This window comes from Bufo gargarizans, chromosome 1 (genome assembly GCF_014858855.1).
Source record: "Bufo gargarizans isolate SCDJY-AF-19 chromosome 1, ASM1485885v1, whole genome shotgun sequence".
NCBI lineage: Eukaryota > Metazoa > Chordata > Amphibia > Anura > Bufonidae > Bufo > Bufo gargarizans.
The window spans coordinates 539,475,334-539,619,512 of record NC_058080.1 but is presented as its reverse complement, the minus strand read 5'-3'; the positions used below and the strand labels follow the sequence as shown (position 1 = coordinate 539,619,512).

General features: G+C 45.0%; 2 protein-coding genes across 7 annotated transcripts; one reads left to right on the top strand and one right to left on the bottom strand.

The window, feature by feature from the left end:
* Nucleotides 1-29,920: 29,920 nt before the first annotated feature.
* Nucleotides 29,921-83,910, bottom strand: KLHL22 (kelch like family member 22). Of its 5 annotated transcripts, XM_044275516.1 has the most exons (9): nt 83,382-83,608; nt 83,182-83,199; nt 69,635-69,949; nt 60,894-61,059; nt 58,911-59,135; nt 56,876-57,369; nt 47,429-47,621; nt 31,950-32,183; nt 29,921-31,537 (listed from the first exon to the last, which is right to left on the bottom strand). In XM_044275516.1, exons 3-9 carry the CDS (start codon nt 69,853-69,855, stop codon nt 31,151-31,153), a joined length of 1,920 nt encoding a protein of 639 aa, XP_044131451.1. In that variant the 5' UTR covers nt 69,856-69,949; nt 83,182-83,199; nt 83,382-83,608; the 3' UTR covers nt 29,921-31,150. The 5 variants fall into 5 exon arrangements, with proteins under 5 accessions (XP_044131451.1, XP_044131454.1, XP_044131450.1 ...); XM_044275519.1 differs by lacking the exons at nt 83,182-83,199; nt 83,382-83,608 and adding an exon at nt 83,816-83,910; XM_044275515.1 differs by lacking the exons at nt 83,182-83,199; nt 83,382-83,608 and adding an exon at nt 83,664-83,807.
* Nucleotides 83,864-131,749, top strand: MED15 (mediator complex subunit 15). 2 transcript variants are annotated; one of them, XM_044275512.1, is made up of 18 exons: nt 83,864-84,081; nt 90,875-90,962; nt 91,668-91,719; nt 92,230-92,259; nt 92,634-92,846; nt 101,770-102,098; nt 104,489-104,812; nt 104,892-105,092; nt 116,297-116,413; nt 117,081-117,208; nt 118,746-118,870; nt 119,180-119,314; nt 119,421-119,484; nt 119,577-119,643; nt 127,657-127,817; nt 129,339-129,505; nt 130,894-130,992; nt 131,343-131,749. In XM_044275512.1, the coding sequence occupies exons 1-18, from the start codon at nt 84,014-84,016 to the stop codon at nt 131,477-131,479; spliced, it is 2,505 nt and encodes an 834-aa protein (XP_044131447.1). In that variant the 5' UTR covers nt 83,864-84,013; the 3' UTR covers nt 131,480-131,749. The 2 variants fall into 2 exon arrangements, with proteins under 2 accessions (XP_044131447.1, XP_044131448.1); XM_044275513.1 differs by lacking the exon at nt 116,297-116,413.
* The last annotated feature ends 12,430 nt before the right edge of the window (nt 131,750-144,179 follow it).

The window sequence follows — 144,179 nt, the reverse complement described above, 5'->3', positions numbered from 1 at the left end:
GTGTAATCCAGACATAGATGCCAAAAAAAGATTAAATTTCCTCCTGCATCATGGTTCTGAACTCATCCATTAATGATGGTTGTTTGTCCCCTATAATCCTGGCAATACAATCACTGCATAACTTTTTCAAATAGTCATCTGGCAATCGTTTATAGCAAGAAACGCATTTTGTGGATTTCTTAGGCTTCCTTTGCGTTTCTTTAGAAATCGAAGGCCTCTTTCACACGGGCGTCATATTTTTGGCCCGGATAAGAGGCGGGTGCGTTGCGGGAAAATGCGTGGTTTTTCCTCGCGAGTGCAAAACATTGTAATGCGTTTTGCATGCGCGTGAGAAAAATCAACATGTTTGGTACCCAAACCAGAACTTCTTCACAGAAGTTCGGGTTTGGGATCGGGGTTGTGTAGATTGTATTATTTTCTATAAGGGAAAATAATAGCATTCTGAATACAGAATGCATAGTACAATAGTGCTGGAAGGGTTAATTAAAAAAAATAATAATTTAACTCACCTTGCTCGCGCAGCCCGGCATCTCTTCTGTCTTCTTCTTTGCTGATTGGAGGAAAAGGACCTGTGGTGACGTCACTCTGGTCATCACATGATCCATGACATGATCTTTTACCATGGTAATGGATCATGTGATGGATTATGTGATGACCACAAAGACGTCACCACAGGTCCTTTTCCTGCAATCAGCAAAGAAGAAGACAGAAGAGATGCCAGGCTGCGCGAGCAAGTGGATTAAGGTGAGTTAAATATTATTATTTTTTTTTAACCCCTCCAGCACTATTGTTCTATGCATTCTGTATTCAGAATGCTATTATTTTCCCTTATAACCATGTTATAAGGGAAAATAATAAAATGATCGGGTCCCGATCGTCTAATAGCAACCGTGCGTGAAAATCGCACCGCATCCGCACTTGCTTGCGGATGCTTGCGATTTTCACGCAGCCCCATTCACTTCTATGGGGCATGCGTTGCGTGGAAATCGCACAATATAGAGCATGCTGCGATTTACACGCAATGCAGAAGTGATGCGTGAAAACCAATGCTCATGTGCACGGCCCCATAGAAATGAATGGGTCCGGATTCAGTGCAGGTGCAATGCGTTCACCTCACGCATTGCACCCGCGCAGAATACTCGCCAGTGTGAAAGGGGCTTAAGGGCAAAGGAATAAAGCCCTATTAGTAAATAGAGAAGCCCAATGAATCCATCACATCTGGCCAGAAAACAAAAAACAGCATTGGATCAGATTTCCCCCACAGGGGGACTTACGCAAGGCAGCGCAGCAGCTTCAGAGTTCTCTGGTGCAGACATCCTGGAGGGATAGAGGAGGCAACAACTCACCACAACCAGGAACGCTGGGGAGAAGGAGAAATTTCAAACTTCCTTCCAGTCCCGCAGAATATGCGCCGCCTTTGTCACTTCCGGTGATGTCATCTCAGCACCGGAAGTGATGTAACCTATATAGCGCCTGCCGACGCTGAGCGGTCAACCCAGCTGGAACTACCGAAGGCCCAGACGGGAGTCAGCAGCCCCGGAAGCAGGCCCCAGATAATACCGGAGCGAGGCCTCCCGATCCACTTCCTGCCCAGCATTAGTACGGAGACCACGGGAGGGCAGGGAGTCACCATGTAGATATGGTGTTAAGGTGCACATCATCTTCATTTCCCCAGTGCGAGGCACACAAGGAGACCTTTCTCCGTCCCTGTCCTCTGTAGGGACAGGAAATACTGGGGTTGGTGGTGGAAGGGGGGTATTTAAACCTTTCTCTGCTTCCAGCCCCTACAGAGGTCAGGGGTCAATCTCCTTGTGTTGCCGTCGTGGTGATGCTATGGAAAAGTATAATTTGCCTAATAATCTGAAACACGGTGCAACTAATTAAGACGGCACTAGCAGAGAAGCTCGCTGTGTGTGGCCTTGCGAAATCCTGTTCTGCACTCCGCTCCTCTGACAGGATCATACAGCATTATGATGATTTATATTGCTGTGTCTCCCTGAGAGTTCTAAAATCTATTTTATTACACAGACAGCATTATGTCAGTGTAAGGCCTCTTGCACACGACCACGCTTTTTCAGTATTTAGGGGTCCGCAAAAAATACGGATGACGTCCGTGTGCATTCAGTTTTTTTGCGGAACGGAACAGTTGAACAGTACTATCCTTGTCCGTTATGCGGACAATAATAGGACATGTTCTATCTTTGAACGGAACGGAAAAATGGAAATACAGAGTACCTTCCGTTTTTTTTTTTGCAGATCCATTGAAATTAATGGTTCCGTATAAGGTCTGTATACTGAAAGCAAAAAACGGAACGTAAATGGGAAAAAAAGGTGTGCAAGAGGCCTAAGGCTACATGTGTGCAAGAGGCCTAAGAGGCCTAAGGCTACATGCACATGACCGTATGTGTTTTGCAGTCCGCAATAAAACGGATGACATCCGTATGGCATCCATTTTTTTTTTTTGCGGATCCATTGTAACAATGCCTTAAACAGACAAGAATAGGACATGTTCTATTTTTTGGGCGGGGCTACGGAACAGACAAACTGATGAAGACAGCACACGGTGTGCAGCCCGCATTTTTTGCGTACCCGTTGAAATGGATGGGTCCGCATCCTATCCGCAAAAACAAACGGAGTGGACACGGAAACAAACAACGTTCGTGTGCATGTAGCCTAATTCAGTATACTTCGGGACTCTAAGGCCTCCTGCACACGACCATTTTTTTTCAGTTTTTTGCGTTCCGTATACGGAACCATTTATTTCAATGGATCCACAAAAAACCCGAAAGGTATTCTGTATGCCTTCCGTTTCCGTATTTCCGTTCAAAGATAGAACGTGTCCTATTATTTTTTGTCAACTTTGTTTTTATTGATCATAAAGACATATTGACATCCATAACATATACATCAAGCATGACAATGTCCCAGCATGGGACGCATAACAGAAATGGATGATTTACATGAATCAGAAAATAGCACAATACCAGTATTACATCATACTAGGAATTACAATTTCCTGATGCATAGCAGTAACCTCTAACCTATGGTAAAATTCTACCATTATTATAAGATTGGTGGAAGTCAGAGGAGGTAAGAGTCAGGAAAACAATAAAAGAATATAAGAATATAAAGGGAAAGAAAAGAAAGAAAGAAAGAAAGGAAAGGAAAGCATAAAGAAAAAGAGAAAAAAGGGGGGGGGAAGGGGGAAAGGGAGGGGAAGTAAAAGCCTCCAAGAACGACATCAAAGGTTAATCAATTTCAATCAGGGAGTAAGGCTAACCTGTGAGTCCTTACAATAAGATGAGGATAGCCAAGGGCTCCAAATACGAAGAAATTTGTGGTGAGCACGACATGACCTACTGGACATCTCTTCGAACCTGCAAATTTGATGTACCTTTCCAAACCATTCCTTGATGGTGGGCGGTTCCACACTCAGCCATTTCAGGGGTATCAAGGACTTCGCCGCAGCAAGAAGGTAGGTGACTAAGGACGAAGAAGATTGACGTACGTCCTCCGACTAGCAACCAAGAAGAACCACTGCCGGAGTCAGCTTAAGACTCGACCCTACAACTGCCTTAATTATATTTTCCAATTCAGACCAGAATGGACGGATAACCGAACAACTCCACCAAATATGAGTATGTGTGCCTACTTGCATATTACATCTCCAGCATCGGTTAGTGGGGGCTAAACCGTGTAAACTCAGAAACTCCGGGGTCTTGTACCAGCGAGCAAGTACTTTATAATGAGATTCTTGGAGACGTATGCACCTTGAGTGACCATGAGAGTGCTGTAGGATCTGTTTAATTTCCGGTTCAGTGAGGGAAATTCCCAACTCCTTTTCCCAGGAGGCCACAAACCCAGGGTCACTCAAATGTTTCACACCCCTTACAATGGCCAACAATTTAGACAACTTGTTTAGTCTAATGGCTGGTAGCAGTAACTCTCTTTCAAAGTCGGTGAGAACCCTAAAGGGATAGTTGGCTTGTAAGAAATCTGCACAGCAACTATTAAAATGTGAAATGTGCAAAAACGTAAGCCTAAAGTTCGGTATGAGTGTCTGGAGATCTGAACGGCTGGGAACCCCTCCACTCGGGAACAGATTGGTAACGGAGATGTGAGCGAGCTGGTCCCACATAGGCTTGAAGGTCAAAGATTCCCTTCCAATGACTACAGGTATCAAACTAGAGGGCAACAATGGCGAGATCCCAGGGGCCAGCTCAGGTGACAACAATGTCCACACGTTTGAGGCTCCCTTGAAAAGAAAGTTACTATCTGACGAGTTATACGTTATACGCTTCTTGTGGGAGGAGGTCCACATATCCTTTAGTAGATCACCCTTGTATGCCTCCTTCGACCACCTAGAGATACTATGCGGATTAGAGAAGGCAGTCAGATTAGACCATCTCCTCAGTTGGATCGCTGTATAAATTGTGTTAACATCTGGCAGTCCTAAGCCACCTTTGCTCACAGGTCTGGTAAGGAGAGCATGTGCCAGTCGCGGTCGTTTCTGTTTCCATAAGTAACGAGAGAAAAGCGATTTCAACTTGGTAAAGAAGGTTTGTGGCAGGGCGATTGGAAGCATCTGCAATTTGTAGAGGACCTTCGGGAGTACATAGGTCTGGATGACATTCTTCCTACCTATCCATGAGATCAAAGGGATATCATAATCTATAAGGATTTTTTGAATCTCATCTAGGAGTGGACGGAAGTTCGCATCATAAATTTTGAATATGGATGAAGGGATATTCACTCCCAGATACTTAAGAGAGGTTTGGGCCCAAGAAAAAGATGAATCCTTCTTAAGCTTCAAGATTCTATCTTTTGCTAAGGAGATATTCAATAACTCAGATTTTGTAATATTCACCTTAAAGTTTGAGACTTCCCCAAAGCAATCAAACAATTTGTTTAGACAGGGTAGCCCCCTCTCAGGGTCGGATAACAGAAACAGCAGGTCATCCGCAAAAGCCAGCATTTTCAATTCTCCATCTGGCGTAGAGACGCCACCAATATGTGGATCCTGTCTCACCCTCTGTAGCAAGGTTTCCATTACTAAAACAAAAAGTGTGGGGGACAGAGGGCAACCCTGCCTGGTACCGTTTGTTTTTTTTTAAAGGGGCGAGACAAATGGTCATTGACCAAAAGAGAGGCCGACGGGTGGGAATACAATGAAAAAATTGCATCTATGATAGCAGTGGGGAAGCCAAACCTCATAAGAGTAGAATGCATGAAGTGCCAGTTAACTCTATCAAAGGCCTTCTCGGCGTCTACTCCGAGAAGGACCAATGACTTATTCTCCGCGTGTGCCTGATGTATTGCTGTGAGCAATTTAATCGTGTTGGTCCTCCCCTCCCTCCCCGGGACAAAGCCCGATTGCTCCTTAGAACGTGTCCTATTATTGTACGCATAACGGACAAGGATAGTACTGTTCTATTAGGGGCCAGATGTTCCGTTCCGCAAAACTGGAATGCACATGGATGTCATCCGTATTTTGTGCGGATCCATTTTTTGCGGAGGCCTAAGGGCTACACAGCATTATAAATCATACAACACCAAATAGAGAAAACTAGCCCAAAAAGTGTAATGGCTGTGAGGTTAAAATTGAACCATAAACCCCTATAAATACTCAACACAGCCGCATGTATACTAATAAAAGCCCTGTGTGCGTGCTCAGGGCTGGTGTCCGTGCGTGTATGCCGATAATTGAAGTGCGCATGCACGGTGCGCCGTCCAATCACAGCCACCCCACACGCAACCGTGCCACCCACACCTCCTCTCTTGACTTTGCCCCAAGTCACCCCTTCGCTCTTAGCCCCCACAGACTCCGCAGTGACATTACCCCGCACTTACCCCTCAGCAGGCAGCTCAGGCTGCAGACCAGCAGTCTCCTCAGCACGGCGCTCATGTCTGCCAGCAGTATTAGCCACCAGTCGCTGAAGGCAGTCTCAGCACCACCAGTCAGTGCCAGCCGTCTCAGCCATCAGTCAGTGCTACCAGCCACAGTGCCAGCAGTCTCAGCCATCAGTCAGTGCTAGCCATCTCAGCCATCGGTAAGTGCCATCAGCCACAGCCACCAATCACAGTGCCAGCAGTCTAAGCCACCATTCAGTGCCAGCCATCTCAGCCATCAGTTAGTGCCACCAACCAAGGTCACAGTGCCAGCATTCTCAGCCACCAGTCAGTGCCAGCCATCTGTCATCATTCAGTGCCACCAGTCATAGCACCACCAGTCAGTGGCAACCGTCTCAGCCATCAGTCAGTGCCACAGCCACCAGTCACAGTGCCAGCATTCTCAGCCACCAGTCAGTGCCAGCCATCTGTCATTATTCAGTGCAACCAGCCACGGCCACCAGTCACAGCACCACCAGTCAGTGGCAACCGTCTCAGCCACAGCCACCAGTCACAGTGCCAGCAGTCTCAGCCACCATTCAGTGCCAGCCATCTCAGCCATCAGTCAGTGCCACCAGCTACAGCCACCAGTCACAGTGCCAGCAGTCTCAGCCACCAGTCAGTGCCACCAGCCACAGCCACCAGTCACAGTGCCAGCAGTCTTAGCCATCAGTCAGTGCTAGCCATCTCAGCCAGTCAGTGCCACCATTCAGTGCCAGCCGTCTCAGCCATCAGTCAGTGCCACCAGCCACCAGTCACACAGTGCCAGCAGTCTCAGCCACCAGTCAGTGCCAGCCATCTCAGCCATCAGTCAGTGCCAGCCATCTCAGCCATAAGTCAGTGCCAGTCGTCTCAGCCACCAGTCAGTGCCAGCCGTCTCAGCCACCAGCCACAGCCACCAGTCACAGCACCAACAGTCAGTGCCAGCCTTCTCAGCCAGTCAGTGCCACCAGTCTCAGCCACCATTCAGTGCCAGCTGTCTCAGCCATCAGTCAGTGCCACCAGCCACAGCCACCACACAGTGCCAGCAGTCTCAGCCACCAGTCAGTGCCAGCCATCTCAGCCATCAGTCAGTGCCACCAGTCACAGTGCCAGCAGTCTCAGCCACCATTCAGTGCCAGCCATCTCAGCCATCAGTCAGTGCCACCAGCCACAGTGCCAGCAGTCTCAGCCACCAGCCGCAGCCAAAAGTCTCAGCCACAGTCAACGCTCAGTGCCAGCAGTCTCAGCCACCAGTCAGTGCCAGCAGTCTCAAGTCACCAGCCGCAGCAAGCAGTCTCAGCCACAGCCAGCACTCAGTGCCAGCAGTCTCAGCCACCAGCCGCAGTCTCAGCCATAGCCAGCACTCAGTGCCAGCAGTCTCAGCCACCAGCCGCAGTGTCAGCCATAGCCAGCACTCAGTGCCAGCAGTCTCAGCCACCAGCCGCAGCCAGCAATCTCAGCCACAGCCATCGGTCAGTGCCAGCAGTCTCAGCCACCAGCCGCAGCCAGCAGTCAGTGCCAACAGTCTCAGCCACAGCCACCAGCCACAGCCTCTGCCACCAGTCAGTGCCAGCATTCTCAGCCACAGCCCGCACTCAGTTCCAGCAGTCTCAGCCACAGCCACCAGTCAGTGCCAGCAGTCTCAGCCAATGTGGTCAAGTTCCCTTGCCATTTAATATAGACTACCCCTACTAATGTTTATGCACTACTGTTCTAGCGCCCGTTATTGTAACAAGCTTAATGTCTAGTAGAATAAAAGGTAGAACATCTTTATTGTTACAAAAACAACATATTGATAAAAGAGATATATGTATGTGGCAATACAGACACAGGAATGAATACAGACTATGATAGCATGTCTATACAATAGATGCAGTAACTTCTACTAACTCCTAAAAAGTACCAAGGGGGTAAAACCCCAATTAACCATGGTAAAGTGCAAAGTGCATTAAAACAGAGATAAACATAGGAGAGATAGCAGCCCTATACTAGACAGGACTATCTGGTCTGTATATAGTCTGTATTCATTCCTGTGTCTGTATTGCCACGTACAGTACAGACCAAATAACTTTAAAACGCTTTGACTTATCCATGCCATTCTGAGACAGTTTTTTCATCACATATTGTACTTTATGAATCTGGTAAAATGGATCAAAAAAAAAAAAACATTTTACAATTTTTTTAATTTTTTTTTGCAAATTTCCAAGTTTCAATTTCTCTACTTCTATAATACATAGTAATACCTACAAAAATAGTTATTACTTTACATTCGCCATATGTCTACTTCATGTTTGGATCATTTGAGAATGACATTTTATTTTTTGGGGATGTTTCAGAAATGTAAAAAAAAACACTTTTTAAGGACCAGTTCAGATCTGAAGTCACTTTGTGAGGCTTACATAATAAAAACCACCTAAAAATGACCCGATTCTAGAAACTACACCCCTCAAGGTATTCAAAACTGATTTTACAAACGTTGTTAACCCTTTAGGTGTTCCACAAGAATTAATGGAAAATAGAGATAACATTTCAAAATTTTACTTTTTTGGCAGATTTTCAATTTTTATATTTTTTTTCCCAGTTACAAAGCAAGGGTTAACAGCCAAACAAAACTCAATATTTATGGCCCTGATTCTGTAGTTTACAGAAACACCCCATATGTGGTCGTAAACTGCTGTACGGGCACACGGCAGGGCGCAGAAGGAAAGGAATGCCATACGGTTTTTGGAAGGCAGATTTTGCTGGACTTGTTTTTTGATACCATGTCCCATTTGAAGTCCCCTGATGCACCCCTAGAGTAGAAACTACGGGATAGGGTGGAAGTTTTGTTGGTACTAGTTTAGGGTACATATGATTTTTGGTTGCTCTATATTACACTTTTTGTGAGGCAAGGTAACAAGAAATAGCTGTTTTGGCACCGTTTTTTTTTGTTATTTACAACATTCACCTGACAGGTTAGAGCATGTGGTATTTTTATAGAGCAGGTTGTCACGGACGCGGCGATACCTAATATGTATACAATTTTTTTATTTATGTAAGTTTTACACAATGATTTCATTTTTGAAACCAAAAAAACATGTTTTAGTGTCTCCATAGTCTGAGAGCCAAAGTTTTTTCAGTTTTTGAGCGATTATCTTAGGTAGGGTCTCATTTTTTGCGGGATGAGATGACTGTTTGATTGGCACTATTGTGGGGTGCATATAACTTTTTGATTGCTTGCTATTGCACTTTTTGTGATGTAAGATGACAAAAAAAATGCTTTTTTACACCGTTTTTATTTTTATTTTTTTACGGTGTTCATCTGAGGGGTTAGGTCATGTGATATTTTTATAGAGTGACTTATTACGGATGCAGCGATACCTAATATGTATACTTTTCTTTTATTTAAGTTTTACACAATGATTTCATTTTTTTAGTGTTTCCATAGTCTAAGATCCATAGTGTTTTCAGTTTTTGGGCGATTATCTTGGGTAGGGTATGATTTTTGCGGGATGAGATGACGGTTTTATTGGCACTATTTTGGGGTGCATATGACTTTTTGATCGCTTGCTATTAAACTTTTTGTGGTGTAAGGTGACAAAAAATGGTTTATTTAGCACAGTTTTTATTTTTTACGGTGTTCCTCTGAGGGGTTAGGTCATGTGATATTTTTATAGAGCCGGTCGATACGGACGCGGCAATACCTAATATGTATACTTTTTTTTTATTTATGTAAGTTTTACACAATAATATAATTTTTGAAACAAAAAAAAATCATGTTTTAGTGTCTCCATATTCTGAGAGCCATAGTTTTTTCAGTTTTTGGGCGATTATCTTAGGTAGGGTCTCATTTTCTGCGGGATGAGATGACGGTTTGATTGGCACTATTTTGGGGTGAATATGACTTTTTGATCGCTTGCTATTACACTTTTTGTGATGTAAACACAGTTTTTATTTTTTACGGTGTTCATGTGAGGGGTTAGGTCATGTGATCTTTTTATAGAGCCGGTCGATATGGACACGGCGATACCTAATATGTATACTTTGTTTTTATTTATGTAAGTTTTACACAATAACAGCTTTTTTAAAACAAAAAATGTTTTTGATGCTTTGATGTTTTAGTGTCTCCATATTCTGAGCCATAGTTTTTTTATTTTTTGGGCGATTGTCTCAGGTAGGGGTTCATTTTTTGTGGGATGAGGTGGCGGTTAGATTGGTACTATTTTGGTAGGCGTACGCCTTTTTGATCGCTTGCTGTTGTACTTTTTGTGATGTAAGGTGACAAAAAAATGTTTTTTTTTTTTTTTTTTTTTTTACGGTGTTCATCTGAGGGGTTAGGTCATGTGATATGTTTATAGAACCGGTCGATACCTAATATGTCTATTTTTTTTCCCCCCTATTTTTTTACCAATTTTTTTAACTTTATTTGGGGAAAATGACATCTTTGTTTATTTTTACTTGAAACTTTCAATTTTTAGGGGGAAAAACTTTATTTTTTAAACTTTTATTTTCACTTTATTTTCTGTCTCACTTTGGGACTTGAACTTTTGGGGGTCTGATCCTTTACAATGCATTCCAATACTTCTGTATTGGAATGCATTGGCTGTAATACAGTGAGTAATACAGTGATCACGGGGGCTGGATCACACAGGCTCGTCACCGGAAGGCATCGCGCTGCCTTCCATGCCATCGGGTCCCCCCCCCCACAGCCCCATGGGGACCCGATGGCACCACCGCCGCCGCTGCCCGCACAATAAAAAGCTGCAAACTGCAGGTCTAAATTGACCTGCAGTTTGCGGCGATCGCCTACATGGGGGGGTCACGGGACACCCCCGCGCATTTAGCCAAGGTGCCTGCTCAATGATTTGTCCGGCAGTACCAGGACATAAGGGCGTACCTGTACGCCCTGTTTCCTGAAGAGGTTAAAGGCTATGTACACCTTCGGAGGCTATTTTTGTTTATAATTGCATTTTACTCATTTTTGGCTAAAAATCATATTTTCAATTGGTCTTTATTAAAAATACGGAGTCCTTTTTTCTGTACAAAGCTAAGATGATCTAGTAGCAGCCTCTGGATTTTCTTTCTTTTCCATTATTTGGGGGAGCTGAAGGACTCCTTATCTCTGCTCCCTGACCTTATAAACACTCATTATAACTCAGTTCTTATCTTACTGATAATAGTGTGGCTTAAAGAAATGTATGACCTCTTAGTAGTTTACGCACAAAGTTAAAGTGAAAGTACCAGTCACACAGTTAGAAAAACAGATAACCCTTTGTGACAGAACAGCTCAATATTTTTAATGAAGGCCAACTGAAAATATGATTTTTAGCCCAAAATGAGTAAAATGCTCAAATCAAATCAATCAAATATTGCCTCTGAAAGTGTACATAGCCTTTAGGGATTTTCCAAAATTGTATACTTATGACCTAGGTCAGGATAGGTCATCAGTATCTGATCGGAAGACATCTGACACCCGGGACCCCTGCCACTCACAGTAGCACCATAGCCTTCTTGCAGATTAGCCTAGGCCAGTGATGTCACATTCATCTGTCACTTGGCCTAGGCGCAGCTCAGCCCCATTGAAGTGAATGGAGTTGAGCTGTGATACCAAGTACAGCGGACATACAATGTACAGCGCTGTGCTTGGTGAGCTAAGAAAAGGCTGTGGCACTACTGCCTTCTCACATAGTAAATCGATGGGGGTCCCGGATCCCCCACCGATCAGATGCACGTGTGATTTACTAAAGGTGGATTTACACTGCAATCATTGGGAAGATTATCAGGACGAGCGTTTGACTGTGTAAAGGTGCAGCTGATCAGCCAATGAACGAGCAAAACACTCGTTCATCGGGTAAAACTACTACTAGTGCAGGCACCTAAATTATCGTTTCTGGGCAGCAGATTTTGCTGTCTAAACAGTGATCTGCTGGCCAGAAACAAAGCAGCTTCATGAGGATGAGCGATCACAATAGCAACTGCTCGTTCTCATACTGTGGAGGAGATCGCTGCATGTAAATATAGTGCTTCACCTCCGACTGTCAGGAAGCAGCGCTTCCTTCCCAATAATCTGCTGCTCCTCTGCCCGTCTAAATGCACCTTTAAAGGGGTTCTCCAGGAATTAAAAAAATGAAAATACTTAAATATTATTTTATAATAAATATATTCACAAATACCTTTCATTAGTTATATTTAAATGTAATGGCTTGTTTTGTCTAGGGAGTAATCATTAGGAAAAATAAAACGGCTGACATCCTATCAGTACACACAAAACCTGTCCTACAAGTTACTTTATCACAATGAGCCATAGTGCTGCCTCATCCTTCTCTCTGCTCTGCCTCTCAGGAATTATGATCCTGAATACAGGTGAATCTCTGTGGGAATGGAGATGATGATCAGTGGCGTCTCTAGCTTAAAAATTTTGTGGGGGCACACTGGGGGCCAGGACAAAAGTGTGTGGGGGGGGGGGGGGGCAGCTATAACAACGATACATTTACACAAGTATGCTTAGAAATGCTGCGATACTTTACCCAATACCTAACACCGCAATAGGGAAGAAAAACCCCAATCACTCAGATTTCAACATGTCCTAGCTGCCTGGGCATGCTGGAATTACTCCAATTCCAGCATCTACCGGCTGTGTCAGAGGTAAGTCCCCTTCTCTTTGTCACATGGCATGAACTGATAGTATCGCAATCGGCGAGCACCTGAAATACTTGTACTCGGTATTAAAAAAAGATATTTAGTGCATTCCTATAAAATAATGAATAAAACAATAACCTCCTACTGCATGTTTTAAAGAAAACAAAGAAACAAAAGATACAAATTTTAGCTTTAGTTTTTACTGCAACTCGTAGTAAACCAAATGAACAATTGTAGTAAGTACTTAGAGTGTATCTGTCACTTAATCTATAGTGGTTATACTGGCGACACTGTGTAGTAGGGGTTAACTTTAATTTCATTGCAGAAAAGTTCCTTTCACATGATGCACTGCTGACTGGCAAAACACAAGCTATTTTACACAATCTGTAAAGCTCAAGGAAAGGAACAGAGTAAGGCTCCAGAAAGTTGGTGAACTCTAGAATTGTGTCCACTTGAAGGGCATCTGATGACTTTTTTCTTTGTAGGGTTAGCGATGCCTGCTTCAGCTCAATCTCCAAGTTTTCTATGTTGCATGCATAGAATTTGGCCATTGGTAGCTATTTCTCAAAAAGTAGACAGGAATCTGATAGGGGATTAGAAGACTGTACACCTTCCATGATCGTCATAGAATCTTTGGAAAATCGAGATTTCAGCTCTGAAATGATTCTGTCAAGAACAACATACATGAACATTTTAATAAAATCTTATTTTTTTTGCAGTTGTTGTCTATGACCTACAGTTTCAAAAATGACGCTATTTCTTAAATGGAAAGGGGGCCGGCGATCTCGCTTCTTGAAAGGCCGCTCTAAAGAATCTTCAGTGGGTGATGATATTCCACACTTCATGCTCAGCTTGATAGTTTCTGCCCACACACTTTCTATTGTTGCAGAATAAGCAGAAGCTTCAGGTTCACTCTCTGGAAGGTGAACTTCTTCAAGCTCTTGTGTGATTGTTCGCACAAGGAGGACAGCTGATGCCAAGTCAAGATCTTTGGCTTGTAACATGCTAGAGAGAGTCTGGGTCCTTTTCAATATATTTTCAAAAAACACTAGTGCCAGAATAAAACCAAAGTAAATGAACTGGCGAATGAATTTTGCCTCAACTGCTCTCTCAGTATGGGTTCCTTCAGCTAAAATATTAAGCGTTTCCAGCAGAGGGTCAAGCGTTTTAAGTACAGCATTGCATGTTGGCATGTCCACCTTGTGTCACTTAGTTGCTTAAGCTGGATAGTTGGCTTGCTTGACATTTCTTGTTGCACTTTACAAAATATTGAGTGAACTACTGAAGTACTGCAAAACACATACAGCTTTTCTAGTTTTACAAAAAACTCAGATGCTGACTGTACATTCTTTACAGTGTCCACGATGACCAGGTTGAGGCGGTGATTCATACAATCAGTATAAAGTGTACAAGGCACCTCCTTTTTAATGCGTGCTTGCACGCCATGCAGTCGGCCACTCATTACAGACGCTTGTGCACCTGGTCATCGTGGAAAAGAATGTACAGTCAGCATCTGAGATTTTTGTAAAACTAGAAAAGCTGTATGTGTTTTGCAGTACTTCAGTAGTTCACTCAATATTTTGTAAAGTGCAATAAAAAATGTCAGGCAAGCCAACTATCCAACTTTGTCCAACACAGTCATTTTTGTCTATGCCAAGATGTTAGGACATGGAATATATATCTTGTTAGAGATTCAGCATTAAGGCTATTTGCTGCATAAAATTTAAAAAAACGTTCATGGACTGTCTGATCATGAAAAAATCGTATTACGACAGACAGTTGTTCTGTTTTACTTAGCTCTTTTCTTTCATCGGCAATGATGGAAAAGAGACAGCAGTTCATTCTGAATAGATGGGTGTAAATATCTTGCATTTCTTGGTCCACGAATTTTTTTTCTTACAATGCTATCTTTTTCAGCAATTAAATATAAAATTTCCCGAACATTCCCATGATTGATATTATCTGCATTATACCGATGCTCTCGCTGGGCAATTTTGGTCTTCGCTGTTAGCAGCAAAACTTGTGGTATTGTTTTTATATAATGCCTATTTTCGTTAACCTCTCTTGTATGAGCTTTAGGCCTCATGCACACGACCGTGCCCTTTTTTTGCGGTCCGCAAACCGCAGATCCGCAAAAAAGGAAGGCGCCCGTGTTGCCTTCCGCAATTTGCGTAATGGAACGGGCGCCGCCAATATAAATGCCTGTTCTTGTCCGCAAACCGTAGACAAGAATAGGACATGTTATATTTTTTTTGCGGGGCCGCGGAACGGAGCCACGGATGCGGACAGCACACGGAGTGCTGTCCACATCTTTTGCGGCCCCATTGAAGTGACGTCCGATGCTCGCTCTTCCCTCAGTCAGCAGGGAAGAGCGAGCATCGGACGTCACTGGGCTCGGCGCATGCCCAGTGACGAGGATGAAGCTCCTGCCCTCAGTCTCCTGCAGATCGCACAGGCGCAGCCCTCAGTGGGTACTGTGACGAACTGCGACCGCCGCGGCCACAATACGTCACGAAACCGTCACAGCGCCCCTAGTGGTCAATCCGCAAACAGGCCTCCCAGCCACTTTCAGCACACCGACAGTCTAACTTGAGTCCGTACAGTCGATAGGCTGAAAGCGCAGGGAGTGGACCGCCGACCGACCGCAAGTAAGCGTGTGACGAACTGGACCGGAACTACACACAGGGTAGTTTAACTGCCACCACCTTGCAATTTATGGGAGCAAGGAACCCACTATCTAGATAACACAACCGAGTAGCTTTCTCTTCGGAGAGGCTAGGGTAAGTTTTTGCAGTGTTTGAAAACAGGCATATGGCTAGAGAAATGACTTGGAGGTCATTTATTATATATCTATATACAATACCAATTATCAAGATGCACAGTAATTAATAACACAATAATAAAGGAAAGTATAGTCCAATAAACAAAAGGGAGAAAAGGAAGAAAATACTTAGTTTCCGCAGAAAAGATGTCCGTTGGTGAAATAGTCCGTTGCAGGGATAAAGTCCAAGAAACCTTTGTCCAGTGTAATATGCCTACAGCCCACGGGTTCTCTGGCTGAGGCCCTCTTTAGGTGTTGTTAAAAGTGGAGAACTCCTCTAGCAGATTCTAGGTCTTTGTTATAAAGGGTCCCAGAATCAAGGCGGGGAATTGAGAGTCCGCCTGCTGGGCAGGCTGTATTCCTGAGGTGAATGTCAGTTCTGAAATATGGCATGTGCCATATCGTGGGATGTCTCCGCTGTACACAAGTAACAAGCACATATTCACATTCCCCACAAAATATGGAGTTCAGGGATACCAAATATTACTATTATAACTGGTTCTATGATGGGGTAACACCATAACTTTACCTGGGTACATCTTAGAGTTATATTTGTCCTATGTAAACATCCAGTGAATTCTGAGTGACACGATGATGTAATTTTTACATCCGTAAGATGCATGGGCTCTCTTAAAAAGGTAAAAATCATATCTCAGATTCATGTTGCAGTCTGGGAAACCTTGGTGCCGGCCTGTCTGCAGCAAGCTAGCTTACAGACCCCTTATGGCAGCGACACCAAATGTCTCCCCCCCAGGTGCAGTCTTCACACCTAGCTGTGATATCTCTGCAGACAGGGAAGTTATTTTGTCAACCTGAGGAAGCCAGCTGTAATTGCGTTATCTGCTGGGCATCTATTGACTGACTTGAACAAAAGGACTATGTTGTTCTCTAGGTACAACAGAAGGACAGAAGGAGACGCTCTGAATAATCAAATTGTAGGTTCTGGGGCCTAGGGAAATAATTACTGTTTAATAGACCTACTGATCAATAAGGCAGAGTAATATTGATAATATTGGGAGGACAGTTCAATATTCTCGCGGATCATCCGTGACAGGTACTGCGCCTGTGCGAGAGTTCGTTCGGCCGTGAGGGAGGGGGAGGAGAGGGAGGAGAGGTTGTGGCAGGCTGGGGGCGGTTAGACAGTCGCAAGGAAGGCGGGCTGGGCACTGTAAGAGGGGCGGTACTGGGCTCTCTAAGGGGAACAAAACGCCCCTCTGGGCACATTCAGGACTCATTTGCATAACCATAAAAGTAGTTTTTTACAGAAACTACTGGACGGATTACAAGATAAAAGAGCACAGCCTAATCAAGGTAAGCTGTGCTGCATGGCTGCTTTACAATCGGATTTTGGGTTAGGGGAGGTGACAGAATCCCTTTAAGTCACACCACAGATTTTCAATTATATTCAGGTCTGGGGACTGAGATGGCCATTCCAGAACGTTGTACTTGTTCCTCTGCATAAATGCCTTAGTGAATGTTGAGCAGTGTTTAGGGTCGTTGTCTTGTTGAAAGATCCAGCCCTGGCGCAGATTCAGCTTTGTCACTGATTCCTGGACATTGGTCTCCAGAATCTGCTGATACTGAGTGGAATCCATGCGTCCCTCAACTTTGACAAGATTCCCCGTCCCTGCACTGGCCACACAGCCCCACAGCATGATGGAACCACCACCATATTTTACTGTAGGTAGCAGGTGTTTTTCTTGGAATGCTGTGTTCTTTTTCCTTCATGCATAACGGCCCTTGTTATGGCCAAATAACTCAATTTTAATTTCACCAGTCCGCAGCACCTTATTCCAAAATGAAGCTGGCTTGTCCAAATGTGCGTGTCACAGGGTTTTATCTTGTGTTCTTAGAACCTTCAGCAATGATTAAAAAAAAAAAAGTAAATAAAAAGAAAATATATATATATACAGTACAGACCAAAAGTTTGGACACACCTTCTCATTCAAAGAGTTTTATTTATTTTTATGACTATGAAAATTGTAGATTCAGGGTACTTTCACACTAGCGTTTTTCTTTTCCGGCATAGAGTTCCGTCACAGGGGCTCTATACCGGAAAAGAACTGATCAGGTATATCCCCATGCATTCTGAATGGAGAGTAATCCGTTCAGTTTGCATCAGGATGTCTTCAGTTCAGTCGTTTTGACTGATCAGGCAAAAGAGAAAACCGCAGCATGCTACGGTTTTCTCTCCGGCCAAAAAAACTGAAGACATGCCTGAACGCCGGATCCGGCATTTTTCCCCATAGGAATGTATTAGCGCCGGATCCGGCATTCAGAATACCGGAATGCCGGATCCGTCGTTCCGGCATGCGCATGCGCAGATCGGTAAAAATGAGAAAAATGTACAAGACGGATCCGTCGGTCCGCATGACAAGCGGAGAGACGGATCCGTCCTTGCAATGCATTTGTGAGACGGATCCGCATCCGGATCCGTCTCACAAATGCTTTCAGGCAGCAGCAGATCGGCGGATCCGGCGGCCAGTTCCGATGAGGGAACTGCCCGCCGGATCACACTGCCGCAAGTGTGAAAGTAGCCTTACACTGAAGGCATCAAAACTATGAATTAACACATGTGGAATTATATATATAACAAAAAAGTGTGAAACAACTGAAAATATGTCATATTCTAGGTTCTTCAAAGTAGCCACCTTTTGCTTTGATTACTGCTTTGCACACTCTTGGCATTCTCTTGATGAGCTTCAAGAGGTAGTCACCTGAAATGGTTTTCACTTCACAGGTGTGCTCTGTCAGGTTTAATAAGTGGGATTTCTTGCCTTATAAATGGGTTGGGACCATCAGTTGCGTTGTGGAGAAGTCAGGTAGATACACAGCTGATAGTCCTACTGAATAGACTGTTAGAATTTGTATTATGGCAAGAAAAAAGCAGTTAAGTAAAGAAAAACGAGTGGCCATCATTACTTTGAGAAATCAAGGTCAGTCAGTCCGAAAAATTGGGAAAACTTTGAAAGTGTCCCCAAGTGCAGTCACAAAAACCATCAAGCGCTACAAAGAATCTGGCTCACATGCGGACCGCCCCAGGAAAGGAAGACCAAGAGTCACCTCTGCTGCGGAGGATAAGTTAATCCGAGTCACCAGCCTCAGAAATCGCAGGTTAACAGCAGCTCAGATTAGAGACCAGGTCAATGCCACACAGAGTTCTAGCAGCAGACACATCTCTAGAACAATTGTTAAGAGGAGACTGTGTGAATCAGGCCTTCATGGTAGAATATCTGCTAGGAAACCACTGCTAAGGACAGGCAACAAGCAGAAGAGACTTGTTTGGGCTAAAGAACACAAGGAATGGACATTAGACCAGTGGAAATCTGTGCTTTGGTCTGATGAGTCCAAATTTGAGATCTTTGGTTCCAACCACCGTGTCTTTGTGCGATGCAGAAAAGGTGAACGGATGGACTCTACATGCCTGGTTACCACCGTGAAGCATGGAGGAGGAGGTGTGATGGTGTGGGGGTGCTTTGCTGGTGACACTGTTGGGGATTTATTCAAAATTGAAGGCATACTGAACCAGCATGGCTACCACAGCAGCTTTCAGTGGCATGCTATTCCATCCGGTTTGCGTTTAGTTGGACCATCATTTATTTATCAACAAGACAATGACCCCAAAGGGCTATTTGACCATGAAGGAGAGTGATGGGGTGCTGCGCCAGATGACCTGGCCTCCTAAGTCACCGGACCTGAACCCAATCGAGATGGTTTGGGGTGAGCTGGACCGCAGAGTGAAGGCAAAAGGGCCAACAAGTGCTAAGCATCTCTGGGAACTCCTTCAAGACTGTTGGAAGACCATTTCAGGTGACTACCTCTTGAAGCTCATCAAGAGAATGCCAAGAGTGTGCAAAGCAGTAATCAAAGCAAAAGGTGGCTACTTTGAAGAACCTAGAATATGACATATTTTCAGTTGTTTCACACTTTTTTGTTATGTATATAATTCCACATGTGTTAATTCATAGTTTTGATGCCTTCAGTGTGAATCTACAATTTTCATAGTCATGAAAATAAAGAAAACTCTTTGAATGAGAAGGTGTGTCCAAACCTTTGGTCTGTACTGTATCTATATATACACACACATTTGAATAGCGTATCACTGTTTACAGTATAAGAGCAGGGGTTCCTGTCAAAATGATAGAATAACATTAAAGTGCAGAAACTCCTAAGTGCAAAAGGTGTGCCAACTCTAGCTGGGCCTGTGGCCATCAGCACTGCAGTGTAGTATAACTGTCAGTATATTATGACAGTTCGTCTGTAAGATCCACTGTTCTTGTTGCCATGGCAACCAGCCAGGTTCTGCCACCGATCTCGAGGTGCAGTGAGAATGCAGGACGTATGCATACGTCCAGTTGTGTGAACATTGCAGCTGCAAGGACATATGCATACGTCCTGAAGCGGGAAGGGGTTAAAGGGTTTTTCCCATCTCATTAAGTTATATATATCCACAGTATAGGGGATAACAAGCAGATAGGTGGGAGTCTGGCTGCTGGAACCCCTGCCGATCCTGAGAATGTAGACATGCATAGGGAATGGATGAAGTGGTGGACACGCAGGTGCAGTCCCCACTATTCACTCCAGGCACAATTATGTCCCATTCTCAAGATTGGTGGGGGCCACAGTGGTTAGACCTCCATCTGCTGCTTTAGCTTATAGAGCAGTGGTCTCCAAACTGTGGAGCTCCAGATATTGCAAAACTACAACTCCCAGCATGCCTGGAGTGGACAGCCAACGGGAGTTGTAGTTTACTAAAGGCAGTGATACGGCTGAATTCGGGAAAGCGCCCGCAGCTGCTGGCCAAGTGCATGTGCATAAGTACCCAAAGCTCCTAGCATTAAGTAATGCTGAGAGCATCAGATCATTATGATCTGTGGATGGCACTGTCATGGAAGGGGATCTGTGTATGACACTGCTATTGGGGGGGGGGGGGGGGAATAACACTGTGGGGGGGATCTGTGGATGATAATTATGGAGGGGGATCTGTGGATGATACTTATGGAGGGGGATCTGTGGATGATACTTATGGGGGGATCTGTGGATGATACTTATGGAGGGGGATCTGTGGATGATACTTATGGAGGGGGATCTGTGGATGATACTTATGGAGGGGGATCTGTGGATGATACTTATGGAGGGGGATCTGTGGATGATACTTATGGAGGGGGATCTGTGGATGATACTTATGGGGGGATCTGTGGATGATACTTATGGAGGGGGATCTGTGGATGATACTCATGGAGGGGGATCTGTGGATGATACTTATGGAGGGGGATCTGTGGATGATACTTATGGGGGGATCTGTGGATGATACTTATGGGGGGATCTGTGGATGATACTTATGGAGGGGGATCTGTGGATGATACTTATGGAGGGGGATCTGTGGATGATACTTATGGGGGGGGGGGGGGGTCTGTGGATGATACTTATGGGGGGATCTGTGGATGATACTTATGGGGGGATCTGTGGATGACACTTATGGGGGGGATCTGTGGATGATACTTATGGAGGGGATCTGTGGATGACACTGCTATGGAAGGGGGTCTGTGGATGACACTGCTATGAAGGGGGGGGGGGGGTCTGTGGATGACACTGCTATGACAGGGGGGATCTGTGGATGACACTGCTATGGGGTGACCTGTGGATGACACTTATGGAGGGGGATCTGTGGATGATACTTATGGAGGGGGATCTGTGGATAATACTTATGGGGGGGATCTGTGGATACTTATGGAGGGGGATCTGTGGATGATACTTATGAAGGGGGATCTGTGGATAATACTTATGGGGGGATCTGTGGATGATACTTATGGGGGGATCTGTGGATGATACTTATGGGGGGATCTGTGGATACTTATGGAGGGGGATCTGTGGATGATACTTATGGAGGGGGATCTGTGGATAATACTTATGGGGGGGATCTGTGGATGATACTTATGGAGGGGCATCTGTGGATGATACTTATGGGGGGATCTGTGGATACTTATGGAGGGGGATCTGTGGATGATACTTATGGAGGGGGATCTGTGGATAATACTTATGGGGGGGATCTGTGGATGATACTTTGATACTTATGGGAGGGATCTGTGGATGACACTTATGGGGGGGGATCTGTGGATGATACTTATGGGGGGGATCTGTGGATGACACTTATGGGGGGGATCTGTGGATGACACTTATGGAGGGGATCTGTGGATGACACTTATGGAGGGGGATCTGTGGATGACACTTATGGAGGGGGATCTGTGGATGACACTTATGGAGGGGGATCTGTGGATGATACTTATGGGGGGATCTGTGGATGATACTTATGGAGGGGGATCTGTGGATGATACTTATGGAGGGGGATCTGTGGATGATACTTATGGAGGGGGATCTGTGGATGATACTTATGGAGGGGATCTGTGGATGACACTTATCGAGGGGGATCTGTGGATGACACTTATCGAGGGGGATCTGTGGATGACACTTATGGAGGGGGATCTGTGGATGATACTTATGGGGGGATCTGTGGATGATACTTATGGAGGGGTATCTGTGGATGATACTTATGGAGGGGGATCTGTGGATGATACTTATGGGGGGATCTGTGGATGATACTTATGGGGGGATCTGTGGATGATACTTATGGGGGAATCTGTGGATGACACTTATGGGGGGGATCTGTGGATGATACTTATGGTGGGGATCTGTGGCTGACACTGCTATGGGGGGGGGGGGGGGTCTGTGGATGACACTGCTATGAAGGGGGGGGGGGTCTGTGGATGACACTGCTATGAAGGGGGGGGATCTGTGGATGACACTGCTATGGGGTGACCTGTGGATGATACTTATGGAGGGGGATCTGTGGATGATACTTATGGGGGGATCTGTGGATACTTATGGAGGGGGATCTGTGGATGATACTTATGGAGGGGGATCTGTGGATAATACTTATGGAGGGGGATCTGTGGATGATACTTATGGGGGGATCTGTGGATACTTATGGAGGGGGATCTGTGGATGATACTTATGGAGGGGGATCTGTGGATAATACTTATGGGGGATCTGTGGATGATACTTTGATACTTATGGGAGGGATCTGTGGATGACACTTATGGGGGGGGGATCTGTGGATGACACTTATGGGGGGGATCTGTGGATGACACTTATGGGGGGGATCTGTGGATGACACTTATGGAGGGGATCTGTGGATGACACTTATCGAGGGGGATCTGTGGATGACACTTATGGAGGGGGATCTGTGGATGATACTTATGGGGGGGATCTGTGGATGATACTTATGGAGGGGGATCTGTGGATGATACTTATGGAGGGGGATCTGTGGATGATACTTATGGGGGGGATCTGTGGATGATACTTATGGGGGGATCTGTGGATGATACTTATGGGGGGATCTGTGGATGACACTTATGGGGGGGATCTGTGGATGATACTTATGGTGGGGATCTGTGGCTGACACTGCTATGGGGGGGTCTGTGGATGACACTGCTATGAAGGGGGGGGGGTCTGTGGATGACACTGCTATGAAGGGGGGGGGGATCTGTGGATGACACTGCTATGGGGTGACCTGTGGATGATACTTATGGAGGGGGATCTGTGGATGATACTTATGGGGGGATCTGTGGATAATTATTGAGGGGGATCTGTGGATGATACTTATGGAGGGGGATCTGTGGATAATACTTATGGGGGGATCTGTGGATGATACTTATGGGGGGGATCTGTGGATACTTATGGAGGGGGATCTGTGGATGATACTTATGGAGGGGGATCTGTGGATGATACTTATGGAGGGGGATCTGTGGATGATACTTATGGAGGGGGATCTGTGGATGATACTTATGGAGGGGGATCTGTGGATAATACTTATGGGGGGGGGATCTGTGGATGATACTTATGGAGGGGGATCTGTGGATGATACTTATGGGGGGATCTGTGGATACTTATGGAGGGGGATCTGTGGATGATACTTATGGAGGGGGATCTGTGGATACTTATGGAGGGGGATCTGTGGATGATACTTTGATACTTATGGGGGGGATCTGTGGATGACACTTATGGGGGGGATCTGTGGATGACACTTATGGAGGGGATCTGTGGATGACACTTATGGAGGGGGATCTGTGGATGACACTTATTGAGGGGGATCTGTGGATGGCACTTATGGAGGGGGATCTGTGGATGGCACTTATGGAGGGGGATCTGTGGATGACACATACCGTTTATAGCATCTTATGCTATATGTGTCATCCACAGATCCACCCCATATCAGTGTCATACCGGGATCCCTCTCCCTATAAGGCCCCATTCACATATCCACAATTTGCGTAACGGAATTGCGGACCCATTCATTTCTATAGGGCAGCACGATGTGCTGCCGGATACGGAAATGCGGACCCGCACTTCCGGGTCCGCAATTCCGTTCCCGAAAAAATACATTCGGACCCACACATTACCGCTGTTACAGACGTCTGAATGGAGCCTAACAGTGTCATCCACAGAGATCCCCCCCATAACCGTGTCATCTACAGATCCCCTTCCCTATAACAGTGTCATCTACAGATTCCCCCCCCATAACAGTGTCATGACATCCACAGACCCCCGATCCCCCTCCCTATAACACTATAAGAGTATCATCCACAGATCCTTCCCCCCTATAACAGTGTAATGACTCATGACATCCACAGACCACAGATCACCCTCCCCACCGCTCACATTTAAACATGACTTCTCTAAACGGTAAAGTAAACACTGTAATCATCCAGGCTGCACTGACAGTAACTTTAAAGGGGTTCTGCACTTTCATTTAACTGATGATCTATCCTCTGGATCTGGATAGATCATCAGCTTTTGATCGGCGGGGGTCAGACACCCGGCACCTCCGCCGATCAGCTGTTTGAGAAGGCAGCGGCGCTCCAGCAGCACCGCGGCCTTCTCACTGTTTACCGCCGGCCCACTGACGTCACGACTAGTATCAACTTGCCTAAGCGCGGCTAAGCTCTGTTCACTCGAATGGAGCTTAGCCGTGCCCACACTAGTTGATACTAGTCGTAACTCGTGACATCACTGGGCCGGCGGTAAACAGTGAGAAGGCTGTGGCGCTACTGGAGCGCCGGTGCCTTCTCAAGCAGCTGATCGGCGGGGGTCCCGGGTGTCTGACCCGTGTCCCCCACCGATCAGAAGCTGATGATCTATCCAGAGTATAGATCATCAGTTAAATGAAAGTGCAGAACCCCTTTAACTTTTAAATCAGAAAGATTCAGGGGCACCCAGCTCTCCTCTCAGACTCAGTCAGATCTAATCTCTCTAGTTAGAAAGAGACTTAGTTAGTCCACTTAGTCACTACTTGTAAGTTGTACCTTATTATTAAGTTATCCTGCTACACCGACACCACTAGGTCAGACTCAATCAGTCTCAGTCCAGTCTGTTCGGTATCGGTAGGGTTAGGGTAGGGCCACGCCACGCCACACTGTCTGTCTCGTCTCACAGTCTCTAGTCTGGGCCTGGCTGGCTTAAGCAAGTTAAACTACAGGCAGTGGGCGGGCTGCTCACGGTGACGTCACGCGTCTGGCCCAGGCTGCCTGCGCCGCCAGTAGTTGAATAAATCAGCTAGTTTCGACTAGCGGCGCGCTGATTTATGCACTGAACTGATCAGGTCCTGGGGACGCGGCGCAGTGGCGGTGGGTGGAGACTAGAGAGTGAGGCCGCACCGAGACTCAGATCAGATCAGATGTGAAGAAGATGCCCGGTAGGGCTGCCTACGCAGGACAGACCAACTAGTGTCACACAGACAGACACTGCACACCAAAATGAATGGGGGACATTTTAGTCGGGGGGGGGGGGGGGCACAGCTTGATGTAGGTGGGGCCGTAGAGGTGGGGCTAATGAGCAGCAGCACATGTATGCAGTCTCCATTGCCACAGTCTGTCCTGTCCGTCCTCTTTGTATTTCATGTCTCCTTATGGACTCCATTCCTACAGAGATTCAGCTGAAGATCATCTGTATTCAAGATCATAATCCCTGACAAGTAGAGAGGAGGATGAGGCAAGTCTTTACCTCAGTGTTGTGAAGTAACTTATCCTCCTGTGTGATCAGGACAGGTTTTGTGTGTACAGGACGACGCCATTTTATTTCCCTTCGTGATGTCTCCCTAGACAAAATTAACCATTACAAATGGTGAAAGGTATTTGAGAATATATTTATAATAAAGTAATATTTAAGTATTTTCATTTTCTTATTTCCCAGAGAACCCCTTTAAGCTTATTATTTATCTCTGTACTCTTTATATATAATCCTGTACTCCACAGCATCCTTCTGACATTGTCTATTCAGCACAGGTCACTAGAGAGGTTACAGCCATAGTACAAATGTAACGTTGAGTAAGCCTGCTTTGCTGCTTGAAATCTGGCAGTGGTGTGCTTGTTCCTGCCTCCATTTCCCATGGATGCTATTTCAAAAGCTTTTCTTGATTTGAATAAACATTGCCTTTATCCTGTTACTGAGAAAGTAAAAGAGAAAGGAAAACACCTCTGTCTTGTTATCTCCTCTGTTCCAGCCGATCCCTTCTGCTGGCCGTTTGCAATAATGTTCCATCCATTCTGGCGGACATTCATGGCTCACAGTGGTGATGTCACCCACTATCCCAGGCCATGATTGCCACCAGGTTACATTTCATCAGCACAAGCTGACGAGCTGCCTAGAAGTGAAGATAAGAATTATATTGCACACAGTATCTAGTTGTCTTGTGTCCAAAATTCAGATTTAAAAAATTGTCTTAAAAACAAAAAACCTTGTATAGAATTTCCTGAATCAGAGTAATTAAAGGGGTTGGCCAACAACAAAAAGTCAGAATGGCTTAAAAAGTTAAATAAGTCATACCACACCGATCCTAAGCTTCTCCCGTTCTGACACTTCCCTGGTCCACCACTGGCCTTACTTCTAGGTTGCTTTTAATATGCAGAAAATGAATGCCACTTGCTTTCCTAACGTTCGTAAGTGGTGATTGGCTGAACAGTAATATTTCAGTGTTGAGAGGGACCTGGAAGCAGAGAACAATGGAGGGGTATGGGAAGGTTTGGAACAGGAGTGGCAGAGGATCAGTGAAATGAGTATGACTTTTTAAAGAGGACCTGCCACCGTTCCTGATATGTCATGTTAGCTCTCGTTGGAATGGAAAAGAACTGTACAAGAAAGATGGTTTGCATCTTTCTCTCAAGGGAACGAATGTCCTCAGTGAACAGTTCAAAGCATTTGCTAAGGAGCATTTAAACTAGGAAAGGGGGGCAAAAGAGTGATAATCCAGCAGTCCGACTGCCCCCCGGAACAATGCCAGAAGATGCCAGTAGCACATAGGTTAAGAAATGACAAGCTCAGAGTCTTGTCTACAAATGCTCGCAGTTTAGGGAATAAGATCAATGAACTTGAGTCTATAATGGCATCTGATAATATAGATTTAGTAGCTGTAACTGAGACATGGTTCAATTGGAGTAATGACTGGTATATAACAATACCAGGGTTGTCTCTGTATAGAAAAGACAGAGAAGGCAAGAAAGGGGGAGGAGTAGCCCTGTATGTGAAAGATAGCATAAAATCTAATTTAATACAAGTTAGCGAGACCAATTTAGAGTCAGTTTGGGTTACCTTGCAGTTTGATAATCATAAGGTAACTCGTGTAGGTGTGATATATAGACCACCTAGCCAAGTCAAATAATTCGATTATCTACTAGTTGAGGAAATAGCTAAAAATGACATTGAAAGGGGAAGTTATCATTATGGGAGACTTTAATCTTCCTGATGTAAACTGGAAAATCAAAATAGCTAGTTCTGCCAGGAGTACAGATATTCTAAATTCCCTACTGGGATTATCTCTACAGCAAGTAGTTAATCCGGAAGGAGGCCATTTTAGATTTAGTATTCACAAATGGGAATTTGGTATCTGATATTACTGTAGGGGAAAGCTTGGGGTCTAGTGATCACCAACGAGGATAACAGGCAAATTTATAAGATTAGGCAGAGAGAGGCCAAACAAGTTATAAGAGCTTCTAAAGCATAGACAGAAGAGAAATTAGCTCAGTCAGTGAAAAAAGGCGATAAGACATTCTTCAGATACATAAATGAAAAAAGTAAACTAAAACAAGGAATTATCAAATTAAAAACAAAAGAAGGAAGGTATATGGAAGAAGATAAAGAACTAGCTGACTGCCTCAATGAATACTTCTGTTCAGTTAGGAAGGAAGACTAATGAATCTTTTGATGCATGTGTCTTTACAGAGGAAGAGGTTCTAAGTCAGCTGTCTAAAATTAATACAAATAAGTCACAGGGGCCTGATGGGATACACCCAAAGCTATTAAAAGAGCTTAGCGGTGAACTAGCAAAACCATTAACAGATTTATTTAACCAATCAATGGTAACAGGAGTCGTCCCAGAAGATTGGAAATTAGCAAACGTTGTGCCCATTCAGAAGAAAGGTAGTAGGGAGGGATCAGGCAACTATAGGCCAGGAAGCCTGACTTCAATAGTGGGGAAATTAATGGAAATCATACTTAAGGAGAGGATTGTGGAACATCTAAAATCCCATGGATTGAACAGCATGGGTTTACTTTAGGGAGATTATGTCAAACTAATCTTATAGATTTTTTTGATTGGGTGACTAAAATAATAGATGGCGGAGGTGCAGTAGACATCGCTTATCTAGACTTTAGTAAGGCTTTTGATACTGTCCCACATAGAAGGCTTATCAATAAATTGCAGTCTTTGGGCTTGGACTCCCATATTGTTAAATGGATTAGGCAGTGGCTGAGGGACAGACAACAGAGGGTTGTAGTCAATGGAGTATATTCAGACCAAGGTCTTGTTACCAGTGGGGTACCTCAGGGATCTGTTCTGGGACCCATATTGTTAAATATTTTTATCAGCGAAATTGCAGAAGGCCTCGATGGTAAGGTGCGTCTTTTTGCTGATGACACAAAGATTTATAACAGGGTTGATGTTCCTGGAGGGATACACCAAATGGAAAAGGATTTAGGAAAACTAGAGGAATGGTCAAAAATCTGGCAACTAAAATTTAATGTTGATAAGTGCAAGATAATGCACCTGGGGCGTAAAAACCCAAGAGCAGAATAGAAAATCAGTGATGCAGTCCTAACCTCAGTATCTGAGGAAAGGGATTTAGGGGTCATTATTTCAGAAGACTTAAGGTAGGCAGACAATGTCATAGAGCAGCAGGAAATGCTAGCAGAATGCTTGGGTGTATAGGGAGAGGCATTACTAGTAGAAAGAGGGAGGTGCTCATGCCGCTCTACAGAGCACTAGTGAGACCTAATTTGGAGTATTGTGTGCAGTACTGGAGACCATATCTCCAGAAGGATATTGATACTTTGGAGAGAGTTCAGAGAAGAGCTACTAAACTAGTACATGGATTGCAGGATAAAACTTACCAGGAAAGGTTAAAGGACCTTAATATGTATAGCTTGGAAGAAAGAAGAGACAGAGGGGATATGATAGAAACTTTTAAATACAAAGGGAATCAACAAGGTAAAAGAGGAGAGAATATTTAAAAGGAGAAAAACTGCTACAAGAGGACATAGTTTTAAATTAGAGGGGCAAAGGTTTAAAAGTAATATCAGGAAGTATTACTTTACTGAGAGAGTAGTGGATGCATGGAATAGCCTTCCTGCAGAAGTGGTAGCTGCAAATACAGTGGAGGAGTTTAAGCATGCATGGGATAGGCATAAGGCCATCCTTCATATAAGATAGGGCCAGGGGCTATCCATAGTATTCAGTATATTGGGCAGACTAGATGGGCTAAATGGTTCTTATCTGCTGACACATTCTGTGTTTCTGTGTCTGTTATAGTAACCACTTGCACCCCCCTTGTAATAATTCTGGAGCATTTATTATAATGACTCTATACTGTGCCATTCCTCTATTATATCTACTAGAAGTTTATGAATGGATTACCAGCAGTCTGCAGTAAAGGTCCAACTGGGTGTTACCATTTAGGGGTGTGTCCCTTCACAGTCTGACACTAGAAGCACTGATTAGATAGCGTCAGACAGTACAGGGACACACCCTCAACTGGTAACAACCAGCAGGACTTTAAATGTAAACTTGTAAACTGCTAGTAATTCATTAAAAACTTCTAGAAGCAATAATGGAAGAATGGCACCACATAGAGTTATACTAATAGATGCTTCAGAAAAGTCAGGAGAGGTTACAGAGGTCCTCTTTTAAGCCTTTTTTTTTTTTTTTTTTTAAAGGGAAACGATTTGATACATATGCAAATTAACCTGAGATGAGTCCTGTCCCTGACTCATCTCAGGTTAATTTGCATATGTATCAATTTTTTTTTTTTTTCACAATAAAAGCATTTTTACACAATAAAAGCACAAGCACCCAGAGCTATGGGGACTGGGTATTGCGGATGAGCTAGTGGCCATCTAGCAACCCATGTCCTCAGCTCTACACCCAAAATCCCGGTGACAGGTTCCCTTTAAATCACCAGCCAGACAACCCCTTTAACAGAATATATGACTCCTAATTTGCAATTTGCGCCTATGATACAGATAAATATCTGCAAAAAAAAACAAACATTAAAACAATACATATCAAATGTATAATTACAGCTTTACTGCTTTTATAGAATACATTTTAAGGGAAAACGCTTTCAATGTCTTAATCTGCCCAGTAGACAAAGAATATTTATTCATAAAGCCTTGAAGCACCAATATTGGTCACAATTGCCATGGGGGTAATGCCAAGATGGCAACAGGTTTGCTAAACATAAAAAAGCTAATCAATTTAATATGCACCTGCAATTTGTTATAGGAGGGAACATTCATGTGCTCACAAAACAAAAAAACATAAAAAATGATACAATATTTTTTTTTTACCAGCTTAGGCACTCAAAAATATTAAAGTAATAAAACTTTTCCCTAAAGGTCTGTTTCAGTAAATACTTGTAAACCCTTCCCCCCCATGAAATAACAACTTTAGAGGACACTGTGTTGTGCTGGTCCTCTGTTATTCCTCCTGGAAATGTATTACTCATTTAACAACTAGGCATTACCATTCTCCTTAAAGAGGTGTGTCCCTACACAGTCTTTATTACACATTAATAAAATGTGCCCCAGAATTAATTCATGGGAATACAATTTACTAAAACAGACACGAGGAGAGCTGACATGTTATCTTAAAGGGGTATTCCTATCTCAGACACTGATGGCATATCGCTAGGATATGCAATCAATGTCAGATAGGTGGAGAGGTGGCTGCGGTGTGCACTCTCCATTCTCCGTTATGGAATGCCTGAAAATAGCCAAGCACGCTTTTCGGAACTCCCTTACCAGTGAATAGAGAACAAGTTGAGCACAGTTCAGGGGGCCCCATTCTGGAGATAGGAGGAGGTCCCAGAGATGAGAGCTGCACTGATCTGACATTAATGGCATATCCCAGCAATATGCCATCAATGTCTGAGATGAGAATACCCCTTTAAGACGGCATGTCTTTAACATTTGGCATTGTGTTGTACATTGTGCAAAACTAAGTGCTTTCAAAACTCTAGGTGAGAAAATGCGACAAATCCACAAAGGAGTTTGGAAGGTGAACATGTGAACAGCACCACTCCATGCAGAGGACAATCAGAAGACCTGTCTGGGGAAAAATGGCACTGTACGTGTAACTTGAAAAAGAGACACATTGCTTAGTTCTTTGTGCAGTAAAAATTACCTGCTGAGCAAAGGATTTTAAAAAAAATCACATAAGTACATAGATGGAGGTGACAAATTGTCAGACAAACTCTTAAAGTCAATCATTTTTAAATGCTCAAAAGACAGAAGTCAATCTTCTCCAGAATTATCCAAGTCTTCCCAGTCTGAACCACTGATCCCTTCAGATATATTGTCAGCTGGGTGCTGTGCTCTCTCCATACAATGCATGTACACCTCCTGTGTCCAGACATCTGCATCAACTAGAACAGATCTGGGAAGAGTCACAACACAGGCAGCCATGCCTGAAACGTCGTCCTCTAGTTGAGGTCCTTCCTCCCATAAGTCTTTTTCTGCATCATATACGTGTACGTAATCCATACGATCTCCTTGGTTATGTGACCTTCCTCCTAAGACATAGATTTTATTTTCAAGAACAGCAATCCCAGGCTCTCCATGACCTGCTGGAACTGGAGTCACCAATGACCAATGGTCAGTCTTTGGACAATAACAGGCCACCTGAAAATAGTACAAAAGGCACAGTCATTGACAAAGGGATAAACCAATGTATACTTACAGCTGTATCTAAAGGTGGTCATGCACATTAAATCGAAGATGGTTGATAAACGGGCCATACATGCTCAATGACACCGGGAAATGGAAGAACACTCTGGGAACCTTCTTTCCAAGTGACCGCCTCCCCTTATGTAATGACAAATAGTCACATGACGCAAGAGAATCTGGTCAACAAACATTCTTGCATAACCCTTTTAACAGATGCTTAGGTTAATGGACCAGTCATAAAACTGAACCTGTGTTGGAGATGATGAGATTAGATTGTTCATTCTGTGTACTTTGGTACATAATATATACATATGGCTTTACAGTATTTTACCAGCAGTGTTAGAAGAATAGGGGTCTCCCTATTTACCTCCAATATATCCTGCCGAAAGCCCTCATCATCATTGCTTCCTCCGATGACATAAAGTTTATCCAGAAGTCCCACCATACCATGCCAAGCCCGTCTTACTGGCCCCTGAGCAACACGTGCCCATTGATCCCTCTCTGGGTCATAACAGCAGGTTTCTTTTAAATATGTGTTCTGCCTCCGGCCACAAGCGATGTACATTTTACCATCCACAGCAGAGCTGGCATGAGCGTGCACCTGTAATCAGAAAGAGCAGATATTGTACATTCTGGTCGACCATTTCTGAGACCCACACTTAGTCATAGCTATTCATGCTGACAACCACTGCATTATTCAAAAGTCCATCAATGCTACTGGTCCCTTTAGGCGGCGATTGCCAGGAAGCAAGCGCCTGCTCATCAGTGGAGGAGACCACTGCATGTAAATCTCCTCCACAGTATGGGAAGGTCCAATCTTTGCTTGCCAGCAGCAGAACGTGTTTAGATGTCATGATCTGCTGCCAGCAAAAATTACTTAGGTGTCTGCACAAATGATTGAATAACCCAACAAACAAGTGCTTCCCTCATTCATCTGGTAATTGGCGGCACCTTTAAACCACCGGACAATTGCTAATGAGCATTCCTATCAACGCTCGTTAGCGATTATCTGGCAGATTCTCGGTCCACGTAAAGAGTCCTTTACACTTTTACCCTTTAAAGGGGTTGTCTGTTTCTGTTTTACATTCTTTTCTCTGGCCCGTAACCCTGCCAGTGCATGAGGTACTGAAGAGATCCACGAAGAATACGTTAGTTAATTATCCTGGCAATCTGAAACTCAAGATTACCATCCACCATGACAGGAGGTGGTGGCAGGGAGGACGGTTCAGCAGGTTCAACATATCTTTTCAGAAATCACTTGTGAAACACAGTATGAATCTTTAAAGCCTGCGGAAGCTCAAGACGAAAAGCAACCGGATTAATAATGGCAGAGATCTTGTATGGCCCAATAAGCCTTGGCCCCAACTTCCAGGAGAATACCTTCAACTAAAATGCATCTACAACCGCCAGCAGTACCTCGTAGTAGCCCGCAGCCTGTTAATAATCATATCTTTCATCCTGTTGTCCGATGCTGCGCAAGTTCAAAATACGCAGTTTTATTCTCCATCAGCACTATAGTGTCGGCCAGCTTGAAGTCAAGAGGGCAGCGGCCTTCTTGCTTCAAGTCAAGGTAACCACGCCCCCTAACCGTCCCCTGTTGCCTGAGAGTGACAGCCTGCAGTGCGGCCGCGATTCCCAAAGTCTCGCTCATGCGTGGTGCGCACATCTCCTGCTGCCGCTGTTAGCCGGATTTCAGCGGCGCAATGCGCATGCGCGAGACTTGGGGAATCGCGGCCGCACTGCAGGCTGTCACTCTCAGGCAAGAGGTCCCGGTTAGGGGGCGTGGTTACCTTGACTTGAAGCAAGGAGGCCGCCGCCCCCTTGACTTGCGCAGATGGAGAATAAAACTGCGTTTTTTGAACTTACGCAGCATCGGGCAACAGGATGAAACATATGATTATTAACAGGCTGCAGGCTACTATGAGGTACTGCTGGCGGGTGTAGATGCATTTTTGAGGTGACAGGTTTCCTTTAATGTTTCTTATGGACAGCCACACAGAATCACCCACTCTCAGGTCCGGACCACTCACACGTCTCTTGTTACCCATACGTTTATACTTTTTGCCCATTTATTTAAATAGTTTTGAATCTTCCGCCAAATAGATGACAACGAAGAGGAAATTCTTTCCTCTTTAGGTGTACCAGACGTCTCAGTACCAGAAACTGCGGATGGAACCAATATGCACCAAAAAACATCGACTTATCAGTGGACTCCTTGATTCTCAAAGACAAAACATCTCAAACAAGTCTCCAGATTTTGGTTAGTGCGCTCAGTCTGCCCGTTCGACTGAGGATGAAAGGCCGAAGAGAAGGACAATTGGACCCCCAGACGAGTACAGAACGCCTTCCAGAATCTGGAAACAAATTGAGTCCCTCTATCAGACACCACATCAGAGGGAATGCCGTGTAGTTTCATGATGTTATCGACAAACACTTGAGCAAAGGTTTTGGCATTAGGTAAACCTGATAATGGTATAAAGTGCGACATCTTTCTGAAGTGCTCAACAACCACCAGAATCACAGTTTTCCCAGAAGTATTAGGCAAATCTGTGATAAAGTCCATGGACAAATGAGGCTAGGGTCGGGATGGGATAGACAAGGGAAGTAGAGATCCTGAAGGCCGAGTATGAGCCACCTTAGCACGCGCACAAGTCTCACAAGCTGCCACATAGCCCTCAACACATTTACGTAACCCTGGCCACTAGAATCTTCGAGAAATGATATCCACAGTTGATCTGCTCCCAGGGTGTCCCATAAGAACAGTATCGCGATGTTTCTCAAACACCTTGTGTCATAGTTCCGAAGGGACAAACAACTTCCCCGGGGGACAGGAATCGGGTGTCTCTCCCTGGGCATCCAACACCTCTACCTCAAGTTCAGGATAAAGGGCGGATACAACCACCCCATCAGCCAATATCGGAGCAGGATGCTCCGAATCACCTTCCCCCCTCCCCCGGGAAAGCTACGCGACAAGGCATCCGCCTTGACTTTTTTAATCCCAGGACAATAAGTGACAAAGAAATGAAATCTAGTATAAAACAACGACCATCTGGCCTGCCTTGGGTTCAGACGTTTAGCCGACTGCAGGTAAGCCGGATTTTTATGATCAGTAATTACCGTAACGGGATGAATCGCTCCCTCCAACCAATGATGCCACTCTTTAAAAGCCAACTTAATAGCCAGCAACTCTCTATTACCTACATCATAATTTATTTTGGCAAAAGAGAGTTTTTTAGAGAAAAAAGAACAAGGGCGCCATTTGCTAGGAGAAGAACCCTGCGACAAGACTGCTCCAACCCCTACCTCTGATGCGTCAACTTCCACAATGAATGGTTGTGACACATCCGGTTGCACCAGAATAGGAGCAGAAGCAAAACATTGCTGTATTGCTGAAAAAGCATGCAATGCTTCTTCAGACCAGACTGAGAAATGGGCGCCTTTCTTAGGGCTCTTTCACACTTGCGTTCTTTTCTTCCGGCATAGAGTTCCGTCGTCGGGGCTCTATGCCGGAAGAATCCTGATCAGTTTTATCCTAATGCATTCTGAATGGAGAGAAATCCGTTCAGGATGCATCAGGATGTCTTCAGTTCAGGACCGGAACGTTTTTTGTCCGGAGAAAATACCGCAGAATGCTGCGCTTTTTGCTCCCGCCAAAAATCCTGAACACTTGCCGCAAGGCCGGATCCGGAATTAATGCCCATTGAAAGGCATTAATCCGGATCCGGCCTTAAAGAGGACCTTTCACTAGTATACAAACTAAAAACTAACTCTATCTGTGGGCAGAGCGGCGCCCAGGGGTCCCCCTGCACTTACTAGTATGCCTGGGCGCCGCTCCGTTCGCCCGGTATAGGCTCCGGTGTCTCAGCTCCGTCTGTTGTACTGGACTGATTTTTTGTAGGAGGCGTGTCCCTTGCTGCAGCACTGGTCAATCGCAGCACACAGCTCATAGACTGGCTATGAGCTGTGCGCTGCGATTGGCCAGTGCTGCAGCAAGGGACACACCTCCTACAAAAAAATCTGTCCAGTACAACAGACGGAGCTGAGACACCGGAGCCTATACCGGGCGAACGGAGCGGCGCCCAGGCATACTAGTAAGTGCAGGGGGACCCCTGGGCGCCGCTCTGCCCACAGATAGAGTTAGTTTTTAGTTTGTATACTAGTGAAAGGACCTCTTTAAGCTAAACGTCGTTTCGGCGCATTGCCGGATCCGACGTTTAGCTTTTTCTGAATGGTTACCATGGCTGCCGGGACGCTAAAGTCCTGGCAGCCATGGTAAAGTGTAGTGGGGAGCGGGGGAGCAGTATACTTACCGTCCGTGCGGCTCCCGGGGCGCTCCAGAGTGACGTCAGGGCGCCCCACACGCATGGATGACGTGATCGCATGGCACGTCATCCATGCGCATGGGGCGCTCGGACGTCATTCTGGAGCGCCTCGGGAGCCGCACGGACTGTAAGTATACTGCTCCCCCGCTCCCCACTACTACTATGGCAACCAGGACTTTAATAGCGTCCTGGCTGCCATAGTAACACTGAACGCATTTTGAAGACGGATCCGTCTTCAAATGCTTTCAGTTCACTTGCGTTTTTTCCAGATCCGGCATGTAATTCCGGCAAATGGAGTACACGCCGGATCCGGACAACGCAAGTGTGAAAGAGCCCTTAGTCATATCAGTTAATGGTTTAACAACAGTGGAGTACTTCAAGACAAATTTACGGTAGTAGTTGGTGAACCCCAAAAATCGCATGAGTGCCTTCAGATCTTCAGGTCGATCCCAGTCCAACACAGCACGGACTTTTTCCGGATCCATACGAAAACCCGAAGATGAGAGTAGGTACCCCAGGAATTGCACTTCAGGGACCGCAAATACACACTTCTCCATTTTGGCATACAATTTATTCTCTCTTAAGATCTGTAAGACCTTATGCGTTTCCATATCAGGGGAATAAATTAAAATATCATCTAGATAGACCACCCCAAACCTGCCCACCAGATGATAAAAGTTGTCATTGATGAAGTGTTTAAAAACCGCAGGAGCATTGGACAAACCAAAAGGCATGACCAGATTCTCAAAATGACCCTCAAGAGTATTAAAGGCCGTTTTCCATTCGTCGCCTTCCTTGACTCTCATCAGATTATATGCCCCCTCAAATCCAACTTAGAGAACACCTTGGCGCCGACAATCTGATTGAATAAATCTGGGATCAAAGGTAGGGGATAGGGATCACGGATAGTGATGCGATTAAGCTCATGGAAGTCCAAACATGGCCTAAGAGTTCCATCCTTTTTTTTTTAAACAAAGAAGAACCCCGCCACCATTGGCGATTTGGATGGTCTGATATGACCTTTAGCCAAACTCTCGGTGATATACTCTCGCATGGCTACTCTTTCAGGTTCAGAAAGATTATACAACAGAGACTTTGGCAATCTAGCTCCGGGAATAAGATTGACGGGGCAATCATACTCCCGATGAGGAAGCAAGTCCTGGTCTTCACCCTTAGAGAATACATCAGAAAAATCTAAAAGGAGAGGAGGCAACATTTTAGTAATTACAACAGAAAGCGACGTGCTAAGACAGTTGTCAAGGCAGAAATCACTCCAATCGAGAATCTGTCTCGCTTGCCAATTGATAGTTGGGTTATGTTTGGTTAACCATGGTAAACCTAACACCAGAGGAGCAGGAAACCCCTCCAGCACAAAACATGAAATGGATTCAATATGAGATTTTTCCCACCTTTAGGCGAATGTCCTGCACCATTTGAGACAGACACTTTTGAGAGAGAGGGGAGGAATCAATTGCAAACACAGAAATATTTTTGTCTAATGCGCTTGTTGTCAAACCATGCATACGGACAAATCCACTAAGGCTACTCTCACACTCGCGTTTTGGCTTTCCGTTTGTAAGATTCGTCTAGAGCTCTCACAAAAGGTCCAAAACGGTTCAGTTTTGCCCTAATGCATTCTGAATGGAAAAGGATCCGCTCAGAATGCATTAGTTTGCCTCCGTTCAGTCTCCATTCCGCTCTGGAAGCGGACCCCAAAATGCCACCTGCAGCGTTTTGCTGTCCGCTTGACGAAACTGAGCCAAACGGATCTGTCCTGGCACACAATGTAAGTGAATGGGGACGGATCCGTTTTCTCTGACACAATCTGGCATAATAGAAAACGGATCCGTCTCCCATTGAGTTTCAATAGAGTTCATGATGGATCCGTCTTGGCTATGTTACAGATAATACAAACTGATCCGTTCATGACGGATGCATGCGGTTGTATTATTATAATGGATCCGTTTTTGCAAAAACATGACGGATCCGCCCAAAACGCGAGTGTGAAAATAGACTAAGTTAACCCCTGCCCCACTGTCAATAAATACTTCCATTTCCACCGTTTTGGAATCCAGCGCCACCTTGGCAGGCAGGAGAAATCAGGTACTACCGGTAAAAGACAAAAGTACATTCTCAACTTCCTCAACCACACTACCAAGAGTGAGAAGAGGACTAGAAACATTAGGACTTTCTTTTTCCCCCTTTTCACCTTGATGTTTAACGTAAGGACATACGTTAACAAAATGTTCTCCTTGACCACAGAAAAAACAAAGTCTTTTCTTAACCCTAAAGTTTTTATCACCTGGTCCAGGTGTGACCTGATCCAATTGCATTGGCTCATCACCAGACACAAGCTCGAGTGTCTCTTTACCCAGAGTGTCAGAGGAGACCGCTTCCCTGTATGATAATACGTCCCGAGCGAGAGGAACTTTAGATTTCTCCCTCAGGCATCTATCAATACGCACCGCCAGAGATGTGGCCACCTCCAATGACTCTGGATTTACGTGAAATGCCAAGGCGTCCTTCAAGTTCTCAGACAGTCCTTGACAAAATTGACTACGGAGAGCTGGGTCATTCCACTCCGTATCAGTTTCCCACCTCCTAAATTTAGAGCAATAGGACTCAGCTGAATGCTCTCCCTGCCGCAAGCAACGCAAATTAGATTCGGCCAGGGAAACCCAATCTGGGTCATCTGAAAAATTCATCTACCGACCGGAGGGATTGTGAACCAGTCGGCAAAGAGAAAGCCCAAGACTGAGCGTCACCTTTCAGCAACAAAAAAATAATCCCCACTCTCTGACTCTTGTCCCCAGAAGAGCTAGGACGCAGTCTGAAATATAATTTGCACGATTCCCTGAACCAAACAAAGTTGTCACTTCCCCCGGAAAACCTATCAGGGAGAGAAACCTTCGGTTTAGGGAAGGCCTGGTTCCTGCTGCCAGAACCCACCGCCGGTGGTCTCTGAAACTGTGCAACGGCCGTGCGGAGGTCAGCCACCTCCAAAGACAGCCCCTGCATACGATTGACTAGTGCAGAAACAGTATCCATAGCTGCACTGATAAAAGAAAGGATAACGGTTTAGGGAGTGGATAATGTCACTGGTTAAGGGGAAGGGAAAACACCAAATACACACTACAACGAATAGACAACAATCTAGGCCTCAAAAGCTAAGGAAGAGGGATGGTGACCTCCTAGTAATCCCTAGGCCTTTCCCTAACTCCTGCCAGTATGAGCAGATCCTGATGGTGGAAATACTCATACACCGGATACCTAAAGCCCTGCTAAAACTGACGAGCCCTAGGATAGGTAGCAAGGGATGAGACAGGGGAAGGAACCTGCGTCTCCCTGAGGCCTAGAAACAACACACACCAGATAAGAAACAGCGAAGGCAACAAGTACTTAGCCTAGAGATGTATAAAGAAGCAGGAGATCCAAGACAAACCAGCACTAGCAACTCCAAGCAGAAACTATCAACCGCATGGTCAGCAGTGTGAGGTGGATCTAAATACAGCCTTATCACTGATAACGAGTTGCACCTGAAGAGAGGTGAGATCCTGCCAAACAACAACATACATAGAGGAAAACAGAGAGACCTGCAGCAAGTCTACGATCTTCTCACTTCTCTCACAGGAGGGACCGTGACACTAGGATATGTTCAAGCTCAAGTGAAAGACATGGAGCTGCTGTAATTACACTGCTCCGCTGCTGCAATGTCGACCACGTGCAGGTAAACAGAGAAGAGAACGCAGCACTCATACAAATGCTGCGTTCTCTTCAAACAGCTGATCAGAGGGGCCGCCGGATGTCGGACCCCCGCCAATCTGATACTGGTGACCTATATGGGTAATCAATATGAGAAAACTGGACAACCCCTCTAAAGACCAAGTCTTTTTTGGTGGCAATATTTAGATTTTTTCACTCTGCCCTCAAAGGGCCATAATTTTTCCATTGAGCCGTATGAGGGCTTGTGTTTTTGCCATATGAGTTATATCTTTCAATAGCACTAGTGAATGGTCCATGTAATATATTGAGAAGCATAAAAAATATATATTTGTGGAGTGGAATGTAAAAATTAACCCACAATGCTGCCATAGTTCTATTGGATATAGTTTTTACGTTAAAGCTTTTTTTTATTTTTAAACATTTTTATTTAGGAAACACCAAACAAAAACAAATACATATTTAATCAATATCATACGGCAATTCTTATTCCTCATTTTCCTTTTTTCCTTATTCTTTCCCTTACCCATCCCAATCAACCCAAACCTACCTTCCCTCTCGTGCGATGCGTCTCTTTTTACATGAAAAAGAGCTTTTTGCTGCCATAGTTTGACACTCATAACTTTTTCATTTCTCTGTCGACGGAACTGTAGCTTTATTGGTACTATTTTTGGTTACATATGTCTCTTAATTTTTTTTTTTTCAGAGGGGATGTGACCAAAAGACAGCAATTTTGGTATTGTGAATTTTTTTGTGGTATTAACCATGCAGGATAAGTAACACGATATTGTAACATTTCAGACATTTTGGACACGGCAGAATGTCAAGGTATATCTTTTATATTAAATATAAATATTTTATATAAAAATAAAATGTCAATAAAATATGGAAATTAGTCAGGAAATCCACTAGGCGGACATAAAAACACCTTTTCTTTTATCTTGAGACTCTAAATTTAATTTATGCAATTAATGAAAACAGAGGGGCAATCAATTATGCACAAATATATGTAATAATTTATTTCTAAATGAGTAAAAATCCAATATAAAACAGATATAAGATGAATTGATAGACAAATCGACGCAGTACCAACAAACCACCACTATATGGTGGTGTAACCCACTATCACTTTCTCACCAGCACAGAATTATTTAAAGTTACATAAGATAAGATATAAATGCTATATCTTTATCAAACAGACCAATAATTAATACATCAAGAAAAAACTCAGGATTTTCTGTTTACCAACAGGTTATAACATGACAAAATACAGATTAATACAAGAACAATAAATGTTGTCCCTTGACTCTGTCTCAGCCTATGACAATCAAAAATATAAATGATATTAATATGATATTATATCCTACTAGGCAATCAGACTATGGAAATATAATTTCCCAGACTTTTTCCTCTACTCAGACAATGTCTAATCTCCCATTAGCAACATGCATCTTTGCTAAGAGGACAACTAGCATTTAGGGAGGTGTTTAACACTATACATTCCCACAGTATGGGAACTCTTGACTATATGCTGAGAGGAATAGCTTATTAATATCACAAGCAAAAAGTATAACATACGTTACCAAGTCAAGGATGGGCAGAGTTTCGGATGGGACCAATTCTCAAGAGTTCTCTAGTAGTTAAAATATAATTCAAGTTTCTTTTGATATCCTTTCTTATGATCTGATGATCTGATGGTTTTGAGCCCCCTCTATGTTCCTATCCAGCAATACTTATCCTTCCTGATATCTTACGTTACCACCTCCTGGATTATGATCTCCCTATCAACTGAGGAGGGTGTAACGTATGTTAATATTACCATGATGAAATCTTAACCCTTGATATGCTGGAGAAAACAAGTTATAAAATAATATAATATCATCCATCTACCTCTAGATGGCACTGTTGTACCACATAACAATTTTAATATTAATTCTAAATACCTAATAATACGTTCACATGACCTTTTTAACCTATCCAGTATAAATCAGTATTAAGGGTTTCTTCCTGACATTTTACTTATGCATAACCTAGACATGTTGGATTCACCATCTTCTACTGTTTCTTTAGGGACAATGGACAATGGGCCCTTTTACTTGACATCCGGGTTCATTAACTTGCCCACATGGCTGGCTAATAATATTCAGCTCTCCTCATGAAACTCAATTAGTAGGAAGATAACTTCAATACTTTCTAAACCTCCTAAGGTTATATCCAGTCAGTGAAATATACATGGCATAAAATATATATTCTAAATGATATATCTCGACACACTGTTATACATAGATAACATATTATATAATTCATTGGTTAAGATATATTGCAAATTTAAATACACCACACAGAAATATATAGAATATAATTATGAAGACATGAATGGGACATTCACACACCCAATGTTTCTATAAGGCTGACTTCCCTAATGACTTTGTAATGAAGTAAAACAATACATTGCTATTCAAATGGTTCTCTCTCACAGACACATGTCTGTAGGACCCATCATAGCATTAACAGATATACCACATCTGCTCATAATAATTTTAAGAGACAATACACTCTATGTACCTACAAAAATTTTACCCAAACTGAACTCAGCATAACCTCATCTCGGCCTGTTTCAATCCTATAGAGAAATATTAGACTCTGGTTCAATTTGTCTCTACTCTTAAAGGCAATGAGCATTGACATTTAAACTATAATATTTTCAGATAAGACTGTACACTTATGAAAATGCACGACAAATACCAATTATGTTTATTTTTTTAATGGTTTAGGTTTTTTCCATATAATTTTTTTTATATTTGTATATGTAGTTATATATGATTTTTTTCCTTACACGCAACTCTTTAATCAATAATACTTGCAAACAGGTAACAGATGGAGTCTAGATGTGGCGCAGTGTCAGTCCGTGAGCCTGCTCCATACATCCCCTACGCACTGTTCACGTACATGTACATCACTGTGTGTAAAGGGATAAATTTACATAAAACTGTCTTTGCATTCAAGTGAAAGATCTTCTTTGTTTTGTTTCTTTCAATAGCCGGCCATACAAATTAAGAAATTAAGGGGGTCATTTATTAACCTGAAATATGCCTATATTAGGCGTTTTTCAGGCGCAGATTGTGAATCTGCAACTTTTCCCTGCTCCCACCAGGTCTTAAAAAATGGGTGTGGGGTGGGCGAGGAAGGGTTTAGGTGTAGAAAATGGTCTAAATGTAAGCCGGCTAGGAGGCTGGCTTACATTTAGAAGCGGCACTGGATGTGCCAAAGTTATGTAGAGGCCTGCGCCTCTACATAACTTCAGCGATCTAGCGCAGGGGTTTTATTATGACCCGTGTCTAAAATGCTGGTCTTGACCCCCTATGTCCGCTATTTACCATCCTGCCAATGTATATATGACTGTGTAGGTTGTTTTCTGACTTGGAACCAGACCTGTATTTTATTTTCTTATTGTTACATTTGAAAACTGTAATAACAAAATATCTAATTTGTTTTTTATTTTCTGACTGTAGATTTTTTTGATATTGTCCATATATGATAATGGGGGCAGCCATCTTGTTGTTAACAGCATGTAAAGCTATGCTTTTCAAGAAGCCACAAGGACCACAGACACAACATATTGGACATGTTCTAATGGAGGGTTTGCTAGATATGCTCTATGATTTGTGCAGAGGTCATTGTGCTGTGATCATCGCCCTTTGTGAATGGTGTAATGAGAAGTATCAGCATATATTCAGTCTTAGTGGCCAGTTCGAAAAGGAGGAAGAAGGCTGCTATCTGTTAAACAACTTGTTCACCAGAAACCCAACTCTCTCACATCACACATTTACAAACACATTTGGGCTGAAGGACATGTTTATTTTGGTGGGGTGACGAGAATGAGCCTCTACCTAGATATGTCTAGGAACAATGGATCGGTCTCCTGGGTGGCCCAGCTGCAATACTGTGAGCAATCATATGTTCCTCCATGAGATGTGAGAACTGGTGTACTCTCTGTAGAACCCTCCCCAACCTGATTAGTATGTTTAAGACAGCAGAAATAAGGAAAGGACTATGCCATGCTATTCTCAATCAATAACAGGTATGAGACTTAAAGGGGTTCTGCACTTTCATTTAACTGATGATCTATCCTCTGGATAGATCATCAGCTTCTAAGCTAAGCTCCATTCAAGTGAACAGAGCTTAGCCGCGCCCACGCTAGTTGATACTAGTCGTGATGTCAGTGGGCCGGCGGCCCTGCGGTAAACAGTGAGAAGGCCGCGGCGCCGCTGCCTTCTCAAACAGCTGGTCGGCGGGGGTCCCGGGTGTCGGACCCCCGCCGATCAGAAGCTGATGATCTATCCAGAGGATAGATCATCAGTTAAATGAAAGTGCAGAACCCCTTTAATAAAAGGGGGTCGCCATGTTGCAACCATGCCTGATTTACTACTACAGATTTTTTGTTTAAGACTGGTATATATAATATAATGTAATATCAGTGAGACTCTTGTGAAAACAGAGATTCCGAACAGACACCGACCGGTGATAAATAGAGAAAGAGGCATTTTTTCAATATATTACAATATCTTATAATTCGATTTACATAAATAAAGATAATACTATATGCAAACTTTATGTTAAAGTCAGCTCACAGCAAATTAACTAATAAATGTTTACACAGAGGGACAGAAATCTGACCGTCTAAAACCGGCATATGGGAGCACCACTGCAGTAACCAGCACCGACCACTAAACAGTGCAGGGAGTTATATAGTTACTCAAGAACGGATGCTTGGCTGGGGTGTAGGGTGTCCAAATCCCACCGGTCTGATACTGATGGCCTATCCTAGGGACAAGTCATCAATTGTTAAATCACAGAGAATCCCTTTAATGTTGCACAAGTTTTAAAAGCAGCAGCTATTCTCAATTTCAGCCAGTGCATCAGACTGATGCTCCTCAGCACACACTTCATCTACTAGTACAACAGGAAAAAAAAAGAATAAACACATGAAATTATTTTAGCCTGATCATGTGAAGTATCTACTATCAGCTCAAGGTTTTATCTGAATTAGGCCTCATGCACACGGCCGTTGTTTGGGTCCGCATCCGAGCCGCCGTTTTGGCCACAAAAGATGCGGACAACACTCCGTGTGCTGTCCGCACCCGTTGCTCCGTTTCGAGGCCCCGCAAAAAAAAGTCAGTTTTGCGGACAAGAATGGGCATGTCTACAATGGGCTGCCCGTTCCGTTCTGCAAATTGCAGAAGGCACAAGGCCGGCTTCCGTTTTTTGCGTTTCTGCAGACCGCAAAAAAACGGCACGGTCGTGTGCATGAGGCCTTATAGTGCATAGCTGATGTAGATCTGATTTTCTGCTGCACGGACTGCCAGAAGAGGTACCAAATTTAATTAACTTATTAAGTTTGTCAAATCTTAGGGTACTTTCACACTAGCGTTTAAGTTTTCCGGTATTGAGGTCTGTCATAGGGGCTCAATACCGGAAAAAAACGCTCCAGGTTTGTCCCCATTCATTGTCAATGGCGACAAAACTGAACTGAACAGACGAAATGCTCCAAAATGCATTCCGTTCCGTTTAGTTGCGTTCCCAGACCATAGAGCAAACTGCAATATGTAGTGGTTTTCTTTCCATCCTGGGATGCAGAGCAAGACGGATCCGGATCCCAATGCAAGTCAATGGGGACGGATAAAATCTTTATTTATGTCATTTTTCAATAACAAGACAACATATAACACAATAGTGTACATCAGAGAGTATAGTACAAATAAAGATCATTAAGTCATATCGCCGATTTTTTTTATTATATGGTCATAAGACCAACCTCAAGACCACGGAATGACATTGGAGACAAATAAAGGGTAACGAGTATAGTTACAATAAGCTAGAGTCATCCAACTCCTCCAATCACGTTGATGTTGACTGTTACCTTAAGCAAAATTTGGCTAAAGGAATTATCTCCTTCTGTTTAGTCTTATTCCATATTTATCAGTGCAATATGTAAGGAAAAAAGTCAGCTCGGATCTCAACCATATAAAGCAAAGTTATATTGCTTGCATAAAATAAACCGCTAGTTCAGGTGAACTGTTAGGGATGACATTGCCTATGTTATCAATGTTAACTTGTGATGTAGAGGTTTATGGTGGTGCTCAGGCCGAAGGGGAACAGCCATCTAAATGGGATGCCTCCTGGATCTCGGCTCCAACGCGAGCGGGCGGAGGGCTCTGCGCTCAGCCAGAGTGCTTGTAGCCCGATCTTGGAATAATAGGATCTTATTGTTGTCAAGCAGGATTTCTTCCTTATCCCTCGCTGCTTTTAGAACTTCTGCAGTGTCCAGGTAGTTTAGCAATGTGCAGATCGTGTCCCTAGGAGGATCTCCTGTCTGAGGTTTCGGCCTCAGTGCTCTATGCGCTCTTTCTATCGTTATAGTGGCCGCGCGATCTGGGCCTAGCAACATGGCGAATATGCGTTGGACCGCTTCTATCAGCTCATCCGCTGGAACAGATTCGGGTATGCCTCTCAGCCTCACATTTTTTTCTCCTTCCCCGATTCTCTTGATCTTCAAGATACAGGTAGGCGTTGTTAATCTGTGAGCGAAGCGTTTGCACTTGAGATTGCATCCCTTTACTATGCTGAACTATTGCAACTTGTGATTCTTCTAAAGCCTCCACTCTGTGCCCCATGTGCTTTACCTCCAATTTTTTTACCGGCCAGCTCCTTCATTACTGGTGTTAAGGCTTGTGCTAACGTGTGCTTCAGGAAGGATCTGGTAATGGGCATCGGGTCTTCCCCACCTTGTGCTTCAGAGTGCGTGCACGAGCTCGCGCCATCTGAATCTTTTTCCTCATGAGCCGCATGACTGTAGTCTGCAGACGCCAGTTTACAGCGCTCGGCCGCCAGAGATAACTTCTGGAAGTATTTATTCATAACCCCTTGGGATTTCTTGACCCGTGGGGTGGTCTCCGGGTCTCTGCTTCTTTCCTTGCCGAGTTTGCCCATGATTTGGCAGGTGAAATTGCTGTTTTAGCTAGTAAGCCGGGTAGTGTGGTGAGGAGCTAAAATTTCAAGCGTCCTGCACCATGCTGCGTTGGCTCCGCCCCCAAACTGTCCATTTTTAACAGATGTTTTTTACACTAATGCCATTCCGAGAAATGGACGTTAAAAAAAGCGGACCCATTCAATTGTATGGGGCTGTCGGTCAGGGAAAAATGGACAAGATAGAACATGCTCTATTTTTTTTATGTCCACTATTCACTGGCCGTCAAAAAAATGCCATGTTAATGACCCCATAGACTACCATTGGTCTTAAAACAGACGTGTGATGGCTGTCAAAAAAACATCCATCACATGTCCGTTTTTCACTGTCATGTGCATGTAGCCTAAGACCGGTGTATGAAACACCAGTAAATCCCTAAATTGTCTCTCAATAGCCACACTTGCTTTATCATTTGACATAAAAATAATAAAATGTCAGAAAAGAAAAAAGCTGATCGAGTCTAAGTGGACTGAGCATATCTATCATAATATCTAATTTCCTGACCTAGGCCTTCAAATCACTATAGCAGACTCCCCAATGCCCCCTCAGATGACTGCTTTAGGGAGTGGGACAGGCTGCTGCCAGATTAGAAAGATTGAATATGTTGAAACCTAACATCCTAATTCTTCTATGGCAAATGTTACTGGACAATGGAGCGGCCCCCATACACATTAGACTGTTGCCCAATCCCACAGAAATGTAATGTACATCTGTATCTATATGCAGTTAGTGATATTTCCAACAAGTAAGCTGAAATATGAAAAACAATTTTCTTGCCTGTTTCTGAAGGGATGCCACGTATTCCCATGTGTTGGTGTATGGATCATACCTTTCCACCTCCTTAAGCTCATCGTGGTAATCTCTCCCTGCAACTGCATATATATATTTCCCCAAAACGCAGACAGATAGGTCAGCCCGAGGCTGCTGCATAGACCGGATCTGGAACCAGCGGTTATGCCGGGGGTCATATCTTTGGGGTGGTGGAAAAGAGAAGAGAAATATTTTATGTTTACAGGTAACAAACACAATATCAAGTACATAAAAAGGCCAGATGGCGACGTGTCTCCGCAAAGTTTTAATTTTCTTATCAGTGCTGCCAGTGAAAGACACATGCAACCTTTTGCTTACTGCCGCACAACTATATACGTCATGGTGGTAAGCTCTTTTCTGTAACCCAATGTATAAAAGTGTCTGTTACACTGCGATCTGCTGGCGTCCAGGGGTGCACCTAGCCTTTGTGCTGCCTGAGGCGAAAATTGAAAAAGCGCCCCTCGCCCCCCACCCATACCAAATTCTCAACCTAACCCCTTCCCTCCTAACATTACGTATATCACTACGCCACATACTTCTTACATCCAGTAATATCTCCTTTGATGTAGATGTTCTCTTTCCTCATCTTCTTTTTTCAGACCAGACCACCATTTTTCAGCCATTTATTGTCTCTGCAGTTTGACAAAACAAATCTTAGTTTACTACTTTTCCATCATCCTCCCATCCTCTGGACAAATCATCCTACCACCCCCAATACTGTGCCGCTGTGCTCCCCAATATTATACTGCAGAAACAGATAAACCCCCTGATAATACTAGTACCACACAATCCTAAAATAACTGCGCCCAGCAAATACTGCCCCTGACACTAAGGGTCCATTCACACGTCCATAGGTGTTTTGCGGACAAGAATAGGACATGTTCTATTTTTTCCGGAAAAGGAATTGCAGATGCGGACAGCACATAGTATGCTGTCCGCATCCGTTCCGCCCCCATTGAAAAAGAATGGGTCCCCACCCGTTCCGCAAAATTGGGAAACGGACCTGGTCCCAAGTTGCGGACAGGTGAATGGACCCTTATAGTGTAAACATAACGTCCTCCAAAAATAATTGTAGTAAGCTAATACTGTGCCAAGATGCCCCCACAGTAATAGTGCTCCCCAAAGTCCCACCAATAGTAATAATTCTCTGCTAAAGCACACATGGTAGTAATAGTGCTCCTACAGTGACCCCAACCTGTCCCCACTGTGCCCTATAAGTAATGCTCCCATAGTGCTCATACTAGTAATCATGTTCCCCATAGACCCCCAGTAGTAATAAAGCCCACCATAATGCACCCCAGTAGTAATAATTCTCCTTATAATGTGACAGTACAAAAAATGCTCCCTTTTAAGGCTCCAGGTTGAACTTATGTCCCCATAGTGCCCCCATAATGTGCCAGTATAAAATACCCCTATATAGTGCCCCCAGCAAATGCCCCCATAGTGCTCCTCTCCCCCCTTCCTCCTAGTGCCCCCCATAATGTACCAGTATAAAATGCCCCTATATAGTGCCTCAGTAGATGCCCTCAGTGTACCCCATAACTTGCAAGTATAAAATACCCCTTCTTAGTGCCCCCCCTCTTTCCCCATAGTACCCACCATAATGTGTCCCAGTATAAAATGCCCCTATTGAAAATGGTACAGTATACCATATCTGGTGGACATGCCCTCATGTTCAATTGTTCTGGTCCAAAATTGGCAGGTTGCTTACCACAATTCTAGGATGTCCTTACCAAATTACGCCCACTCTATGTCTATTGGGGGATAAGCCTCCTTGGCTAACTTTTGCCAAATTCAAACTGTCACAACATATTTTAATGGCTGCCAGAATTCATATAGCGTTTAAATGGACGCTACCAAGCAGTTTTGGACAGAATTAATAGGATACTACTCTATGAAAAACTCTCAGCAATTCGTGCGGACGCTTTTGAAGCGTTTGAAAAGTTGTGGGAACCCTGGGTCTCCTCACCCTACTCCGCCAATGTGCAACGAAGTCTATCTTTGTAATGTACACTATGCCGTATAAGGCTATCTCAAATTAGAAATACATAGTCCGTTCAATTATGTGATGCTATTATAATATTACTTACTGCTTCCTAGCTGATGATCGCTACTGGATTTCCCTTTGACAAGTGTTATTGTCCTTTTTGTTTTATTTCTTAATTATTATTTCCTTTCCTATCTATACTTAATGTATGATCGAAATGCATTTGTTTTTGCTGCATCAAGATGCTTTTATGATGATGAAAAATACTTTTCAATAAAGCATTTGAAACATAAAATGCCCCTATACAGAGCCCCCCATATAAAATATCCCTTCTTTGTGGCCTCAGTAGATGCCTCCATAGTGTTCCTCTCCCCCCTTCCCCCATAGTGCCCCCCATATAAAATACCCCCACTTTGTGGCCTCAGTAGATGCCCCCATAGTGTGGGAGTTGTTTGCTGTGTCTCAGACCTTATGCCCCTCTAATAACCCATACAGCCCCTGTAATTGCCCATATGGCACAGGTAGGTTAGCGTTAGGTCCCATGCGTCTTTGAGATACCTTGACGGGGTGCGCGGGCTCCGGTATGTTCTTGATATAAGAATATATTGGCGAAGGTCTCATTTTAATATCAGTGTGAGGATTTAGCCATATATTGTCAATTGCACATCCATTATACTGCACCATTTTTTCTTTGTAAATGTTTCCTTTATATAGCCAATTAGATCCACACATTTAGCTCCCCTGTGTAGGATCTTCTGTGGTACATGTGGTCCGCTGCCGGCATCCTCCATTGTATGCATTATTGCTGGGGATTGCTATTAGCAACGGATCACATGTGCAGGATTTGCTCCCCCGATTATATATGCGCAACATCATATGGGGTTTTGAGCATCTTTCTGCCTTTTATGAACACATTATTTTGTTTGTACATGCATGCCTGGAGGTGTGGCAACTCCAGGTTTGAATGTGCCTTGATTTTGATCTAATGGTAACATTCAGGTGCACCTGTGCAGCCTGCTTCACATGAGTCAGTGATAGGTAGGACTTACAGCCTCCTCCCTCCTCCCATTGTATGTGTGATTTCACACTGGAGATAACTGGGAGTTGTTCGCTGTGTGTCCGACCTTATGCCCCTGTAATAGCCCATACGGCCTCTGTAATTGCCCATACGGCACAGGTAGGTTAGCGCTAGGTCCCGTGTCACTCTGAGATACCTTGACGGGGTGCGCGGGCTCTGGCATGTTCTTGATATAAGAATATATTGATGAAAGTCTCATTTTAAAGGGTTTCTGTCAGCAGGAAAATGGGTATTAGCCTGTCTGACATTAGTGATGTACTAATGTCAGATGAACATAACTATATTTCTGCAATCTCACTGCCTGCTGCCGTTATTAAGAAAAAAATAACTTTTGTAATATGCAAATGAGCCTCTAGGTGCAGGGGGGTGTTGCTCCTGCTGCTAGAGGCTCCGTTCTCCCACCTCTGGCCACGCCCTGCTACACTTGATTGACAGGGCCAGGCACCATTGGTCTACGCTTGCCGGCCCTGTCTCTTTTGGAAATCTCGCACCTGCGCCGTCCTGTTCAGTATTCAGCACAGGCGCAGTGAGTAAAGCCGGCAAGCGTCCTTCACTTACTGCGCTTGCGCCGAATACTGAACAGATTTCCACTGGAGACACGGCCGGCAAGCGGAGACCAACACTGCCTGGCCCTGTCAATCAAGTGTAGCAGGGCGCGGCCCGAGGTGGGAGAAAGGAGCCTCCAGGAGCAGGATCAACACCCCCCCCCCCCCCGCACCTAGAGGCTAATTTGCATATTATAAACGTTATTTTTTCTCATAACGGCGACACACAGTGAGGTGGCACTAATATAGTTATGGTCAGCTAACATTAGTACAAACCGGATTCCAAAAAAGTTGGGACACTAAACAAATTGTGAATAAAAGCTGAATGCAATGATGTGGAGATGGCAAATGTCAATATTTTATTTGTAATAGAACGTAGATGACAGATCAAACGTTTAATCCGAGTAAATGTATCATTTTAAAGGAAAAATACGTTGATTCAAATTTTCACGGTGTCAACAAATCCCCAAAAAGTTGGGACAAGCAGCAATAAGAGGCTGGAAAAAGTAAATTTGAGCATAACGAAGAGCTGGAAGACCAATTAACACTAATTTGGTCAATTGGCAACATGATTGGGCATAAAAAGAGCTTCTCAGAGTGGCAGTGTCTCTCAGAAGCCAAGATGGGTAGAGAATCACCAATTCCCACAATGTTGCGCAGAAAGATAGTGGAGCAATATCAGAAAGGTGTTGCCCAGCGAAAAATTGCAAAGACTTTGCATCTATCATCATCAACTGTGCATAACATCATTCGAAGATTCAGAGAATCTGGAACAATCTCTGTGCGTAAGGGTCAAGGCCGTAAAACCATACTGGATGCCCGTGATCTCCGGGCCCTTAAACGACACTGCACCACAAACAGGAATGCTACTCTAAAGGAAATCACAGAATGGGCTCAGGAATACTTCCAGAAACCATTGTCAGTGAACACAATCCACCGTGCCATCCGCCGTTGCCAGCTGAAACTCTACAGTGCAAAGAAGAAGCCATTTCTAAGCAAGATCCACAAGCTCAGGCATTTTCACTGGGCCAGGGATCATTTCAAATGGAGTGTGGCAAAATGGAAGACTGTTCTGTGGTCAGACGAGTCACGATTCAAAGTTCTTTTTGGAAATCTGGGACGCCATGTCATCCGGACCAAAGAGGACAAGGACAACCCAAGTTGTTATCAACGCTCAGTTCAGAAGCCTGCATCTCTGATGGTATGGGGTTGCATGAGTGCGTGTGGCATGGGCAGCTTGCATGTCTGGAAAGGCACCATCAATGCAGAAAAATATATTCAGGTTCTAGAACAACATATGCTCCCATCCAGACGTCATCTCTTTCAGGGAAGACCGTGCATTTTTCAACAAGATAATGCCAGACCACATTCTGCATCAATCACAACATCATGGCTGCGTAGGAGAAGGATCCGGGTACTGAAATGGCCAGTCTGCAGTCCAGATCTTTCACCTATAGAGAACATTTGGCGCATCATAAAGAGGAAGGTGCAACAAAGAAGGCCCAAGACGATTGAACAGTTAGAGACCTGTATTAGACAAGAATGGGAGAGCATTCCTATTTCTAAACTTGAGAAACTGGTCTCATCGGTCCCCAGACGTCTGTTGAGTGTTGTAAGAAGAAGGGGAGATGCCACACAGTGGTGAACATTTTTGGATTTGTTGACACCATGAAATTCTGATTCAACATATTTTCCCCTTAAAATGGTAAATTTTCTCAGTTTAAACTTTTGTTCCGTGATTTATGTTCTATTATGAATAAAATATTAGAAGTTGGCACCTCCACATCATTGCATTCAGTTTTTATTCACGATTTGTATAGTGTCCCAACTTTTTGGGAATCCGGTTTGTACATCACTAATATCAGCCAGGTTATTAACTATTTTCCTGCTGACAGAAACCCTTTAATATCAGTGTGAGGGTTTAGCCATATATTGTCAATTGCATTTTCCATTGTAGTGCACCATTTTATCTTTGTAAATGTTTGCCCCCATAGTGCCCCCCAATAATGTGCCAGTAAGAAGTGCCCCCATAGAGCGACCCAATAATATGCCAGTAAAAAGTGGCCCCATAGTGCCCCCCAATAATGTGCAAGTAAGAAGCGTCCCCATAGTACCCCCCACTAATGTGCCAGAAAGACGTGCTCCCCCATAGATGCCCCCATTCATGTGCCAGTAACAAATGCCCCATAGCGCTCCTCTCCTGTATTGTACCATATAAAAAAAAAAAACATACTTACCTCCATCAGGCTGGCAGCGACTCTTCCGGCCTGTGTCCCGTGCTGTACGGCTCAGGCGATGCGATGATGTCATCACGCCCCCTGCACCGGCCTTTGATAGGCACTAGGCCTGCAGCCTATCAGAGGAACGGGGAAGGGAGACGCCTCTCCCTTGCCCTGCAGTATCCATCTGTATCACTGTCCTGAGGACGGCGATACAGATGACTATGGAGATGAGCGCTTCCACAATGGAAGCGCTTATCTCCCTGTGCCCTCTGCCCCCCACTTGTCACCAGGGCCGCGCTGCCTGAGGCGATCGCCTCACCTCGCCTAATTGGCGGTGCGGCCCTGCTGGCGCCCCATGGAGCTGCAGATCTCATTAGATAGCTGTCACAGTAAGTATCCCAGAGACCAGACAAAGTGCCCTGTGACCGGAAGGGGTTAATTCACTTTTTTTTTCATAAAACAAAATAAATGAAAAAAGTAAAAAAAATTAAATACAACGTACACACAATACACACATTTCCGCCCCTTTTCATTCATAAAAAATAAAAATAAAAGCTCCTGACATATACCTCCGAAGGAAGGCTGCAACATATTCCTCTTTATAAGCATATAGCAGGATACATTGCCCATAGGGTGGCATTGTAAACAATAAAATAAACATAGGTTTTTACAATATACCCTTCTATGTAATAGCATAGTCAACTATGCTGCCATTGTTTTTGCTGTCCACCAATTTATAGTGGCCAAACGAAAGCCAAAAGGACACTCTTGGTCTATATCAGGTGAAGGGAGCCACACACAGTATCTCACAAAAGTGAGTACACCCCTCACATTTAGGCTACATGCACATGAATGTTGTTTGTGCAGACCCATTCATTTCAATGGGTCCCCAAAAAATGCAGACAGCACACCGTGTGCTATCCGCATCCGTATGTCCATTCCATAGCCCCGCCCCAAAAATTTAACATGTCCTATTCTTGTCCGTTTTAGGCATTGTTAAAATGGATCCGCAAGAAAAAAAATAAAAAATGGATGGCATATGGATGTCATCTATTTTTTTTTTTTTTGGGGGGCGGATCCGCAATTTGCGGACCGCAAAGCACATACGTTCGTGTGCATGTAGCCTTATGTAAATATTTTATTCTATCTTTTCATGGGACAACACTGAAGATATGACACAATGTAAAGTAGTCAGTGTACAGCTTTCCGTTTACGTTCCATTTTTTGTGTTCCGTATACAGACATATACGGAACCATTCATTTCAATGGATCCGCAAAAAAAACGGAAGGTACTCCGTATGCCTTCCGTTTCCGTTCAAAGACAGAACATGTCCTATTATTGTCTGCATAACGAACAAAGATCGTACTATTCTATCAGGGGCCAGCTGTTACGTAAAAAACAGAATGCACACAGACATCATCCGTATTTTTTGCGAATTCGTTTTTTGGGGACAGCAAAATACTGAAAAAGCCATACGGTCGTGTGCAAGAGGCCTAACAGTGTAAATTTGGTGTGCCCCTCAAAATAACAACACACAGCCATTAATGTCTAAACTGCTAGCAACAAAAGTGAGTAAGCTCTAGGGTTGGGCAATAAACCGGTATTAACGATATACCGCGGTATTAAGAAATGGTGATATCGCCATTTCTTAATTGCTGCAGTATTTTAGTGACGTCCTAAGGGCAGACACACATCACAGTGCTAAATGCCTCTAAAAAGTCTGGCGCACATTACAGCCGGCACAGTGGAGAAGGAGAGATTCCCTCCCCACTGTTATCTGCCTGCCGCTGCGCCCCCAATATGAAGGTAATAGTGAGGAGGAGGGGAAGGGCTGTGGCCGCTGCGCCACCAATGAGAATTACCCTCAATACAAATATAGACTGCGGGTGCTGGCTGTATCACATACCCGGCACCCGGTCTTAATGACAGGAAGTCGCGATCCCGCAAACCGAGGCAATTTACCCCTCAAATGCGGCACCTGAGGGGTTAATTGGCACGGTTCGGTGGGATCCCTGTCATTGAGGCCAAGTGCCGGCTGTGTGATATGGCTTGCACCCGCTGTCTATATTTGCATTATGGGGTTAATTACATTCATTGGTGGTGCAGTGCGCCCCCCCATACCCTAGTATAATAAATTATAATCATTGGTGGCGCAGTGCACCCACACCCCCAGTATTATAATCATTGGTGGCAGTGGCCACAGGGTCCCCTCCCCTCTTTATTGGTGGTGCAGTGGTAGCTTCTGATTAGTGAAATCTCACCGATCAGTTACCATGGCAGACAGGACGCTACTGAAGCCATCCATGGCTGCCATGGTAATCTCTCTGCTGCCGTGTGCACAAAGCACAGGTGTGAGATCCTATGCACCCTAATAACTCTAGGTTCTAGCCCCATGAGGGGGCTAATAGTTATTAAAGGGAACCTAGCCGGCAGCAGTACCTTAGAGTAGCCAGCAGCATGTTTGTAACGATCATTTTCTTCCTGCAGGTAGTTAAGCAAAAGCTGTAAAAACGTTCTTTAATCCCCTGCCGGCGCGCTTCTCTAGTCAGGCTTGAAGTCAGGGAGGCAGCGGCCCCCTTGCTTCAAGTCACGGTAACCACGCCCCCTTCTCTGCATGTTGTCCCAGAAGGAAGCCTCTTCTAAAGATCATGCACAATAAAGGCCACAAACAGTTTGCTGAAGACAAGCAGACTAAGGACATGGATTACTGGAACCATGACCTGTGGTGTGATATGACCAAGATAAACATATTCAGATGGTGTCAAGCGTGTGTGGCGGCAACCAGATGAGGAGTACAGAGATAAGTGCGTCTTGCCTACAGTTAAGCATGGTGGTGGGAGGTTTGGGGCTGCATGAGTTAGTGCCTGCTGTGGGGAGCTACAGTTCATTGAGGGAACCATGAATGCCAACATGTATTGTGACATACTAAAGTGGGGCATGATCCCCTCCCTTCGGAAACTGGGCCGCAGGGCAATATTCCAACATGATAACAACCCCAAACACACCTCCAAGACGACCACTGCCTTGCTAAAGAAATTGAGGGTTAAGGTTCTGGACTGGTCAAGCATGTCTCCAGACCTAAACCCTATTGGGCATCTGTGGGGCATGAAGGTGGAGCAGCGCAAGGTCTCCAACATCCACCAGCTTCATGATGTCGTCATGGAGGAATGGAAGAAGATTCCAGTGGCAACCTGTGAGGCTCTAGTGACCTCCATGCCCAAAAGAGTTAAGGCCACAGAAAATAGTGACACTTTTGGAACTCACTTTTGTTGCCAGCGGTTTAGACATTAATGGCTGTGTGAGTTATTTTGAGGGCACCAAATGTACACTGTTATACAAGCTGTACACCGACTACTTCACAAAAAACATTTACAAAAATGTGAGGGGTGTACTCACTTTTGTGGGATACTGTGTGTATATATATATAATTCACACCTGGGTCCTGTTAACAGTGCTGAGACTAATAATCCAATAGGATTCTGTTCCACTCACACACTGTGACACACAATATGATTACAATTAATTATAATTAATTATAAGAGGCAGAACTGAAAAAAAAAAAAAAAGCAATATCCCCTCACCTCCAGCATCGCGCTTCTGCGCGGTAGCCTCTCACGTTGTTGTCTCCCCCAACCAAGTAGACAAAGTTATTGAATACAGCAATGCCTTGGTTAGACATGCGCGGTGACTGAGGGGCAGTTAGTGGTCTCCAATCCCCGATCAAAGAATTCAAATATTTGGCTTGATCGCTGAGCACAGTAAAAGGGGTAGAATACATGCCTCCGAAGCCCACCACACAGTTGAACTCGGAACGCAGTTGTGTATGGGGCCCCTGTAGGACTGGCTGCATGATTTCATTCTTGTGATATTCCAAAGCACTGGATACGGTCTGCTTCAGAGGACATCCTCCCAACTTGTCGTGTAACCTTTGTAGCACTGGGAACTCCATCAAGGGAAAGCGAACAGTTTCTAATAACTTTGGAGACTCCGACAGGCTCACCTGGTCTGTTTCCACTTGCTCTGCAGTGTAATGATACAGCAAAGCCCCCTCATAAACCTCATTTTCAGAACCTACCTGAAAAACAAATGTAATACAGTGCATAGGAACAATATCGATCAATCATTTTGTGTAAATAAATCTTCCTCAGCTCTCTGACTCTCTGCTTCTTCTCTTCTCTCAGTGGTGAGCTCACATGTCAGTACCATCAGACAAACCTCGAGCCATGGTTCTCTAACTCACCCACTCTGCTAACTTAGGCTACTTTCACACTTGCGTTTGGTGCGGATCCGTCATGGATCTGCACAGACTGATCCGTTCAGATAATACAACCGCCTGCATCCGTTCAGAACGGATCCGTTTGTATTATCTGTAACATAGCCAAGACGGATCCATCTTGAACAGCACTGAAAGTCAACGGAGGACGGATCCGTTTTCTACTGTGCCAGATTGTGTCATAGAAAACAGATCCGTCCCTATTGACTTACATTGTGTGTCAGAACGGATCTGTTTGACTCAGTTTCATCAGACGGACACCAAAACGCTGCAAGCGGCGTTTTGGTGTCCGCCTCCAAAGCGGAATGGTGACTGATCGGAGGCATACTGATGCATTCTGAGCAGATCTTATCTATTCAGAATGCATTAGGGCAAAACGGACCCGTTTTGGACCGCTTGTGAGAGCCCTGAACGGATCTCACAAACGGAAAGCCAAAACGCCAGTGTGAAAGTAGCCCTAAAGGGAATGTGTCATGAAAAACATTACCTATTGTTTAAATCACATTTTTAAGTTAAACAGATTTTTTATTTTATTTTTCCATGTCACTTTATTAAAAAAATGTACATCATTTTGACATTTTTACACTGGCCACTAGGTCTAATAATTTGTCATAATTGCCTGTTCTGTACATGTAGCTATTATCACGATCACCACATGCAGAATTACAATGACAAGTAACACCTCTATATAGATAACACTGGATCCACCATTCACAATACGTGCTATCACAGCTTATCTACTCCACCCTGACCTCTGCACGGTCAACAGGGTCCCCTCCTGTCCATTGTGCCTGTACCCCATGTAGCTGCTCTCAAAAGATATGAAGTCTTAACATATTATAGGCCCAGTGGCCAGTGTGAAAAATCACAATTATATAAATTTTTTAAATATAGATAATAACATAGATAAATAAAAAAAACTCACCCAAAATTGTAAAAAATATTTCACATAAAAACGTGATTTAAACAATAATTCATTTTCTGACGACACATTCCCTTGAAAGGGGCTGTCTCATCTCAGCCTTTCATATCTGAGATGGAATAACTGACAGTAAGTGCCAGGCCAGGGATGCGGAGTAGGCAGGGAGTTATACAGTGTAGCTTGCTGTGCTACACTATTTGCGTTGCTCCCACTTACTGCTATGGGAGTTATGGAATCAGTGGAGTACCAGACGCTCAGTAATTCTGGCCACCCTGGCCCAGCACTTACTGTGGGAACAACCCTCTAATTCTGCTATTGTTCTGCCTACAATTTATAAGTAGAAGGTAAGAAGTTATTGCCTATAGATGCATCTTTCATCACTTCTTGGACAAGAAAAGTAGTAAAACCAATGTGAGCTTACCTCTAGGCGGTTACTGCTTAGCAGAGAGTACACTTTCTCCAGTGGGAGCTGTCTGTATATTGGAGTACGCGAAAATGTAATAAAATTTCTAAGCACAAAGGTATCCAACTCTTCGCTAAGTTGGTGCAGGTGGAACAGCTCAGCTAGCTTGTACATCTCCACAACATTTTCCTCATCCACCCAGGAAATAAGAAAGTCACAGCAGAAGCTGATAACTTCAGATATCTGAGAAAACAAAAATGCCCTTTAACTCTGCTAAACCGGAGCGGAGAATCTGAGAACGCTGGCATAACTGTGCTTGAAGGGTATTTGTAGTTTTCATATACTGAGCTCGCTTTACAGCTTGTATAAGGGCTCATGCACATGAACGTGATCGGCCCAGGGAACATGGTCCGTGTGTGTGCTGGATCTCCCGGGCCGACCGCGGCTCCCCTGAACTCAACTAAATGTATCTTAGTGGTTTATGATGCAGTCAGTTCATAGCTGATGGCAGATCTCTTATACTGATGGCCTATTCTAAAGGCAGGTCGTCAGGTGTATAATGCTAGATAGTCCATTTAAAGGGCCTACAGAGGCATTTACACTTAAGATATTTATGGTTCCTCCACCTACTGGGAAAATTTGTCAAGCAACGGTGGGAAGATAACAGGGGACAATGCAACCTCTCCATTTTATCTCCTCCTATATGTAGCAGCATGAGCTTGCTGAATTTAAGTCTATGGATCTGATAAGTGGGGATTCCAGAGATAGGATTTTTTTTATTTTTATCTCTTTAAACTGGAAAGCCATGAACTTTGATGATGAATCTATTTGTCCTTCCTCCTTCTCTGTCAAGGTTTACACATCGCCAAATCATATTTATGATCATCTTTTCTCAGTCATCTGCAGGGACGGACTGGCCATAGACCCTACTATGAAACTTCCCAGTGGGCCAATGCCGGGGGGCTACCTGAGCCACCAGCCATGCTAAGCAATGATCTGAGACTCCCCTCCTGACTCATGAATTCAACTGTATTGCCATCATAAGGCAACTGGAGTAGAAGGACAGAACATAGCAGCTGGCGCTGGTCACCACAGAAGGGCTACTTCTTGGGAGCTATTTTGTGCTGCTGGAGCAGTATTTTGTTATGCACTGTAGTATTTGGCTCTGCTGGGGTGGTATAATGTGCCAGCCCCACCTACTTGTGTTGGTCCTGCCTTCCATCAGTTTGGACCTGACTACAAAATGGGTCCACTTTTAGTTTTTCCATGGCCACGTTAAAAGGGTTGTCCCATGAAACATATTCTACAGTTTCCAAACCAGCACCTGGATCTTAATACTTTTCTAATTGCATGTAATAAAAAATGTTGTATAGCCACTGAGTTATTCAATAAAATGTATCGGTATAGCGTCACTTATTTTCTTATTTCTTTGACCTGCTCACTAAGAAGACCGCACATGCTCAGTTTCATCCTTCAACTGCCCTGAGCGGTGATAGGGAGAACATGGACACGCCCCCTTAGCTGGAACAGAAAAGACACTCCCCTTGAACTGTCAGCTTGATATAAATCTAGAAGAGAAATGATGAGGAGATCTCTGGATCCATGTGAGGTACAGGGCTGGTTCTAGCGTTGTTAGAAATAGATTGTCATGTCCTATATGATGTATGATTTTCATTTTGTACATTATTCATGGGATAACCCCTTTAAGTTCCCAGTCCGCCCCTGGTTATCTGTCAGTAAAGCTGTAGCTGCTCACCTGTACCGTATTGTCCGTCATCTACCTGTAAAAGAGCTGCAGCATCCTGCAACTTGTAGACCGTAATTACAGTTTTCCTGAAACATCAGCAAGACCAATTCTGTTGCTCAACTGCATTTTTTGCCAGATCATATTACATACTAACAAGGTATAAACAAGAAACATCAGCAACATGTAAAAAAAAGTCAATTTCTTCTTACTAACTCACAGCAGACAAAGTCATCATTGGTATCATTTGTGCCCACCTGAAGCTGGCAAGCTGCTGCAAGTATCTCCTGCACATTGTTAGTGCCAAGTTCCAGTTCGGAGGTGTAGATAAAATCCAGAATCTTACACATGGCGTTATAAGTGATGCCATGGATCTGCACTTCATGCTGATCCATTTCTCTTAAGCCTCCTGCAAACATTCCCCTGATAAAACACAAAAATTGTACAAATGAATATTTGACATTTAAACCATCACATCTGCTATCTATAAACTGCTTTAGTTGTGGATTTGTAGAGGTCATTTTGGTAAAACGAATGTATGGTGAGATGCTAGTATGATTAATAATTCGACCCTATGCACTGGACGGCTTTATTTCACATGTTTGGGTTAGGAATTAAACAGGTTACATTGTAACAGACAATTATACATTTGTTTCCTTCTCCCTACTTGCAAGTGATGCATATTTTCACGTGTCGTCCCTATTCTGACCCTTGTAAGTACCATTGCTAGACAGCAGGCCTTTTTAAACCTTGCCCCGATACTGGTCTTCTGGGCCTGTTTAGCTTTACCGGATAGAAGGCCACAACTATGTAGGGCCCAAACAAGGTCTGTGCCTTCCTGTGATAGAACTCCTGCTCCATTGCACTTTTGCCTCAACACTGCATCTGCAGTTCTCAGAGACCTCCACGTCACGTCAAACAGCGCTAGACTGTAGGCTTAGTTCTGAAATGGTTCCTGCAATGTACACACAGTGAGGGTAAGGCTTCGTCCACATCACCGTCCAGCCTTTCCGTTCTCCTGCTCCATTTAGGAGCAGGAGAACTAAAACGACAGATTCGGCACATAATTGAGCTGAACGGAACCTAAGGACCCCATAGACTGTAATGGGGTCTGTTAGGTTTCCGCTCAGAAGATGATTTTGGAGCGGAGACAAAAATTGTGCATGCAGGACTTTTTTCTCTGCTTAAAAAATCTTCCTCTGAGCAGAAACCTAACGGACCCCATTACAGTCTATGGGGTCCTTAGGTTCTGTTCGGCTCAGTTATGTGCCAAATCCGTCCTTTCCGTTCTCCTGCCCCTAAACGGAGCAGGAGAATGGAAAGGCTGAACGGTGATGTGAACGAAGCCTTAGAGCCACAGCAGAAATCCAAGGCTTAAGAGGCCCATATACTTTGATGGCTGCTTGATCAGCCTACAGCTTTCTGTACTGACTCCCCACTACACATATCTACTCGCCTGAGTGTCTATGTGTTTTCATTGAGGAGAAAAGTGGCGCAAGACACCTCTGGCGGCAGCTTATCTCCCAGGAGAACAAAAAGGTTTGAAAGTTGAACTTCAACATGCCCGAACCTAAGCTCCCCGGACAGATGAGTTAGGAGTGCCCCATATGAATTATACTGTCTGCTGGCTTGGCCGATAATAGTTTAAGGTGTATGGGGCCCTTTACACTTTGATTTCTGCTCCGGGTATGCAGTTTGAAGTGCTGCAGATCCGCATGAGGATTAGCCTCATTCAATGGGTTTAATCTGTGTTGAGCTAGTCTGCCAGTTTGTCCATGTGGAAGCACTCCCACATCTTTGTTCTCTGACCTCGTAGAAAAGTACATGATGTAAACTGTAGTGAAGGTAATTTTCTTACCAGTGACTATATTTGTGAATTATAAAGTCCCTACTGATCCTCAGCTGTGTCATGTGACTGACTCTCCGACTGTCCAAATAACACAGCATCTCATGTGTGGACAGGGAGTCAGTTTCTCAATGTATCCCTATAGGAGCCTCAAAGTCAGTCTTATAGGAATGAATAGAGAAGTAACTAACTTCCTGTCCTGTGTCAGTTGGAAATCAAAGTCACATGACACAGCTGAGGAACAGATGGGAGGTTATAATTCACAAATACAGTCATTCGTATGAAGATTACCTTCACTACAGGTCAGAGAATATTTTTTTTTGTGGGAGTGCTACTTTCATTTCAGGGATTTGTAATACACAGCACGAGAAAGGAGTTACAGAAACTCCATCATGTCCAGGGGATGTAAACAGTCATCGAATCTGATTCTGGGTTTGGTGCAAAAACCTGCTGTAGTCCATGTCAATTCTGACTGGTGTCTCCAGTAAAACTACATTAAAAGGGTTTAAAACAGAAACATCTTTTAACCACTACCCAACCGCCTAAAGCAGGATTGCGTCCTGCAGGCGGTCGGTCTGTTCCTCCTGGACGTGCCGGCACGTCATCTTGCGAGAGGCGAGATTTCCTGTGAACGCGCGCACACATGAGCGTGCGTTCACAGGATCAGAAGGTAAACGAGTAGATCTACAGCCTGCCAGCGGCGATCATTTGCTGGCAGGCTGTAGATGCGATTTTTTTAACCCTTGAAAGGTATATTAGACGCTGTTTTGTTAACAGCGTCTAATATACCTGCTACCTGGTCCTCTGGTGGTCCCTTTTGCTTAGATCGACCAGCAGAGGACACAGGCAGCTCTGTAATAAGTAGCACCAAGCACCAACTTATCTACACCCCCCCCCCCCCCCCCCGGTCACTTATTAACCCCTGATCACCCCCCTGTCATTGAGCACCCCCCTGTAAGGCTCCATTCAGACGTCCGTATGTGTTTTGCGGATCCACAGATCCACAGATCCGCAAAACACGGACACCGGCAATGTGCTTTCCGCATTTTGCGGATCCGCACATTGCCAGAACTATATAGAAAATGCCTTTTCTTGTCCGCAATTGCGGACAAGAATAGGACATGTTCTATAGGCTCTACAAAAAACGCAGTGTTTGCCCGATCAGGCCTGATCTTGTGTGCACACTTGCGTTCAGTCCGCCCCACCGCAGTGACAGTATTATTATTTTTTCTGATCACTGCAAAAACACCGTAAAATCGCTGCGGCGCTATAAAGATCACTTTTGAGGAGCAAGGCGAGTTCATAGATTTTTTTGTTGGCACAAGTTAGCGGAAATTGTTTTTATTTTTATTGTTTTCTTACAAAGTCTCATATTCCACTAACTTGTGACAAAAAAATAAAATCTCACCATACCCCTCACGGAATCCAAATGCGTAAAAATCTTTAGACATTTATATTCCAGATTTCTTCTCACGCTTTAGGGCCCCTAAAATGCCAGGGCAGTATAAATATCCCACAAGTGACCCCATTTTGGAAAGAAGACACCCCAAGGTATTCCGTGAGGGGCATGGCGAGTTCATGTAAAACTTTATTTTTTGTCACAAGTTAGTGGAATATGAGACTTTGTAAGAGAAAAAAATAAATAAATAAATTTCTGCTAACGTGTGCCAAAATATTCTAGGAACTCGCCATGCCCCTCATGGAGTACCTTGGGGTGTCTTCTTTCCAAAATGGGGTTACTTGTGGGGTATTTATACTGCCCTGGCATTTTAGGGGCCCTAAAGCGTGAGAAGAAGTCTGGAATCCAAATGTCTAAAAATGCCCTCCTAAAAGGAATTTGGGCCCCTTTGCGCACCTAGGCTGCAAAAAAGTGTCACACATGTGGTATCACCGTACTCAGGAGAAGTAGGGCAATGTGGTTTGGGGTGTATTTTTACATATACCCATACTGGGTGAGATAAATATTTCTGTAAAAGACAACTTTTCCCTTTTTTTTTTATACAAAGTTGTCATTTTACAGAGATATTTCTTTCACCCAGCCTGGGTATATGTAAAAATACACCCCAAACCACATTCTCCTGAGCACGGTCATACCACATGTGTGACACTTTTTTTGCAGCCTAGGTGCGCAAAGGGGCCCAAATTCCAAAGAGTATCTTTACGATTTCACAGGGCATTTTTTACGCATTTGGATTCCAGACTTCTTCTCACGCTTTAGGGTGAGTGGTGAGTTCATGTAAAATTTTATTTTTTGTCACAAGTTAGTGGAATATGAGACTTTGTAAGAAAAAAAAAAAAAAAAAAAAAAAAATTAATTTTCTGCTAACTTGTGACAAAAAATAAAAACTTCCATGAATTCACTATGCCCATCATCGAATACCTTAGGGTGTCTACTTTCCGAAATGGGGTCATTTATGGGGTGTTTCTACTGTCTGGGCATTGTAGAACCTCAGGAAATATGACAGGTGCTCAGAAAGTCAGAGCTGCTTCAAAATGCGGAAATTCACATTTTTGCACCATAGTTTGTAAACGCTATAACTTTTGCGCAAACCAATAAATATACACTTATTGCATTTTTTTTATCAAAGACATGTAGAACAATAAATTTTGAGAAAAATTTATATAAAAATGTAGTTTTATTTGAAAAATTTTACAACTGAAAGTGAAAAATTTCATTATTTTTTTTTGCAAAAATTTCGGTCAATTTCGATTAATAACAAAAAAAGTAAAAATGTCAGCAGCAATGAAATACCACCAAATGAAAGCTCTATTAGTGAGAAGAAAAGGAGGTAAAATTCATTTGGGTGGTAAGTATCACGATCGGCGTAACTGTCACATACGTGACACGGAGGGAGGAAAAGAGGGAGGCCCTGCCCTAGTGAGAGGGAAGGTGGTGACCCCTGACTCACCTTGCGGCTGGCGCCTGGCTGCCCTGTCGTCCCTAGACGGGTTCCTCACCCGTACGCCGATCACGTGCCTAAAACCCTGGCTTTCCCTAGGATGAGCCCTAGATAGTGAACAGGGCGGTGGGAACACTAGTCCGCACCACTAGCTCTAAAGGAAAACACCAAGGGGAGGACAGACAATACAAACTAAACATATAATCCCAGGTGGGCAACAACAGGAGACAACAAAGGCCCAACAGGGATCCGGAGGGTAGCACTCTGGAACAACAACCAGATTCTCAGCTCCAGTGGGTCAGCATAGATGTCCAGGCAGGAAGCTCTATAACTGGCAACAAGAGAAGTGTGAGAGGAGAATATAAGGAGTTTGGGAGTGGCAGACAAGAAACAGCTGAGGAGGAGAAGCTACGGATCCCTGAGTGAGACAAAAAGGATAGCAAGGCAAACACAGAAAACAAACACTAAGAAACACCGTGATCTTTAGACATAGAGCGCGCAGCCACCCGCTGCGACTTCCTGACCCCGGGTATAACGGAGTCAGACGTGGCTCTTGACACCCTCGTGACAGTAAGTTGTATGACCGAGCAATAAACCGTGAAAGTAGTGCAGTGCAGAATTGTAAAAAGTGGTCTGGTCATTAAGGGGGTTTAAGCTAGGGGAGCTGAGGTGGTTAAACAATCATTTACAATATTGCTGATTTTTCAACTTTATAAGGTTCTAGATATATCTAAACAAAGGTGGAAGAACACATTGAAGAGGTTCTACAGGCCTGTACCTAAAATGGCTTTAAATTAACCTGTGGAGACAATACACTTCCAGCAATACTTACCCTTCTGTCATGTTCCCGATTCTGCGACCCTGACTGGGATCTATGTAGATGCAGCTGAACAGTAAGAAAGAGGACGGCAGAGGAACAGCCTGTGGCCACTCAGGCAGACAAAATCGGCAAAGTGATGGAAGGGTGTTTACTGCTGAAAGTGTATTCTCTCCACAGGTTAGTTTTTTTTACTCCATGCCTTCCCAGATCCATAACTTTTTTATTTTTACGTTCACATAGCCATATGAGGGCTTTTTTTCTGGGACAAGTTATATTTCCTAATGGCACCATTTAACTTTGCATACAATATAGTGGGAGGCTGAAAAAACTTCCAAATGGGGTGGAATTGGAAAAAAAAGTATTCATTTTCATGACATTCCCTATGAGATAAAACTGACCTCCTACCTTTATTCTCCGGACCAGTATGAGTTCAATTACACCACATTTATATAGTTTTTCTTGTTTCTTTTAATACTTAAAAATAATAAAAAAATGTCTTTGCATCACCATATTCTGACCCCATAACTTTTTATAGTTGAGTCTATAAGAGCTAATTTTTGTGAGGCGATCTGTAGTTTTTATTGAGACCACTTTGGAGTGTGTATGACTTATTGATCACTTTTTATAAATTTTTATTTTGGGAGGTGAAGCGATGTATACTGTTTACTGTACGTGATAAATATGTCAGGTGTTCTGGGATACGGTGGTGCAAATAATGTTTTTTTAAATTTATTTTTATTATGGGGAAAGGGGGTGCTTTGAATTTTTGTATATAAATATTTTTTTAACATATATTTTAAAGCTGTTTTCTGAGATTTTTTAACTGATGACCTATACTCATGAGTATCTGACTGGTGGGGGTCCAACACCCGGGACCCCCAACAATCATGAGAGAAGGCACTGGGGAAGCACACTAGCACTGCAGCCTTTTTCCAGCTTTGCCTAAGCCATGTGATGTCACCTTCATATGACCTAGGAACAGCTCAGCCCCACTGAAGTGAACTGGGCTGAGCTGCGATACCAAGCATTGGTACAATGTATTGCACTGTGCTTGGCGAGCTTAGAGAAGGCAGAAGCGCAGCTGTGAGTGCTGGTGCCTTCTCAAACGGCCGATTGGTGGGGTTCCCATCCTATCAAGGATAGGTCATCAGTATAAAAGTCTTGGAAAACTCCTTTATATCTCCTTAGGGCAGCAGTTCTCAACCTAGGGGTCGCGACCCCTTTGGGGGTTGATCGGCCCTTTCCGGGGGGTCGCCTGAGGCTTCCTATTGTGGGTCGCCCGCACAACGGCAGCGGCCCCTTATCCTCGCGTACAGGAAGTGATGTCCTATCACTGCCTGTGCTTGAAGGAGCCTGACGTCTGGCCTGTCTGCTGAGGTCAGAGTTTTTTCGTTAATGACACCGCCGCTGAGCACCACTGCCACCAATGATTTAATTGAGCCTGGCTGAGCCTGGCTAATTTTATTTTAATTATTTGGCTAAGCAAGGCTTAATTTATTTGGGGGGACATGAAGCACCGCTGATTTATTTATTTGGGGGACCCTGAGCACTTCTGATTTATTTATTTGGGGGACCCTGAGCACCATTGATTTATTTATTTGGGGGAAACCTGAAGCCCCGCTGATTTATTTATTTGGGGGACCCTGAGCACTTCTGATTTATTTATTTGGGGGGGACTTGAAGCACCACTGATTTATTTATTTGAGGGGTACCCTGAGCACCACTGATTTATTTATTTATTTTATTTTTTTGGGGGGGTGGGGGGGGGGGTACTGTGAGCACCACTGAGTTTTTTTTTTTTTTTTTTTGGGGGGGGGGGGGGGGTACTGTGAGCACCACTGAGTTATTTATTTGAGGGGTACTGTGCGCACCACTGATTTATTTTTTAGGGGGTATTTGTTGTTTATTATTTATTTTAAAGTTATTTATTTGGTTTACAAATATTTTGTATTTATGCTATACATTACAATTCATAACAGTAGCAAAATTAGTTATGATGTAGCAAGGAAAAAAATGTAATGGTTGGGGATCACCACAACATAAGGAACTGTATTAAGGGGTCACGGCTTTAGAAAGGTTGATAACCACTGCCTTAGGGGGATTAAACATGTGATTGTTAGATGTTAGATTGTTTGTCCCATAGAGTACAATGAATTACCATTGCAACCTATGGGACATTCAGCATGTTCCTATGGAGCCATGCCACATGCAGGGCGCCATAGGAACTAATGCTGTGGTAGATTTGGATCCTTCAGAGGGACCGAGGCTACCACAACGAATGAACGGCTCACTGCGCAGGGAAGCAGTTTGTGTCCCTGGAGCACAGTGCACTTGGGAAAAACGGCCTCAGATGCCGTAGTCACAATTAACCATGGCATCTGAGTGGTTCAATGTCCGAGATTGGCATTATCGCTGACATTAGCCCTGGGTGTCTGCTGTGTGAAACAGCTATGACACCCACTGCGCTCTGGAGCAGTCGCCATTTTTAAAGAACAGACTTCCACCACACATGTACGGCAGATGTCCTCAAGGGGTTAAATCTGAACGATAGATGCAACATACATAAACTACCTACCAAATCTGCAGAAATATGGATCTTGAAATAGCTTGGTACTTGTAGATCCTAAGTCGATTCTCTCAAAACTTAGTTTGACTGCAGTACGGAGATTCGTCTCCATACAGCATTCAAATATATGGGCTCTGGCAAGGGGAAGTCAATATCACTGAAGTCTCGTGGGAATTTGGTGAATAACTTCGGGCTTCGATTTTAGAATTTGAAAACAATTTTAAAACTGCGATCCAAAATCGGCTTTGGTACAGAGGTACCAGCCGCTACCGAAGCCGACTTCGGATTCCTGTTTTAAAATGGTTTTCCAGTAACAAAAGACTTCTGTGATACGATGAATTTCACCTCACTGGAGGACATACATTTGAATGTATTTGAATATAGACCTGATGCACACAAGAGAACAGCACTCTCTACAATACCACCCGAGATCCAGATATATTTTTTAACAATTGGTCAGCTCTGGCACCTGGTCCAGCAACTGCTTTTTAATATTTTTAAAGGGAACCTGCCATGTTGAAAATGACATCTGAGCTGCAGGCAGCATGTTACACAGCAGGGGGAGCTGAGCAGATTGATACATAGTTTTATGGCAAAAGATTTAGTGTAACTTGTATTTCCTTCATTTAATGTTTTTCTCATTCTGGGCTTTGAAGTCAGGGAGGCGGTCCTATCAGTGATTGACATTCTTCCCTCTATGACTCTGTATACACAGATAGCTGTCAATCACTGATAAGACCGCCCACTTGACTTCAAAGTCCACAATGAGCAGGAATTTAAATGTGAAATTACAAGTACTAAGTAATAATAGAAAACACGCAAGAAAAATGAGGTATCATAGAGAAACATAAACTAGGTCCTTGTACCTGAAATAATCACAAGATGCAGCCAAGAGGATCCGATGAGCTTCCACACATCTTCCTTCAAGCTTGAGGACCACATCAAATAATATACCTCCGTCACGGAGCCCAACAAGACCATTCAGAAGAGTTTCTGAGTGCTGTGTACTCCTATATATAGTGTTTTGTGGAATCAGCTGCTTTTTGGGCACATGGTTAGGTTTCACATCTTCATGGTCCTCTGCCATTTTTGCAGAAATATTCCAAACCCAAAACTGGAACTTCTGTCAGTATCTCATCCATATGAAAAAGATTAAATCAGTTCTCTGACCTTAGATGTATCTGAAAGAGAAGTCTTATTGTAAAAATAAGTAAAGTCATTTCATACTATAAAAGGTCAATGCTGTGTTTTATGAGTTTTCTCCATGTTTTCCAAGTTCCTTCCAAACTCCAAAATCTTACAGATCCAAAATTTTTTGTAAGGAACATTACACTGAGATCCCCATTGGGGACAGGGAAGGTTCTTCTTTGCACAGGGTGCACACACACACAGTATTTTTCACTTTATAAGATGCACCTAGGTTTTAGAGTCGGAAAATAAGAAAAAAAAAATTTGGTCAGACCTCAGATCAGACCCCTATATAGGACCTCTCGGACACCCATATCAGACCTCAAATCAGACCCCCATATCGGTTGCTCTGATCAAGCCCCTATCAGATCAGACCCCCATCAGAGGTAAAATAAATAAATTAACTTACCTCTCCTTCTCCAAGTCTGCGCTGCACTGTGACCTGACTTTGCAAAACATCAGGTCAAATTGAGCGGAAATTGCCTTGACGCTGTACTCAGTCAGGACAGTATAGGGCGGTGCTCGGAGGAAGACCACTGCCCCATGCTGGGTGAGAGAAATATCTCGGCAAAAGACAACTTTTCCCATTTTTTTATACAAAGTTGGCATTTGACCGAGATATTTATCTCACCCAGCATGGGTATATGTAAAATGACACCCCAAAACACATTGCCCAACTTCTAATGAGTACGGCGATACCACATGTGTGACAATTTTTTGCAGCCTAGGTGGGCAAAGGGGCCCACATTCCAAAGAGCACCTTTAGGATTTCACAGGGCATTTTTTACACATTTTGATTTCAAACTACTTCTCACACATTAGGGCCCCTAAAATGCCAGGGCAGTATAACTACCCCACAAGTGACCCCATTTTGGAAAGAAGACACCCCAAGGTATTTCGTGATGGGCATAGTGAGTTCATGGAAGTTTTTATTTTTGGTCACAAGTTAGTGGAATATGAGACTTTGTAAGGAAAAAAAATAATAATAATAATAATCAGCATTTTCCGCTAACTTGTGACAAAAAACAAAAAGTTCTATGAACTCACTATGCCCATCACCGAATACCTTAGGGTGTCTACTTTCCGAAATGGGGTCATTTGTGGGGTTTTTCTACCGTCTGGGCATTGTAGAACCTCAGGAAACATGACAGGTGCTCAGAAAGTCAGAGCTGCTTCAAAAAGCGGAAATTCACATTTTTGTACCATAGTTTGTAAACGCTATAACTTTTACCCAAACCATTTTTTTTTACCCAAAGACATGTAGAACAATACATTTAGAGAAAAATGTATATAAAGATGTCGTTTTTAAAAAAAAAATTTACAACTGAAAGTGAAAAATGTCATTTTTCACTTTCGATTATTTTTGATTAATAACAAATAAAAGTAAAAATGTCAGCAGCAATGAAATACCATTAAATGAAAGCTCTATTAGTGAGAAGAAAAGGAGGTAAAATTTATTTGGGTGGTAAGTTGCATGACCGAGCAATAAACGGTGAAAGTAGTGTAGTGCAGAATTGTAAAAAGTAGTCTGGTCATTAAGGGTGTTTAAGCTAGGGGGGCTGAGGTGGTTAAGAAATGAAGGTCAGTCAGTCCGAAAAAGTGGGAAAACTTTGAAAGTGTCCCCAAGTGCAGTCACAAAAACCATCAAGCACTACAAAGATACTGGCTCACATGCGGACCGCCCCAGGAAAGGAAGACTAAGAGTCACCTCTGCTGCGGAGGATAAGTTCATCCGAGTCACCAGCCTCAGAAATCGCAGGTTAACAGCAGCTCAGATTAGAGACCAGGTCAATGCCACACAGAGTTCTAGCAGCAGACACATCTCTAGAACAACTGTTAATAGGAGACTGTGTGAATCAGGCCATCATGGTAGAATATCTGCTAGGAAACCACTGCTAAGGACAGGCAACAAGCAGAAGAGACTTGTTTGGGCTAAAGAACACAAGGAATGGACATTAGACCAGTGGAAATCTGTGCTTTGGTCTGATGAGTCCAAATTTGAGATCTTTGGTTCCAACCACCGGTCTTTGTGCAAAGCAGAAAAGGTGAACGGATGGACTCTACATGCCTGGTTCCCACCGTGAAGCATGGAGAAGGAGGTGTGATGGTGTGGGGGTGCTTTGCTGGTGACACTGTTGGGGATTTATTCAAAATTGAAGGCATACTGAACCAGCATGGCTACCACAGCATCTTGCAGCGGCATGCTATTCCATCCAGTTTGCGTTTAGTTGGACCATCATTTATTTTTCAACAGGACAATGACCCCAAACACACCTCCAGGCTGTGTAAGGGCTATTTGACCATGAAGGAGAGTGATGGGGTGCTGCGCCAGATGACCTGGCCTCCACAGTCATCGGACCTGAACCCAATCAAGATGGTTTGGGGTGAGCTGGACCGCAGAGTGAAAAGGGCCAACAAGTGCTAAGCATCTCTGGGAACTCCTTCAAGACTGTTGGAAGACCATTTCAGGTGACTACCTCTTGAAGCTCATCAAGAGAATGCCAAGAGTGTGCAAAGCAGTAATTAAAGCAAAATGTGGCTACTTTGAAGAACCTAGAATATGACATATTTTCAGTTGTTTCACACTTTTTTGTTATGTATATAATTCCACGTGTTAATTCATAGTTTTGATGCCTTCAGTGTGAATCTACAATTTTCATAGTCATGAAAATAAAGAAAACTCTTTGAATGAGAAGGTGTGTCCAAACTTTTGGTCTGTACTGTATATATATATATATATATATATATATATATACACACACACACATACTACAGGCCTTGGCGCTGCGCTCGTGTGCCTGCTCCATGTAAGTAAGATGATTACTCATTACAGAGGACCATGATCTCCTTCTATTGCGATGTATGTGATACAGCCAAGCACTTTATGTTTTTAACATGCACTTTAGGATGTATGGGCATACATAAATATTATACCTCACACTATAACAATATAATGATGCCTTACACTGGATGAAATGCACATGTATACTGAGGAGATCAGGGAATATATGCACCTTTTTAATTGAATTATGTTTGAGCACTGAATCTATATTTAATCATGTGAAAAGCTGTATAATGATGAAACTGTACCTATGGAAGTTTTTATTGGGCACTGGTTGATTAATTGAGAGTGATATAAGTATATGCATTTGCACTGTTGTAATTCACTTGGCTTGAGAAAGGTTCCGTGAGGGGCTTAATACAGCTTAAAATTAGAATTTTGTGAAAAGGTTCAATATTCTAGGCTCAAAGTCTCACACTCTAGTCAGCTAATTTATCCATACTCCCTGAGCAAAATTGTGACTTTGGGGTTTTCTAAGCTGTAAACCATAATCATCCAAATTATAACAAATAAATGCTTGAAATATCTCGCTTTGCATGTAATGAGTTTATCTCATATGTTAGTTTCACCTTTTAATTTGCATTACTGAAATAAATGGACTTTTGCACAATATTCTAATTTTTCGAGTTTCACCTGTATATGTTATATGTGTGTATATATATATATATATATATATATATATATATACACACACACACACACACACACACACACACACACACTCAGCTTTAAGAAGTAAAGAAAAAACCATGAATTTTAATCTGATAATCTCTCTACAACACTGCAGAATATGTTAGCAGTATATAAGAGACTGGGAGTAAATAAATGCAACTGCTTAACCTCTTCCTGACACAGTTGTTTTTCACCTTCCTAACAGAGCCTATTTTTGCTAATCTGGCATGTGTTACTTTATGTTAGTGGTGAATTTGAGTTGATATCTTTTATCTTTAGTTATAAAAAAATATCCAAAATGTAAAGAATATTTGGCAAAAGTTGCTATTTTCTAAATTAATAGCTTTATTTCTATTTTATACTGGAATCATTTTGTAAATGTAATTTTATTTTTTGGGACTTTGGAACGTTTAGAAGCAATTTTTCAAAGTTTCAAGAAAATGTCCAAAACCCATTTTTTATTTAGGACAAATTGAGTTATGAAGTGACTTTGAGGGGCTTATGTAAGCCACCACATTTTAGAAACTACACCGCTAACATTATTCAAAACTTATTTTACAAGCTTTGTTAACGCTTTAGGTGGTTCACATGAATTAAAGGAAAATGGAAGTGAAATTTCAAAATGTAACTTTTTTTATACATTTTCTATTTTGGTCAATTTTTTTCTTGTACAAAAGCAAAACAAACCTTACTATTACCCTGATTTTACAGTTTACAGTAACACTACATAATGTGGTCGTAAACTGCTGAATGGGAACACCACAGGGCTCAGGAGAGGAGGAGCGCCGTAAGGTTATTAGGATCAGATTTTGCTGAAATGGTTTTTGTGTGCTATGTCACATTTGAAGAGACCCTGAGGTACCCCTTCAGTGGAAGCCTCCAACAAGTGATCCCATTTAAGAAACTAGACCTCTAAAGGAATTTATGTAGCGGTGTATTGGGTGCTTTTACCGCACAGGCATTTCATGAAATCTAGAAACATAGCTCTGAAAATGAAAAATTGTATTTCTTCCGATAAAATGTTGCTTAGGCACCACATTTTTAATTTTCACAAAAGGGAACAGGAGAAAAACCAACTCACAATTTGCTACCCATTTTCTTCTGAACAACACAACACTCCATATGTGGTCGTAAACTGCTGTATGGACACACCACAGGGTCAGAAGGGATGGAGCGCCATATGGCTTTGGGAGGGCAGATTTTGCAGAAATGGTTTTCAGACACCATGTCACATTTGAGGAGACCCTGAGGTACTCCTACAGTGGAAACCCCCCAAAATTGACCCCATTTTAGAAACTACACCCCTCACGGAATTTATTGAGGTGTGTAGTGAGTGCTTTGACCCCACAGGCATTTCACAGAATTTATAAACACTTGGCTGTAAAAATGAAAAATTACAGTTTTCCAATAAAATGTTGCTTTAGCCCCAGTTTTTTCATTTTCACAGGGGTACCACAATTTGTTACCCATCTTCTCTAAAATACAGCAACAGCCCATATAAGGTCATAGACTGATGTTTGGGCACACTGCAGGGTTCAGTAGAGAAAGAGCACTATGTGCATTTGAGGCCTAGTTTGGTCATTTATCTAGCACAGGCTGACAACTGCAGAGGCTCTGAGGTAAAATAAAAATTTAAATCCCCAGGAAGTGACCCCATTTTATAGTAGCTTAATAAAGAAGAATAGAGTAAGGCTCTCCAGGCAAAATTACCTACGATAATGAGATTATTATTATTTTTTAACGTATTTATTGAATAACAACAAAAACAAATTAAGAATCTATAACAATAAGCATATAATAACCACAAAAAAATAATCTATAAATGGCGATAAAGCAATATAATCAATAAAATAGAGTGTAACTATGTATAAAACCTATCCAGATGAATCTGGTTAATAAAAATCAGCTGCGGGCTCTGCAGCAACCCACTTATTAATAGTATAGGGTAGATCTGTCTATCAAAATAGTGTCTCGTGTTTAAAACTCAGCAATTTATTGACTGAGCAGAGAAGTCTCCAATAGGTTTATATATAAGTTGTGCATGTAGTGGCGGCTGTATGGAGTCAGAGATGTCGGACTGTGATGTAGACCCCACTAGTTGATAGCTCTGAGGTCCAGTACAGATCTTTCAATATTTAGTGCCCAGATTCTGTAAGTGATTAAACTTATAACTAACTTTAGTGAACTCACCAGTCCGAGTGGTGCATAGCGAGATTTGCCACGGCATACTTGGAGCACTTAGATCCAAACTGAAACCTGGCATATGCACTGTTTAGTTAGAATGGCTGGCTATTCTGTTGTGCCGCAGTGGTTTAGCTGGATAGGGATTGAATGAAGGATTTACTTTTGCTCCATTTCTTTAAAAAGCGGCAATATCTACTACTATAATAGACATTGAATAATGTGTAGGAGGACCAAATTATTACACATAATATCTAGTCGCTGGTGAACAATCTTTAATACTAGGGTATGCATCTCCTCCTAGAAAATTTAAATTAACCTTTATAGGCCCCCTCCCCTTCTCCTTATCATGCTCTCTCGCTCTCTATGGTCCCCCCCCCCCCTATCCCTTTACCTCATAATTCATCCAATATATATTAATCATGATTGTAAATTATTACTAATTAAGATCAAGAATAAATAATATATACAATTCATAAACTTTAGGAGTATTAATATTTAAAATAATTGATGAATGCCAAGTAATATGTTGAGAACCTTAAATCATGATTGTTAATGTTAAGTAATTGGTTAGGCATCTATTATAATCATGCTAAAATCACTCTAAAACTAGTTATGACACCAACAAAGGTATGTTGTAATACATGATCAAAAATCCCCTGTAAAAATAAAATAAAATACAACTAAAAATAAAAATAATAAAAAGGTGAACATGATAGGTAGTCAATACAGCAATGATGAATAATGGGATGTATTATCAACTAGTAATGACAAACATGATGATGAATTTTAAGCTTTTAAGTTAAATTACATCAATAAGGTTTGTGATACCTATTAATTGATCATGAATTGTAACTTATAAATCATAAATAGGTAAGAACCGGACGAGGGAAACAGAAGATCGCGGACATGTGCGAGATCCAACCAACCAATGTATATATGTATGTATAAACGGGCACACTATGTGCAGTATCTTTGTACAGGCCATACATATTTTGGGGCTTCTGGCCCTCTCCTCAGTAGCCAAAAAGACAAACTATTAGACCAGAGGATAAGGGGGGGAGTAGTCATTTTAGACACTGATAACTACAATCTTGAGTGCCACAGACAACTCACAGATGAGGTTGGGTCATATTCACCATTAACATATGACCCAACCAAAGAGTATTTTGAAAACCTACAGAACATACGTGTAGACGAGCAAAAGACAGGTATACTTAGCCAACGAGAACTTGCTTTTATTTTGAATACACCAAAAAGGACTCCTATGTCTTATTGTATATCCAAGATACACAAAGATAGCACCAACCCTCCAGCAGGCCTATCATATCAGGTATAGGGTCTGTTTCATCCAATTTATCACAATATATAGACCATTTCCTTCATATGTTACACAATTACCCAGTTATATCAAGGACACCACCCGGATTATTCAAATAGTTGAGCATGGCAGGAAGGTTGGCATTTAGTGACCTTAGATGTTCACTCACTATACACCAGTATAGAGTACCAGAGGGTTAGAAGGGCGTCTTTTTTATTTGGAACACAACAATAGATTTTGTTTTCCGTTCAATTAAATACATCCTTACGCAAAATTATTTTATGTTTGAATCAAAGTAGTTTCTCCAAACTACTGGGACCGCCATGGGAACCAGATTCGTGCCCAGTTATTACCGGCATTACATAGATGGTATTCTGTTTGGAATGAAAACAGACGATATCTTGACACTTTTATCAATAAACTCAATATAAACCAATATAATTTACAGTTCACACCACAAATCAGTCCAGATTCAATGGAATTTTTGGATTTGCGTATTTCAGTTATAGGCTAAACATTATAATGCTCCACATGTAGGAAACATAAAGCAAGGAGCTGTTTTATTTTACCCTCTAGCTGTCATTTACCAAGTTGGCATCTCCATGTGCCTTTTAGTCAGTATAGAAGACTTAAGCTACTTTCACACTTGCGGCAGAGTGATCCGGCAAGCAGGTTCGTTGTCGGAACTGCCTTCCGGATCCGGCAATCTGCATGCAAACGGACAGCATTTCTAGACGGTCCGGATGAGTCTTACAAATGCATTGCAAGAACGGATCCGTCTCTCTCCGGATGCTATCCGTAGAAACTGATCCGTTATATATTTTATTCACATTTTTACAGGTCTGCGCATGCCGGATCTGGAACTAATACATTTCAATGTAAATTAATGCCGGATCCGGCATTTCGGCAACTGATCTGAAATGTTGAAAACCTACAGAACATATGTGTAGAAGAGCAAAAGACAGGAATACTTAGCCAACGAGAACTTGCTGCAGTATTTCCTCCGTCCAAAACGCTGTTCAGTGACTGAACTGAAGACACCCTGAACAGATTTCTTTTGGGCATAAAACTGATCAGTTCTTTCTCTGGTATTGAGCCCCTAGGACGGAACTCAGTGCCGGAAAAGAAAAACACTAGTGTGAAAGTACCCTTAAAGGGTTTCTACCACTTCGGTTTCACATATTTAGCTGTCAGACACTAGCGATCCGCTAGTGTCTGCTCTGCCCAACCATCCTAATATAATTGCTTTTGGGGCAGCCGTTTTGCTAAAAAAAAACCTTTTATTAATATGCTAATGAGCCTCTAGGTGCTATGGGGGCGTCATTAGCACCTAGAGGCTCCGTCTACCTTCAGAAACTGCCGCCGCCCAGCGCGTACCTCCAGCCCGCCCATCTCCTCCTGAATGCGATCCTCCTTGTGAGCGTATGTATTCTGCGCATGCGCAGTGAATGTCTGACAGCTTCCCTGCTCAGACATCTCCACTGCGCCTGTTCCTCGGAGCACTATGGCGTCATCGCGCAGGCGCAGTGGAGATGTCTGAGCAAGGAAGCTGTCAGACATTCACTGCGCATGCGCAGAATACATACGCTCACAAGGAGGATCGCATTCAGGAGGAGATGGGCGGGCTGGAGGGACGCGCTGGGCGGCGGCAGTTTCTGAAGGTAGACGGAGCCTCTAGGTGCTAATGACGCCCCCATAGCACCTAGAGGCTCATTAGCATATTAATAAAAGTTCTTTTTTTAGCAAAACGGCTGCCCCAAAAGCAATTATATTAGGATGGTTGGGCAGAGCAACACTAGCGGATCGCTAGTGTCTGACAGCTAAATATGTGAAACCGAAGTGGTAGAAACCCTTTAAAACACAACTGCACTAGAGGAGCCACCTTTGAAGAGGAAGGAACAGTTCTTACACAGCAATTTAGAGAGAAGAACTATTCTACAGAAATCTCTAGATAGGGAGTACACACCCTAGACAAGAATTTTTTTTTTTCCAAGAGAAGTCAGGTCTACCTGTCCCTACAAAAACAGAGGAAATCAATTTGAAACTCATTTTATCCTATAATACAGGACAGAAACCATTATTCAGAAACACAAGCACATTCTAAAGGATGACAGGATGTTGGGAATACATTTGCCAATATAACTATTGTGTAGAACCAACTTTAAGCCCACCTCTGTCACCATTAAAGTTAACATCATGGCTGGGATTAGAAGAATTCTTTAGAAGTGGGTCATGTAATGGCTGCACAACCACTAATTTCCCTACGAAGACCTCTGTTGTTAATTCCTCTGTAAATGACTATAAGCATCATATTAGGGAAATACTCTCTTGTCGTAGTGTAGGGTTGATATATCACATCAAATGTATTGGTAGGATTTGCCGAACACATGTACAATATTAGTATTGGTTATGATAAACATACCTTGTGAGCGCATTGTAGCATCGTACAGTTTTACCCAAGATATGTTCAGGCTTTGAGAGAAGCACTTAAAGAGGTTGTCCAGGCTTTTCTATTGATGACCTATCCTCTCGATAGGTCATCAATATCAGATCGGCGGGGGCCCATCACCTGCCACCCCGCCGATCAGCTGTTTGAGGAGACAGCACGCAGTGCGCTCATGTCATCTCCCTTCTTGCTCGCTGCTGCTGTCCCATAGACATACAGCAGAGAGAAGGAAGTGAGACGGCACGTGCGCACTGTGCGCGCCGTCTCCTCATGCAGCTAATCGGTGGGGGTGCTGGGTGTCACACCCCGCCAATCTTATATTGATGACCTATCCTGAGGATAGGTCATCAATAGAAAAAGCCTGGACAACCCCTTTAACAGTCCAACCTGAGCAGAGTTCAGGCAGCAGGATGTTTTAGCTGCTCATATCTTGGGATTGGTAGCAGTTAGAGACATGCGCCTGGTCTTGTTTGAAAGCTGGCATTGCAAGCACATTCACAGCAGGGAATAAAAGCGGTGAATTTATGCTTTTACTTTCAGCTGCATTCACAGCATCCTGATTTCTAACAGTCATATCTTCAAATGTATCAGAAATAATGATTCTAGTATTGTTTGAAAACTTGAAATACCAGCTTTCAAACAAGACTAGGCCAATATCTCTAGCTGCTACCTTCAGTCTGGAGGAGAAAGGGAGCAGTTGGCGACCCATACAATAAACATATGTTATTTATACCACACAGTGAACACCGTAAAAACACTATTCTGTCCTATACTATTAATCAGTGTGTTGCTGCAGATAGATAGTAATACATCTTTCCTTATTCATTTTATACTAGCATTTACTCATAGAATTTACCAAGGGGTGTAGTGAGAATTTTGACCCCACACGTGTTATGCAAAAAGCGCAGCAGAAGGTGCAAAGTGAAAATTGCAGGTTTTCTACAAATACGGCATTTCAGTGCCCAATATGTTGTGCCCAGCTAGTGCCAACTGAAACCGACCACGCTTGAATTGATAGAAGCTGCGTAAGAGTCATTTTTTTTGCAGGATGAGTTGCCCTTATCATTGGTTCTATTATAGGGCACATACAACTTTTTGACCACTTTTTAATTTTATTTTTGAGAAGCAGGATAAAGAAAGGGCAGAGACACTGCTGCTACTGTTTGAGTTTTGTTATTGCGGCATACACCATGCAGGAATAATGATGACATGTGATCTTTATTTTGATCGTCAGTACGTTACACAAATACCAATTTTATATAGTTTTTTTATGTTTGACCACTTTTACACAAAGTATTTTTTTTTTAAATAGCCATTTTCCGTTTTCTGAACACCTTATTATTTTTTTTTTTTTTCAACGTTCATGCAATGTTCTCATATGAGGGCTTGTTTTTTGTGGAATGAGGTGGTTTTCATTGGTATAATTTTAGGGTGCATAGGAATGTTTGATCGCGTGATATTATGATTTCAGAAACTGGCTGTTCTGGGACAGGTTTTATTTCTTTTTTTACGGCGTTCAACTGACGGGATATGTGCCAGTGGTTTTGGATGTGGCGACACCAAATATGTAATTTTTTTTGTTTTTGTTCAGTTTTACACAATAAAAACATTTTTGGAAAAAAAATCATGTTTTTGCTTTGCTGTTTTCTGAGAGTCATGTTGGGAAGGGGTTCATCTAAAAATTTTGGGGGCTAGAAGGTGAGACCACGGAACATCTATGGCTATACACACAGAGGACATTTTTGACTGAGGTGCCATTTACACTGGTATATAGGATTCTTAAAGTCCTAATGATTGCTAACTGACGATATAACGCCACCATTTTTGTGTCCACCTGGATAACAGCTCTGCGGTGGACAAGCATGTGCAGTTGTTTCAGAGCTCCGTTCCCACTACTCACCCATTCTTCTAATTGCTGGTGGTTTATGCAGTTAGACACAGCCTCAGGGATCTTACAGTTTATGGAAACATAGATTACTAAGTATATACCGGTAGTTACATATGTCTACCTAGATATACACATACACTACACTGCCTAGCTACACGGTGTGACACTTCATACAGCTTATTGGCGGGGGTTCTGGGAGTCGAACCTCCACCGATCTGATATTGATGACCTATCCTGAGGATAGGTCATCAAAACTATGACTGTACAACCCCTTTAAGATACCAAGGCCAGAATGATAAATGTGGTTCCATGAGAGACACTTTTGTCTAACACTATACAATGTATTTTAGGCCACACCCACTTCCCTATGAACCTCCGCCCCTTCTAGCTATGTCCCATCCCCTTTTCAAGGAAGTCAGAAAAACCTGTAGAGACTCTAGTTTCGCCACTTTTTGACAGATTTTAGGAGCAGACACATTAGAAAATCTGGGCCAGGGTGTTTTCATCTTTAGGGGAGCTGTATGACATCTAATGTATTCTATCTTAGATAAATAAAAAAACTAATATTATTAATCAGTCGGTGTTTTCTTTTCAATTCAATCACTTCAAACATCTCCAGAATCCGTCCTTACAGGAGAAACAGCCAATATTCTTATAGTCGCCCTGATCTATTCTTGTATCGATTACTTTAACTCACCAGACTCATCTACCAGCCCAAGCTCTACACTGTGCGTCATGTGCCGTGACTAAGGACTAGATCTTCCAAGTCTGAAATGCGTTGGATACTGTTTGCTATTGAAACTGAATAAAGAAGATATGTTTTGTGGAAGTCCTGGAGAAGTGGATGTGTTTTTCTGCAAGTTCTCTAGAAACCAGTTTCTGGTCCGGGATTGTCTCCTTGCACTCAGGTTTTGAGGACTAACGGACTGAGGTGAGCGGACCGTCAATGATTCCATGGAGAAGTTCAACCTCTACACCAACGCCTTCTCCTTGTGCCGGTCACTGCACTGGTTACCCATCCATATCAGTCTATACACAGTGCTGCACCTCCCTGACCTCTGTCTACTTACTACCCATGCTCTCCGTTCTGCTAACGATCTAAGACAAGCATCCTCCTTATTTTGAGCATCACACCCCCATCCCACTTTTCTTGGGCTACCCCAGACGATCAGGTTCAAGCCCCACATCCAGTGTCTAGACTACTTTCACACTAGCTTGAGATCCGGCCGGCTGTTCCGGTAGATCTGGATCTTTCTACATTCCGATATTGCCGGAAGTTTGTAAGTCGGCGATTATTGGCATATTTTGCCTGAATGCAGCTGAATCTCTGCTGGTCCCCATTATGGTTAATGTAGCCAGACGAAAATCTCAAGCGATCTTTAAACCCATCTTTTCAGGCTGTGATATCACATTCTGTGATCTACCTCTTCTTCATTCACCTCCATTATTCCTCAGAACCTGATCCCTTCACCCATCAGTCAGACACGTACTTGATACCAGTGCACATGCAGATACCGGCCAGCGACTGGCTCACGCAGCTTCACATCTGCTCCCCTATTCACTATAAAGATGGCTGAACCACTGCACATAACCAGCACTTTTTACCTCATATCCCCCTGTCGATTGTAAGCTCTTGTGAGCAGGCCCCTCACTCCTGTAGTTTGGGTTGTCGATTAGTAATGTCTGATTTTGTCTGTTCATGTTCAGTCCTGGGAAATATGTTTCCGCCATAGATTATTAGTAATAAAATATATACACACACACATAATACAATACAAACACATGCAGTATGTTCGGTGTTAGCCTCTCGGACATCTCACGTCCATCTCGATAAGACGTGATCACAGCAATAGTAAAAGAGAAAGGAGATCTTACCCGGAGGAGGGAAATGATCTATGAAAGTGAAAGGAAGTTCAATGTTTAGTAAAAAAAATAAAAAAAAGTCAACTAAAAGAAATGTTTTCTATAGCTGATCAGAAAATGCATCCAACTCCACAGCTTACACATCACTGGGGGAGTTCACACCTGGCACTGCCATCACCACTGAGAAGGAAGAGTCTCCACAACGTACCCACCTGGTGCCAAGTACATCACAGCCTGATAAGGGGAGCATTTCTAGGCAACAAGTGATTTCCTTACTAAATATAACGCTGGCCCTGGGTGCTGAAGGCTGGCACTGCCACTTCCTGCTCACAGGCAGGCTAGGGCACTGATCATGTGTCACTGCCATGGGAGGCTGAGCTCTCCACAGAGCCCCGCCCACACTGCCTGTAAACTACCGGGGCTCGTCACGTGACCAGGGCTCAGCTCCCTCCCCATGTGACGCTGTTACCTGTGCCCAGCACAGCTCCTCTCACCTGGCCCCCTAGTGCCAATAGCTCAGCAGCGTCACTTCCGCAAACATGGCGTCACCCGGAACGTAGACTGCTAAAAGAGACGGAGAAGTGAGCCCGACTCACAAGTCAGGCAGGAGGATAGGTGACGACTACTGCAGTCCTCAGCATCTTACCTCAGGCGCTGTCACTCACAAGCTTCGCACAGGATTATTAGCCAATCGGCGGGAGGGGGCGTGGCGTCTGTTTGTACCACCCCCTTGGAGGTCCGCTCGTCGCTTCTGACTGAACAAAGTCCCACGCTGCCTTGCGACACTTCCGGTCGGCTTGTCGAACAGAGATTCCTACTTGGAAAGAGAGCGCCAGAACCGAGGATGGACGTGTCTGCTCCTGACAGTGACTGGCGGAGCGCGGGCTTCAGGCAGAAGCTGGTCAGCCAGATGTAAGTGCTGAGCTGGGGGCTGCTCTCTGGGGCTAGGCCTCAGCCTCGACCTCTCTGTCTCCTAGCCGGTAACATGGTGCTGAGCGGAGAATAAATCTGGAGGACTGTATGGAAGTCCGGTCTTCAGGGTTAGATCTCCTGGCGGTGGGGGTAGTCTGCCAGTCATTGGGGTAATCAGTGTGGTATAGTGGGAACAGCAGCATGCTTTGTGGATCTGGAGAGAAATGATAAATGTTCAGGCGAACTGATCCCTGGGGTGCGGGCAGTGACACCTGAACACTGGGTGATACCCCCCTCATCAGTGGGGGATGTCTCCGCGGGGCGCAGGAGACGCCCGCTGAGCTCCGGGATGTCTCCGCGGGGCGCAGGAGACGCCCGCTGAGCTCCGGGATGTCTCCGCGGAGCGCAGGAGACGCCCGCTGAGCTCCGGGATGTCTCCGCGGGGCGCAGGAGACGCCCGCTGAGCTCCGGGATGTCTCCGCGGGGCGCAGGAGACGCCCGCTGAGCTCCGGGATGTCTCCGCGGGGCGCAGGAGACGCCCGCTGAGCTCCGGGATGTCTCCGCGGGGCGCAGGAGACGCCCGCTGAGCGCCGGCATGTCTCCGCGGGGCGCAGGAGACGCCCGCTGAGCGCCGGCATGTCTCCGCGGGGCGCAGGAGACGCCCGCTGAGCGCCGGCATGTCTCCGCGGGGCTTGAAGCTGTCCATGAATGACATTGATCAGTCGCACTGCAGTAGTGGCCAGTAAATACTTGGCTTACTTTGGCCCATCTGTGCTTATAGCATAACTAGTTACCTGTCGGTTCTGCCTACCTTCATATAACCTGCACAGAAATTCCCATACAGTGCCCACATAGTATCAGTGCATGTACAAATAATGCAGCCATCGATTACCCAGATAGATCCCTGGCACACTCTGCCCGTATGTAACCTCGTTATAGAGCAGAGGCCTCATTGATCAAAGCGGTCTTAAAGAAAAACTGTCTTTGTAGCCCATAGCAACCAGTCGGAGTGTGAACTGAAAGCTGTGCTGTGATTGGCTGCTGTCATAAATATGGTCCAGGGAGTTTATGAATGGCTGCTTGCGTATAAATCTTTTCTGTGCCAGTCTCTCTTATTAGAGGCTGGTGAAGGAGAAATGACTGTGCCCAGCAGCTGCATCCGTGCTAACGCCATGACTTGGACAGCTTGCCGGATCACTCTGCCGCAAGTGTGAAAGTAGCCTTATTCAGAGCAATCAGCTGTAAAGAGGTGTAGACCTTCTTTTCTTGACCAATATTTATTTTATTCAATAGTGCAAACATCGCACAACGTTTCAGGCCCTTTTGCAAGCATGTTAGGAGCACCTCGGTCAGGGGTATCGGCTGCCTGCTTTTTTATATTGATATCAATCGCCAAGGGGCCGACTGTTGGCAGCCCCCCACCGATCAGCAGTTTGAAGAGAAAGCAGCCCTTGTACGAGCACTGCCTTCTCTTCAAATGAATAGGATGGAGTCGTCCCATTGAAGTGAATGGGGATGCCACATTTGTGATTACATCTGCTCACCGATGCGGTTGTGACATCATACAGGTAAACAAAGCAGCAAAGGCAGTACTTGTATGGGCGCTGCCTTCTCTTCAAACTGATTGACGGGGGGGCTGGCAGTTGGACCCTCGCCGATGCGATATTGATGACCTATCCTGAGGATACGTCCTCAATATAAAAAGGGAGACAACCCGTTTAACCCCATCATGACTTGCACTGTACATGTACAGCGCAAATCAGGATTTTAAAGATGGCTCCCACTCATAATCTGTGTGGGCCTCGTAGCCATCGGGTACCTGCCATTTTACACAGCAGACAATCAAAGACTGTGTATGTGATCGGCAATAACGGTGATCAGACATTTAAACCCTCAGAGCACTGCACCCACTGAGACCCAATGGCCCCATCGATCTCTTGCTATGGCAGCCTCGGGGCCTTTTAAGAGCTCGGAGTCCTGTCATAGGGAAGTTCCTATCAGGCCCTTGATGAAGATAAAAGGCTGATTTCTCCACATTGGGGGCACACATGAAGATCGGACCAAGCGCAGTAGAGTGGTGAGCAGCGCACGTCTCCCATGGTTTTATATCGAGGTATTCCGTCACAGGATCTTAAAACCGCAGCAAAACTGTTTTCTCCTCATTCATTGTGAACTGAACAAACCAGAACGGAGTGCACCAGAATGCAGTCTGTTTCATTCCCATGACGCACAGAAAACCGCTGCAAGTGGCGTTTGTGTGCGCCATGGGATACTGAGCAACATGGGGGGGGGGGGGGGGGGGTGTGTGTAACGGTTCCAGTGCATATTGACTTACATTGGATTTAGTGACTGACCCGTCTTGTTAATTTTGGGGATAATACAACCGAATGCGTTGTGAACGGATGCGTTTTTGTTGATCCCCTGATGGATCCAGCAAAAAACACATGTGAAAGTAGCCAAATCTGATGGGCTCCTTATCTGTACTATCTGACATTATAGACCAGGGATCAGCAACTTTTGGCACTCTAGCTGCTGTGAAACTGCAACTCCCAGCAATGCACACATAGGGCTCATGCACAAAAGTATGTATTTTGCGGTCCTCAAATGGATCAGCAAAAAGTACGGATGATGTCCGTGTGCATTCCGTATCTTGCGGAATGGAACAGCTGGCCCCTAATAGAACATTACTATCCTTGTCTGTAATGCGGACAATAATAGGACATGGAGTAACTTATTTTTTTTAAATATTTTTTTTGCGGACCCATTGAAATGAATGGTTCTGCATATGGCCCGCAAATAAAAACGGAACGGACACGGAAAGAAAATACATTTGGGTGCATGAACCCTGATTTGGCTGTTCTTGTAACTCCCATAGAAGTAAAAGGAGGATGCTGGGAGTTAGGACCCTTTCACACGGGCGAGTATTCCGCGCGGGTGCAATGCGTGAGGTGAATGGATTGCACCCGCACTGAATCCTGACCCATTCATTTCTATGGGGCTGTGCACATGAGTGGTGATTTTCACGCATCACTTGTGTGTTGCGTGAAAATCACAGGATGCTCCTCTGCAATTGCGTACCTACTCGCGTGGGTTTGCCGCAATGCACCGGGATGCATCCGGACCTAATCCGGACACGCTCGTCTGCAAGGGGCCTTATAGTTTCAGAACTGGAGTGCTGGAGGTTGTTGATCTCTGTTAGGCTACTTTCACACTAGCGTTCGGGCGGATCCGTTCTGAACGGATCCGCTCATAATAATGCAGACGGAGGCTCCGTTCAGAACGGATCCGTCTGCATTATATTAGCATATAAAAGCTAAGTGTGAAAATAGCCTGGGACGGATCCGTCCAGACTTTCAATGTAAAGTCAATGGGGGACGGATCCGCTTGAAGATTGAGCCACATTGTGGCATCTTCAAACGGATCCGTCCCCATTGACTTACATTGTAAGTCTGGACGGATCCGCACGCCTCCGCACGGCCAGGCGGACACCCGAACGCTGCAAGCAGCGTTCAGCTGTCCGCCTGTCCGTGCGGAGGCGAGCGGAGCGGAGGCTGAACGCCGCCAGACTGATGCAGTCTGAGCGGATCCGCATCCATTCAGACTGCATCAGGGCTGGACGGCTGCGTTCGGGTCCGCTCGTGAGCCCCTTCAAACGGAGCTCACGAGCGGACACCCGAACGCTAGTGTGAAAGCAGCCTTATAAACACTCATTACAGCTCAGTTCTTCTCTTACTGATAATGTAGGCTTCGTTCACATCACCGTTCAGCCTTTCCGTAAAGGACAGATTCGGCACATAACTTGCAAAAGTTGTACATGCAGGACTTTTGTCTCCGCTTCAAAAATCTTCCTCTGAGCGGAAACCTACGGACCCTATTACAGTCTATGGTGCCCGTGGGCTCAGTTCGGCTCAGTTATGTGCCAAATGCATCCTTTCCGTTCTCCTGCCCCTAATCGGTGCAGGAGAACGGAAAGGCTCAACGGTGATGTGAACAAAGCCTTAAATAAGTGTTTATGACCTCTTAGTAAATTTGAGATAAGACAAAGTGAAAGTAAAGTACCAGTCACACAGCTAGAAAAAGTTAATCCTTTGTGACAGAACGGCTCAATATAAAAAAAAAAGCCCAGTTGAAAAAAGGATTTTTAGCCCAACATGAATAAAATGCAATCATAAACAATTTGTCTCTGAAAGTGTACATGGCCTTTAAATTTAAAGGGGAAAAGGTCAGGGCATATGGCTGCCTGGTGCTTTACCTATTTGTTCATTTTCTTGTTTTCCATTTGTCTATTTTCAGATGAGTTTTGCTCTTTCTCCCTTTATTGCTCCATTTAAAAGAATAGTCCATCGTAGTATAAAGTAATGAATTAATGTGCCCTAGGATTTGCCCCACATACCAATGGACTCACACTGGTGTTTCTTAAAGAAATTATTCTAGTGTTTCTCATCATCCTAGTGTTTCTTAAAGGAATTGTCCTAGTTTTCTTAAAGGGGTTATCCAATTTCACAAACATCCCCCCTATGTGCCAGGCCCCTCACAGTTAATATACCTACCCCGCTCCCTGCGCTGCTTCTGGCCGCCGCTGCTGCTTCTCCCTGTACACTGATGAAAAAATCCGGTGTTGGGGTTGCAGGGATGAGCCTCCCTAGCACCACGGTTGACGCTAGGGAGGCTCGTCCCCGTCTTCCATTGGGGCCGGCACATGGGGGGTTTGATATTGGATTACCCCTTTTAAAGGGATCGCCCTAGTGTTTCTTAAAGGGATCGCCCTAGTGTTTCTTAAAGGGATCGCCCTAGTGTTTCTTAAAGGGATCGCCCTAGTGTTTCTTAGAGGGATCGCCCTAGTGTTTCTTAGAGGGATCGCCCTAGTGTTTCTTAGAGGGATCGCCCTAGTGTTTCTTAGAGGGATCGCCCTAGTGTTTCTTAGAGGGATCGCCCTAGTGTTTCTTAGAGGGATCGCCCTAGTGTTTCTTAGAGGGATCGCCCTAGTGTTTCTTAGAGGGATCGCCCTAGTGTTTCTTAGAGGGATCGCCCTAGTGTTTCTTAGAGGGATCGCCCTAGTGTTTCTTAGAGGGATCGCCCTAGTGTTTCTTAGAGGGATCGCCCTAGTGTTTCTTAGAGGGATCGCCCTAGTGTTTCTTAGAGGGATCGCCCTAGTGTTTCTTAGAGGGATCGCCCTAGTGTTTCTTAGAGGGATCGCCCTAGTGTTTCTTAGAGGGATCGCCCTAGTGTTTCTTAGAGGGATCGCCCTAGTGTTTCTTAGAGGGATCGCCCTAGTGTTTCTTAGAGGGATCGCCCTAGTGTTTCTTAGAGGGATCGCCCTAGTGTTTCTTAGAGGGATCGCCCTAGTGTTTCTTAGAGGGATCGCCCTAGTGTTTCTTAGAGGGATCGCCCTAGTGTTTCTTAGAGGGATCGCCCTAGTGTTTCTTAGAGGGATCGCCCTAGTGTTTCTTAGAGGGATCGCCCTAGTGTTTCTTAGAGGGATCGCCCTAGTGTTTCTTAGAGGGATCGCCCTAGTGTTTCTTAGAGGGATCGCCCTAGTGTTTCTTAGAGGGATCGCCCTAGTGTTTCTTAGAGGGATCGCCCTAGTGTTTCTTAGAGGGATCGCCCTAGTGTTTCTTAGAGGGATCGCCCTAGTGTTTCTTAGAGGGATCGCCCTAGTGTAGTGTTTCTTAGAGGGATCGCCCTAGTGTTTCTTAGAGGGATCGCCCTAGTGTTTCTTAGAGGGATCGCCCTAGTGTTTCTTAGAGGGATCGCCCTAGTGTTTCTTAGAGGGATCGCCCTAGTGTTTCTTAGAGGGATCGCCCTAGTGTTTCTTAGAGGGATCGCCCTAGTGTTTCTTTCTTAATAATAATTGTAACCATTTTGCCAATTTTAACAGTTTCTGAAAACTGTACAGATCCCGCCATATGGAGCTTCCTACCTTGACCTGGTCTTTTGTCAGTGGCGCATTGCTCTATAGTTTCAGGCTTCTCGTTGGTATTTTGCTTTCTTACTACTTGTCAGGAGAGCTGGAGACGGAACTACCTGCACTGTCTCCATTTAATAACTTACTTGGGATGTATGTCCCGAACACAGCAGGGGGGAAAGAGGGGAAGGCCTTTGAGAAGGCAGCGATTCGCCAGCTGGAGGAGAGGAACCAGCAAGGCATTATGGGGCTTGTAGTAGACTGCCTCTCTAGTTTACATCACATGTGCCTCCTGTAAATCTCTCCCACAATCTCTTCTATTCAACATGGCAAAGAGGGGGCGGAAAATGAACCAGGAAAGTAACCGGAAAGGCACGTCTTATGCCACTTGTAGACTGTAAGCAGATCCTGTGAACGTTTCTACGTCTGGGAGCTTTTGGGGCCACAGTCGGTCATAGGTTGACCCCTTTAAGCTCAGCCCTATATTTCCCCACTACCCATCATCCTTTGAGAGGGTAGAAGGCTGGCACACACATTAGATTGTCGACAGATTGCTGAATATGACAGGATTTGCCCTTACGTTTATTCTGCTTTCACTTATTACTTCGGCCCCATTTTTCATTCTTGTCCTGAATACAAGCTGCATCCTGTGGAGCCTCCGAAGCTCCGGAAAAGGCAGTGTCATCTCATTGTTTCATTCTTGATGGTTCCTTTTTACATTCTCCTAAGATCTGCCTGAAAATTTTTTTCTGGAAATGTCCCAATCTTCCTTCTCTGGGCCCTGACTGCCCAGAATGCAGGGCAGCACCGGAAATGCAGATCGGTCGCTCTACTCTGGGGGTGATGGAGATATGATTGCTGTCTAAATGGCGTCTTCTTGCATTCCAGTGAAGAAGCTATGCGCAAAGCTGGGGTTGCTCACAACAAGTCTAGCAAGGAGATGGAGAGTCATGTCTTTCTGAAAGCCAAAACCCGGGTAAGTGTCTCTTACCTTACTTTCTTGCATTGCCTATGGAAATATAATACAGAAAAACCCATTCTTTTATTTTGGCTGCAGTCGGGGTGCTTTCACTATCCTTAAAGGGGTTATCCAAGATATAACTGACCTTCCAGAGTGGCAGACCCTCGTGGTGATCATACTTACCTGGTCCCTGCTGCTGGGTTCCTTCTCCATCCAGCATCCTGTTGACGGTGGGGAACATGTGATTGCTGCAGCCAGTCGCTGGCCTCAGCAGTGACCTGCTCCCCCTGTGTTGTCTATGCACACCAGTTCACCATGTAGCCAATTGCTTGTATCGCAGTCACTGCTGAGGACAGTGTTTGGCTGCACAGTGACCCAGTGTATTTGGGAGGTCACTGCTGCAGCCAGGGGAACACCATTTGGGAAGGTCAGCGCTTGACTCTGCTGCCCCAATTTTTATCTCTGACAACTCCTTTAGTTTGCGTTTTGATTTTAATGTGATCACTTTGTGTTCACTTTGACATTGACTTATTTCTGTTGGTCAGGGTGAAAGAATTCTGTATTGTTACACAATATATAAGTAGGAAGTCCAAGTAGGAGATCAAAATGTTTTATAGCTGCTGGTTGCAGAAGTTTTTTTTTTTTACTTACTATTAGGGGTCCATTTTCCAAACTGAAGATGATTTATGAATTCTGATTTTGATTTCTTCTGAATTACAGGAGGAATATCTGTCTTTGGTGGCCAGGCTCATTATTCACTTTCGAGATATCCGTAAGTCACAGTTCAAATTGTAAGGAGCCTATTTTAAAAGTATGAAGCTGGAAACACACAATCCGTTCTTGGTGTGTGTTGTTGTTTTTTTTTTTTATTATTATTATTATTATTTTTTTTTTATTTTTTTTATATTTATTTCTTGAGACATGGATCCAACAGGAAGGGGACGTATAAGTCCTTCAGTTATGTTTCTCATTCCTTGGACTCTACTCCTGGTTTTGTCTTCAACTGCACGAAAACTGAATTCCGAAACTTCCAACCGCCCATCACCCTTTCCTGATGGGTCTGCTAAATATTTAGATTGTGACCCAGTGTAACTTCGAAGTAGCTCGAAATGTGGAAATACCGCATAAAATACCCTGTCCTGTAGTCGTATTGAGGAACGCGACTATTAGCCTGAGATTGGTAGCAGTCAATTATTTGTATAGATCTGTGCACTTTGCTGAATCCAGCAGACGTAATGATACCATACACTAGATAATCCATATCATGTACTTTTTCTTACAGATAACAAGAAATCTCAAGCATCCGTCACCGGTAAGATATATATTTTTTCTTTGTGAAAGTTTTACAGATACAGTTTAATAGTAAAGATTATATTTAGGTAAATTTTAAAGATATTTTATTTGGTAATTTTATCAAGACTGGCGGTTCATATGTCAGTCTTGATACTTTGACAGCTGGAGTGAAATGTGGCTAATTTATTAAAAGCGTTATGCCATACGCCTCCACACCGCCCTCACACACATCCCTCCAAATCCTGCACTGCCGCTGCTGCATCATGTGGGGGGGGGCACAGTGGGTGCAAAACAGTAAAAAAAAAAAAAAATATATATACATTTTCTTTCCCTGGAAAACTAGCAGTCAGTTTCCCCCTATCATTTTTCAATTGTATTTCTCTCCCCAAATAGATCCAATGAATGCCCTCCAGACGTTAACAGGCACAGCTCCTGTAGGTGTACAGGGGATGCCCATGGGGGTCCGTCCCCCTGGTGCTCAGTTGGGAGGCATCAGTGGAATGCCACAAATGACTCAACAGATGAGTCTTCCTGGTCAGCCACAGCCTGGAGCATCTGGAATGGCACAGCATGGCATATCTGGAGTGTCAGCTGGAAACCAGCCAAGTAAGTCTTTATTTTCTTTGGAGTTTGTAACGGTATAGATTTTCTGAATGATATTTCTGAGCAGTTGCATTCCAGCCTCTGGACAGGTGGTATCAGTAGTCGCATGAAGTCTCCGTAAATATGCATACTTTAGGCTGGAGTCAATAACTAGAGTAATATTGCACGGCTATACAGTCACTAAACCAAACTGCACCATGGGCTGCTCTAACCTCTTAAGCATGCACAATGAACATGCTACAACTTGTAGCCCACTCCCGGGCATACTCTTACAACCAACTGTCTAAAAGCTAGGGCAATCTAAATCTGCTACTAACCTGGAGTCAATGACTCAGCAGAAAGGTTGATTTCACCCTACAGATGTTTGGACGTCCAGGCTAGTCTAAGTGCTGCATAGTATGAGGTTGTGCGTGCAATTAGAATACCAATAGTCCACCGCTCCTCTGTAGTCAGTCTGTGAGTGCGTTCCATCTGGTGACGAAACACACAAAACTGAAGATCTCGGGAATTGAAACGCGGGCCGTTTAAGTTGAGCAAGGTGGCGCCACGCAACAGCTCCAGTCTGTCCGGCGTGGTTTGGTGAAATAATTGCGATCTCCTACCTTAGGCTAGGTTCACACCTGAGCGTTTTACAGCGCGTTCCTACGCGCTGTAAAACGCTCAACAAGGAGAAACCAATGATTCCCTATGGGAATGGTTCACACTTGGGCGTTTTACAGCGCGTACGATCGCGCTGTAAAACGCCCGACGCTCCAAAAAGTACATGAGCGACTTTTGGGGCGTTTGTGGCCATAGGACACTGTAGTGAATCACACAAACGCGCGTCAAACGCACGTTTACTATTACAAAAACGCGCATAAAAATGCGCGTCAAAAACGCGCGTAAAACGCGCGTTTGCGCAACGCTCAAGTGTGAACCCAGCCTTAGGGATACTCTTCCATGTACTTCCTCCTTTTTTAAATTCCAGTGCTAGAGGTACAAGGCTCCTTTCAATCTACACGGGGTGCTGCCATCTTTGACTGTTGTTCAGCACTAGAGGTGAATACTACTTTTAGATTTACATTAGGTTGCTAAAATTACAATATACTGCACAATCTGCTCAGCTTCTCCTGCTCCATAATATGCCGTGTGCCGCTTGCACTGAATTTCATGGTGGCCAGTTCCTTCTGACAGTGTTCATCCCTCCGAGTGCTGCAGTAGTTTTAGCCTAAGGTCCACACAGAGCAGGCCTGTAACAGTGCAGTGCACTACATGATACAGCTGATGAAGGATTTAGAGATGCCAGCTGTTTCTCCACTTCTAGCTTCTGTGTTTTCTAAGAAAGAAAGAGGAAATTACATTAAATCTGGTTTTCTTAGTTCCGTTTTTATGTGAAACAATTTAGACTCTATTTCATTAAAGGGTTTCTGTTACTAGATTTAGCACTATTAAGCTAGCTGACATTAGCGATGTGCTAATGTCCGCTAAACCTAACGAGCCAATTCCTACTTCTATCTATGTCCCCGTTACGCCAGAAATTTGACAAAGGTGGGAAAACAGAACCTCTAGGAGCAGGAACAATGCCACCCCTGCTCCTAGAGGCTAATTCGATTTCTGGCGTAAATGGGGCATAGATAAAAAGTAGGAATGGACTGGTTAGGTTCAGCTGACATTAGCACATCGCTAACGTCGGCTAGCTTTATAGGGTTACATCTGCTGACAGAAACCCTTTATGGTTGCAGTCACACAGCCGTGTGTATTTTGCAGGCCGCAAAACACAGATCTAAAAAAATACAGCTGACTTTTGTTTTTTGGGGGGAGGGTCCCATTGCAAAGCAGACAAGAATAGGACATGTTCTATCCTTTTTGTACTATGGCGGCACAGACATACGAATGCAGACAGCCCACGGTGTGTTGTCCACCTGTTTTTGCAGACCAATGAAAATTAATGGGTCCGCGAGAGATCCACTAAAAATGCGGACCAAAAATACGCTTGTGAGAATGGGGCCTAAAGGGGTTGTTCAGCTTTTACTGAGTAGTGGCCTATCCTTGGGATAAGTTATCGGCAGGGGTCTGACACTCTGCACCTCTACCAGTCAGATGGACAAGGCTGGACAACTCCTGTAATTTCCAGGGAATATGGAATCTTCAAGTTATGAGCAAAGAAGCCACTTTTATGGAGTCGGTTAGGATACCTGAAGCCTTGCATTTACTTTTATTTTTTAGCTTGCTGTTACTTCATGATATGTGCAGTAGCAGATAAAATGTATTCCAGTCTAATATTTCTTACGATCCGCCATTACCTGGAAAGTATTTACTTTGCTCTCTAGGAAGCTGCTTACATAAATGGGTTTTTTTTTCAGTCAGAAAACAAAGGTTTGAAACTGATTGCACATATTTGATATACTTCTCCTATGTTTCAGTATCCCCCCTCTGGTTCTGCTGCACTTCAAGGTTCGTTCTGACACAAGAAGGGAGCCCTCTGTGCTGGCACGTGACTATTGACGTATTTGATGGGGGCTGGCAGTTTGGCTCGGTGCCATAGTTAAGCCACACTAATTCATGTGGAGAGAGAAGAGGTCTGGCTTAGGCGCAATAGCCAACATGTCACTAGTCCTCTGCTCACAATGGCGAAGCGCTCGCTTTCTGTGTCTGAGCAAACCCAAAAGTGCATTAGGACAAGCGTGGACATTGGGGCAGCTATCATAATGAGAGTTTAACCCCTTCCCGACTGGGTATATACGTCCTATCTGCTCATGACCCGTGCAGATAGCATGTATATACACGTGCAGGCAGTGCTTTGATCCCAGCTCTGATCAGGAGCAGGTCGGGTTCCCGGCTGACCGACACACCGGGGACCCTGAGGAGAAGACAGGAGCGGTTTATTAACGTTTCTGCCTTCTCCTGTGCCAGCAAAAGATAGATGCAGGAGGCGGGTGGGCCGCTTCCTCTGTTAGTCCTAGCGGTCACGTGACTGTCTGGTGTCTTTTAATGAGCTTCTGGGGGACGTGTTATGTGCCAAAAATAAATTAAAATATAAGTATAAAAAATTTAAACATGCAGTCGCCAACGGAAACGGTCACCATGTTATATATTAAAACGATCGTCACAAAATAGGGAACCCAGTGCAATAATTTTGTCAGTTGTAATATTTAAGAAATAAAAAAGCTATAATTAAAAATAATTATTTTTATTTTTTTATTTTTTTTAATTAAAATCTCTCCCAAAAAAACATTCTAATTGTCAAGTCCTAAGTGTCAAGTAAAAAAAAAAAGTTATTATTTTGGTTGTCAAACAAATACAAAAGTTCGGGACACTAAACCACTACATGCACAAAATCACTAAAAGTTGCCTGGACATGCAGGCCTTTTTTAGGCCCGATAATGAAAGGTACGATCAATTTCACTTAAATTGAACTACTTTTTTTGTCTTGCTGGACGACCCTTTTAACTCACAAAAAAAATAATAATACACACAGACCTTTTTATGTAGCGCAACAGCAGCGATCTGTACACGTACAAGCTAATTCATACAACTAATTTTATGTGTGATATGTAAAATAGTAAATAGGAGAGTTGAGCACAATTGGTGCTTCATAAAGCCGTATCGCTTTCACTCTGCAAAAACAGATATAAAAACTGCTTGTAAGTAGGCATTTTCTTAAAGGGTTTGTCCTTTACTATTGATGGCCCAATAGTATGATACCTCCCTGATCAACTGGTTCAGAGTAGCTCTGTCTGGAGTTACACACCTGTCCATTTTTTTTGTAGTGGATGGAGTTGGTTACTGGAGCTCTTCTCCCATTAAAGTGAAGCCCCATCCACAGCACAATGGACAGATCTCTGTAGTTTCAGTGTCAGTGTTCTGAAATGGCTTAGTCGTGGGGTCTGACTCCCACCACTCAGATATTGATGTCGTGCCTGAGGATAGGCAATTAATAAAATGGAGTAAACAACCTACTTACATGAATTGTCCCTACAATTGTGCCTGTGGTGAACCTCAGTACTGAACGTAACTAATGTAATATCTGGCCACTGTCGGAGTTGATCACACAAGCATAAACCCGTCGAATCCACTATACCTAAACATATCCTTAGGCCTTTTGCACACAACCGTGTCTGTTTATGGTCTGCAAAATACGTATGCGGTCTGTGTGCTTTTTTTATTTTATTTTTAACCCATTGACTTTAATGGGCCCGTGGTCTGCATTTTTGCTTTGCACATACATATGTCCGTTCCACAAAAAGATAGAATATGTCCCATACTTGGCCACAAAATGTGGACCATGGGCCCATTGAAGTCAGTGAAGCCACAAAAAAATGTGGATGCAAAGCTGATGGTATCCGTATTTCTCATCCGTATCATTGGACACCGGCTTGACCTTGAGTATAGCTGTTTCCACTAGGAGGCGACACTAAGCACAAAATTGTGAGCTCCTTCCTACAGGGGCTAAGCTTCTTTTAATTTATCGCGGGCGGTCGAATCCATTAGGTTGGCGGGGCATGAGTTCTCCCAGTTTCCCCCCTCCTTTATCTAGCTTCCTGGTGTGAATTATTTGCGCTTGTTGTCTGACTCCGCCCATCTCCTGCTCGGGAGAAACTCTGTGGACTCTGGCACTAGTTTTTTTTTCCGGACAGGCTGCACTAAGGGACACAGGCTGGGTAAGCTCTTTCCCCACCTTCCTACACCTTCCTACACCTTCCTCTAACTTTAGCTCTCCTACAGGTACTCGCTATGTCCGAACCCAGGCCCCAAAGCCGCCGGTCCCTTCCGTGCAACATTTTGCATGTGCTTCTTGTTGCTCAAAATTCCCATCCGGTCAGTTGGATCCCCTCTACTCCTCTTGCTCTGCTCCACCGCCAAGTGGCTCTGACCCTGTCCCAGTTGCCCTTCCTGCCCAGCCCACGGTAGAGCTGGAGTGGGTGCGCTCTCTAAGATGGTGCAGGACCTTTCCCAGTCCAACAGGGCCATTGGTGAAATGTTGGGGCGTTTGGCCGTGTGGCCACCTTCTGACCAGTCAGACTCTGGGGATCCCTCTGCTGCTCTCCATCGCGACCATCCTGCAAAACGGACCAGACCACCCTCTCCTTGAAGGGTGTCTGCGCCCCCCATTTCCTCCATCTCCCCGCCGCCTTCCAAGGAGTAAGTGTCCGCTATGGTAGACAATCTCTTTGCAGCGGTTATAGAAACCTTACAAGTTAAGGCGATCCTGTTGCTCGCCAAAAGTTTTTCCCAACCACCCAGAGTTTGAATCCTCCCTTTCCAAGGAATAGAACTTCCCTGACAGGTGTTTTGCTTTGCCGAAACGCTTAGACGTCTTATATACCTTTTTCAGAGGATTTGACCCTCCGTTATCCTGCCTGTCTAAGAATACCTCCTTGCCTATGGCGGATTGGGCTTCCTTCTCGGACCCCGGGGATAAGGAATTTGTAATCTTTTGCCACATCTGCCTTTAAAGCCGCTGGCACTGCCCTACACCTGGTTTTTGCCTCTACATGGGTCAGCAAGGCTATGACCGAGTGGGTAAACAAGCTACATCAGGGCCTCGCCTCGGAACTCATTGGAGGAACTTTCGGATATTGCAGTGCAAGTTTCCCACGCCAGCTCTTACATCTGTGAGTCCTCTCTGGACGCGACCAGGCTTTTGACCCGCTCTTCAGCCCTTTTGGTGGCTATTCGCCTTACACTGTGGCTATTTTGCTGGGTGCCGGATAATGCTTCTAAACGGGCCTTGACGTCCCTCCCTTTTGCAGGTAACGGGCTTTTCGGCAAGCATCTGGATGAGATTATCACTGATACTACAGGGGGTAAAAGCACCCATTTACCGTAGAGTAGGATGCGATTCATCAGGTCTAAAAAGCGCAGACCTCCAGCCCAAAGCAGCCAGCTGACAAATTTTGCCCCAGAGCGGAAGCGGAAGCGCAAGCCATCTTTCAAGCCTCGCCCTCCCTATACCCCCAAGTCCTCCTCTGATCGGTCATTGCATCGATGGACCCGGGGGAGTACCTGTCCTCAAAAGGCATCAAGGACGCTTATTTCCATGTTCCCATCTGCGTCAGTCACCAGAAATATCTTTGGTTCGCAGTGGGACCTTTTCATTACCAGTTTGTGGCCTTCCCGTTCGGTCTTGCCACGGCTCCCAGGATCTTTACCAAGCTTCTGGCCTCAGTCATGGCTCTGCTTCATGCCAGGGGGATAGTAGCGATTCAGGACGATTTCCTGATCAAGGGTTCGTCATTCAGGACAACAGCGGACAGCCTACGCATTGTCCGGGGACACCCTGGAATGCTTCGGATGGGTTCTGAACCTGTCAGTCATGTCTTCACCCATCTCGACAGCTGATGTTTCTGGGAATGCGGTTCGATACCGATCGGGCCAAGATATTTTTGCCCCCTAGACAAACGCTCCACTCTCCGTCGTCAGAACCTCTCCTTGTTGCGGCCTCAGACTCCTCACATTCGCCAGTGCATGAGGGCTCTGGGCTACATGGTCTCTTCCTTTGAAGCAGTGCCCTATGAGCAGTTCCATACCAGGGCTCTTCAGCTGCACATTCTGACCATTTAGGACTGTTCTCTGGCCTCCCTGGAACGACTCATCCGTCTCTCAGACCTTCGGTGGTGGTTGATTTCTCCAATGCTCACATCGGGCCGCTTCTTCCTCCCCACTCCGCTGGATAGTGTTGACGACTGACACCAGTCTCCGGGGCTAGGAGGGAGTTCTGGACAATCTCTTGGAACGCTCCATTCCGATCAATATTCTAGAATTGCACACGATTTGCCTCTTTCTGGTTCATTGGACGGACCATCTCTGTGGGTGTCCAGTTTGGGCTCAATGCAACAACTCCACGGCAGTCGCATATCTAAATCGCCACCAGGGCGACACCCAGAGCCCTGCAGCCATGTCGGAAGCAGCGCTTATCCTCTACTGGGCGGAAAGCCATGTTCCAGTTCTGTCGGCAGTTCATATCCCCGGCGTCAATAACTGGATCGCCAACTTTCTCAGCCGAGAGAGACTCTATCCCGGCTAATGGGCTCTGCATCCACAGGTCTTTCTCGCAATCTGCGAGCAATGGTGTCGGCTGGATGTGGGTCTCATGGCCTCCCGTTTCAACCGCAAGGTAGAGAACTTTGTTTCGCGGTCCAAGGAACCTCTGACTCAGGCTTCGAATGCCCTTGTGAGCCTGTGGACGCAGTTTACATTTCCTTATGTGTTCCCTCTTCCGTGACCTCTCTGGAAAATCAGGTCTGAAGGTCTGCCCGTCATTCTCGTTGCCCCGTCATTCTCTTTGCCCCAGGACTAACCCTGGCGTCTTTCCCTTCAGGAGGACCTCTTGTCTCTGGGACCGATCTTCCACCCGAATTTAGGGTCGCTACATTTAACGGCATGGCTGTTGAAGCTGCCGTACTAAGAGCTCGGGATTTCTCAGATGCTGTTGTCCAGACCATGATTCTGGCTAGGAAACAGTCGCCCTCCTGGATTTATCACCGGACCTGGAAGTCCTACTTTAGTTGGTGGGAACGTCACCAGTTGTCTCCCATTCGGTTCTCGTTGCAGCAACTCTTGTCTTTTCTGCAGTCAGGCATGGGCTTGGGACTGGCTCTCGGTTCCCTCAAAGGGCAAGTTTCAGCCCTTTCCATTCTTTTTCAGCGAGATTTGGCTTCACTTTCTGTGGTTCTGACCTTTCTGCAGGGGGTGGCGCACGCTGCGCCCCCTTACCGGCCTCCGTTGAATCCTTGGGACCTTAATCTGGTGCTCTCCAGTCCTCTCCGTTTGAGCCTTTGCAGCAGGTGTCCCTTTGGCTTCCTGTCCCACTCCTTTTTGGTGGCAGTCACTTCCATCTGTAGGGTGTCGGAACTAGCGGCTCTTTCCTGTCGGCCGCCCTTCCTTATTCTCCATCAGGACAAGGTAATCCTTCGTACAGTCCTTCCTTCCGAAGGTTGTGTCGGCATTCCATCTCAATGAAGAGATCATTCTTCCTTCCTTTTATCCTGCCCCGTCTCATCCTCGTGAGCAGTCACTCCACACTCTATTTGGTTCGGGCCATTCGCATCTATCTGTCTCTGACGTCCTCTTTCCGACGGACGGATTCATTATTTGTCATTCCAGAGGCACCGAGACGAGGGCTGGCTGCGTCCAAAGTTTCCATTTCCCAATGGATTCCTTTAGCCATTGTGGAAGCGTGACCGGGCTCCGCCCTTCCGGGTTACTGCTCATTCTGCTCGGGCAGTGGGGGCCACTTGGGCTGTACATCATGGGGCTTCGGCCCTTCGGGTGTGCAAGGCTGCTACCTGGTCATAGTTGATAGTGCAAACCTTTGCATCTTCTAACGCTTCTCTGGGGCGCTGAGTTTTGCAGACGGCAGTTCTCTGGCCGGATAGTTCCTTCGTTTATGACTCACCCCTGGGACTGCTCTGTAACGTCCCAAGGTGAAGCCTGTGTCCCCCCAATGATACGGATGAGAACTAGATTTTTGTTCTTGATGTAAAATCTGTTTCCCTTCCGTTCATTGGGGGATACAGCTCCCACCCATTCTCTCTGGTTACGGACCTCGTTGTGGCCTGCGTGATTCTGGGTTTGTACATTGTTTGGTTTTCCTGTTTTTCCTTTTGCTTCTTCTACTGCTTTTGCACAAACAGTTTTAGCTTAGTCCCTGTAGGAAGGGTGCCTAGTGTTGCCTCCTAGTGGCAACAGCTATACCCAAGGTCAAGCCCTAGGGCCCCCCCCCCCCCCCCCCCCCCCAAAATGAACAGAAGAGAAACCGATTTTACAGTAAGTATAAAAATCATCTAGTTTTTGCGGACTGCAAAATACATACGGTCATGTGCATTAGTCCTAAGTCTACTGTGTATACCCCAGTTGGCAATTACATTAAACCACTGACAGGTGAAGTGAATACCATTGATTGTTGGGGAGGTATCTGAGCAGCCCTGTCTTCTTGCTGTTTTAGCTCAACTCCAGCTCCAGCAAATGGCACAGCAGCAACAACAACAGTTTCAGCAGCAGCAAGTAGCTGCCCTCCAGCAGCAGCAGCAACAACAACAACAACAACAACAACAACAACAACACCAGCAGCAACAACAGCAGCAGCAATTTCAAGTTGCTCAGCAGAATGTAATGCAACCACAGCAGCAGCAACAGTTTCAGATGGCCGTGGCTGCAGCACAGCAGCAGCAACAAGCACAGCAGCAGCAGCAGCAGCTTCAAGTGGCAGCTCAGCAGCAGCAGCATATGTTGAAACTACAGATTCAGCAGCAACAGCAGCAGAACCAGCAGCAGGTAAGTAAAAAATAAAAAATAAATGACGTGAAATTCTATATGCAGGCAAAAAAAATATAATAATCTAATTTCCCATGTACCTTTTAAAGGGCTTCTGTCACCCCACTAAACGCATATTATTTTTTTGTCTACTTATAATCCCTATCCTGCCATATTGCCATACATTGTTATAAATAATTTTCGTTCAGTAGATTTAGCCAAAAACTTACTTTTATGATATGCTAATTACCTTTCTACCAGCAAGTAGGGCGTCTACTTGCTGGTAGTAGCCGCAGAAAACCGCCCCCTCCTTGTGTTGATTGACAGGGCCAGCCGCAATCTCCTCCGGCCGGCCCTGTCAGCATTTAAAAAATCGCGAGCCTGTGTTGATTCGGTGCAGGCGCTCTGAGATAAGGAGGCGCGCCGATGACGTCGCTGATAGAAGAGTAGACAAAAAAAAATGCGTTTAGTGGGGTGACAGAAGCCCTTTAATTTGTTTACTTCATTCACACTCCCTATTGTTTTATGATGTGACGTGCTGTGATAGATAGATATTTATTTTATTATTCTATTTTCAGGTCAGTCTGTGTATTTAAACCATAATTTTGCAGTGCATGCTAGAAATTTCTACTCAATTTGATATACCATTTTTAACGGACCTGTCAACCTCTCTCACCTTGTTTGCTTTCGTAACTACTTGCGCCCCCCTATGTAATAACAATTCGGAGACGTGTTTTTTCATATAACTGTTATTCCTAGTGAATGTTATGAATTATTTTCAAGCAGTTTGCAGTAAAGGTGCAACTAAGTGTTACCAGTTGGGGGTGGTGTCCCTGTACATTATAACACTACACAGTCTGCAGTTGACAGCACTGATTGGATAAAGACAAAACCTCACTGGTAACACCTAGATAGATCTTTATTGTAGACTGCTGGCAATTCATTCATACATTTCTAGCAGGAATAATAGAGGCATAGAGATTTTTGAAAATATTCTTCAAACCAATTACATGTAGATTAAAATCGTTTGGCCACCTGCACACATTGCGGAATGTTTTTTTTTTTTTTTTTTTTCCCACTTGGAAAAATTAAAGATTAAAAAAAATCTCATGTACAATTTGAATTTATTAACTTTTTCTGCACAGAAATTGACCTGCCACGCTCATTTTAAAATCTGCAGTATGTCACTCCTAGAACACGTGAAGGAGAGGAGCCTCAGAACCACATTTGGGGCAACTAGATGTGTCACAAACACCTAATTTATAAAGCAACAAAGTTGTCCTGTATACCCTATGTATCAAATATTGCGAGGGTCTGTGCGCCTCACACAATGACAGTGATGGTCCTATAGATAACCCCTCCAATGCCAATTGTGTATCTGTTAAAGAACCAATGTCCTGTGATGACTTGTCCCATACTGTCAATGGAAAATATTCATGATAAAATTAAGGCAATAGTCTATAAAAGAAAAAACTGAAATCGCCCCTTTTGTCCCACCCCCACTCCTAATCTGCTCTGCCAAGATGGATGCATGAATAGTAATATCCATTGTTTTGCTCTGCGCCCCTTAGACACGACAAAGTTGCAGGGATTGGAGGATTGTACCCTTTTAAAATGAATGTTGAGGCCTGTGGCAAAACCTCATCAAATCAGCACCAAAAGCTGGTAGTATTCCGGTTTAGGTGCGGAAACACACAGAAATCCACAGGAAAATTGGTGCAGGTACCCTAAGTAAAACACTGTTCAGAAGAGATATGCAGGGAGCTGCATTCACTTTACTGGGGCTGCACTACAATCTCTGGTGCAGAAAAAAACCTTCTCACAATTGGTGGGTTTCCCAGGGTTTGCACCCGCCACTGATTATAAAGGGATTGCATATCCTAGCGAGGTATGTTACTATGACATTATCTTCATTACATGGATTCTCTGGGCTTTGCCTAAATCCTGTGTATCAACTAACCTGTTGAAGATTGACAGTTTCAGTAGTACTTGCCCTTCGTCAGGCTGCCGATTCCATGATTTCTGCTGTGATCATATGCCTGCTCGGCTGGCTGCAAGCTGTTTGTCCCCAACCAGAGGTGCTCATGTTTCTTCCTGTTCAGCTGCATGTACATTTGACGGCTGAACAGGAAGAAAGAGCACATCTGATCAGGATCTCAGTGGAACAGCCTGCAGCCAGTAGAGCGATCACAGCCAAGACTGCAAAATCAGTTGCCCAATGGAAGGATAAGTATTGCTGAACATTTCTGTTTACCACAGGTTAGCTGATACACAGAATGTCATTAAAGCCCAAAGAACTCCTTTAATTTGCAACTGCTAAATCTGGATATAAAAAAAGTTTATTCAGTTTGCTCTTCATCTGTGACATACATTTTATTTTTTAAAATGTTTTATTTTATTTTTCTCATTAGCAATTACAGCAACAGCAAATGACTCAACAAATGGCAGCGCATATCCAACGAATACATCAACAGCAACAACAGCAACAGCAGCAGCAGCAACAGCAAGCCATGCAACAGCCTTTGCAGCAACAGCAAATGCAGCAACAGGTTATGCCGCTCCGGTTACAGCAGCAGCAGGTGGCACAGAGTCAACAGCAGTTGCTTTCTACACAGCCCCAGTCTCAGCCTCTGCTACAACAAGGTCAGACTCTGCAAGGACAGATTCCTTCACAGGTTATGTCTGTAACACTTACACCGCAGCAGCAACAACAGCAGCAGCTCAAGATAATCCAGGTATTTATCTGCACGTAGAGCTGTACTGCACCTATTTCTTTTTTTAAGCTATAGGCAACAAATTTGTTTTCTATCTTAGCAGATTCAAGCGCAAGTGCAAGCACAGCAGCATGCTCAACAGGCCCAGCAGCAGGCTCAGCAGGCCCAGCAGCAGGCTCAGCAGCAGGCTCAACAGGCTCAGCAGCAGGCTCAACAGGCCCAGCAGCAGGCTCAGCAGCAGGCCCAGCAGCAGGCTCAACAGGCACAGCAGCAGGCTCATATGGCAGCAGCAGGATCCCAGGTAAGGTTCTGGAGCAGCTGTACAATCCTCTCTCTGCATGTGTTTTATTCTTTATGTTCCCAACTGCAGCCAAAGCCTTTTAAAGCAGCATTGCAGGTTTATATCAAAATCATTCAAAATTATTTTACTGACTTATCAGATCTGCCTCCAAACCCCCTAGATATCTGTGCCTTGCTTAGTGGGCTCTTCGTATTCAGTGTTATCCTGTCACTTTGAACTTGCACTGCTCCTTTAATTCTCGGTTTTCTGTGGTGGGTGTAAAAAATATTGCCTGCTGGTTTTTAGTGGCGCCATTGTGGTTATTGCTGCAAAAACCCAGATGTCTGTGAATAAAAACAGCCCTGCTCTAATAAATTCTATTGTGCTCCACGTTAAACATGGAAAAGTACATGTACTGCAAGGTGTATGTAATGGCTAATGTAACGGGCTTTTGCATTGGTCATAGGAGACTGCTTGTACTTGGGAAGCTTGGCTTGCTTATGAGCAAGCGTGTATACTGCAGCTGAGGTGCATCTAAGGGTTATAGAGTTGGCGTTTTTCATTGACGGACCCTTCCAGTTTTGTATCTTGCTTAATGTTCTCTTTTATTGTGGAAGTTCTCCTGTATTGACTGTGTTTCACACTTGATGTCACATGCATAGGGGTATAAAAATTGTTTCTTTACAGGGGTATTAGGACAGGCCATAGATATCTGATAGGTCCAGATCGCATCAGACAATATAGCACCGAGAGCTTGGCTGTTTCTGTAACTCGTACCACCTCTCGATACATTTGGGCGGTCAGCAATTGGCCTGTGGATATGCCAAAGATGAGATTACCCCTTTTAAATAGACACCTTAAATGGGTTGTCTAAGTTACCTAAAAAGGAGTCCCATGCCACTAAAAACCTTTAAAATGCAATCTATTTCTTTAAAATAAAGAGTTACTTTACTTTCACACAGTTTCATTTCATTCAATAGAGAATGGTGTAACTAGCAAATTTCTTCATTAAAAAAATGTCTGCGTCCATGTGAAAAGCTAGACCCTATAGGGGTCTCACTTCCACCTAATTTTCAGTCTACTGCAAAGATCTGTCCCTGATAACAGATACTCAGAAGACGGATGAGAGAAGGGGGGGGGGGGGGGGGGTCAGAGCTAGCTGAGATCCTGATAAAAGAACTAGGGATCGACCGATATTGATTTTTTAGGGCCGATACCGATAATTTGTGAACTTTCAGGCCGATAGCCGATAATTTATACCGATATTCTGGGAATTTTCATTTTTGAAAAAAAAATTAAAATTCCCACAAATCTGCTGAAAATTAATGTTTATTGTTAATGTGTATTTTTTTTTTTTTTTTGTAAATCTTTCTTTTTCATTTATATTTAATATTTTGGTGTTTTTTATTTTTATTACTTTTTTTTTTTTTTAAACTAACTTTTAGCCCCCTTAGGGACTAGAACCCTTGTCCTATTCACCCTGATAGAGATCTATCAGGGTGAATAGGAGCTCACACTGTCCCTGCTGCTCTGTGCTTTGTGCACACAGCAGCATGGAGCTTATCATGACAGCCAGGGCTTCAATAGCGTCCTGGCTGCCATGGTAACCGATCGGAGCCCCAGCATTACAGGGGGAGGAGACACTGCTTCCTTCTCCCCTGTGCTGCTGCTGAGGGAACACGGAGAGCGCTGTCAGCAGCGCGATCTGTGTTCCCAGGACGTTATCGGAATATCGGCAAAATAAATGCCGATACCGATAACGTTCAAAATCCTGAATATCGGCCGATAATATCGGTAAATCCGATAATCGGTCGATCCCTAAAAAGAACGGCTTCTACCCTGCTTATGAATCCACAGGCGTGTCCTGCCTTTCTGTAAATGTGATTTATCACTCCTGATCTGTTCTGGGAGACCCAGAGCTGAAAACAAACATAGTGAGAAGTAAGGGAAAGGCTGTCACAGCAGTACAGTGCTGGCCGAAGAGACATGCCTACTGCTCGTGAGCTGTGCAACTGAAGCCTCAAATGGCATAATCTGGCTGGAAAAAAAACATTAGGGAATCCCAAACTAACTGTTCCTTCACAGTTATTGTATGATTGTACAAAGAAGCACAGCCATTATGCAAACTTTTTTTTCTTTTCTTTTCTTTTTTTGTACACTTAAAGGCTATGTACACCTTCGGAGGCAATTTTCAATGATTGCATGTTACTCATTTTTGGCAAAAAAAAATTTCAATTGGCCTTTATTTAAAAATATTGGACTGTTCTGTCTGAAAGGGTTAAAGTTTTTTTTTTTTTTAAGCTGTGTGACTGGTACTTTCACTTTGTGCTGATCATCTAATAACCCTTGTGGTCAAGGCTCCGGGGGGAGTGTGGGAACGAAGGAGGAGACACTGGACATGGTGGGACCTAACTGGCTAGTGGTGTGCCTTTAGCCATGTAACGCGGGTAGCCAAAAAAGGGGGCAAAACATGGATTTAGGCAGTTTATTATTTGAGAATTTACAAGACCAAACTGGAGAAAGCTTTGGCGATCTCGACCCGTGGATGTGGGATGTAACTGGAGAAACATGAAGATTGCCATCGTCCCATCTTTCGTATGACGTGAGCGGGAACGCCATGTTTGGAAGCTGCGGATGCGGCCCCTATCCGGAAAGAGTGTCTGGAGATGGAGGCAGCGTGGAACCCCAGACCTGAAACTATGGAACGAATGTGCCTGATGAACTGCGCGGATGTCAGTGAAAGCACAGGGAAAGGCAGTAAGGGGCTGTCGGGAGTTCTCTCGTGGAGAATGCAGAGTAGCTGATTGAACACTGACACTGGGCACCAAGGATTGGACGAATTGAAATACTCGATCTGTACCGGTGGACCAACTTGGGAGGTTTTGGAGGAAAGTAGAGAGAAGGTGAAGTGGTCTGAACTACGACTGAGCTGACTGATTGCCGGCCCTGGGTTCTGGGCTGAGGTGCAGCAGAATTCCCCAGGCCTGAGGAACCCATAGAAGCTGAGATAGAGGGCAGCTTTGAGGATCAGACTTCGGAAAGGGCCAAAAGGACTGCCATCTAGGGCGGCAGAAATTTTTGGGAATAAATCCCCTGTGACTGGTTGTCTGGAGGGGGTGGAAGGAGAAGAGAGCTTCTGGATGCCTCTCAAGGCCGCCTTGACCGCCTGGGAGGAGAAAGAGGTATGACTGGGGTGACTGATCATGTGGTGGTGCTGGATGCCCGCTAGGTAGAGTCTGATGGTGTTGTGGGACAATCGGAGCTCTTTGTGGCAGTATGCCAGGAAGGCCAGGATGAAAGAGACTCTGTCCCTGTCCCCCCTGGGATGAAGGTGTGCAAACCGCCTGAAGGTGTTCCACCCCGTTAGATAGTTGCGGGCTGAATTGACCGAGAGTGACCTGCAGATGAGATCGTGGGCTGCGGAAATGTACTCCTCTAGTCCATGATCAGGGCTTCAAACCCTGGTGGGTTGATCCCGACTCTCTGTGCTCCCGGCATGACCTGAAAAAACAAATTGAAGTTTAAACGGGACAGAGCATCGGCTGCGGTATTTTTCTTGCCCTCTATGTGCCTGCAGGTGACATGAAAATTATTCTGGAGAGACAGCCAGGTGAGCTTACGGACCAGACGCATGACCTTTGGTGAGCTGGACCTACCCCTGGCGAGGATGTCGACGACTGCCTGGTTGTCGGTCATGAAGCACACCGGCCTGTTACTCCATGACTGCCCCCAGATGAGAGCGGGCTGCGACTATGGGGTAGACCTCGAGCAGGGGAGAGGACCTGGCAGCCTCCTGGTCCGAAGAGACCTGCGTGGGCCAAGGACCCGCAGACCATTGGTCCCCACAGATGGCCCCGAAACCGAGAGAAGCAGCAGCATCGGAGAAAACCAAGGGGGAGGCATCGTCCCACTGAGGAACGAAGAGGGAGATGCCATTCCAACTGGACAAGAATAGGGACCACATGGCCAGATCTGCCAACGCATCGCGTCCGAGGCAGATGAGGGCATGCTGATCAGAGGCTGTTGGGAGGAGTCTGAGCAGGCCGGCGGTGAATGATCTGCCCTGCGGCATGATCCTGGCGGCAAAGTTGAAGGACCCCAATAGAGACTGGAGTTCCAACTTTGACACCGTGCGGGTACCCACAAGCCTGGCCACTGAGTCCTTTAGCCTGCTTAGTTTGTCCAGGGGAAGGCTGGCCTCCATTTTGACTGTGTCCAGGGTGATGCCCAGAAAGGTGATTACCCTGGAGGGGCCTTCCACCTTTGCTGGGGCCACTGGAACTTTCAGGCGATCGAACAGGCTGAGGAGGCTGTCCAGCCTGTCCGGGGCATGCTCGGGCTGCTCGATGAGCAAGAAGTCGTCCAGATAATGGATGACCCTCGGGCAGTGGACGTGATTGACCAGGACCCAGTGAAGTGCTTGGGCGAACTGGTCAAAGAGCCAAGGACTGCTCTTTGACCCGAACGTCAAGCGGGTGGCAAAATAATATTTTGCCCTCCATTTGATGCCGTAGAACTTCCACAGGTGGGGCAGGATAGGCAGCAACTTGAAGGTATCGGAGATGTCCGCTTTTGACAACCAAGCTCCTGCCCCGACCTGTAAGATGAGCTCCACGGCCTCGTCCAGTGAAGAGTACTGCATGGAGAATTCGTCCGACGGGACCAGGGAATTTAGGCTGGGGGTGCTGGATGCATGAGGGGCGGACAGGTCATAGATCAATCTTTTTATTGGTGGATTTTTTGGTCACCAAACCTATGGGGCTGACTCGGTACACAGGGAAAGGGGATTCAGCAAATGGACCGATCATGAAGCCCTTCTGTAACTCCGCCTCCAGCAGTTCGTCCACCGCCCCGGGATCCGCAAGAGAAGAGAGAAGGTTGGGGCACTCATGAGTGGTCTGTGGAAGGGTGACTAGCCCTGTATGAAACCCCTCCGCAAAACCCTGTTTGAGGAACAGGACAAAACTGGGGTCATGATGTTGCTGGAGGAGGGAGAGTAACAGGTTAATGTTGACCCCGCCTAGTCACGGGCGTTTGGCCGTGCGTTGGGAACAAGAGGACTGAGGGTGGGCCCTAAAACAAATGGAGCAGATGTGCAAGGCTTTGCACTTATCGAAACTGCAGAAACCCAGGTTAAAGTTATTGCAAATCTGATTCTTTCCTAGAAAGGTGATGGGACGACCTAGTTTGTCCGTGGCGGGGTTGGGTTTCTGTGCTCCGGAGCTAAACATTGGCCTGGCAGGGGATGGGTTAGGGACATGGGGGCACCAGTCAGAAGAATGGAGAACTGACTGGCAACCGGCACAGGCAGGGGATTTCAGCCCGGCGAAATGCCTGCAAAAAATCTCCATGTCCAAAACCGCCCAGTTGGTGACATGCTGGTGCTGGAGGAACGCTGCTGCCGCTTTGGCGGAGAAGGACCGGTGATACTCATAAAAAGCGGAACCGCCATATTTGTATCCCAACTCGGTGACCTTGTACATGTATGTGTCCAGTTCCTCCCTGCGGTGGGGATGAATGGAACACACGATGTCCCGGTACAGGCTGAAGGTCAGCATGAATTCGGGGATGGTCAGCTTCTTATTGAGGCGGACGTCTTTGGACCTCAGTACCACTGACACATCACCGCAGGCGATTGTCTGGTTTTCGTCCGTGTCATGGGTGGAGATCAGGATGGCGGCCAAATTGATGTCCTTCCCTGCCAGGATATCCCGCCTGATGTTCTCTGGTATGAAGAAAGCGGGGGCGATGTCGGGCGAAGCAAGGCTTGTACCTGGGGTGCTAGCGTGGGAGGTCGAAGGAACGGCTTCGGGCTCTGCGGGAGGAGGAGGCGTGGCAATCGTGTTCTCGACGGCCTGGAGTCGATGTGCGATATTGAAGACGCCAGGTTGTTGATGGTTGCGTGGAGTTGGGTCAAGGAGAGCTGAATAGTTGACATGGAGACCAGGTCTTCGGAGGCTCCGGGTGGTTCGGGAGCCCTGGGTGACTGGGGAAAGAGCAGGCGATACAATTCCGCCTTTCGCGCTGATGCCGAGTGGCGGATCCCTTTCCTTTTGAGCTCGGCGACCAGCCTGGGGATGGTCCAGTGTCTGTAGGATGCGCGGCTGGCTGCCTCGGAGACCGCTGATTCTGGGATGGACATTGAGTCCTCAATGTCTGATACGTGAGACATGATATCGGGGAGAGGGCACGCCGTTTGAGTCGGACCCTGTTGGGAGGATCTGAATTGAAAAGACAAACTCATGCAAGAGAAACCCCAAAAAAGGGGGGAAAAAATAAAAAAAATAAAAAAATTCTTACCTTGAGCCAAGCGGAATTTGGGGTGGAAAAGGGGGAACCTGGGAACGAGCAAAACCCGGGAAGGTCCACGGGGAGGGTGAGACTTTGCACCTCGTAACCTGGGATTTGTGAGTGAGGTGGAAATTTAACAGGTACCTGCGTGGAGAGGTACACCAACAACATTTCTGAAAACTGAACTTACGCGGATGACGATCAGGAAAAGAACCAGACCTGAATGAGGGAAGAAAGAAATGACAACCTGAGCGGGTCAGGAATTAAACGAGAGTGATGGAACGTGCCGGATGATCGGACTGAAGACCTCATGGTGTGCCGGGAGATGGTTGCTGGAGAAGAAGACGGTGCCATAGCCGAGTGGCCCTTATGAAGCTGTGATGGCAAGATAAGAAACGAGAATGGAGGTAGGTGAAAGACGAAACATGAAAAACAAAAAGGAGAAGGGAAGGAGACAAGAACGGGGCCTGACAGGGCAGGCGGACATGAAAAACCTGAACGTACCAGGTGAACAGGACATGAAGAGTGACGGAAAACGACAAGAAACCGAACGTATCAGGTGACAGGACATGAAGTGAAAACCGAACGTAACAGGAGACAGGACATGAAGCGAACCTGGACGTATCAGGTGGCAGGACGTGAGGAGTGACAGGACATGAAGGGAACCTGAATTCAAGGTGACTGGACAAGAGGAAAACCTGAACGTGTCAGGTGACAGTACATGAAAATGAACCTGAACGTATCAGGTGACGGGACATGAAAAACGAGCCTGAACGTATCAGGTGACCGGACACGAAACGAACCTGAACGTATCAGGTGACCGGACACGAAACGAACCTGAACGTATCAGGTGACCGGACACGAAACGAACCTGAACGTATCAGGTGACCAGACACGAAACGGAAACCTGAACGTATCAGGGGACCGGACGCGAAACGGAAACCTGAACGTATCAGGGGACCGGACGCGAAACGGAAACCTGAACGTATCAGGGGACCGGACGCGAAACGGAAACCTGAACGTATCAGGGGACCGGACGCGAAACGGAAACCTGAACGTATCAGGGGACCGGACGCGAAACGGAAACCTGAACGTATCAGGGGACCGGACGCGAAACGGAAACCTGAACGTATCAGGGGACCGGACGCGAAACGGAAACCTGAACGTATCAGGGGACCGGACGCGAAACGGAAACCTGAACGTATCAGGGGACCGGACGCGAAACGGAACCTGAACGTATCAGGGGACCGGACGCGAAACGGAAACTGAACGTATCAGGGGACCGGACGCGAAACGGAAACCTGAACGTATCAGGGGACCGGACGCGAAACGGAAACCTGAACGTATCAGGGGACCGGACGCGAAACGGAAACCTGAACGTATCAGGGACCGGACGCGAAACGGAAACCTGAACGTATCAGGGGACCGGACGCGAAACGGAAACCTGAACGTATCAGGGGACCGGACGCGAAACGGAAACCTGAACGTATCAGGGGACCGGACGCGAAACGGAAACCTGAACGTATCAGGGGACCGGACGCGAAACGGAACCTGAACGTATCAGGGGACCGGACGCGAAACGGAAACCTGAACGTATCAGGGGACCGGACGCGAAACGGAAACCTGAACGTATCAGGGGACCGGACGCGAAACGGAAACCTGAACGTATCAGGGGACCGGACGCGAAACGGAAACCTGAACGTATCAGGGGACCGGACGCGAAACGGAAACCTGAACGTATCAGGGGACCGGACGCGAAACGGAAACCTGAACGTATCAGGGGACCGGACGCGAAACGGAAACCTGAACGTATCAGGGGACCGGACGCGAAACGGAAACCTGAACGTATCAGGGGACCGGACGCGAAACGGAAACCTGAACGTATCAGGGGACCGGACGCGAAACGGAAACCTGAACGTATCAGGGGACCGGACGCGAAACGGAAACCTGAACGTATCAGGGGACCGGACGCGAAACGGAAACCTGAACGTATCAGGGGACCGGACGCGAAAGGAAACCTGAACGTATCAGGGGACCGGACGCGAAACGGAAACCTGAACGTATCAGGGGACCGGACGCGAAACGGAAACCTGAACGTATCAGGGGACCGGACGCGGATGTTTTTACGCGCCCAGGAGCGGAGCCCGGCTGCAAACCCCCACAAGGCCGGGGGGCGTCGCTCAGGGGAATGCATCCGGGCTCCCAGCAGGGTGATCCCGGGCGTCAGATGCGCAGACAGTCCCCCGGGAGGGGAATGGCGAGGCAGGGGTTAAAAAGTGGCGGAGACAGTGCGCCTCCTGCCAAATGGCTCAGGGACGCCCAGCAGTCTGAATGTCTGTGCCGGACAGCGGGTGATCTGGACGGAGGCACTCGTGCTGTGGCGGGATCCCATGCAGGGTGGACCCTTCACCTGGACAATTTCGCACCCACTAACCAACAATGGACACCCAGACTGCCCTGACATGTATCCCAGAGACCGGACCCCCATGCCCCAGCGGGGGGAGTGATGAGGAGACCGGTCCCGAGAAACGGGGCAGGAGGCGGGCGGGAAAGGAGGCGTGTCGTTCCGGCTGGTTTGGAATGCGAGGCAGCGGGCGGTCATGCGCAGATGCGGGCGACAGTGAGCGGCGAACTTCTCAAGCCCGGAGGAATGCGTGGAGGCGCGCGGCAGACGGCGGCCGCGCGAGGACCCGACCTGTAAGAAGATGAAGGCACCGTGCCTACTTACCGACGCCGCTGAGGAGATCGACGGAGCCGGGAGACGCAGTCGCCGCTACACGCTGGAGCTGGGAGCCGGAACCGGAAGTCGCACAGGTAAGACGTCACCACACTGCGCGATGCCGACACCTGGGAGGAGAGCGTGGGGCCGGCTAAATACCCTACGCCCCTCCCACAAATGCAGGCTGGGAATCCAGCCTGCCATACTTATCTCTAATCTACTAAGAGGTCATTAACACTTATTTAAGCCACATTCTTAACCGTAAGATGAAAACTAAGCTATAATGAGTGTTTATAATGTCAAAGATCAGGAATAAGGAGTCCCTCTGCTCCTGGTCTGACAGAAAAGAGAAAATCCAAAGGATGCCATATTTTCAATAAAGACCTATTTATTTCTTTTTTTATCTCAAAATGAGTACAATGCAATAATAATAAAAGAAAAATGCCCCCAAAGGTGTACATAGCTTTTTAAGGCATTTGGTGGCATGGGGACTATAGAGACGCGTGTGTGTGTGTGTGTGTGTGTATATGTATAGATAGATATAGATAGATATATATATATATATATATATATATATATATATATATATATATATATATATATATATATATATACACACACACACACACACTTTTAACCTTTGTAATTTATGTTGGCGGGGGGGGGGGGGGGAAGCATCTGAGCTCTTGTTTTGTGTATGTATGCATGGGTAGAGATCCTATAAACTTTCATTTTTTTTTTTTTTTTTTTTTTTTTTTTTTTTTCCCCCTTCCATACAAAAATAGGTAGCCGCAACATCTCCGCAAGCAATTTAGTTGAGTAGATGTTGTGTGGATTGATGAGGAACACTTTTGTGCTGTTTCCGCGTGTTATGGTTACATTAAGTGTTAATTGGGTCATGTACATCATTGCTGGGCACTTTAGAATCAGTACAAGATGCTCTTTTCAAGGACATATTGTGATGTCCAGCCTAAGAAAAGTGCATCTTTGTATAACACTTCCCCATTCCAACTACTCTACAGAAGCTTTCATTCTCCCAGTCCACCTTCTTTTACATTGTGACCATTCATCTCTGATCTAGAAAAATTCTCGGGAGCCAGAATGCCTAAAAATGAATTTCTGGCAACTGTACATCTTTTCAGTAGCAGCGGGGTACACAAGCAGTATGTTAGGAGCTGATGATGGAGCTGGATTCCGTCCCATTAGATTAGGAAAAGCCTTCCACAAAATATACAGCTTCTGCACGTTGTGGATGAGAACTAAGGCTTAGGCCAGTAAATTCTCTGCAGCACATAAAGCAAGGACAGATATGAACAAATGTTCAGCACAGTATACACATTGTATTCAATGGCTTTACTAAATGTGCTGCAAAAAGCCCATAACCATACATAAATTGTGTTGTAATAGTTAAAAAGCAACCATGTGATGTCACAAGATATAATCGCACAACTGAATTACTAAAGACATTGATTCTGGTCTTTTTTAAAACTTTTTTTCTTTAAGATTCCTGTACACTTGTAGTTGTGGTATTCGCCGGTATAGGTAATGGTAGGCGATCAGCCATGTCCTCCTCCTCCTCACTATGCCGTGTCTGGCAGCAAGGCAACTAGTTGCAGCAGGAGCCTCCTTTCTCTGCCCTGTCTGCAGTAGGACACAAATAATGTTAGTCCCCACCTTCAGCCATTAACCAGCCGAAAATGAATGATTGGCAGGAAATGAACCCCGTATTGTCAGCGGTTTGTTTCAGAAAGTTGAGGATGGACTCACTAAGGAAGAGTGGTTGGCAACATTATCGCCTGTTGGGTTTCATTATTCATTTCTAGGTTCTAGTGCTGCTTTAATGCAAGTCTCTGTAAGAGCAGGAAATGTTTTCCCGGCTCTTGTCCTTACATGACGTGTGGTTGCACTACGTTGTACATCTATGGAGCAGTAAGAAGTTATACATTTTCTGAAGTCTAGTTTAAAAAAAAAAAAAAGAGACTAGACAAGTGACAATACTGAATTCTGGGGCTGATCTCTGAGACTGCTATGGTCTGCAAGCTTTTAGTGCAGGTGTTCCATGCTTGGGGTGCTGTAATAGAACTCGACTGTAGTTTTTAGGGTGCTTTTGGGCTCCTTTACCTGTGGCTTTTGCATGCACCCCCCCCCCCCCCCTCGCCACTTGAACTGCATTTCTCGTTTTACTTTTGTATGTTGTCACTCTGTCCTCCCAAAGATGATCACCGCAGCTATGACTCGAGGTGGGATGGCAATAAGGTCGCGGTTCCCGCCTACCACTTCATCTGACACGCCTCCAAGCTCCACCCCACTGGGAGGATTGCAGATCCCACAGGTATTGGCTGACTTGTGGGTGCCAGAGCTGTGACCATCGTTCAGTCCCTCTTGATTTAATCCCGGAGGACGGTTCAATGATCTGCCTCTCTTCTGTGGGCTGTTCGGTAGTCTCCTCTCTAGTGTCCTGATGTTTGCCTTTTGGACTGTGGTGCCTAATATTGGTCTGTTAGCGTATGCACTAGAGTAACGGTGTGCCTGCGACCTTGCTTACTCTGTAGAATAGCTAATCCTAATGTAAACCAATAGAGACCCTTTTATTTTAGCAGATCGACATCTCCATCCCCTTATTATTTTCGCTTTCTACTGCTTGCACTACTTTCTCTATTCTAGGTTTATTGTGGTTGTGGTGTTGCATCCTGAATTCAGCTTGTAATGCACAGAAGTGCTGAAGCCTCCCAGGAAGTGTCGAGCTTGACTTACAGGCTGCTCTATGTGTCTCTAGTTTTCTTTACATATAATGCATCTTTGATGTGTTTGGCATCGAGGACTTTCGCTACATCCATCCCTTGTCATTATGCAGCTTTCTTTTATACAGGTGGCCGTATGATTTTCAACACTACCTCTTGAGCAAGGAATTTTAACTAACCAGTACACATGTTGTCTAAAAGACTTGCATTGCTTGAGCTTTTTTCTGAAGTTTTTCCCAATTGTATATTTCATTTCAGGTGACTCAAAACAGTATCTCTTTAATGTCGTCACCATCACCTGTACAGACTCCACAATCCATGCCGCCACCTCCGCAGCCATCGCCACAGCCCTCACAGCCAATGTCTCAACCCAACTCCAATGTCAGGTGTGCAGCTCCTTGATTCTGAGACTGTTTGTTTTTATTGCTTGTTATGTTAGGCTACTTTCACACTAGCGTTCGGGTGTCCGCTTGTGAGCTCCGTTTGAAGAGGCTCACAAGCGGCCCCGAACGCATCTGTCCAGCCCTAATGCATTCTAAGTGGACGCGGATCCGCTCAGAATGCATCAGTCTGGCAGCGTTCAGCCTCCGCTCCGCTCAGCAGGCGGACACCTGAACGCTTTTTTTAAACTATAATGCAGATGGATCCATTCTGAACGGATCCAAACGTCCGCATTATAGGAGCGGATCCGTCTGTGCAGACATCAGACGGACCCGCTCTGAACGCTAGTGTGAAAGTAGCCTAACATACACGTGAGTATGTGCATAACACCTTCACTTTGCACCTTTTTATTATTCACAGCCAGAACCTCTCGTGTTACATTCACGTGTACAAACTAGATTTTAAATACCCAGCGTTCCTAAGCAAAGTAACCCTTACTCAACAGAATACATAAAAAGTAATCTGAAAGATATGATCATGCTCTTTTTTTAAAAAGCACACATAACATGGGTTGAGAACTTTGCAGCGACTTATAGCTTGTCTCACACCTCATGAATAGTAAGGGTACATGAACATGTGCCGTGCATTGGGGACTATAAATTACGGTCCCCCAATGCATGGGCACCGTTCGTGTGACCTGCGCTGGCGGATGCAGACCCATTCAACTTTAATGGGTCCGTGATCTGTCCGCGCTGCAAAAACTTAGAGCGTATTATATTTTTTTAATATATTTTTTGCAGTGGAATGGCACTAACCGAAATGCCACGGAAGCGCTCCATAGTACATTTCACTGTGTGCCTCTGCTCCGTATCTTCCAGATTGCTGTTTGTGGGATGCAATACAGGCAAGGCCGTCACACGTTCATGTGCGTGAGTTCTAAGGCTGAGTTTCCACAAACAGGTTTGATGTGGTTTTTGAAGCCAAAGCCAGGAGTGGATTTAAAATGTGAAGACAACTGTCTTTTCGTTAGATGATGACATGCACAAACTAGCTTTTGCTTCAAAAACTGCATAAAAAAAAACGAACGTAGAAATCCAGTCTAAGGCCGAATGCACACGGCCGTGAGCAGTCTGTGGAACCACGGGCTGGATTCCTGCTGAGAGCAGGAGTGCACAGAGTCATCTGTTGCTAGGACGCCGTGCGCTTCCTGCTGCTGCAATACAGTAATACACTGGTATTACTGTCATGCTGCGGCAGCAGGAAGCGCACAGAGTCATAGCAACCAATGACGCCGTGCGCTCCTGCTCTCAGCAGGAATCCAGCCAGTGGTTCCACAGACTGCTCACGGCCGTGTGCATTCGGCCTAAATCTATCAGTTGTTGGGGCCTGATTGATGCTGGCATTAATAATGCCTAAATTCCGTGCAGCATCTTTTTAGGAAACTGTCAGTTACTTTACCACAAGACTCTTTTTGGATTGGAATTTCATAGAGGTTATTTTACTTGATTGATTGATCACACATTTGTTGCTCTATTTTTCCAGCTCAGGTACAGCGCCCTCACCAAGCTTCATGCCCAGTCCATCCCCACAGCCCTCTCAAAGCCCAGCTTCTGCCCGAACCCCTCAGAATTTCAGTGTGCCCTCTCCAGGACCCCTTAATACTCCAGGTAAGCATTGCAGCCCCAGCCAATAGATCTGTTATAAGACTTAGATTTATAACGCCCGTATATTTGTACCCTGTCTTGGCTTTGAATTTTGTGGAGGATATCCCAGATTTGTGACAAAGGGGGCACTGTGTCTCTCTCAATACATTTTATCTACAGAACAGTTTCCAATCAAAATGAACAAATGCACGATAATGTCACTTTCTGCCGAGTGTGCAGAACATGTTTGCGGATGACCTGGGCTGGTTTTCTCCTATGAAGATCTTTATTATATTTTTTGACTCCAGTTGTTGTTTTTTTATGATACCTCAGGCAATCCAAACTCTGTGATGAGCCCTGCAAGCACCAGCCAGTCAGATGAGCAGCAGTACTTAGAGAAGCTGAAACAACTCTCCAAGTATATAGAGCCTTTACGACGTATGATTAACAAGATTGATAAGAATGAAGGTGAGCACAATCGCATTCCAGTTATTTTACTATTTAATCGGATGTGTGCAAATCACGATACTTGCATTTCAAGCATAATTTACTGTCTAACCATACCCTATTTCAGATCGCAAAAAAGATTTAAGTAAAATGAAGAGTCTCTTGGATATTCTGACTGATCCATCTAAGAGGTATATGCATGCTGGTGGTCTTCAAGAAATTCTCTTTTCCAGGCCGTCCATTTCGGTACTTTACATTATTTTATTTTTTTTCTCTGGTCAAGATGCCCACTACAAACCTTGCAGAAATGTGAAATTGCACTGGAGAAACTGAAGAATGACATGATCGTGGTAAGCAATGTCTCAGATCAGTCCTTGTGTGTTTTTGTTGGCCTGCTTCAGGTTGTTACCGGTAGATAGTTTTTTTTTTTTTTTTTTTTTTTTTTTTTTTTTTTTTTTTTTACTCAGAGGTGCAACCAAAGAAAACAGAGAGCTATCTCTCTATCTCGAAGCAGTGGTGGATCTGCCGAAGTTACGTAGAGGCCAGCGTCTCTTCATAACGCCGGCAGATCCACCACCAGTTATAGGGGATATTAAGACCGGCGTTTAAAATTCCTGTTTTAATAAATGTGGCCCATAATCCTTAAAGGGACTAGTCACCAGTTTTTAGGTGTCCTAACTAAGTTTACCATAAACAAGTGACAAATCCCCCTTGGCAAAATGCTTGGTGGCTTTCTTTAAAGGGAACTTGTCACCATGAAAATGCCTGCAGGCAACAGGTTATGGAGCAGGAGGAGCTGAGAAGATTAATATATCGATTTCTGGGAAAAGTCAGTAAAACTTTTAATTTAGACATTTATATTCCTGCTCATTCAAGACTTTGAAGTTAAGGAGGTGGTCCTATCAATGATTGACAGCCTTCCCTCTGACTGTGTATACAGAGATAGCTGTCAGTCACTGATAGTACCACCTTCTTGACTCCAAAGCCTAGAATCCGCAAGAATTTAAATGATTTAAATACAAGTTGGGCCTTATGCACACAAACGTTGTGTGTTTTGCAGTCCACAAATCACGGATGGCGTCCGTGTGCGTTCCGCAATTTGCGGAACGGCATGGACAGCCATTAATATAGCTGCCTATTCTTGTCTGCAAAACGGACAAGAATAGGACAAGTGTATATATGTGTATATATATATATATGTATGTGTATATGTATGTATGTATGTATGTATGTGTATATATATATATATATATATATATATATATATATATATATATATATATATATATATATATATATATATATATATATATATTAGGGATCGACCGATATTGATTTTTTAGGGCCGATACCGATAATTTGTGAACATTCAGGCCGATAGCCGATAATTTATACCGATATTCTGGGAATTTTCATTTTTGAAAAAAAAAAAAAAAATTCCCACAAATCTGCTGAAAATTAATGTTTATTGTTAATGGGTATTTTTATTTTTTGTAAATCTTTCTTTTTCATTTATATTTAATATTTTGGTGTTTTTATTTTTAACTAACTTTTAGCCCCCTTAGGGACTAGAACCCTTGTCCTATTCACCCTGATAGAGATCTATCAGGGTGAATAGGAGCTCACACTGTCCCTGCTGCTGTGTGCTTTGTGCACACAGCAGCATGGAGCTTATCATGGCATCCAGGGCTTCAATAGCGTCCTGGCTGCCATGGTAACCGATCGGAGCCCCAGCATTACACTGCTGGGGCTCCGATCGGAGGAGCAGGGGAGAGGGAATCCTGTGGGGGGCGCACTGCGACTGGGGGGAGGGGGGGGGCGCACCACTGCTTAATACTGGGGGGGAGGGGGGGGGCGCACTGCGCCACCAATGCCTAATATTGGGGGGGGGGGAGGGGGGGCGCACTGCGCCACCAATGCCTAATATTGGGGGGGGGGGGCGCACTGCGCCACCAATGAAGCTTAATCCCACATTTATTCATATACAGGAGGCGGGAGCTGGCTGCAGGATCACATAGCCGGCTCCCGACCTCTATGAGCTGTAGCTGCGATCCGCGGCACCTGAGGAGTTAACTACCGCAGATCGCAGCTACAGCTCAGAGGCCGGGAGCCGGCTATGTGATTCTGTAGCTCCCGCCTCCTGTATATGAATTAATGTGAGATTAAGCTTCATTGGTGGCGCAGTGGCCATAGCTCCTCCCCTCCTCTTGTCCCCTGTCCTCCCATTGGCTGGAGCGGCAGCAGCAGAACAGGGGGAGGAGACACTGCTCCTTCTTCCCTGTGCTGCTGCTGAGGGAACACGGAGAGCGCTGTCAGCAGCGCGATCTGTGTTCCCAGGACGTTATCGGAATATCGGCAAAATAAATGCCGATACCGATAACGTTCAAAATCCTGAATATCGGCCGATAATATCGGTAAATCCGATAATCGGTCGATCCCTAATATATATATATATATATATATATATATATTTGTGTGAGGCGCTTACGGTAGTACAGTAAAGAACCCTAGGAAATCAGGGAATAAGCGTAGTCGGTTGTGGTGTGCCGAAACCGAGGATGAGGTAGGCCTGAGAAAGAAGAGGGCCCACCCAAGGATAGAGATATGGAAGAAATGAGTGGAGTGGTGGGAGGGTCAAAGCTCAGACCTCGGACGGTGCAGGAGCCAGGTAAAGGGGGTGCCCTAAATAGGCTGGAGGCGGACCTCAGCCCCTCCCACAAATCCAGGCAAACTGCCTTCACACTTGTGTGAGGCGCTTACGGTAGTACAGTGAAGAACCCTAGGAAATCAGGGAATAAGCGTAGTCGGTTGTGGTGTGCCGAAACCGAGGATGAGGTAGGCCTGAGAAAGAAGAGGGCCCACCCAAGGATAGAGATATGGAAGAAATGAGTTGTAAATGAGTGGAGTGGTGGGAGGGTCAAAGCTCAGACCTCGGACGGTGCAGGAGCCAGGTAAAGGGGGTGCCCTAAATAGGCTGGAGGCGGACCTCAGCCCCTCCCACAAATCCAGGCAAACTGCCTTCACACTTGTGTGAGGCGCTTACGGTAGTACAGTGAAGAACCCTAGGAAATCAGGGAATAAGCGTAGTCGGTTGTGGTGTGCCGAAACCGAGGATGAGGTAGGCCTGAGAAAGAAGAGGGCAAAAATGAAATAACCAGTTATTGTAGTCAAATATACATGAATAGCTCAACCCGACATGTTTTGGAAAGTATCTCTTAACTCTTGTGTTGGATTGGGAATGTATCGCGAGTAAGCGGATGACTTCCAGCGCCCCAATTCCCGATGACATGAGTAGGGGCGTTGGCACTGGAGGCCGTGGATGCGGCTCCAAAGCGAAAGGAGTGCCCTGAGTAGTTGGCTGCGTGAGGCCCAGTTGTGTGAGGGATGACCTGACAAGGGTCATGAAGGTGGTGGTGGTGAGTACCGAACCATGTAGTGAAGTAGCGGTTGAGAGGGTAGAACTTGTGACGTTGTCTGTAAGCATCCAGAACCCTGACTGGACACCATCTGTTGTGCGTGGGGTGATATGAAATGTTGACGGGTAAGTGCTGACTACTCTTGGAGTGAGGTAAGGTCAGGACGTAATGATCCATGTGTTTTGCCAAGTGGGAGACAAGAAGACAAGGTGTGGCTTGGGTCGTGTAGGTTGTAGTGAATTCCCCGGGCCTCAGGAACCGTAAAAGGCCAAGTGAATTTCTGTTTTGAGGATGGAGTTGGTATCTGCTTCAGAAGGCTTGGCGTCTAGTAATTCAGATAATGCCTCGAAAATATGATTAACGGGTCGCCTCTGGGCAGGACGTGCGGGTTCCGCTTCCGAATACCTCTGAGTATGGTTTTGATCTGGTGAGAGGCCACGCAACTGATGTTATTAGGGTGTAAGATTTGCATGTGGTGTAAAATGCCAGTGAGATGGAGTGTGATGGCGTTGTATGACATTTGAGTTTAAGGTGGCAAAAAGAAGTAACCCCAGAAGAGAAGACATGACAAAAGGGGGCGTGATGTTGTGCCCCAGGAGGAATCTGACAACCTAGAAATTAGAAGTCAGAGAAAATGATAACGTGAGAGAGACTCTAATGGCGCAAGCCATGCGTGCGAGTCACCACAAGATAATGTATTGCAAGCCACAGATGACCGAGCCATGCGAGCGGGTCTGAAGGCAGAAAAGACATGGAACCTGCTGGTTGTGGGACCACGCAGCCGGCCTCGACTGGCGGAGTTATGTGTGTGGAATTTGAATGGGGAAGCGATACGTGAGACTCTGATGGCAGAGCCATATGTGTGAAAGTTGACAGAGAAGCCATGCGTGAGAGACTCTAATGGCGGAGCCATGCGTGAGAGACTCTAATGGCGGGGTCATGTGTATGAGATATATGCGGAGAAGCCATGCGTGAGACTCTAATGGCGGAGCCATATGTATGACCATTGATGCGGAGAAGCCATGCGTGAGAGACGCTAATGGCGGAGCCATTCGTGTAAAAAATAATACGGGGAAGCCATGCGTGAGAGGCTCTAATGGCGGGGTCATGTGTGTGAAATTAATACGGAGAAGCCATGCGTGAGATTTTATGGCGGAGCCATGCGTGAGAGACTAATGGCGGAGCCATATGTGTAAAATGCGGAGAAGCCATGCGTGAGAGACTCTAATGGCAGGGCCGTGCGTGAGAGATTCTACTGGCGAAGCCATATGTGTGACACCAAACGGAGAAGCCATGCGTGAGACTAATGGCAGAGTCATATGTGTAAACTAACACGGCAAAGTGATGCGTGAGAGACTCTAATGGCGGAGTTATGTATGTAACACTGAACGGAGAAACCATGCGTGAGACTAATGCGGAGTCATGTGTGTGACACTAACCGGAGAAGCCATACGTGAGAAAACTCTAATGGCGGAGTCATATGTGAGAGACTCTAAATGGCGGAGTTATTGTGTGAAACCAACGGCGAAGTGATGCGAGAGAGTCTCTAATGGCGGAGTTATTGTGTGAAACCAACGGCGAAGTGATGCGTGAGACTCTAATGGCGGAGTTACAAGTGTGACCTAAACGACGAAGTAATGCATGAGAGTCTATAATGGCGGAGAAATGTGTGTGAAACTAAACGGCGAAGTAATGCGTGAGAGTCTGTAATGGCGGAGAATTGTGTGTAGACTAAAACGGCGAAGTAATGCGTGAGAGTCTGTAATGGCGGAGAAATGTGTGTGAAACTAAACGGCGAAGTAATGCGTGAGAGTCTGTAATGGCGGAGAATTGTGTGTAACTAAAACGGCGAAGTAATGCGTGAGAGTCTGTAATGGCGGAGAAATGTGTGTGAAACTAAACGGCGAAGTAATGCGTGAGAGTCTGTAATGGCGGAGAATTGTATGTAAACTAAAACGGCGAAGAAATGCGTGAGAGTCTGTAATGGTGGAGAAATGTGTGTGAAACTAAACGGCGAAGTAATGCGTGGGAGTCTGTAATGGCGGAGAATTGTGTGTAACCTAAAACGGCGAAGTAATGCGTGAGAGTCTGTAATGGCGGAGAAATGTGTGTGAAACTAACCGGCGAAGTAATGCGTGAGGGACTCTAATGGCGGAGTTATGTGTGAAACACTGAAACGGAGAAGCCATGTGTGAGACTAATGGCGGATTTGTATGTGAAACACTAAAATGGAGAAAGCCATGCGCGAGAGACTCTGATGGCGGAGCCAGGCGTGAGACTCAAATAGCGGGGTCGTATGTATGCAACTGAACCGGAGAAACCATGCGTGGGAGACTAATGGTGGAGTCGTGGGTGCGTGCTAAACCGGAGAAGACACGCGTGGGAGACCAAATGGCGGAGTGCTGTGAGTGAAACTAAAACGGAGAAGCCATGCGTGGGCGACTAATGGCAGAAATAAAAATTTTTTTTTTTTTTTTTTTTTATTGATTTGTTTATTTATTTATTTTTTTGTTTATTTATTTATTCATTTTTTATTTTATTTATTTATTTTTTTGGACCATGGAGCACGAGGGTGATGTGGCGTTTTTTTTTTTCCCCCCCCCTTCATATGGCGGGTTTATTTATTTATTTATTTTCCTTTTTTCTATGGCGTTTTTTTTTTTTTTTTTTTTTTCCTTCCATATGGCGTTTTTTTTTTTCCATATTTTATTTTTATTTATTTTTTTTTTCCATATGGCGTTTTTTTTTTTTTTTTTTTTTTTCCATATGGCGGGTTTCTTTGGTGATTGTGTGATGCGTTTTGAATGGTGTGGATTTTTATTGTGGTGCGAAATGAGCCCCCGTGACGTGGAGGAAGGTGTGATTCGCAGAACTTTTTTTTTTTTTTTTTTTTTTTGCCAGGACTATATGGCGGGTTTCTCTTCTATGACCCTGAGGGAAAAAATTTTTTTTTTTCTTTTTCTTTTTTTTGGGGACTACATGGCGGGTTTCCTCCCTATGATACTATGGAGCTTTAATTACATAATTTTTATTTTTCCTTTATCGGGGTACGCGGGTGATGTGGCGGGTTTTATAATGAAGGGGGCTGTGGCCTGGTGTGGTGGGGGTGTAATGTGATGGGGAACAGTCTGAGCCCCTCCTGGGTTGCGCCGCCTGTGGGAGGGGGGCAGTGGCTGCAGCCTGGGGCAGAGTATTGTGGCTGGACCGGGGCCGAGCAGACCTGTGGCGGCCCCCTCCCCACACACCAGCCGCACCAGCGGACGGCCGTCGGGATACCGCGCAGTACCCCGGCCGCGCAGTGCGCAGACCAGGGACCGGGACGCGGGCGGCCGCCCGCCATCGGCAGCGCGGCAGGAGAAGCAGCGGGACGGGCCGGTGCAGCGGTGGGGAGAACGGGGAAGTCCGTAGCAGCAGCGCTGAATGTGGAGGGGGAGAATGTGTGGTGTTGCTGGAACGATCCAACCTGTGGGCAAGTGTGAGTGTTTGTGAACATGCCGCTGTGATGAACGAGGGGAGGCATGATGTGAAATGAGCAGGAATGGGGGGGGGGGGGGGGGGAGAGTTGAGCCCAGGAGACAACCTGCCTGCTTGCTGCAGGGGTACAGACCGGAGTGGTGGTGTGGTGTGACCAATCTTCATGTGAACAAGCCTGCTAGACATGAAATGATGGTGACTTGTGACGAAAATTGTGACCTGAATGTGTGTGAGAGAGATGTTGGTGAGGAGGGGAAACGGCGTTGGTGGCCGCCATGGGAACCTGGTACACGTGCTGGTGGTGCTAGGAGTGGGGATGCGGTGTGGTACGCGTGCATGCATGACCGGAAATGGAGGCAGACATAAAAACCGTGACTTGGAGTGAAACTGTGACATGGTTGAAATGAAAATAGTGAAATGAATTGAGCTAGTACAGGGGGCAACCGTGAGGCCCTGTGCTGTACCGCAGACATGAAATGATAGTGACTTGTAACGAGAATTTGTGACATGAGTGCAAAGTTTGGTGAAATGAAATGAGCCGGTACAGGGGGCAACCGTGAGGCCCCAGCTGTACCGTATGGATGACTCATAGTATACCGGGCAAACGTGACCCACAGTGAACCGAGTAACGCAAAACTTCCAAGACTCAGCAACTCGCAGGTAACTCTCCAGTAACTCCACCAGCGACTTCCTCCTTCAAAGCTCAGACCTCGGACGGTGCAGGAGCCAGGTAAAGGGGGTGCCCTAAATAGGCTGGAGGCGGACCTCAGCCCCTCCCACAAATCCAGGCAAACTGCCTTCACACATATATATATATATATATATATATATATAATATATATATATATATATATATATATATATATATATATATATATATATATATATATAGCCACAGAACGGATGCGGACAGCACACTGAGTGCTGTCCTCCTGTTTTGCGGCCCCATTAAAGTGAATGGGCGAAGCCGCAAAAATGGCGGCTCGGATGCGGACCAAAACAACGGTAGTGTGCATAAGGCCTTATACTGAATCTTTTCCCACAAAGCTATAGAGCTCAGCTCCTCCTACTCTAGAATATGCTGCCTTCAGCTCAAACACCATGTTCAGTGTGCAGGTTAGTTATTGTCTCAGCCATTGTGCTAAAATCTTGCATTGAACGACTCCAGTGCATAATGAGTCCTGAATATTCATGAGCTCCTGGCTTTTTCCGTCCCTTAGCTGCTAATGCAGTTGGAACAAACTGTTAATCGGCAGCAGGGGGCGCAGAACACCAGAAGCTCATGAATATCAGGACTCTGCATGTGCTGGAGCTGTTAGAACTGGTGACAGATTCCCATTTAATAAATTATTCAATTTGGCAAACGGTTAATGCAAATCTCACGTGACATGTGCCTTGCTGCGCTGGTTTGTGGTTATGCTAGGTGATGATCTTATGAAGAAATTTAGCCTCTTTCTTTTTGTCCCTTTCCAGACAACTCCTCCTCCTCCAACTGTTCCTTCCACAAAGCAGCAATATCTGTGTCAACCATTGCTGGATGCAGTTCTGGCAAATATTAGATCGCCTGTATTTAACCACTCTTTGTACCGAACATTTGTACCAGCTATGACTGCTATTCATGGGCAGCCCATCACGTAAGTTAGTGCACTATTGGCTGATGGCACGAATCCATGACATATGTATACCGTCTATTTAACCCCTTTTTAACCGGTCAATTTTCAGTTTTTATTTTTCCATTCATGTAGCCGAATGAGGTCTTGTTTTTTGTGGGACAAGTTGTACAATGGTACAATTTTTAATATTGCTTAAAGGTAACCTGTCACCTCCTAAATGCATGTAAACCCGCCAGCAGTACCTCAGGGTAGCTCGCAGTGTGATACTAATCATACTTTTCATCCTGCAGTCCGATGCTGCATAAGGTCAGAAAAACATATTTTATCCTCCGTCCTCGCTAATTTGCATTTCAGCTTGAAGTCAAGGCGGCAGCGGCCTCCTTGCTTCAAGTCAAGGTAACCATGGCTCCTCTTGCCTTTGAGTGACAGCCCGCAATTTGGCTTCACTTTCCGAAGTCTCGCACATGCGCGGTGCCCTCTATTTTATTGCGCAATCCCATGCCCTGATCGATCACAGACTTTGCCTCCCTGTGTGCCTGCTTTTTAAAATGGCAGAAACCTGGTGGTTATGGTGCCTGCTCAGCTCCTGAGCGGGCACAATCTGTAAAGACCTGACATTTGCTGTACGTATACAACGCACGTCAGGAAGGGTTTAGGCAGTAACTAGCAAAAGTTTTCTTCTGGTACTGCTAGTTGACACAACACAACCAAGGGCCTCAGTAAAACTTAATGGGGTATTACCATCTGAGACAAAAGTATACATCATAAATGTCCGCTAGATGCAGGTTCCCTTTCTCTCCCAATCAGCACTCCAAAGATGAGCCCATGCATGCAAGTTATTCCATTGTAGATTATGGGTGTTGTAGTACCAGCCTAGCATTTCACAACTCCCATGAACTGCAATTGAGAGAGCTGCATGCATAGACAGCCTCTTAACGCGTACATTACTTTCTGGAGTGCCAAACGGAGGTAACCATTTATAGTGTGCCTAAAGACATTTTTGTTTTCTGATGGTTGACAATACACAAAATGCCCAGGCTGCAGGTTGAGCACCCATGCAGTTGAAAATTGCCATTTGCATCATGTTCACACACATTTGTCACTAAGCCAGGCAGGATGTAGATATATAGTACATGTTAAAGTCCCCACAGCTACCTTCTACCTAGTTTCAGTGGTAGCAAGTGTGTGTGTGTGGTGATGTGAATCCACACAAGATCTCCTCAGGCCTGTAAAAAGCAGTCATTCCTTAGCATTAGGATAGTAACATTTTTTTTTATCGGACCTTTTGCAGAGTATTTTGATCTCCGTTAAAGATTTTCAGAGCAAAGTTTCCAGTACTAGATCCTGATTTTCTAACGTGTATCCAGTAGTTTTACCTGATGAAACTTCTTTTTTTATTATAATTTGTCAGGATCCCCAGGCAGATAAATGATGAGCAGTATTTTATTACTGGCCATAATTGAGTTACATTGAAATGATTAGTAGGTAATCCAGTTGTGCATCTTAGAAAATGCCACTGATGCTGAGGTGTTGTTGTTTTAGAGCTCAAACGGTTCTTCCCCGAAAGAGGAAATATGAAGATGATGAGAGGCAAACTATTCCCAATGTGCTCCAGGGGGAGGTTGCAAAATTGCACTCTAAGTTTTTGGTCAACCTAGATCCATCTCACTGCAGTAATAATGGAACTGTCCATCTTATATGTAAAATAGGTAAGTGTTCACAGCATGAAACCTGTATTTGTGTGTGTCTGTCTGTGTATAGATAGAAATGTCTGTTATGTCCTTTTTTGTGTGCAATATATGGTCGCAATCGACCTTCTGATGTGATGCGGTCTCCTAACAGTTCTGAAGTTGAGTGAGCTGACTCCAGGTCATGACATGGAGACACATACAAGATGTGTTCCTCATAATGCACTTTTCTTTAGTATAATGAGCAGTGCGTGTATTTACGGTTCTGTTCAAAATAGCAGTCAGACATCACTAACCTGATCAATCACTGTTTTTGGTAGAAATTATATATGATAGAGTAATAGAAACCCAACAGTCATGACATGCATGCTGCTGATTCTGTGTAATTAAATTACTTATTTAAAGGGGCATGTTTAAAATAATAGCACTGTGAAGTTCAATTAGTGAGGTCATTCATTCTTCGAAAAACTGTTTGGCAATTATTGCCCTTTTTTAAGCAAGGAAGGCAGCAAATATTGTACATGCTGGTTACAGTGCATGTCTCTCAGCGTACCTTGATTTAAAAAGTTGATAAGAGAGGAGTAGGGGCCCCATTGTGGAATTTGTGCCCTTTCCTCCCAAGGATACAACATGGTTTTCACAATCCCTCTCCTATCTAAGTACATGTTTTAGATTGATATAAAATTAATACATCTACAAAATGGATTGCTTTATGCTTTCCCTTACAAATATTTTGCTCGGTAGTGCCCTTTGACCACAGGTAATGATATTTGGGAGTCGGGGATGAACAATGTGGTATAGATATGCTCTTGTAAAGGGAATCTGTCACCTTAGAAACACCCCCTAAACCTAGACTAAGCGCTGAATAGAGTAAGTGGTGCAGAGTCCGGTTATGTTAGTTTTATCTTCATACTCGCTTGTATTCTGATCCTGTGCTCTAACAAATCGGCCGTAAAATGCATTGAGAGGACTCGCGTGTGCTCACCCACATAATGGAGAGGACTTGGAGTCATCTCAATGCATTTTACTGCTGGTTTGTCGGAGCACAGTGTTGTACTACTTATTTGCGAGATGATTTTTTTTTTTTTTTTTTTAGGAAATTCTCACCAATTCTGCTGAGGGAGACTGTTAGCGGGTTCCCACTTGTTTTGGGGGGGATAAAGGTTCAGTGTATGGAAAAATAAGTGCCTATGAAAAGCAAATGGGGCTGAACATGAGACTGGTACTGTGTTGGGTGCTGTAGTAAAGGCTCTAGCAAGTGTCATAGTTTCATCAATTTTTGACTGGGTGCACGAATACACTCCTGAAAATATCAATTAAAATATTCTGCCTGTAGTATCTCTTTACTGACACTCTCACAGATTTATTTAATTGCATATTTATTATTATATATTTTTTTTTTTCTCCAGATGATAAAAACCTCCCAAGTGTGCCTCCTCTGCAGCTCAGCGTGCCAGCAGACTACCCTGAGCAGAGTCCACTATGGATGGACAATCCACGGCAATATGGTATGTCAATGGCTTCCTGTTTCAGCTGAAGTTAAAGAGCTGCAGATTTCTACCTATGTTTGGCTGAAATGGTGTATATGCAGAATAAATATTGCAGAGAATGAATAGACTGTTCGGGCAGATCTTTTTAATTCACAGGGATTTGTTAAAGGTTGTGCTGTACTAATATTGATGACCTATCCTCAGGATAGGTCATCAACATCAGATTTGTGGGGGTCCCACTCCTGATCAGCTCTTTTCCTCTTCAAATATCACTACAGAGCACAACCCCTAACTAATGACTATGTATCAATTACAGTAACAGGTTCTTACATTTTTTTTAAAATTTTTTCCCGTTGTATATTTTTCAGAAGCAAACCCATTCCTGCAGTCTGTATATCGCTGTATGACATCCAAACTTCTCCAGCTTCCTGACAAGCACTCTCTCACAGCCCTTCTGACGACATGGGCACAGAGCATTCGGCAAGCCTGCCTGGCGGTGGGATAGACACAGCAAGGAAACCTTGGACTGCCTTTATACTCCTGCATATGTTACCTTATCATCTGCCATTAACTGTTAGATAAGAGGAGTCCATTGTCTTTCTACGTAATAGCTCTGTGCCAACATTTATAGTATGTAATAGACACCTTGCTGTGGTGAGCATCTAGCTAGTGGCAGAGCATGTGATCGAATATGCATAAGAATGAATGCCTGATGCATACTTTGTACATATGTTTTTGCATTTTGTTTATTATAATAAATCAAAGATCCCCATTATTAAGGAAGTCCTAACTACTATGGCCGGAGCCGAAAAAGCAGACGCTACAAGGATTGTTCATCAGTGTCATGCAGAAAGCAGCAGTCATTGTGATGATGCTCCCAAGATACAGCTGTGACAAAAACTCTTAGGATAAAGTTACACACACGCACACATGGGTTTAGAATGAAACGTTTTTTGTTTGTTTCATTTCCTCTATGTAATCATTGGAGCAGCCCACTGTCACAAAATAACCCAAATTCACACTTATTAAATTGTATTCTAGGGCTGGCTTCCCCCCCCACCCCCCACAGCATCATACACACAGTTATCATGACCTACATATAATGGTTATTTTTTATTTTTTATAGATAGCGTTCTGGTAAACCTTTCTTAAAATTTTGTTGGTTCTACCCAGATGGGCTATACCCTCTGCTCAGACACTAAACTAACCAGTTGGTTCGAAAGCAGTAGGAGCATCAAAAAAAACAAAAACATACGAACAGTGATGCCAACATGTCCTAAACCAGAAAGAGGACCATTATCAAAGGATCCTGGGAAAACCTTAATGAAGAAAAAAAAAAACAAGAGTGGGCTCTGTGTCCCCCAATGCATCCATCGAAAAAAGGATTTTACGGTAAGTACAAAAATCCAGTTTTCTCGTGAATGGCATTGAGGGGAAACAGCACCATGGGCTGTCCCAAAGCAGTCCCCGAGGGTAGGAAGAAACAGCCATGCGAAGAACCTTGAGACCCAAACTGGCATCAGCAGGGGCCAAGGAACGAATATGGTAGAATCTGAAGAAGGTGTGAACTGAGGCCCAGGTGGCAGCCTTGCAGAACTGGGAAGCAGAGGCTAGGTACCAGACCACCCATGATGCTCTGACTGCCCTAGTGGAGTGAGTGGTCAAGCGGAAGGGGGACTCGCGGCCCTTCACCACATAGGCTTCCTTCACAGCCGACCTAATCCAGCAGGAGATGGTAGCTTTGGAGGCTTGTGAGCCCTCAGGGACGAAAGAGAGAGTCAGATCGGCTGTATCTCCAGTTAAGAATCCTTCCGTCGAAGTGCCCGAACCACAGCCAGATGTGGATGAGAGGGGTTGGGACAGAAGGAAGGTAGGAAAATCTCCTCATTAATGTGGAAGGAAGAAACCACCTTGGGAAGAAAGGAGGGAACTGGGCGCAGGACAACCTTGTCCTGGTGAAGAACCAAAGAGGGGGACCGATGTGAGAGGGCTGCCAGCTTGGAGACTCTAATCACGACTAAAAACTTAACTTTAAAGGAGACCTAAGAAAGGGAGACCTCCTTCAAGGGCTTGAAGGGAGAGGACTGAAGGGCATCTAGGACCAAATTCTAATCCCAGGGCTCCACTGGAGAATGGAAGGGAGAGACGTAACCCCCTGAAGGAAAGTCATAACCTGGGAATGAGAAGCCAAGGGCCTTTGGAAAAGGACAGACAAGGCCAAGACATGACCTTTGAGGGAGGCCAGGCGGAGACCCTTCTCAAGGCTGGCCTGAAGAAAGGCAAGAATATCCTAGGGATGGAAAAAAAGAGAGTGTGAACCTCGCCAGATTCACACCAAGCAAAATAAGTCTTCCAGGTACAATGGTAAATCCTGGCAGACGGGGGTTTGCGTGCATGAAGCCTAGTCTAGATGACTGACTCAGAGACTGCACCCTCAACAGCCACTCTGTTAAATGAAACCGAGGTAAACTCGGGTGGAATAGTGGACCCTGAGAAAGGAGGTTGGGACGCAGAGGTAGCCACCATGGGGTGGCGGCGAGCAGGAAGACTATGGCTGCATACCACATCCTGCAGGGCCAGTCTGGAGCCACCAATTTTGCCTGAACCCGATCCATTTTGAGGAGTTTGAGTACCTGAGGAAGAAGCGAAAGGGGAGGGAAGAGATACAGGAGACTGAATTGGGACCACAGGAGCACCAAGGCGTCTACCGCCAGAGCCTGAGGATCCCGAGACCTTGCGACATAAAGCAGGAGCTTGCGAATTCAGACAGGAGGTGAAGATATCCATGTCTGGGATTCCTCAATGCTGACAGAGCTTTTGAAACACCTCTGGATGGAGAGACCACTTGCCTGGGTCGAGGCGCTGGCGACTGAGGAAGTCGGCTGCTCAATTGTTGACACCGAGGATGTAGACCGCGGAGAGAGCAGGAACGTGTCCCTCAGCCCCTGCAAGATCTGAGAGGCTTCTTTCAGGACTGGCGAGCTTCTGGTGATTCAAATAGGCCACTGCAGTGAAGTTGTCCGTCTGAATCTGGACAGGATGACCGCGGAGGAGGTGAGTACAACAGGACAGGGCTAGGTAAATGCAGTGAGCTCTAGAATATTAATCTGTAGGGAGCTCTCCCATATCAACTACTGACCCTGGGCAGTGAGACCCGAAGACTGCGCCCCCCCCTTGCAGGGAAGGAAGGAAGGATCTGCCGAGGGAGACTGTTAGCGGGTTTAGCCACCAGTGCAAGTCCCGGCAGACCTGAGGGGACAGGCGATCAAAGCCTGACGGAGACTTGTTCCATCGGGCAAGGATAGAGAGCTGAAGGGACCGGGTGTGGAATTGGGCGTAAGGAATTGCCTTGAAGGCGGCAACCATCCAGCCCAGAACGCGCATGCACACCCTGATGGACAGAGGAGAAGGCTTGTGAAGGCGAGCCACCCCTGACTGGAGAGCCACTACCTTGTCCTGAGGAAGGAACACTCGGCCAAGGCGAGTGTCAAGGACCATGCCTAGGAATTCCATCCTCTGGCTGGGACCAATGAAGACGTGGAGTGATTCATCAGCCAGCCAAACTGGGACAGCACAGACAGAGTGATGTGGAGGCTGGACAGGATGTCCTCCCAGGACAGAGCCTTCACCAGAAGATCGTCCAGGTAGGGTATTCTGTCAACTCCCCTGGCATGGAGAAGTGCGACAAGGGGAGCCAATACCTTGGTAAAGACCCTCGGGGCAGACGCCAGGCCGAAGGGAAACTCCACAAATTGAAAATGCAGAGAACCTACCGCTGAAGCGAAGGTACCTCTGATGAGACTGGGCTATGGGGACATGCAGGTAGCCATCTCAGATGTTGATGGAAGACAGAAACTTGCCCACCTCGAGGGAAGCAATCACTAACCTGAGGGACTCCATGGGAAAGTGGCGGACACGGACGAAGTAATTGAGCGCCTTTAGATCCAAAATGGGGTGAGGTAAAACCCCTGAAAACGTTCTGAGGTCGGGATGGGAACAATCACTCCGTGCGCATGAAGTGAATGAATGGCCTGAAAAAAAAGCAGCCACCCGGGAGGGGGACCTGGGTGGTGACTGACTGAAAGAACTGACCCGTGTAAAGGGTGGAGAATTCTATCTTGTATCTGGAGGACACAACCTCCAGAACCCAGGCGTAATCCACGCTTGTGCTCCATTGCTCCTGAAAGGAGAGCAACCGAAAACCCGTCATGCAGATAACTGCTTTGCAGACTGGGGTTTGGAAGTGTTAGGGTGGGTGTGCCAGGAGGGCTTGGCCTTAAAGGAAGGCTGAACCGTCTTTTTGTCCTGACGGGAAGAGGAAAAAGCACTGAGATCGCGATGCAGACATAGGACGGCGGCAGGGACGGTTCTGTGTCAGGAGATAACTTTTCCCACCCGTGGTCTCAGAGATAAGCTCCTTGAGAGGGTCTGGAGGCAAGGCACTGTGCACAAACGGGCTCAGGTTGACCGCATGGCAACTTTTTATTACAACGAATGCACGTATAAAACGTGGTGACCCCGAGGAGGGGATGGGAGTCTTCTCTGGAAGAAGACATGGGGATTTATTGGGAGCCTGAAAAAAAAAAGGACAGCCAGCCAGAGGCTGTCCTACTGGACCCCAGGTGCTGTGTCCCTGAAGTGGTGCTGCAGCAGTTGCAGGAGAGTGCCAGGAAGGCTGCAGGGAGATCTGGAGAGCCTCCCTCAGGAGTGCTGACAAGATGGAGGCCCAGAATAAAAGAAAGCAAAAAGTAAGCAAAAACTCTGCCCACAGCAAAATCCTGTGCTAAATTGGGATAGGAAGGGAAGGAGACCCCTCCCAAGAGCCAAGAGAAGCGGGGAGCGGCCAAGGAAAAAGCCCAGGAAGCAAGGGGCCTAGGCGAAGAAAAAGCCAGGGCCTCAATTAGTGGCGCGGCCGGGAAAGGCACGCTGAGGGCAGGAAGGAACCACGGGAAACCGGGGGCCCTCCTGGAACAAAAAATAAAATAAAAAACAGTTTAGGGGGCTCCTGGGGAGAAGCGACGCTCTGGGAGGGAAAAAATGGGGCAAACAGAGCACCAGGGGCCCGAGGACAGGGCAGGGAAGATGCGGCCTTGTCCCCGGCAGAAGCCAAGTACTAAAGTAGAAGAGGGCCCGGGAGATGGAGCACAAGAGGCCCGAGAAGCAGGGGGTGGCCAGGGATGATGCTAATAAAGAGGGGGTAACAATGTGAAGTGAAGACTCCCAGACCGAAGGAGGGGAACTATCCTTAAACCCCATGGGGAAAGGGGAGATATGGTCCGGCGTCTTCAGGCGTTGCAGGGTCACCCCTTCAGCAAACTTGTCACAGATGTGGGATTGCCGACATGCCACAGCGAATGCAGTAAAGGGGGACTGGGTGACAGGCGAGGTACACAGAGTAGGCGCCCACAGGTTGTGCAACTAAAGTGGATACCCATAATGGAGCCCCATCCCGCAGCAGGCAGAGACCTGCAGAAGAGAAGAAAAATGAATAAAACAAAAAGCAGCAAGACCTGCAAAAAAGAAAAAACAGCAGGTCATGTCTGCCTCCTACAGACACTAGTCTAAAACTGGTTAGTTTAATGTCTAAACAGAGGGTATAGCCCATCTAGGTGGAGCGAAAACTTTTTCTTTCTAGTGTCAGCTGGGCATATACCCATGGTGCTGTGTCCCCCAATGCCATTCACGAGAGAGAGAAAAAAAAAATAATGTAATCCCATATGGAAAATTGTCAAACTGAAAATTCTAAATGGCAGATTTGTCATTTTTCGGTCACTTCTCCCACAAAAAATTAAATAGAAAGCCATGCACACCCCAAAATAGTATCAGCTGAAAAGTACAGATAGCCCTGTAAAAAAATTAGTTTTCACACCGCTCCACACACACAAAAAAGTTATATAAGTCAGAATATGGAGACTAAAAGAAAAAATATAAAATAGTTTTTTCTCCACTGTAAAAACGCAATACAAAATATACATATGTGCAGACTCTGACTGGCCCGCCGGGGAAATCCTCGGTGGGCCCCTGCCTAGTTGAAGCCCCGCCCCTCACGTACATCTCTCACTAGGAGCAGCTCCAGAGACTGGAGTAGACACTACTTTGTGGTTACAGGACCTGTGGTGATGTCACAGTCATGTGATCAGTCATGTGTGTGGGAGCAGTTAGGGGAACACAGGCTCTGTGTAGGACTGTGCTGGTGGAGAATGCAGAGGTACTTTATGTATGGAAGGTGTGTATAAAGCAGAGCTGTCAGTGTAACTAGTCTATTATACAGTTTTCCGTGTGTAATGTGCACAAAGTAGTTCAATCTGTGTAATGGACATGTAGCAGAGCTGTGTGTGCAATGTGTATATTATCTGTGTAATGGGCATGTGGTAGAGCCATGTATGTAATATGTATATAATAGTGTCAGGCGAGACCTCTGTATGACAGCTTCAGACGGGCGCAGTGTATGGCATCATCAGGCGGGCGCTGTGTATGGGTGCCATGTATAGCAGCCATGGTCTTATGTTTAGTGTATGATGTTGGATAAGGGTCCATTCACACATCCACAATTCCATTCCGCATTTTGCGGAACGGAATTGCGGACCCATACATTTCTATGGGGCCGCACGATCGGGAATTGCGGACCCGCACTTCCGATCCTGAAAAAATAGAATAGCAAAAGCAGACAAGAATAGGCATATTCTTAGTGCCGGCAAAATGCGTAACGCACATTGCTGCTGTCCGTGTTTTGCTGATCCGCAAAACACACACGGATGTGTGAATGGACCCTTAATGTAAAATTGTCTACATTTATTTCTGCATGGGAGACTAGCAATGGTTTCCCTGCAGAAATATCCGACTCATACCGTTACGTGGGCCTATGCATTATATATATGAATTACTGCAAAATTTCTACTCCTCCTCAGCAAAAAAATTATCCTCAAGAGGAGTATTTTTACTCTTCTGGAGAAAAGTCGTGCAACCTCTGGTCTACATATGATGCTGGCGTCTGGTGCTGTCATCTTTCAGTGGGCGGCAGGACTCACTCTTGATACATGTGGTGCGGTGCCTGCGCTGCACGCATTCTGCGTCCTCACAGAGCCCTGCCGCCCACCCATATTCTAGAGTCTGCAGAGCGCGGCGGCAGGCTTTTACTGTGCTGGTGGTGCACTCAGTGGTGGAAATCACAGGCTGCCGCTAGTCCCCCAAGACAGTATGAAATATAGGTAAATCTATAAGTTAATAAAAAAAATATAATTTCACATTTTACTGCATTCCCCTCTGGAAATTAGAACTCCTAGCATGCACTGTGAGATGCAAACCTTTAGGATCCGTTGGTAGTTTTCCTGCAACATGCTGTAGTTTTATATCACAATGATTGCATACTACAAAATGTAAAAAACAGTATTTTTTATTTTATGCTTTAGTTTTCTTTTTGTATTAGGCCTCATGCACACAACCTTTTTTTTTTTGCAGTCCGCAAAAACGGGTTCCGTAGTTCCTTGATCCGTGTCCGTTTTTTCTTCCGTGGGTCTTCCTTGATTTTTGGAGGATCCACGGACATGAAGGAAAAAGTCGTTTTGGTGTCCGCCTGGCAGTGCGGAGCCAAACGGATCCGTCCTGACTTACAATGCAAGTCAATGGGGATGGATCCGTTTGCAATTGCACCATATTGTGTCAACGTCAAACGGATCCGTCCCCCATTGACTTTCAATGTAAAGTCAGGGTATATTTTAACGTGAAGCGTCCCCATCACCATGGGAACGCCTCTATGTTAGAATATACCATCAGATTTGAGTTAGATCGTGATAACTCAGATCCGACAGTATATTCTAACACAGAGGCGTTCCCATTGTGATGGGGACGCTTCAAGTTAGAATATACTAAGAACTGTGTACATGACTGCCCCCTGCTGCCTGGCAGCACCCGATCTCTTACAGGGGGCTGTGATCCGCACAATTAACCCCTGAGGGGTTAATTGTGCGTATCATAGCCCCCTGTAAGAGCTCAGGTGCTGCCAGGCAGGAGGGGGCAGCCGCCCCCCTCCCCTGTATTACATTCATTGGTGGCCAGTGCAGCCCCCCCCTTCCCTGTATTACATTCATTGGTGGCCAGTGCGACCCCCCCTCCCCTGTATTTCATTGGTGGCCAGTGTGGCCCCCTCTTCCCCCCCCCCCCCCTCCCCTAATTAACCACCTCAGCCCCCCCCCTAGCTTAAACACCCTTAATGACCAGACCACTTTTTACAATTCTGCACTACACTACTTTCACGTTTTTTTGCTCGGTCATACAACTTACCACCCAAATGAATTTTACCTCCTTTTCTTCTCACTAATAGAGCTTTCATTTGGTGGTATTTCATTGCTGCTGACATTTTTACTTTTTTTTGTTATTAATTTACAGATTTTTTTATTTTTTTGCAAAAAAATGAAATTTTTCACTTTCTGTTGTAAAATTTTTCAAATAAAACAACATTTCTATATAAATTTTTAGCTAAATTTATAGTTCTACATGTCTTTGATAAAAAAATGCAATAAGTGTATATTTATTGGTTTGTGCAAAAGTTATAGCGTTTACAAACTATGGTACAAAAATGTGAATTTCCGCATTTTGAAGCAGCTCTGACTTTCTGAGCACCTGTCATGTTTCCTGAGGTTCTACAATGCCCAGACAGTACAAACACCCCACAAATGACCCCATTTCGGAAAGTAGACACCCTAAGGTATTCGCTGATGGGCATAGTGAGTTCATAGAAGTTTTTATTTTTTGTCACAAGTTAGCGGAAAATGATGATTTTTTTTCTTACAAAAAATAAAAACTTCCATGAACTCACTATGCCCATCACAAAATACCTTGGGGTGTCTTCTTTCCAAAATGGGGTTACTTGTGGGGTAGTTATACTGCCTTGGCATTTTAGAGGCCCTAATGCGTGAGAAGTAGTTTGAAATCCAAATGTGTAAAAAATGCCCTGTGAAATCCTAAAGGTGCTCTTTAGAATTTGTGCCCCTTTGTCTAAAAATGCCCTCCTAAAAGGAATTTGTGCCCCTTTGCGCACCTAGGCTGCAAAAAAGTGTCACACATGTGGTATCGCCGTACTCAGAAGAAGTAGGGCAACGTGTTTTGGGGTGTATTTTTACATATACCCATGCTGGGTGAGAGAAATATCTTTCTAAAAGTCAACTTTTCACCTTTTTTTTTTATACAAAGTTGTCATTTTAGAGAGAGATTTCGCTCACCCAGCATGGGTATATGTAAAAAGACACCCCAAAACACATTGCCCAACTTCTGAGTACAGGCGATACCACATGTGTGACACTTTTTTGCAGCCTAGGTGCGCAAAGGGGCACAAATTCCTTTTAGGAGGGCATTTTTAGACATTTGGATTCCAGACTTCTTCTCACGCTTTTAGGGCCCCTAAAATGCCAGGGCAGTTTAAATACCCCACATGAGACCCCATTTGGAAAGAAGACACCCCAAGGTATTTCGTGATGGGCATAGTGAGTTCATGGAAGTTTTTATTTTTTGTCACAAGTTAGTGGAATATGAGACTGTAAGAAAAACAAAAAACAAACAAAAAATAAAAACTTCTATGAACTCACTATGCCTATCAGCGAAGACCTTAGGGTGTCTTCTTTCCAAAATGGGGTCATTTGTTGGGTGTTTGTACTGCCCTGGCATTTGAGGTTCTCCACAATCATAACATGTATGGCCAGCATTAGGAGTTTCTGCTATACTCCTTATATTGAGCATACGGGTAATGATATTTTTTTATTCCGTTCAGCCTCTGGGCTGAAAGAAAAAATGAATGGAAAAATCCCTGCCAAAAAAAATAAAAATGAGGTGAAAGGCGTCTGCCAGGACATAGGAGCTCCGCCCAACATCCATACCCACTTAGCTCGTATGCCCTGGCAAACCCGATTTCTCCATTCACATCAATCGATGTGGATGATTAAATCATTGCCGGGTTTTTTTTTTATATACAAAGTGTTTGCCAGAGCATATGAACACCACCGCCCCCTCAGCTCATTAGCCTCGGCAAACATATCTCTTTTACTGCAGAGGAGAAATCTCGTCTTGCAGCGCCGCATACACCGACTTTTGTGTAATCTGACAGCAGTGCAATGCTTCTGTCAGAATGCACATCAGTGCTGCAGCTGGCTCATCGGTTGGTCCACCTAGAACAGTGATGGCGAACCTATGGCACGGGTGCCAGAGGCGGCACTCCGAGCCCTCTCTGTGGGCACCCGCACTGTGAAAAAAAGTCTATGGTGTACCAATATGCCTTAGACTTTTCCTGCCATTCATCAGCACAGGGCGCACTATGAACAGCACAGGCAGCGCACTGAATGTAGGCAGGCTTTAATAGCTAAATGATAAAGTACATGGAATATATACTATATTGAACTATAGTATTCAAGGTTAAAATTGCCGTGTTGGCACTTTACGATAAATAAGTGGGTTTTGGGTTGCAGTTTGGGCACTCGGCCTCTAAAAGGTTCGACATCACTGACCTAGAAGGTGTAAAAAAAAAAAAAAACAGGCCGCAATGCAATACATTTATTAACATGAACTTTATAATAACATTTAAACAGAACATTAACTTTTATGAACTTTGGAAACAACATTAACTTTTTTGCTTACCGGTGATTTTTTGTTTTGGTTTGCTTTTTTTTCACCTTTTATAGGACAAACCTCTCCTTCCCCATGGAACAATCTGCAAAGCGCAAATTGCCCAGAGATGTGGCGCAGTACATTATGCATATTGTCCTAGGTGAAAGGAGAGGTTTGCAGCAGCTCTGTGTGAATGGGCCCTAAGAGCCCTGTGTGCCTGTCCTGTGAGATGCAATCCCTATGCTAAGTGTACCTGTGTGTGGTACTTCCAGAAACACTCGCCTAAGCATAGGGCAGGGTGGTCAGGGCAGTCAGGACAGAAATAGCGGGTGTCACGCTTTATTCCACTCCTGCTACAGACACATCTTTTTCGGGATGGCGGTTGGTTTGAGGTACCAGCAATGACACTGGGGAAATGTCGCTCGTGTAGACGGCTCACTAAACTGGTGGTTGGGGCCACGGAACCTCCTGGATACAGGAGGTTCTTGATGATCTCTTCCTGAAATTTGAGGAAGGATCTTGTTCTCCCAGCCTTACTGTAGAGAACAAAACTACTATATACAGCCAATTGAATCAAATATAGACACCTTCTTATACCAGCGTCTGGTTCTGCGGGAAAGTAAATAGGGAGCCAACATCTGGTCATTGAAGTCCACCCCTCCCATGAGCGAATTATAGTCGTGGACACAGAGGGGCTTTTCAATGACACTGGTTGCTCGTTCAATTTGGATTGTCATGTCTGCGTGAATGGAGGAGAGCATGTAAACGTCACACTTGTCTCTCCATTTCACTGCGAGCAGTTTTTCATTACACAAGGCAGCCCTCTACCCCTTGCAAGACGGGAGGTAACGAGCCGCTGGAGGAAGCCCCGGCGACTTGGTCGCGCGGTGCCACAGCAGCCAATCTGTTCTAAAAACAAATGCCTGAAGAGGGGCACACTTGTGTAAAAATTGTCCACATAAAGATGGTACCCCTTGCCAAATAAGGGTGACACCAAGTCCCAGACTGTCTTCCCACTGCTCCCCAGGTAGTCAGGGCAACCGACCGTCTCCAGGGTCTGATCTTTTCCCTCATAGACCCGAAATTTGTGGGTATAGCCTGTGGCCCTTTCACAGACCTTATACAATTTGACCCCATACCGGGCGAGGTTGCTTGGGATGTATTGTTTGAAGCCAAGGCGCCTGGTAAAATGTATAAGGGACTCGTCTACGCAGATGTTTTGCTCTGGGGTATACAAATCTGCAAATTTGGTGTTAAAAAGGTCTATGAGGGGCCGAATTTTGTGGAGCCGGTCAAAAGCTGGGTGGCCTCTGGGACGAGAGGTGCTGTTGTCACTAAAGTGCAGGAAACGCAGGGTGGTCTCAAATCGTGTCCTGGACATGGCAGCAGAGAACATGGGCATGTGATAATTTGGGTTCGTGGACCAATATGACCGCAATTCATGCTTTTTTGTTAGGCCCATGTTGAGGAGAAGGCCCAGAAAAGTTTTAATTTCGGAAACTTGGACGGGTTTCCACTGGTTGGCGGCTATAAATTGAGTGGCATATCGATTTGTTTCTGCCATGACTAAGTCCAACAGCTCCGCAGTCAAGAACAGCTAAAAAAAAAAAAAAAACAGTGCCGATCTGATCTGAGCTGTTTCAACCCGAACTCCAGACTGGGCGGTGAAAGGGGGAACTACTGGTGCGGCTGAAGTTGGGGGCTGCCAATCAGGGTTTGCCAGCACCTCAGGGACTCTACGGGCCTGTCTGTGCGGTGGCTGCGACAGGGGAACTAATGCACGTGCCACCGTACCAGCTTCAACTGCCCTTCTGGTGCTCGCCACTTCACCATGTTGTACGGCAGTGCTGGTACTAGGTCCAGGATGGGCTGCGCTGCTGGTGTATGCCTTACCACATAATCCGACAGCGCCAGCCCCACTCTGCTGCCCTTGAAGCGGATCCTGCGCAACCTGTGGTCTAGCAACACGGGGCTGGGTACGCCTGGTGGTATCAGGGACCTCAACCTCATCGTCCGAACTTTGGGTCAGACTGCCACTGCTTCCTACAGGTTCGTATTCTGAGCCGCTGGATTCGTCAGATGAGGGTTCCCATTCCTCAACCGACTGGGTCAGAAGCCTGTAGGCCTCTTCAGAAGAATACCCCTTATTTGCCATTTGGACAACTAAATTTAGGGGGTATTCCCTGAGACTACCCAAGAAAAAAAGCAAGCCTGTCTTACAAATGGGAGGCTAGCGAAGTACCGGAGGCCGCTGTGATTGATAAAAAAATATCAAAACTGATTTTTTTTTTATCGCCGCAGCGCTTGTAAAGTGATTGTGCAGTGATCAAAAAATAAAAAATAAATTGTCACTGCGGCGTGTCATCACTTCCTGCCTAATTACCTCCTTCCACACCATTAGTTTCTCCCAATCGGCTGCAACGTAAGATGCAGGGACAAGCTTCACCAGGACACATGAACCTCTGGATTATTGAGGTAAGAAGGGCAGGGAGAGCTGGAAGATGACATACAGGAAGTGATGACAGGCGGGGTGGGCGTGGGCGACCGATCAGGCCTGATCGGGCAAACACTGCGTTTTGGGTGGAGGGCGAACTAAGGTGACACTAATACTA

Bases quoted from the DNA above. Each gene is read 5' to 3' on its own strand.
- KLHL22 (XM_044275519.1), bottom strand. From the start codon at position 69,855: ATGGCAGAGGACCATGAAGATGTGAAACCTAACCATGTGCCCAAAAAG. The intron at 61,060-69,634 runs GTACAAGGACCT...GTGTTTTATCAG, and splicing joins GCATCTTGTGATTATTTCAG to GGGAATGTTTGCAGGAGGCT. The intron at 47,622-56,875 runs GTGAGGGGATAT...ACCACCCCAAAG, and splicing joins GCAGAAGCGCGATGCTGGAG to ATATGACCCCCGGCATAACC.
- MED15 (XM_044275512.1), top strand. From the start codon at position 84,014: ATGGACGTGTCTGCTCCTGACAGTGACTGGCGGAGCGCGGGCTTCAGG. The intron at 102,099-104,488 runs GTAAGTAAAAAA...TTTTCTCATTAG, and splicing joins AGCAGCAGAACCAGCAGCAG to CAATTACAGCAACAGCAAAT. The intron at 104,813-104,891 runs GTATTTATCTGC...TTTCTATCTTAG, and splicing joins AGCAGCTCAAGATAATCCAG to CAGATTCAAGCGCAAGTGCA.